This window comes from Lacerta agilis, chromosome 3, assembly GCF_009819535.1.
Source record: "Lacerta agilis isolate rLacAgi1 chromosome 3, rLacAgi1.pri, whole genome shotgun sequence".
NCBI classification, from domain to species: Eukaryota; Metazoa; Chordata; class Lepidosauria; order Squamata; family Lacertidae; genus Lacerta; species Lacerta agilis.
Genome location: NC_046314.1, coordinates 56,533,889 through 56,674,503, shown reverse-complemented (window position 1 = coordinate 56,674,503; position 140,615 = coordinate 56,533,889). Strand labels below are relative to the sequence as shown.

Here is a 140,615-nt window from a genome sequence, read left to right as displayed (position 1 = left end):
ATTATTCATTTGAAATTTCAAAGCTCAGGCCTTTCACCCATCTTGTAATGTTACATATAATGAAGAAGAAAAGACTCTTCAAGATCATTTTGTCCAAGTTTAGTCGAATTTAAGCCTTTGACAATAACCCTCGAGATTAATTTCCTCTTTGTATTACTCCACACTGCTTACATTTTGTCAGGATTCAAAAGCTTTATCAGATTCCTGTCTGTATTTATTTATGCTGTACATAATCCCGAGGACAGCGTTTAACATGGGCAAGAATTAGGTCAAATGCCATTTGTGCTTTTTAAATTGGAATTTCTTGACATTTGGGTTCTAAAGCTACTTCGCCTGAGCCTTACACAGCAGTGATCGTGGGATTTTGATTGCGTGGTTTTATACAGTAGCAGAGCACATGAGAAGAAAAAAAATCACTTTAGATATTTTTAATATTCCCCCACCCTTCAAAATGGATGTAACGGTTCAACTGGCTTTTGCTGTAACGTCAGATACAAAATCAAGTCACAAATACATGAGTCCAAAGGATATGCGTATAGCTATTCTTCTGGACCAGGAAGTTATTTTGGCTGAGTCGCCAGGGACAGAATTGGGGAAGGAGGAGGCATACAGGTGCCATATGCTCTAAAAGTTTCTTTCGCGGGACTTCCGGCGGCGACGCCATTGTCGGGTGGTCGAAGGCTGCTTCGGGTCCGAAGCGCCTTGTCCATCCCGGGGGTTAGGAGCCGCGCTACCGCAGCGCGCGGCTCCGGTTGGGGTGCGGGAAGAGCGTCCCGCACCCTGGGCTCCCCGGCTGCGCCCGCGGAGGCTCCGAACCCTTCCCTCGCCCCCCCTGTAAAGGGGGAGTGGGGGTGAAGGGACAACGGAGCCGGGCTTACGGGGACATGCCCCAACCGGGATGCAAATGCGGCGACAGAGCCCGCGGTGAGCGTCCAAGTTCTACCTTTGAAGAATGGAGCCAAAGGAACCCGGTGGTCGTGAGTAAAGAATTTGATCAGAAATCGTGCTTTTGGAACGATCCGGGGGGAAGGAGAAAGGCAGCCTGCCCTCCCTCCCTTCGAGCTTAAGAATCTAACCAATTTGAGTGATTGCTGCTACAGAACTGGCTATAATGTATTCAAAATTGACACATGAGACTGGCAAACTCTTTTTTCGGGAAGTGAACTAGAGGAAAATATCTCCTTTTAAAGTTGCGGTATTTGTGCTCCAGTTCAGGAAAATGGCGACGAACAAAGAGGGGAGTAGAAATATGACACCCGCTTCCTCCTCCTCTGCCAGTATGCTGGGTTTCGTCCTTGAACTGGTATTGAACTCTGGACTAACGGACGAACAGAGACTCTCTGCCTTGAAGGTGGAACTGCTTTATAGAAAAGTTAAAGTCTTGTGTGGGGGTCTGAAATGGAACCAATTGCCCACAGAGGAGGCTTGTAAAACTTTTGACACTTTGGAAGAAAGCCTTGCCAATGAGCTGAGAGGATGGTTGCAAAGATGGAGAGAAATGAGTGAGCTACTTCGGAGAAGAAATTCGCTTTTTGGGGGTGGCAGCCCCAAGGCGACGTTAAGATTTCGTATATCCAGTCCCCGAGGTGTGAGCTCGGGGGCCAGGGACAGAGAATTAAGGTATTTACAAGAAGAAAAGGAATGCTACAAAGAACCGAAGAAGCTGGGAGATGATGAGATGGACACCTCTGAACTCGTGGCAAGGAGTGGTTTGGACTGTGCCCGGATCTGTGGACGTTTGGAGAGGGAAGAGATATGGAAGTTCAGCGTTGATGCCACCAGGAGAAGAATAATGGACAGAGGGGGTGTGGGGTGAAGCATTAAGTAAAACTTTAAGTAGCCTGATATGGTAAATTGAAATTGGAGGGTGAATACTGTCAACAATATTTCGTTAAAATTTTTATTTGAACATGAAAGGAGACATTTCAAGTTATTATGTTATTAGCAGCAACCTTAAGGATAGAAGAGATAGATTAGACGTGAATGATTTGTGAAGATCTATGAGGTGGAGTATAAGCAAAGTGAATCTAAGTGGATTAAATTATTGGATCAAGAAGATTATAAGATGAAATTGTTAAGAATTAATGAATAAGAACTATGATGAGGTATTATTATGATGATGTATTTTTAGTAAAATGTTGAAGATATAATTGAATGTAATTATATAATTGAAGTCAATGTTTTTTTTTTGTAGGAGAAATGGTTATAAAATAGATCAAGGATATAAACTCGAAGGTGAAAAGGCAGGGGAAGTCAATGGTCAAGATATGGAAATAGAACTTTTTTCTTTTTTAGAAAGATGTAATAAGAAAACTTGACACTGTCTGTATTTGTTTTATCTGTTTTGCATTTGTTTAATTGTAGGTGTGGGTGTGGGTTTATGTTGTTATAGAAAAATGCCAATAAATTCTTATAAAAAAAAAAAAAATAAAATAAAAGTTTCTTTCGCAACCAGGCATTTTCAGGGAAGTAATGCCGGATAGTCTTTGCGCGGCCAGGCGAAGTCCCCCCGAACCCCAGGGCAGCCCCTGAGGGAAATAACGACTCATGACAACGTTGTATGGGATTAAATTGGCCACAACTTTATTAATATTCAGATGTAGGAAGACCTTGGCTCAGGCATTGGGCGTTTATCCTTCCCAGCCCCCCAGCTGGGGTTCTGGGTAACTTCAGGGTTATCCAGCATGATTGGGAAGTGGGCTAATCTGGAGAACATATGTTCAAGCAGATAGCCCCCCCCCCATGTTCGCTGCCGCTGGAAGGGGAGGGCAGTGACAACCCTGGGCGTTTGGTCAATGCCTCCCCATGAGACCCCTTTAACGGGAACCCTGTTATCACCACCGCAATGGGGGCGGGGGTCACCGCCCCACGCCCCCCCCCAATCCTGTAAATGACTAAAGGATTCCGCCCAAGGCCTGCAACCGCCAAAGTTGTGACGAATTGCTACGGGAAAGGCAAAACCTGCCAATGCAGGGAAATTTCTTTCCGGCCCTTTAACAGCGACCTTGTCATAGCAGCGCCTGCGTGGCTGTGTGGCTGTGGAAAAAGGTGGTTAAACCTGCAAAGTAAACATCAATTGAGGGAGTGGAGGGTGGGGAAGCTCTGAATCCAAAAGGTCGCTTCCCAGGTATGACTCAATCTCTATTGTGCGTACTGCATAATCCCTCCTTCTACCTGGCCAATCCCTCTGGCAACACCTCCCCAGCTGGGATTGGGCGGCTGCTAGAGTAGGTGGAGTCCACAGGTATCCCAACCTGGGGAAGGCAAGCCAGACCAAGTATCAGGAGCTGCCACTGTGATCCAATGGGTCTCCTCGCGACCTCGCAACATGCGCACCCCTTTTTATGTGGGGAACGCTCATTCTTTCTGTTGGTTTTACAGATGGATTTAATCAATCTAGATTTGTATTCTGCATTTTCTTTGTATTTCTCTTATGTGCATGTTAGCATGAGGAACAGAACCACATCCATTGGCCCTCCCTCTATTTAAATTTGCAGCGAAGTCTCAAAGTGCCTGGATATAACTGATGTTGCTAGTTTAGAAGAAAGTGACTCTCTACCACTTTCTTGTGCTGCAACTGTTAAAATAAACACAGTTCACAGACAGTTAACTCAGAAGCAGCTTTGTCATAATCGAGATGTGTATTCAATCCGTTGCTATTTAACTTGCTATTATGTTGTTCTATTATTTCCCAGTGGTTATTATAGTAACCAGCCATTACAACCACCAGATCTACAGATATAGAAACATTTATTGCCTCATGAAAATGATCAGTTTTGCTTTCAACAGCGTTTCTTTTGGCTGCATTTATGCTCCCCTTCCCCCTGTTTCTAATGTCACCAGGCTTTTAATAATCCCTTGCTCTAAGGGAATCTTGGGATTCCACACTACCAAGACTGTAGAAAATATCTACCTGTCATTCAGGATTTGGCATGGGGGGCATTCTAAGGTGTTTTTTGAGAGCAGTATGACGCCAGGGAGCAGGTGGTGCTGTGGTCTAAACCACTGAGCCTGTTGGGTTTGCCGATCAGAAGGTCGGCGGTTCGAATCCCCATGACGGAGTGAGCTCCTTTTGGTCTGTCTCAGCTCCTGCCAACCTAGCAGTTCGAAAGCATACCAGTGCAAGTAGCTAAATAGGTACCACTGCGGTGGGAAGTTAAATGGGGTTTTCATGTGCTCTGGCTTCTGTCACGGTGTTTTGTTTTGCCAGAAGCAGTTTAGTCATGCTGGCCACATGACTTGGAAAGCTTTCTGTGGGCTAACGCCCTCTCCCTCAGCCTGAAGCGAGATGAGCGCCGCACCCCATAGTCACCTTTGGCTGGACTTAACCATCCAGAGGTCCTTTACCTTTTACCTTACCTTATGACACCAGGAATCTATTCCATGGGTGACGTTCTTCTTGGCAGGAATGGGAAAACAAGACCTGTTGTGTGACCGCCCACCCCACCTCGTGCTATGCAGCTGCTAATATTACTGAGCCTCCCAGCCAAACTACATCTTACAATACAGCTGTGTGTAGCATTAGCTTGGCAGCTATGTGATTTGCAGCAGGGAAGCAGTAGGAGAGAGGTGCTTAATCCTATCCTCCATGTGCTGTTTTCTATGGAAAAACAGAGAGAGAGAGAGAGAGAGAGAGAGAGAACGCTCTTATTGTATCCAGGGTTTCTGACCTGTCTTTACCTTAGAAATATAGGGCTGAAATTCAGGGAACAGGTTGGGAAAGGGGGTTCAGAGGAAAAGGAAAAGCAGGCAAAGGGGCCAAACATCTACATCACTTTCCCACACTGCGGGGCTGGCAATAGGGGTTGGTATCATTGAGCATTTCCTAAAGCCCACCTCAGCAGGGATCTCCATGGCTGACCACCAGAGCCCTTTGGAGCTTAGCACTGCTTATTGTTCACTCTGACTGGCCCCAGAAGGACAGCACCAAGAGGCAACAAACATAGGAAGAGGTCTTCAGATCACAATTGCATAACAGGGCAACTTGTGGTGTCCCAGTGATGCAGCACTTCTAGTCCTCTGGTTTATTCACTTGTTTGGCAACACAGCATTTCGTGCAATTAGCGTGGTATCATTAAGAGGCCTCTCAACACTTAATGCTCTTTAAAAAAACAACCCAAAACAAAACTTTTCAGGGAGTGTAACTGTTGTGAAGCATGAGAACTGCACTATTGCAGGATATTATTTAAAACTCTTCAAAACCACTTTTCCAGCTGCAGTATACTTGCCCTTTTTCTTGTGAATACAAGCCCTCCATCTTACATATACATGCCTCATTTATTTTGGTCAATTTGCCAGTTTGCCATTTGACCTTGATGGATGTCTATAGCAGCAGCTCTCACAGACTTAAAGTGCTACGGAGCATTGGGTGAGCAAGCAGAACAAGCAGCCTTTGTCTGAAACAGCACACTTATTTCTGTCACAAACAGTCTGCCGGAGATATTTTTGTGAAGCAGCGTGACATAATTTGTCTCTGCTGCACTTAGGCTGACGTAACCAGAACAACCATTGTGGCTGCCTCTGAATGGAAAGGCAAATCTGTTAATTGGCTTAGTGGGTTGAAAAAAGAGAAACAACCCTTCACAACTCCATTTCCTGATAATGATCATTTGGTGGTTCTGGAGACATTGGAGCTATCAATAAATTGTTGCAATGAATTCTTCCTGATGGGTTGGTGGGAAGAAGTGAAATGGTTTTTTTTTCTTCAGAAACAGGAAATAGCTTAGTCTATGAAAATTATGTAATGTGTGTGTGTGTGTGTGTGTGTGTGTGTGTGTTTATGGAAAACGTGGTCTGCTGACAAGCTACAAATGTCACAATGGTATGCCATATTGCTGTATGGTATAGTATTGAATTCCAGAAAAGGAAAGGTTTATGATACAGCTTCTTTCTGACAATGTGACATCTGTGCAGAGCTGAGAAGAATGACAGTGGTGTCCTGTGTGCAGAATTTTTTGATACAATCCACTAACTGATGAGGCATGTAACTGAATAGTCTACTAGAAACCAGGGTGCCACGACACACATGATAGATAGATATAGATAGAGAGATAGATAGAAAGATAGATGATAGATAGATAGATAGATAGATAGATAGATGATAGATTCAATCTATCTATCAGTGGTTTTCAACCAGTGTGTCATGGCACCCTGGTGTGCCCTGAATGATGGACCGGGGTGCTGCGAGCAATACTGGCCTCTGTCTCTCTTTCCTTCCCTCCCTCCTCTGATGCCTTCTCACATCTTTCCCTCCCAAAGGTTTGCACAGCTTCACAGGCCAATGGTGCCTCTGGGAGGCACCTCTCTTTGGGGCAGGAGGGGAGCAGTTCAGAGACCAGGGGCGGCAGCTGTAGTTGCCCAGAGGACTCCCAACGAGAGGGGAAAGGAGAGGAGGCTGAGGGAACACTCCACAAGGGAGGGTGTTCGAAAAGGGGTGAGAGGCTGCCAGCTCTGCAAGCAAGGGGTGGCATAACTGTGCTCCTGAGTCCCACAGGGTGACACAGAAAGAATGTAGTTGGTCAAGGAAGCCGTGGACTCAAAAAGATTGAAAACCTCTGGTATATATGGTATTTTACTTTCACTGCAGTACTGTTGACAGTCTCAGTGCCTAAATGTATGTAAGTTGTAACTGTTATCACCCCCCTTTTTTTACATTAGATTCCACTTCCATTGTAGCCCAAAGTGTGCTACAAACTATTCCTCCATCCATGTTATGCCTTAATATTTTACCCTTTACTGGAAAAGGCTCAGAAAAGAGCAACTGAAATGATCAAGGGCTGGAGCCGCTCCCCTCTGAGGAACGCTTACAGCATTTGTGGCTTTTTAACTTAGAGAAAATGTAAGTAACAGGAGTACGATGGAGAAGTATAAAATTATGCACAGTGCAGAGAAAGTGGACAGACAAAAGTTTTTCTCCCTCTTCAAAAAAGCTGAATGGTGGAATATTCAGGACCTTTTAATACAGCATAGCCAAACTAGGGAATTTGCTCCCACAAGCTGTTTTGACAGCCACCGACTTGGGTGGCTTTAAAAGAAGATTAGAGGAATTCATGGAAGATTATATTTCAGCTTCCAATCAGGCTTTGGACCTACCACATGAATTACTGGAGAAGATAAGGAGCCAACCTTCTCACAGGCCAGTAGGAACTCTAGGTTTTAAATCCCCTATCTTCATCTCAATCGCTCACTCATCACCACAATTTACCTCTGTCATATGTATCCCCCACATAGTCCCAACAGCCTTTCTTTGCTTTCCATTTGCCTAGACAAATGCAGCACTAGCTATTAACCTGAACCATCTACCCTGCCCCTCAACATGCAGACTGCCATACAGTTTTCTACCATCATGGAACACCTTTCATACCAACTTACAGCACAGCTAGGGATGGCCCCATGGAGCATCTTTCTCTAAGTGTTTCTGGGTGGGTAATAAAATTGGTGAACATTGAATTAGAGTGCAATATTGACACTAGGCAGGATATTGACTGCGAAAATACAGTAAATTAATTTTCTATGGCTGTGGATGATTTGGGAGGATAATTAAAGCATATTTTAATTGATTTGGAGCAGGATCTGTTGGGAAAGTAATTGGGGGTAAATGAATTCAAGAGAAACTTATCTAGGGGGATCTGGGATAGGATACAAATTGGTTTAATACCTTACTTGGGGGTTATTTGGATGAAAAACTGCCTTACCTCCAGTGATATTTAAAGTCTAACATAGCTGGCAATACCTCAGCCAATTCACTTGCTCCTTTTATCACAATCGCTTCTAAATTCAGCAATTTCGCGCTTGAGTCTTCCCTTTGAAGATCCTTAGTTAAAGAATGGCTTCTCTGGGCTTCTGTTTTGCAGAACGATCCCACTGCTCAACCCATACAAACTTTTCCAAGGGTGGGTAACTATAAACCAAAGCTAAACTCCCACAAAGGAAAACCTACCAGAAAGACAATGGAGACTTGCTCACTAATTACTTGGCACAGCAGTTGCGTTTTGTGAGTGGATGCTGCCACCTTATGGTAACAGGAGAGAATAGATGAATAGATATCTAAAAAGCAAAGTGAGCAGTTTGCAGTGGGGCTTCTGTAAACTATGCAATGCAATCAGTTGTACTGGCGAAATATTCCAGTTTGTACATTTTGGGGGCCCAGGGGGATATGATCTTCAAGGTAAAGTTGCTTCGTGGATAATAATCCGTGTAGTTTATACATGGTTTAACTTCAATAAGTTGGAACCGAAAGATGTCATACCGAAATACTCAGGATGATGTGATGTGTCAGAGGGATCTATCACAGCTCTATTCACATTGATGTTGTTTTCCCATGGAAGGCTTAGTTGGGCATATGTTTCATATGCATGTGGAGAGGGGGAAGTAGAAGGACCATGCAAAGCTGGAGGGGGGCAAGCTGGGTACACTTGCCCTGGGCCTTGGAGGGCTAAACTGGTTGGGGACCCCGACCAGGGGCCCACAGGACTTATGCTACTTGAGTTTATAAATTTATTCCAAAAAAAAACTCCTGCCCTGGACCTCAGACAAGCTCTGCCCAGTCCTAGGAAGTAGGGTCATGTCTGTCAACCTCCAGTGTTGATGCATAACCCATTTACACACACCCCCACCACTTACTTATTTAGTAATCAGGATAAGGAGCCTTATGCACACATATCAGTATACACACACAAGGTCCTACACACAAGGGGTTATGATCTGAAGGCCCCCCTGAGGCCACAAGCTGTTTTCAGATGAGTGAGACACACATTATGGCACCTTGGAATTCATGGAAGGAGAAAGGCAGGGTATGAATTAGATTTTAGACATAGAAGATCTCTTTCTCATTCTCACCAAACATTCAGCCGACAGTGGGGAGGGGGGGGGCAAGGCCAGCCAAGTGTATGGATGGCAGACGGCAGGAGGTGTCTAGAGCCAGCAGCTTCCTCACATTAGAGATTAAATATAAAAAATAATCCCATGCAAAAACTGAAGCACTGAAACCATTATTACTAATTTTTTGAACATGCTGAACTGTACATTAAAAGCATTTCATATTGCTTTAAAACTTGAAGATGTGCTATTTCCGGGATTTTTTTTTGAGACATCATTCAATTTTTTAAATTAAAGTTTTCCTTACAGAAAAGAGTGGGAAATACGGGAAAGGATGGTGGAGCACTTTGTTATAAGAAATGCCTTTGTTGCCATTTGCTAAGCTGTTTTCTGAGCCAAGCTGAGCAACTACTTTGCTGTTACAAGCCTGGGAAAAAACCCTTAAAAGACACAGAATAGCTTCAGGGTGCCCCCTAGTGGCATTGGTCATCTGCTGAAAAAAGAGAGATCCATCCCTGCAATTCTTTGCAATCTTCACATTGAATGGTTGGTGCTGAGGCCACTTTAAAAAAGAAGAAGAATCTAACACATATTTTCTTAGTATTGGTAATGCAATACTGAAAGAGGAAAGGAAGCATTCTTAAATTAAATGTGTCAATTAGTATACAGCATCCCAAAAGATGGCATCCTTTCTGATGTCTCCTCACGATCACTGTGTATGACACACAACAATCTCTTAACAATAGCATTTGTGTGCCATGTTCAGACAGAGAAGACCGCCTTGCAATTAGAGAATTATCTCTTCACTAAAGCCTTAGGCTGTAATCTAATCTTCCTCCTTATGCTGGGTGGTGGTGATGGGTTGGATTGAGGCTTCCCTCTGTTGCTTCAGTCAGCTCAGCTGGCATCTTGCCAGCTGTTTCACTGACAGGCTGCCACTCAGTTGATGCTGCCACCCCCCCCCCCACTTCTGCCTGCCAAACAGAAGGCTCACCACTGGCACCCCCAAAACTGGAGTTCAGCAGAAAGCCTGAAATGGGTGTTCCGAGCAAGGGGTGAGGCTGACCTGACCTGGAATCTGCCTGATCCTGACCCAGTGTCACAGACTGCCTCGACTAGCATTGGGCCCAATCACTACACCAGCCTAGAGCTTCTGCAGGTACCTGAACTGATCTGCCATTCATTCAGACTCACTTCCAAACCTATAATATAGCACAATGGGAAGGGATTATTCACTTCCACACGAACAATTGGAATAGTCAAGTATGTCACAGAAAAAGCACAAAATTGACCTGGAAGTCATTCTAGTTCAGCATTCTGTTGTCACAGTGGCCAATCAGATCTCCATTGGAAAGTTAAGATTTCAACGGTGCTATCACCACTCATGATCTCTAGCAACTGGTACTCAGAGGCATACAGAATATTTCCTTTTCTTTTTTTGACGTAAATCTTCCAACATTTGGCTTCATTCAGAAATGTCCTCTTCTGAAGCCTAATGTGTTGTCTTCTGCAGTCTAATTGTTCACTTACATAGATGTTGGATTTGATAGCACCATGATTCCTGTTACCAATTGGTTCAGCAACACTTGCATCTTGCACCAGGGCTTAGGTGCCTCTGAAGTCCAGGGTGGCCTCCCCTCTCATTGGTTCCATGGCCATCTGTTCTAGGGCAGAGACATTTGGGGTATGTATAAATTTCCCCTCTTTGACCTGACTGGAACATACATTTGCCCAGTCACTGTGGTTAACAGGCTCTCTGACTTTCTTTGACACTGTATGTCACACTTATGCCATCAGCAGGGCATCCCATACCTGACCTTTCCGCAGCAGCTATTATTTATTTACTTGTTTCGCAGAAATTATATACCATGTGATTGTAGAAAAGAAGCCACATCTTGTGTACTTAGTAAGCCTCAGCCCTGCTATTTAATTTGTACCGGTGATGTTATTTCCTTTGCGCTGCTAACATTCACAAAGATGTTGTTTTGGAAGCTTCCATTCCTGCTGCACAGGCTCAGAGACACCAGTTATTTATACACAGCCCTGTTGAAGCATCTGTGGCAATCAAGACAGCTTGCTTCTCTGACCCAGAGGTTCTGAAGTGTGCGTGTGGGGGGGGGGGAAACATCTGAGTTAAGGTAGCCAGGCTACTTCTAATCAGCTGTGTTTATCCAGACGGAGTTAATAAATATGACCAAGTCAAGGTGAGCGAGACAGCTGTCTGTGGAAGCCTGCCAGGGTGTCTTGGGTAAAGGGAGAAAGCTCAGTGACACAGGAAGGAGAAAGGCAAGTATTTGCGGTTGGTACATGACTGCTAAAACAACTTACGCAGATCACAGTAGACCGAATATTCACATAATCTCACTTTATGACAGGCATATGTTCAAGCAGCAGAGCAATGGAACTATCCCAAAACACAGAGGCCTTTCCCTCCCATTCTGTTAAACGGTGAACAGTTTTTAATATCAGCACTATCAGAAGTGTGTGGGTGTTTGGCTGCGCAGCCGCAGTCATTGGCCACGAAAGTTGCCAGCAAGGATTTCCTTCACCTTTTAACGGCTTGTCAGAATTGATGCAAAGAATGATGGTTGTCTTCAAAATCCAGTGTTTCCTAGGACAGTGCAACTGAACAAAACTTAAAAGGGTCTCTAAAAATGCCATGTGCCCACAAACAGTGCTGCCATGTTATTATGGCCAGGCCATGACTGCATCAGCAGCACTTTATGTGCTCTCATAAGACAGTCATGTTCTGTGAACCGACCCTCAGTGCCTCAGGCAGTTTTCTTTTCAGAAGTATGCAGTGTCAGCCCAAGTTGTTGTGCTACCTCAAACAGAGCACAAATTGTGCCCCCTCTCCCTCCACCTGCACTGAGACCAACTTAAAATAATAATAATCTTGCTGCCTATAGGTTAGTTTCCTACATTTCAAAAATTGCATTGATTATACTTGTGTTTTAATGATCATTTATATTATTTTTAAACTGGTTTGTGCAATTTAGCAGTGTTTTAACTTTTTTTGTGCACTGTTTGATGGGAATTTTGAGCAGCTTAAGAAATCTCCTAAAGAAATAATAAATACTGAGGCATGAATTCTTGCCTTATACTATCCCACCATTGTGGTACCACCTGCCACATAACAGAGCCAGTTAATGAGAACCAGTTATTTATGGTGCTCCCTGTTTGGTGACACTTTCATGTCACCAAGCAAGAGACATAATCAATAGCAATAATGATAAGTTTGGCCTCTTAAGCTGCAGTTGTTCTCATTTAAGTGAGGGAGAAAAAAATAACTACTGACATAAATCACAACAACAGCTTTTGTCTGATGTGGACAGAATCTCCACCAGTAGAGTTTTTCAATTTCACTGCTGAAGTGTTGTAGGAACATCACCTGCTTCGATGCTGACCAGCTTCAGGCTTCATCAAGAGATGAGAGTCCTGCCCTTTTCTTTTTTGGAGAATGGCTAAGCCCTTTGGACTGTTTCCCTTCCCTGAAGTGCAAATCATTTCTGGTTTGCAGTTTGCTCTTGGGAACCTGAACTATCTCATCCCCACCACAGAACTCCAGTCCCATTCTCCTCCCATTAATGAATGTCAACTTGACCTTCGAACACACCACTTTCCCACCCAGCCTATATGTGGGGAAACACTTGATTACAGCCCAAGAACATGCAGCTCACTTTAACTTTCCAAAGTGGTTGGCTGTAGGCCTGGCTATGAATGGGAGCGAAGAAGCATAACGAGAACGTAACTGATGTGTTTGGCCTGCACCCAAATTACTTGGGTCCTCTAGTAGAAGATGCTTCTAAGTATCTAACTGGGTTTTCATTACCATATGCGGAGGAAAAACTACTTTTTCAAAACACAACAACAACCCACCTTCAATATTGGGCATATAGTTTCTACTGAGTGGGTCCAAAAAGTTGGGATGCTTTGATTCCAATGCTCTACAATGAGGAACATACAAAATATTATTTCTCAGCATGACCAAAATTTGGGAAATAAATATTTGTTCGCTAGTATTTCCTGTAGGAACCAGTGAGAGGGAACGCTATGTGCTAAGTGTCTAATAAGGTTTCCATGGCATGTTCCACTCAGACCTTTGAATGTTTGTTTAGTTAGCAGAGTTTTTCATTTGGACTTTATTTCCTTTCCCTGTGATACTTTTGGAAGAAAAAACAACAACCCCACTTTGGTACTTATTTTATTCCAGTGCTCCAAAGTTCAAATTAGTTAGCCAATACACACCTTGTACCATTGAGTCACCTGATGAACTTAGATCTATTTTAAGAAAGAGATGTTTGAGTGCAGTAACTGGGGGAATTGAAGGATTCAAGGTCCAACCAATTAGATTAAAGCTTGCAGAGACAATAATATATACCAGACCTGTGTCAGTTGTTGCCTAGAAAGCCAGTACAGTCCCTGGTTCTGTAGCAATGCCTATTATGAGCTTGATAAAAGTCTTCTTTTCACAGTTGCTGTCAGGCAGCTAAATCAGAAAGTTTCTTGATCCTCTGATTGTCTCAATTCAAGCCTGCAATTTAATTTTCTCCTAAATTCAGCAGTTTCAGGCTGAAATTTCCTTTTCATGTTTCTTTGTTCAAAACAGGTCAGCAGTAAGGCTTCCTGTGATGCTGAGATTTTCTCCCCTTTCTGAAAGCTGATTTATCTCCATTTATTCTTTTCATAGAAATTAGCCTGTTGCATGGATAATGCAGAATGGCTTTACCAGTAGATGATAGCATGTCTCATCTCTGGCATCTATTATCATATTTTTTCAGGCAAATAAAGAAACATCAGATTAACAATTTACTGTATACCAGAGTTTGCAAATCTGTCTGCTTCAGATTCAGCATTGATTTTGATAATTCTGATAAATGGGCTCCTCTGATATTTCTTCTGTTTCCTAGCTTCTGTGTTTCAGAGACAACTCATTCCATAAATTCTACTAGGCACATGAGGTGTTGTTTTTTCCCTAAATGAGAAAATCCTTATGAATACTAGATATTAAATGATAACTAGAAAATATATTTTATCTGGGGAACAAATACCATCATTTGCCATTGGAGGGAGATAGCATGCAGCAATTTTACCTCAGCTGTTTCACCATTCTCACAAAACTGGCATAGTAACGTGTGTGTGTGTGTGTGTGTGTGTGTGTGTGTGTATACACACACACACACACACACACACACACACACACATATATACATTAGGAATATTGAGAGAAGCTGTAAGAGACAAACACACATTTTATTAATCTTTTGTAGCATATACTGTAGAAATCTCTTCATGAGATTTTGGGCTAGAAGTCTATCACAGTATTTTCTACAGAAATCTTCATACAGTGGTACCTCAGGTTACAGACGCTTCAGGTTACAGATGCTTCAGGTTGCAGACTTCCCTAACCCAGAAATAGTACCTCGGGTTAAGAACTTTGCTTCAGGATGAGAACAGAAATCACATGGTAGCGGTGCAGTGGCAGCGGGAGGCCCCATTAGCTAAAGTGGTACCTCAGGTTAAGAACAGACCTCCAGAACGAATTAAGTTCTTAACCCGAGGTACCATGGTACTGTGTTCCTCAGAGAACATCTTGGTTCCTCCTAAGCCCTCAGCTAGCAACTGACCTTGCTGATAGCTGCCACCAGCCAGGGTTCCCAAATGCTTTACTAAAGTGATTCCCTCACCCCAAATCATAAAAACCCTTTAGCTAGATCATGCAGGAACTATTCCAGCTCTTTTGGGCTTGTTTGAAATCACTCATACATGACAGTTAGAGAACTTACCTCAGAAAGATGGCTTGAAAATGCAGCAGCTGTCATATGGAAGTGATTCGAGACAAATTTCTCACATGAGGAGTGTACTTCCTCAGAAATGCATGTGAATTGGCCCAGAATTTAAAGGCAAATCCAAAACAACAGTAACATAAGCTAAGAAATGAAAGCAAAATAGGAAATAGGAAAATTTGCCCGAGAATTTTCCCCACCCAAATTCATTTAACTTCTAACTAAGCAGTGCTGCTTTAAACCTCAATAAAAAAATTAACTTTTCTGCAATTTGGGTGGCCATTGGAAGCTGAGAATCAGGATTTCTTCAGATTCGCTCCTTGACACTTCAGTAACTAAATTCCTTAATAAAAAATTAAAAAATTCCTTCCAGTAGCACCTTAGAGACCAACTAAGTTTTTTCTTGGTATGAGCTTTCGTGTGCATGCACACTTCTTCAGTATCTGAAGCTCATACCAAGAACAAACTCAGTTGGTCTCTAAGGTGCTACTGGAAAGAATTTTCTATTTTGTTTCGACTACGGCAGACCAACACGGCTACCTACCTGTAACTAAATTCCTTAACTCTGTAAAAATATGTCTGCAGAAATGAATGAGCCTGCAAAGAGGACGAGGTATTGCAGCCTTAAAAAAACACCTTAAAAATGAAACACTGGAAAGGAGCCTTCATTAAAGCCACCCAAAACTAACGAGGAATTGGTATACGCTTTAAATCATGCCTGACAGATGTTTTTTCCTAAAGGTCTTCAATGGAGATTCCACAGCTTCCCTGCGCAAACAGTAAACATTCACCTTTGGTGGTAATGGAAAGTGAATGTAATCTGATGATCATGCAACATCTAGCCATAAATTACCTTTTAAAATGCATCTTCCAGAGAGAAGCCAGATTTTACAGCTACCTCATCTTTGCTTTGCATCCATGGCTTAGACTCAAAGTGTTGGCAGCAAAGGCCTTATTTATGGGACAGAGAAGATGCTCTTCATTTTATCATTGGTTCCTGTGTTGCTCATCAGAGTGTGTGGCGCCCACACCTTCTTTCTGATGCTGAAAATAAAAAAAGGGGAGGTGCGCCAAACAGGATGCAAAAGACGCCACTGTTTTGAAAAAACATGTTGTGCATGGCGGACAACTGCCATAACTCAAGATGGGTTTCTTTCATCTCTAGAATGGGCTGCTTTGCCAATAAGGAAGGCGGGGGGGGGGGGAGAGAAAGAAGAAAAGTTGACTGCAAGAATATCAAACCTATCAGCCCTGAGTGCTCCCTGGAAGGACACATCCTGAAGCTGAGGATCCAATACTTTGGCCACATCATGAGAAGAGAAGACTCCCTGGATAAGACCCTGGTCAAAGCTACAAACATGAGTCTGCGAGAGGCAGTGGAAGACAGGAGTGCCTGGCGTGCTCTGGTCCATGGGTTCACGAAGAGTCGGACACGACTAAAAGACTAAACAACAATAACAAAACTCTATATTCATGGCATCCACTTTACAGGCTAACATTGTAAGACCTCACATCTCAAGGATACTGAGCAAGGGTCCACTAATATCAATGAACATGCCTGCAGTACAAATGGAAAACAGTTTTTGAACAGCTTCACCCTTAGAACGCAAGAGGGCTGCTAGATCAGACCCATCTAGCGCAGCATGCTGTTCTCACATGCCTATGGGACGCTCACAAGCATGGCATAGAATCACAGAATTGTAGAGCTGGAAGGGACCACAAGGGTCATATAGTCCAACCCCTGCAAAGCTGGAATCTATGTGCTGTTGTCTTGTCTGGTTATTCATCACCTAGGGAGCCACGGGGTCATGTATTATTATTTATTGAATTTATATACCTCCCTATACCCAGGGGTCTAAAAACAACAACCCAATATCCCCCCTCCCAAAGAACACATTTTAAACGAGCATAGGATGTAAATCAGATCAGCCAAAGGCCTAGTTAAAAAGGAATGTTTTTGTCTGGCGCCTAAAGGTGTATAATGAAGGCGCCAGGTGAACTTCCCTGGGGAGAGCATTCCACAGATTGGGAGCCACTGCAGAGGAGGCCCGTTCTCGTATTGCCACCCTCCGAACCACTCGAGGAGGCGGCACATGAAGGAGGGCCTCAGAAGATGATCTCAGGGTCCAGGTAGGCTCATATGGAAAGAGGTGGTAATATATAACTATCATGACTAGTAGCCATTGTTAGCTTTATCATTTCTGATTTTTTCCAATTCCCCTTTAATTCCTCAGGTTGGTGGAAATCATTACCGGTACATCTTGTGGTAGTGAATTTCACAGTTTTACAATATGCTGTGAGATGTGTTTCATTTTATCTGTCCTGAATCTTCCAGTGTTCAGTTTCATGAACAGAGGGAGAAAAACTTTTCTCTATATGCTTTCTCCATACTGTGCATAATGTAATACACCTCTGTCACAAGGATAACATCACATATCTGTCATGCCATCTAGATCTAGTGCGCTGTTCATTTCTAGTTTGTTAGTAAGGCCAAGTACATTGTATTTTGTGGTTGCCATTTGATCAGTTCCTCAGATTCCCTTCCTGAGATAGTTCAGGCACAGGGATCTGCCCTGCATCTTCTCCTGTGAAGGTAGGTGCAAAGAGTTCGTTCTGCTTCTTTGCAATCTACTTTTTCTACCTTTGACTCCTTGTCATTCACAGGTCCAACGGCCTCCATAAGAAGTTTCTTGCTTCTAATATACCTAAAAGTTATATAAGTTGTATAAAATGGTTTTCATCTTTTTATTGGTTTTCATTTATTGGTTTTCATCTTTTCAGCATTGTGTTTATCAATTTGTTTGAGGTTTGCATCCCTTATTGTTGGATTGCATTTATTTTCAAGAGTTTGTGTTTTGTTTTGTTTTGTTTTGCGTGTGTGTGTGTTTGTTTGTTTGCCATTGTTCTCATATAGGCAAGGTTTCCATTGTGCGAAAAAAGCCTTCTTGTTGTAAACAGCTTCCTTAACTCTGCTGGCATATGATATTATATATAAGTTGTTGACTTTTCAATCTTGCAATCTTGCAACAAATGTATTTAAAACATTTATTCTCTGGCTTTGTCTAGGTATGTTCCTTTTTGGGAACAAGCACAGTTGATCAAAAAGATACCAGAACCTTTGAGTTATTGTGTAGAGTTAATCCACAACCAGCCTCTCCATGGACTCTGCTATGGCTGCGACAGAAACATTCAGAAACAGTAAGTATCCTCCTTAAGGACAAAAGCAAGAGTGTTGCCTGCTAAATGGTCAGATAATCAAATGGGGAAATGATTCTTAATGTCCAGAAATGACATCTGAAATGATTCATCATGTAACTACAAATTGTGTGTGTGGCAATATCTATTTGTCTACTTAGTTGTCCCATCTACAATCTCTGATGCAGGCTGGTGTTTTCTATGATGCACTACAAGGCTTCTCTTCAAATATACTGAGGTGCAGGTGGTTAGATAAAGCACCTGCAGTTACATTAGAGAATACACAATTAACTCTATAGCAATGCAGTGATTGTGCAGAGCTTTGAGGAGCCTAAGGCTGAAACTACATACTGTATCGGGCATCAAGTCTCTCCTTTGCTTTTCCTCATAACATTTAGCAGTACAAAATCTTTGCTGTGGCACCATCATCTTGCAAGGCTGGGATGCTACTTGACTTGATTGTCTGCTACTTGTGCAGGTGGAGGGAACTCACAACGCATTGATGTCACATAATGCATGATGTCACATAATGCAGGTTGCATTACTAAACAAGGAGGAGACACCATCCAAGAATATGACTGTAGTCTCAGAGTCTTAAAAGTTATGCTGCATTATGCTACTGAATGCTAGCACAGTATCATAGGTGTGTTATCATAAATAACTGCAGTTAGCCCTTTCCAACTTTGAAACTCTATGTTGGTAGAGAACATGTATGTGGCTGGTAGAAGCCAAACTGAATATATGAGTAATCCATTTTTTAGGATGGTCAAGTCATTCTTGGATATATGTGTACCCAGAAGTGGGGTGTGTGTGAATCAGACTTTATTCAGATGAAGTTAAGAGTATTGTTTTTCTACCCACAAGAATTAAGCAGTGAGGAAACTAGGTGCTGAGATACGAGCTGGGATTTGGACTGGAGTAGTGACAGTGTGGGGCTGTGTAGTTTGACCCTGCGATGATTTCAGTTAACATGCTGATGTCATCCCTTAGGAGCACAACAATATGTGGAATCAATGGTCCATCTAATCTGTAAGGGAACCTGTGGCCTTCCAGATATAGCTGGACTACAGTATCCATCAGCCCTAGCCAACATGGCTAATTGTCAAGGATGATGGGGATTGTAGTCCACCAACACCTGGAAAGTCACAGCTTTCTGATCCCTGATCTTGTCTAAATTCTGCTTCCAACAATGGGCAGCCAGAAGCTTCTTGGAAATCCACACAAATGCGGTAGGAAGCAGCTTCCCATGTTGTTTGGCTCCCAGAATACGACCTCTGAATTTGGACGTTCCATTAGCTGTTATGAATTTTCTCCATGAATTTTCCTAATCAGCCTTTAAAGCTGTCAAATTCCGTTTTAAGCCACACTGGACAGGATGAATGTAAATCAACAAATGAGGGTTCCGCCCCCCCACCCCACCGAAACAACACCTGTAGAGCAGTAATTGTCTCAGTCATTAAATTATAGTAGTGAGGTTCAATTCGCCATCCCCTGACTTACAACAAATTTCAAATCTTAGCCAGCAGTGGCGGTCATTCTGTTATATCTTATTAAATACATCTACTTTTTGTTTCTTTAGCATTGCTTTGACTTTATTATAATATGTACCTACTATTGCTAAAAGATTATTATAATATGTACCTGCACAGCTACTTATCCTGTCTCATTTCTCAACAAGAAATTTTAGGCTGGATCAGTGGTAAACCAACTTGGCTAATGATCTTAAATAAAGGAAATCTGTATTAGAATATGCTTCATTGTTTTCTACAGAAAAAAATAGAGAGACCAAGTGCAAACATCTGACAAATGAGATTTCCTGCTTTATAGTACTTCCTGTGAAAGTTAACTGTAGCAATTCACTTAATTCTTGAAAGTATTTCTTTGGTGCTAATAATAACATCAAAGAAATGGTTGAGTTCTTTTTCTCCCCAAAGTTGTTAATCTTCCCATTGACTGAAGAAGCTGACTTTCAGATTACGTTTCTTCCCCAAGTATATCCACCACAATTCTACTTCTTAATCTTCTGAAGTGTCTTCTGAACAAAAACTTGCTCTCTAATGCCTCAGAGGACAGGCTAAGATCTAGTGGAACTGAGGAATAGGAGGGTGTGTTGTGACTGAACACTGGGAGTAAGAGCAGTTCATTACTGGGACCAATTACCTAGGGTGATGGTGGGCTCTTGATCTTCAAATGCAGGCAGGACAGCCACATGTTGGACATGTTCTAGCTCTAGATTTTCTGCATTGATCAGTGGGGTTGACTAGATAGCCTAGACCTCCTCCACCTCTGTGATCCTAGACCAGGGGTGCACAACCTGCAGCCTGCCAAATGTTTCTGGACTACAACTCCCATCAGCCCCAGCCAGCATAGCCAGTGATCAGGGATGATGTAAGGTGTAGTCCAACACCATCCGGAGGGCCACAGCTTGTTCCAGACAGATGCTCCAGGCCATAATCTACAAAATATCCACCATACAGCAGCTTGTTTTGCACCATGATAATGCTTTCAGACACCACATCATGGCATCATTTTATTGTGTGATAACAAGAATTGAAGTTGTGGTCACAGACCTACAGTATCTGAAAGGGTCAATGGAAATGTTTGCCTTTAGGCAATACATTTAAACCACATTTAAAAGCTTTAGACAATGTGCATGATCTATGAAGTGAGCATTGACTGAGTGATAATTTATTTCCATGAGATGAATATACTAAATGAATATTAAAATCAGAAAATGCTTGGCACAACTTATTTTAAACTCACAAGGATGGTGATCAGTGCCAAAAGGTTGCTGTATTCCTCCTAACAGGATTGCTCATGTTCAGAGTTGCTTTTCTCTGGGATACTGTAAGATGTTTGGGGATCCAGGAAGCCACTTCACTCTTCCTCCTGTTTCCCCATTTTTCTTTTCCAATAGACATTCAACATCCCATGGGTCTTTTGATGTTTGAGAATGTCCAGTTCTTATTGGGCTTTGTGGGAGTTGCCCTCTTTAGGGTTGTTGTGGTTTTTTAAATAATCACTGCTGCTAATCACTGCTGCAATATGAGGTTATCCCAAGCATGCTTAATACCACTTAAGATCCTTTCTGGTTTAATTTCCATCAGCACAGGAGTATTGCATTTGCTGTTAGAAGGAGTGGTTGTCATAGGGGAGTGGCATAGATCAGTTTCATAGGATTTGGGAATTGATCTTTCTATAACAGCCCTTCTTGCTTTATAGCTTTCATCATGAGAAGCCAATACGCACTGGTGGAGGGTACACATACTTTAGCAAAAAGATAGCAACGTGTCCACTTCAAGAAGCAGGTAGGTAGCCGTGTTGGTCTGCCATAGTCAAAACAAAATAAAAAATAAAAAATCCTTCCAGTAGCACCTTAGAGACCAATTAAGTTTGTTCTTGGTATGAGCTTTCGTGTGCATGCACACTTCTTCAGATACAAGTGTGCATGCACACGAACATTCATACCAAGAACAAACTTAGTTGGTCTCTAAGGTGCTACTGGAAGGATTTATTTTATTTTTTGTTTTGTTTTCACTTCAAGAAGGTTACCTGAGTGAGTAATAACAACTTTAAACAAATGACATGGAAGTTACGACATCATTTCACAGGTTGTGCTTGCTCCACACTCCATCAACAGGGTTCCTGAGCTCAATTCCTGTCATTTGTATCAATTCACTGTCCCATCACAATGGTAAGCTTTTCCTGAGTCAGCTGATTTGTTCATCCAGCCCCACATTCCATGCCCTGCCCAGAAGCAGCAGCCAGTCTTAGGCAGGGGCCTTTACCATCATCATCTGCTACACGATCCTTTTAACTGGTGACTAGATGCTGGGTATTGAGTCTCACACCTTCTGCATGCAAACTGTCTGCTCTAGTCTCTCCAGCAAAGTGCCACCAGAAAAGCAGCCCTCAAATCTTCTAAACCCTGGTGGGCTTTGTGGAAACCTAATCCACAATGTAAGCCAAAATCCAATTCCAGATACCACATTAGCTACCGCACTGTGGTGCCCACATCTATGTTCCCAAACCTAGGTTTGCTCCTACGATCTCCAAGCTCCCACAGTTCTAGCTCTGCCCAGGGCTCAGTATTTCCCAGCCTTGTAGCAGCTATATTCTCACTTTCTGTGGATATTTTAGTAGTATGTCAGACTTTGATGGTGTTTCAGGCTGAGTCATCATTAAAAGTCAAAAACATTTTTGTGGCCTCATATCAATGGACAGTTACTATAGTGCACACACTAAAAACATTATCTCTTTGAGCAACGCTGGGTTATATGTTATTTTGAGCTACACACTTTTTTTTTTACTTACTATGTGTGCTTTGTTTATCCATCATAACTTTTAATTACTGTTATGCTCTGTCATATTTTTTTTTTAAAAAAACAGCAACACCAACACAAGTTGTTTGTTTGCATTAGTTGAAGTGACATAAAACAGACTCTCAGACCTAGACATTTCTTTCAAAATTCCTCTCCCACTTTTGATGTCTTTGCAGAAGTATTTAGACCACTGCCGTCCATCACCTCGCGACCTCTTGCAATTGCCTCCAAATGAAATTATCTCCCCTTAATCCAAAAAGGAGGTTGTGGTTACCATAGCTGACCTCCCACTGCTAGGCCCAACTCTCTTGCGGTATTTATTTCAAGCTTTCTTAGCTCTCGTACCTGGAGTGGGAAGGGCCAGTCCAGAGTTTTAACTGGCATATTTTAAAAGTCTTGTCTATTATGTAGTATTTATGAGAGGAAGTAGAGTTGGACATTCCTGCTGCCCGTACGGTGTAAGAACACTATGTACCTTTTGCCACTAGAACATGTAAATGCAGACGGTTATTTAACAGAAGACACACATACCTCATGCCTTTACATCTGAAGGGAGATGCCAGAGGAATGTAAACTTTTATTTGGAGCAAGCCTTCAGGTGGAGGATTGCCATATGCCACACAAGGAAATTCCAGCCTACCCTCTAAAAATTATACTGGGGAGGAAAACTATGAATAGAAAGTTTGTACAGTGTAATGAACATGGAGCAAGTACATCACAAGGGATTGGATGGTGGCACGCAAGACTGAAAACACATACTTTGGATCACATCATGTTTTTAAAATTATACCGAGAAGACAACAAACAAACATTTTAATGTGTCATTGAAGTGTCTGAAATACCTTCAGGGAAGAGGCATTTTATTGTCTGGATAATTTATTTTTCTTCAAGCATTTCAGAACATAGTGGATGACTTTTCAGAAAGCAATACCTCCCCCCCACCCGCCCAGTTAGAATTGTGTTGTGTTGTCCATTCATGGAAACAAACCACATTTTCTCTGAAACAACTGAGCTGGTTTCATGATTGCAGGTTGAACCATTAATAAACCTTTGGTAAACTTATAGCACTATTCTCCTTTGGTATACTGTCAAGACATAGAATTTAGCCTTTCTACTTCCTTCACAACTTAATGCTGAGATCAAATTTTGAATTAAAATTGAAAGATTTCATTCACATTTTGAATGTTTAGAATTAATTTCTTCTCTCAGCGAAATGCATTCAAGTATCTTGTTACACAGACCTTGCTTGCTATCAATCATCTCTTGTGGTATTTTAGAAACAATGAATATGGACTGGTGGCAACCCATCCTGGCTAAGCTCTACACCTACATAAATAATGCAGCTCAAATGCCAGCTGGTTGGAAATTGAACACCATCGTGCCAATCTACAAAAAAGGAGATAAAACCCCTTCCCCAAAACTACCGCCCCATTAGCCTGCTGGATATCCCCTCCAAACTCTATGCTCGCCATCTGCTTACCAAAATAAGAATGCAATGCTTCTCTGAAAGCCAATTCAAACATTACACCTTCCCACAAGTAGACCACCAGTGCCACAAGAAAACTTTCCATAAGACCATCCCCCCATATAGGCTATAACATTTGAAAACTGCTCACAGTTTAGCTGCTGTTCCTGGTGTAAAGGCAGCTCTTGTAGTTGGGACCATCCCATGGGGATACTGATTCCAGACATTCTGGCCTTTCAGTAGGTCACCACCATGCATAAACATTTTTGGGAGCTTCTGTGGTGAGGGATTGTAGCCTTTGAATTGGTCTTCAAATAATATCATTTGACAAGTTCCCTCATCTGAGCAGCCAGGCCAATCAAATCTGCTAACAGGTCATAAATATGAGCAAAAGAATTGTACTAAAACAGAACTTCCAGAAGAAGAATTTCATGACCTGCTGACAGAACAATCACCTCAGATAATTCCCTTTGACGTGAAACTAGGTCAGTTTTCTGGGAACTGTACTCACAGAATGAAACTGTGCCATCCCAGTCTTTGGTAAGCGGGCGTAAATCATTTGCTTCACAGTTGCTGTACTTGAAGGAATGCTGCTTTTGTGTTTCCCATACATTTATTATTACTTGATATGTATTTCCCCTCAGAAACATATGGGATTCCTGAAGATGATCCAGAATCTCTGACATTGCCTATACAGGTCTGTCCAATTGCAGTTTTATCATTCTGCATGTGGGGTGGTTCATGTTTGAGCATATTTCTCTAACTACAGATGGTAGTGATTCAAAATATAAGCCAGCTGATTAACATTTTACACATGTACCACATGCTGTTTGGTTTTCGCAGAAATGTTATGTGTATATGAACCTGGTAACTGTGAGAAAATACGCTAAGCTAAAAAACCAGCAGCACAACTGACCATTCCAGATGCCTTGGTTCAGTGGCTGAAATGGTGATATGTACCAAGGAGAAGGTGCAAAATGGAGGCAGGCTGGCAGGGAACTGGTACGAAGAAGAAGAAAGACAGCTTGATAGTCTTCCACATTCTTTTAATAAACTGCCTATGTTGAGCTACAGCAGGCAAGGAAGCACTGGCACTGGGACTGATTTATTTTGATTGCACCCTATTTTATGATCTATTTGCATGTTATTGATTGTTTTAATGTTTTGAATTGCGTATTTATATACTTGCATAATACGTAGTTTAGTTTATCTGCTTTTCTTTGCTGCCTTGTGAGGATCCCCCCCCCCCACAAAAAATAGGATATAAATTTCTTAAACCAGTAAAATAAAAGGTATCTTCTAATTTCAATTAGCAATGCAACTAACCATGCCTGAAAGCATTCCGATCTGTACTGTTAGCACCCCAGCTTGAACTGCTTATGGTTCCTTCCTTCAGAAAGCAGCTCTATGGTGCAGAGAATAAGGAATCTCCATCTGGCGGCTGAATGGGCTCTTCTGCTTCAAGTCTCATGATGCCTAACACCGTGACCCTTATGAGATAAATTAACAAATACTCATAAAGTTAAAGGAAACTGAGAGCCATGTTGGACCCTTGAGACAAGGGAGAAAAAGTGCTTCTTCTGTTTGTGTAGGAGGTCTACAGCTGATCCACCTTTCTTTCTTCACGTGGGCATATGTGCGCTGTCTCTTTTAGCTCTGGAATCACCCTGGAGGGGGAGACGAAGCAGCTCCAGTTTCAGAATTCTGAAACAAGCAATGGAAGACTAAATGTAACTTGCTTGTTTTTCCTCTTCGCTGCACCTCCCCACCACACCCCAATGTCTTTAGAACACCTAAAGCCATTCGGACTTTGGCACTGCACACTTTTCTCAGTCACTTTAGAAATAATAATCAGTTTGAATGACATTTCCCTGGTCCCAGATTCTGCCAATTAGCTCTCTGCGATTTTTCTTACATCAGCCACAAATATTTAAAGCTTCCGAGATTTCCCCTTGTAAATAATCTGACCCTCATTTTCAGTCACCGCCTCTCACTCTGTGTACATACAGGAGGAGGAGACAAGGACATGCTATGGTTGCCAGGATTCAGGGTTTGCTGTGAAATTTTAACATTCTGTTGTGAGCCGTGTTGATATGCCGCATGTGCATAAGTTGGACGGCACTGGTAACAACCTGAACTATTTCACTTGCCTCTGCAAGTGACGCATATGCATTGTACACAAAATTTTAAAAAATGCATAGATTGGAGTACAGCTTATAGTACTGTAGGACTGTTTGGTCACATGCTCATTTGAGGAATGCAAAAAGCTGAAACTAAACCAAGGCATAACCTGACCATCTTTAATGCACTGAAACATATCCGAAGCATTTTGGACCAACAGCTAGAAACTCAACCATTTTAACAATGATTGCCCCATCAACAACTGTCTTTTTTGTTTTAAAATCTCTCTCTCTCTCTCTCTCTCTCTCTCTCTCTCTCTCTCTCTCTCTCTCTCTCTCTCACACACACACACACACACACACACACACAGACACACACACTTTAATCTAATATCTAAAATTTGCACATCACATGCTAGCTTTACAACAGCTTGCTGTCTATGAAAGTTTTAATTGGAAATTCTTCAGTAGTGTCGCTGTTTGAAACAATGGGCAACAGCCCCAGAGAACATAACTTCCAAATAGGGATGGCTAAGGATGAATAATTACCGGTAACTGATAGAAGGTGAGTTGGGGACTGCTAGCATTGGAAGCAGAAATCTGTTTATCCACAAGCTTGGTACCAGTTCACATGGCTTGCATTTTCAGCTTCCCACATTGCCATGGCAAGGCAAGTTATCTTGGCTTGGACAAATGGTGCTCTGTCATATTTTTATTTTTATTTTATTTTTTTGGAACTGGTGCATCTTCAGAGAGCAAATGCTGCCAAACAGGACAGGGTCCCATCAAATTCCATTTCATCTAGATTATAGTGATCCTATTGAGGAGTGCATTTTACCATGCCAGAAAGAAATTTAGGCATTCACTGACTTGCCACTTGAGTGTTTTTGTGTTTGGGGGATAGTTCTTCCTTTCCCCTACTGCTTTTTAGGACAGCAAGACAATTGGCAGAAGAATATTTTCATAAATACTCTTTTCCAGACACTCATTCATCTCTGGAAAATAGTTGTAAAGCGGGCACATCAGACCCACACCTCTCTCGCTCTCTCTTACACACACACACACACACACACACACCCCAATGCTCAAAGGCAGCTTGTTTCTCTCCTCATGGGATGCAATTTCCATTCACGCTGACAGTTTACAGATTACTGGTGGCTTACTGCTGCCATGCCTCTTCTTGTGGCTCCCAGTGGTACACTGAAGTAGCTGAGACTGTCGTGAGGCAGGCCTGTGGCAACAGTCAGATAGAGTCTCAAAGGACGATGGGCTAAGTGAATGCATGAATCTGTGTGTTTTAATTGGCCTATGGGGAAGGGAAGGGTTGCAGTGGCAAGGGCACTGGTTGCAGTGGGAGGATGCTTACTAGAGCATGACTTATATGTGCCACAAAATTCACCAGTTCATCCTTAACTGAAGTTTGTACAGATATAGGCTTGGATCCTAAGATAAGTATATGGAAGAAAGTTCATGGAAAGAAGGGGGGAAATCCTAAACCACCCCCCACCACCTCTAAGCTGTCTGTGCCCCCTTAAAAGCCTCTCCAGAGGATATGGGGCTCACCCTGAACTCTGTATAATGGGCATGGAGCTTGCTGGGGGAGAGGGAATTGCCAAAATGGGGGGCTCTGTTCAGATTTGGGTTAATCCCTTCTCCCCCAGAAGCTCCCTGCACCCCATCCCACACTGTATATAGGACGGCACACCCAACCATACAGAATTTTCAGGAGGCACAAGGAGAGAAGATGGTGGGAAAGTTCTTTCCATGAATTTCATTCTGTTCATTATTTTTGGAGCTGAGCCATAATAAACAGCTGGGAAGGGAAAGCAAGGGGACACAGGTGAAACTTGGGGATAAGAGGGGCTGGAGGCTGTTTAGATTTGCATGTAACTGTCCCTAAGGGTATGCTTGCACAGGTTTAGTTTGCACATAATACCAAGCCATGGTTTATTAGAGGTACTCTTAAAAGTGTAGCAAATTGTCCATGTCTTGGTTTAGTTGCAATAAGATTTAGCATCACTGGAGGGTCACCACTGGGATTTTCTGACCCAGGAAACAAAATAGTCTTTTCCCCATCTCTTGTAGCTTTAACAGCATATTCCAAAGTATCCCCACTGATTTCTATGGGTTTGTTTAAAACAAGCCATTTGAGCTTTGCTGCCCTGTTGTGTTGCACTGTTTGGCATTTCTCTCAACTCTGAGCCTCAAGCCACCCATGGAGCTAGCTAACAGTGCCGCTGTTTATGATGTATGGGCACTGCTGTTTATTATCTCTTTTCCCTTGCCAGCTCTGAAAGGAAGTAGGAATAAATTTGTGGAAAAGATTGTACATTGTCCATACTTACACATACTTGAATTAATCCCCCATTTTTAATAAGAATAAGAATAATCTGTTTGAGTCACTATTTGGGATGAAACTTGATTTGTACTGGACTAATTAATTCTCCCAGGATTACCTTAAGAGGAGATGGCTAAAGTGTGACCTATGTTTTGGTTTTCTTTTTCAGCAGCTCCTGCGTCTGGCTGCAGAAACCGACCTACTCCGACACATGAAAAGACTTGCTTCCTGTACTATGGTACATAAAACTCAGGACATGCTTGGTTTGGAATTGCTCAAAGAGTTTTTAGAATATGACTGTGGGATTCAGCAGGAATGCATCATAGAAGGTCCAAATGTCAGTAAAGTTGTGGAAGAAGCTCAATGGAGGTCTATCGTGGATCATTCTGAGCCATTAAACCCACAACGCATCCAGTCAGTAGAGAATTCAGCTGTGCTTATAAAGTTGTTGAGAAGTTGCCAGGTCAAAGGAGGGGATGCAGCAGCTGTCATCGAGTTCCTTAGAAAGACTCTAGTCAATAAATGGCCTGATGGAGAGAAGGCAACTGAAGAAATTTCCAACAAGGAGCAACAGATTGATGATGGGTGCTGGTTTGTTTTTCAAAGGATATGTCTACCAGAGCCTTTTCAGAAGAACTTGGATAAGGGCAAAAGAGGATTTGAGCAACCCCATTTCAAAGATCTAAGATGTCCAGAAGAACAAGAAAATAAAGAAAATAAACGGTCAACTGTTTTCAACTCCATAATGATGTTACCTAAGCTTCTTCGTGAGGAAGAGGAAAAAATGCTGCTCCAGTCTTTGCAAAATATGTCCAGAGGAGAGAGAACAGTATATCTCAAACAACATGGTCTTTTACAGAACAGCCTCCACAACCCATTTATTCCAGGACTAAGTGAGAGACCTCGTGGTCTTTGGACAGGTAGCTTGCCTTTCAGCCTTTTTTTAAAAATAAAAATAAAAATACACACTTTAATCTCACTCCCCCTTTTAAATACCTACAGCAGCATCTGTCATTTGGCAAATTTTGGAGAACTCAGCAAGCCTTTCCTTACCAAAGGAAGTTGGCAGCCATGATGAATGAGCCTTTTTAAGGTCAAATCAACCTTGCATTTGTAGTGAACCATTAGAAATCTTACAAAGACATTTTGTTTAAAGTACTTACATGGTGTCTTTCAGGACTAAGCCTCCCAAGGTGGCATCTGAAAGGTAACTTATTTCACATACATAATCGAGCCACATAGCAGGAACATTGGGCTCCCAAATGATTCACAGTGCAATCCACTTGGCAATGCTTCCAGTTCAGATCCCCAGCATAGCTGTCAACTATTCCCTTTTCTTGCAAGGAATCCTATTCGGAATAAGTGAATAAGGGGAAAGTTGACAGCTATGATCCCCAGTGACCTTCCTTTTACCCAACCACCTGGAATGCAAAATCCTGGCATGCAAAGATGGGATTGTTGCTTTACGCCTGCAAGTGAATAGAAGACACAAATGGCCAGTTAGCAGTTTGAGAAAGAGATGTCACTGTTATGACCTTACTCTATACCAGGCTTCCTCAACCTCAGCCCTCCAGATGTTTTTGGCCTACAACTCCCATGATCCCTAGCTAGCAGGACCAGTGGTCAGGGATGCTGGGAATTGTAGTCTCAAAACATCTGGAGGGCCAAGGTTGAGGAAGCCTGCTCTATACTACCAAGTCTGACAAGTCTTTCAAGCCATGTGGACTTTGAGCCTGCAGTGCGCTGTGGCATTTCATGTGTTTGCTGACATCTCTTATGCATAGAATTTTGGCACTGACTACCATCCTGACCATTCAAAATTCCACTTTCATGAGTGGGACCTGTAACAAAGCATTGCCGTGTGGTGTAATGTGGGAGCCAGTTGCGTGTTTAGACCTTTTACCTTTCACTTAAATAAATTCACACAGGAGTCAGATTTTTGGTTTGGTTTTTGGCAGAAATTTAGGGCACAACTTTATTGATTACAATCAAGTGAGTGGTTGCATAGGTTCTGGTTCAACTAGTTCCCAGCACCCATGCAAGCAGCTCTGTCCCAGAGCCACGTTCATAGGACAGCCAAGGATGAACACCAGGGACAGCTGATGGAGGGAGTGCCAATCAACCACCCTGATGTCCCCTGGACTTGGGCACGGGCCAAACCCCTTTCGGGGTTTGCCAAACCAGTGAGTCCCTGGATTCCTTTACCTGAATACCCTTGATTGCATAGGTGTGGCCATGTCCATTTTACCACCTCTCAACATTGGTCAGCATTCTGTGGTCAATGATCATGATCATTCTTTATTGGACTATGTTCAGGGTTCCCCCCCTGAACTTTTGCTCCTTTACATTTTTGGTACTTCTGCAAACCTTGGGGTTTCCTTAGGCATGCTGACACCTCCATCTTGTCAGTGGTGATAAGGATCCACAATTAAGTAATGAGTTCACTCTTTGCATACACCAGGTGCATAAGCAGATGTTGATGAACTACAATTTCCATCATCCCTGACCATCGGCCATGCTTGCTAGCAACATCTGGAGGGCCAAAGGTTCCCCACCCCTGGCATAAATGAGAATAGTGTGTTCAGGGGGGAAATCCTTTCACAGTGAGAATTTAATACATGTAGCACGCCCACTATATAGAAGCCATTACATGTTTTTCCTTGTGTTTTAAGAATACTGTCAAAAATCCAACTCTCTCCCTCATTTCCATATCTAACAGAGCCTAAAGCCTTTAAAGTACAACACAAGAAAATCTTCACAAGGCCCGTGTCTCCTTTCTCTAGCGATCGTATGTACAACATCAAATCTCTGAAGGAAAACTTCCACGTGTATAAGAGTGAGAAAGAGCCAACACAGTTCATCCAGGTCAAGTTACCTCAGGTACAGGAATATTATCTTAAGTCCCCCCTGAGTTAAAGAGAGATCTTCTGTAAAAACAAACAGCAGAAGTAGATTGCTTGAATTCACGCTTGAAATTTAAAAAGAAATACATTCCTTATGTTTTTTTTCTATATCTGATTACTTCTCAGCATATTATCTGTACATAAAAAATATCCCCATATTCAGACATATACAACCCTCAGCTTTTAAAAGTTCATTTACATAAGGAGTAGGGAACCTTTTTCTCCTGCCAAGGACTGCATTATCTAATAATAATAATAATAATAATAATAATAATAATAATAATAATAATAATAATACCCTGCCCATCTAGCTGGGTTTTCCCAGCCACTCTTAGGGGTAAACTGACACTTTATGCCACTGGTGTTGGGATCAGAGCCAGAAGTGGGTGGAGTTTGCCTCATTACATGCCCCTCCTCTTTCTGCAACCTCATCACTTTCTCTAGTTATATGTACCCATATCTCCCTCCCAGTCCCTGCTCTCTCCTCCCTCTCCCCCCCCCCCGCAAACCTGTTTTTCTCTTTCTCTGTGTGTGCCACCCCATCTCTTTGATGCTGCAGGTGATGAATGTGACCCAGATCTGACAGAATCTTGTAGGATTTTGGAAAGGCTGCCAGATTTTTTTCAGCAAGATTCCAAACATGTGATGCCAAAGAAAATTTGACCTAGATTCTATTTAGATTAATATCGGCGATAGCTCTAAGTGCTTGTGTTTTTCTACATGGGCACATTCTTCAAATCACTCAGTGCTGACCTACACTTAATAGCCATAGTCCAGAGAGCAACTTTAGGTATGCCGTAGGGTTTAAGCATGCCCAATGGGATTTTTGGGGGGGTTTATATTATTATTGAAGAGGAGGCCTGCATGCAATATAGTACACAAACTGCTTTTGAAAGTATCCTTAGTTTCACAAACATTGTGTTCCATAAGGCATGTTGGCTGCTGTTTGAGAAACATAAGCTCAAGCCTTCTTTTGGCACGCAGCACTAGTTGTACTGTTCTTTGGATCCTGGCCATTATGTTGAGCAGAAGAAGATGAAGAAGAGAGATGCAAATCAAAGGATTATAACCCTACTCCATAAACATTCCAAGCAAAGCTCCCAAAAACGTTCAGGGAGCATTCAGGGAGCTGGTTCTTTCACTTCTCAGTCCTTGGGGGAATCAAAATATCACATAACATAGATTTTGTTCAGTGTTTTTCACTCCAACAGACATTTCCTTTGTAGGTGTTTAGGAACCAGCTTACCAGTGGGAAAGAAATAACTCTTTGAAGAGGACTCTGCTTACACAGTTACTTATTCACTCTCATTTCAACTCATCTTCCCACAAAAATAACAAAGATGGGAATGCATTGAGGTAGGCTGCTTTTCATCCCAGCTGGTGTTGGCAAAACATAGGTATTTTCACCTGATTTCAACAGATTTTTTTATCTGTCATTTCACTGTTCATGTGGGTGGTCTGTCCTTCTGAGAATATGATGGACACCTGGTTTTTTTTTTTAAAAGCCCTCGTGGCTTCAAGAATCAGATACTTTTTTTAAAAATGCCCATATTATGCTGTTAACTGTTGGTAGTGTGCCAAGATATCGCTAGAAACTTCCAAGCAGTGATGAATATACTGTAGAGTCCAGATCAACCTCTCCCTGAACAAAAACAAATCGGAAAAATTCTTGTAAATCTCCAGCAAGCCACATCAGTGATGCCCTCGCCACATCAAGACCTCATAAACATCTTGCAAACAACATGTGGACCATATTAATTATGCACGTGTAATATTAGATATCTGAAGCATGCATCCTGTTTCTTTTGCAATGTGCCAGCCATGCTCATGGCATCCAGAAACCACCTGCAAACCACATCAGCTAAAATTAATCATGCAACCTACATAGCTGTGGATTTCCAGCTTATAAGAGACATTTTTGCTAAACAGCAGTTTATCAGTTGGGTGGGTTAGTTTCTGGCTGTAGGTAACAAAAAGTAAAATTTAAATTGATCAGGGAAGCTTGCAGTCTATAACAAGAAGGCATGTCAGTAACAAAAAAAAATGCTTTTCCTAGCAGCATAGTGGAGTAGCACAAAATAGAATTCTGTATACAGTACATTGCAATCCAAGAAACTTTCAATCTTCATATGCAGATTCAAAATCTGAAGACGTGGGAGGTTCTTTTTCAGCAATATTCATTTAACTTTTATTTATGTTGTAAAGTACAGTGCTTAAAATCCATTGGTGCAAAATCCATTATTTGAGATGCAGGCGAATGTATCTTGTAACAAGCATACAACCACCAGCATAACTGCAACCTACATTGAGAAGGACTCAAAGTATTACATGGTATCTTCAACAAAGTGCATGGAAGTTTGATGCTGAAAGGAGGAGGTATAAAAAATAGTAGGTGGGTTTCATGAAACAGTTGCTGTTTCAGACTGCCTATCCTTTCCTGATTGCACAGGCCATGGTTCTGGCTGGCTGAACTAATAGGAGTGAATGCGGCTGGCTGTGATTTGTGAATATTAGATGTGTCCAACCAGCCTGTTTAACATTCAGGAAAGTGCTGTCTGGAAATACACATAGGTCACCAGTATAATAGATAATGTACACAACAAGTGCCCTGCTGAACTAATTTGGATCATGTCAGACCACTAGACAAGTAGTCCTGCCCTAAAATATCTCCCCGTTAGGAAGTTTATTTTGCTGTGGCTCCTGTCTCGCTCATTAGGTGTTTTGGAAGGAGGTCTAATGTACTACATTATCACTGATGTGGTTTGCATGTGTTTTTCCAGCAATTTCCCCCAACTGTTTGTGTTCAGCACTGGACCTGATTGGAGCTCCTTTTTCCTTTACCACAGTGATACTTAGCATGACTAGAGGACTGTAGCCAACACTTTGATTGGTGAATTCCATGGCTTCCCATCCCTCCTAACCACGTAATCACCAGACTGTGGGGCGAAACCTCTTACTTATTTGGTACCCTGCTCAAAAACCCAAGATTCTCATGGTAACTCAAAATAGAGAATGTAAACCATCAAAACAAAAGACGAGCCATTAAAGCATAACTGATAAAGCAGTGTTGAAATCAATTGGCTCTTTTTGCCACCTGGCGTCAGACAAACTCCCCTAGAGATAGACCATTCCAGAGCCAAAGTGCCACCGCAGAGAAGGCTCTGTCTTCAGGCATTACCTTACTTTCAGGAAAAAGTCAGACCTTAATTCTTCTTCTTCTTCTTCTTCTTCTTCTTCTTCTTCTTCTTCTTCTTCTTCTTCTTCTTCTTCTTCTTCTTCCCAACCTTTCCCCAACTTTTCTTGCTTGTCTGTCTTCTATGTGGCACAGACTTGTCCATCTGTCTCTGTTCCTCACAGGCCTTTTCTCTTTCTTCCTTTCTCTGGCTGTCCAATAGGCTTTCTAAAAAAAATTGTGCAAGCTCTGTTCTCTTCCCCCACAGGCAGATGTTTCTGACTCTTTGTTTCCTGTCATTCTGCCAGTCTAATACACACACTGTTTGCAGTGAGGCTTCCATCAGTACAAGCTCAGGAACTAAGCAATGCCTTAGATGGGAGGGGGCTTGGTAAGAATATGGAAAACATTTGTTTGTTGGTTGGTTTTTACTGAATTTATATACCCCCCATACCCGGAGGTCTCAGGGTGGATCAATATTAAGCTCTATTTTTGCAGATGAGGCACAGATCTGCAAATCTGGTACCAAACATTGTCGAGCGATCCACACTTCTTTATTCATGATTTGTTTTTGAAATATTTGTTGCTGCTCTCAATGGCCTACAGTATATGAGAAAATAATGTGGATAGGTCTGGCTGTCTCAATTCACTGGGCATTCAATTCTTCTTGCTTTTGCTTATGTGGCTTGTAATAGTGTAGTTGCATTTTATTATGTCAGTCAGGCCATGAACGTAGTCAATTATTGCTGGCAATTTCATCAACGCACCTGAATAACCATCTAGCCAGAGTTAGCGGCAGAAGACTTTGCGCCAGAAGACTTTCAGACTACTCTTCAAACTCTACTCTTTTCCCCTTCCTTCTTTTTGCTGAACCAGAGAGAGTTAAGTGTCTTCTAATATAAAAGTTTTTGTCCTCAAAAACTTTGTCCCTTACAAATGTCAATGCACAGTATGGAATAATGGCTTAGCACGTGTTCACATTATTGCCTTATAGCACACAGAAGTTGTTGTTTGTTTCCAGTGTGTTTCGCAGCTCTTTCCCCCATAGCTGTTCACATCAGCTTCAGTTTGTTTCAGTTTGTGTACATTGATGGGTGAGGATGTCTTTACATTATGCGGAGGTGCTCACACCTTGGCTAGCGACAAATTAGAAATGGCTTAAATGCTCCAGCTGGTGCGAAGCTGTTTTGAGAAACAATGCATCAAACAGCAGTAGTCGTACCTTGGAAGTTGAACAGCTTAGTTCCTGAAAGTTTTGGCTCCCGAACGTCACAAACTCGGAAGTGATTGTTGTGGTTTGCGAACTATTTTTGGAAGCCAAATGTCCAATGGGGCTTCTGTGGCTTCCAATTGGCTGAAGGATCTTCCTGCAGCCAATCAGAAGCTGTACTTTGGTTTTCGAACGTTTTGACAAGTCAAATGGACTTCTGGAACAGATTCTGTTCGACTTCCAAGGTACAATTGTATCTTAAAACAAATTGCAAGATATTTATTGTTTTGGATTAAAAACCCAAGACTGGAAACTCAGTGAGTGTGCAGTAAATGGTGTGACTGCAGCCTCATAAACACTGTCTAACCCCAATATTGCAAGGTCTCTGTGAAATAAATGTAAGGTAAAGGTAAAGGGACCCCTGACCGTTAGGTCCAGTCGCAGACGACTCTGGGGTTGCGGCGTTCATCTCACTTTATTGGCCGAGTGAGCCGGCGTACAGCTTCCAGGTCATGTGGCCAGCATGACTAAGCCGCTTCTGGCGAACCAGAGCAGTGCACGGAAATGCCGTTTACCTTCCCGCTGGAGCGGTACCTATTTATCTACTTGCACTTTGACATGCTCTGTAAAATAAATATAGTATTTAACTAATTATGATGTTCCTCTTCCATTGCTAAAGCAAATGTTTGAAACTAGAGTTTGAAGTTCTCATTGTCTCACTCAACTAAGTATCAACTGCGAAAATTTGCCACCCTCATAAATAAGTATATAGGATCGAGTACCATCTCCTGGGATACCACAGTGTCCTGTACAATGATATTACATTGCCACTGTAAGTAGATATATTGGTCTGAATGTTTTAATACTGGATTGTAAGCTGAAGATAAGTGCTCCCGCCTTTCAACTATCAATTTTCCTGCTGTTGTTGGAAGGAAATGGATGCTGGAATATTAATGGGCTGTGCTTGCATGAACTTGGTATTTCAGTGCTTACCCAGTGTACTCTGCCACGTTCTATGATGTACCCACTGTGGGAACTATTGTGTTGGCCCAAATACTTCAAATGTTTTGCTAAGTTCTCTGATTTCATGTTTGGCAGAACAAAGCGGATAAAATTCTTCTTTCATTTCTTCACTACAGTTTGAAAGTGTGCTTTCCTTGCCTTCAGAAACGTAATACCTGTGCCAGGGTCCCAATGTGTCTCTTCCTACCAAAATATCTTAGCCCAGTTCTTTCTGATGGGGAGGTATTTTTGGTTCTATACAGGTTTTAAAGAAGATGTTGCAGCATTTCGAGATTCACATCTCACTGTACAAAATCCTTAGCTCCATTCTAAAGGCCACCCTGTGCTTTAAAGGATATTCCCCCTCCTTTTATGAGCTTATTTCTTGATAGAAGCCCACCTTGCTATCCTGCTCTATACACTGGAACCCAGTAGGTCATTTAAAAGAGAGAGGGCTGTGGTTAATCACAGGAGTGACTTGAACCATGCAGAATTTAGCTGAAAACTTTGACACCCCACAATCCTCAGTGTATATTGACTGTTGAAGGAAAAGCATTCCACACAAGCTCAGAGGAAGTTCAGTTATCTTTGTTATTCACCCTGTTCTGCAGGATTGAGTCCTGGCAGACAAAGCATTTTATCGGTGAACCTGGCTCAGATTATGGCCCCAATGTTCTGCACCTGACTACCTCAGGGAAAATTCTTAGGTTCACCCTGCTATGCTAATCAGAATTTAATATTCTATTAAAATTTTGCTTTCCATTCTAAAATCCATTCTTCCCACCCTCTGTCATTTAACAGATTTGTGGCCGAGAGTGTCTGCAAATTGCTAGATATCCACACTGCTCGTTTATGCCTCTATATTGCATCATAATATGGAGAAACCTGTTCCAAAATCATTGCAGGCAGCCTTACACTTGAGTGCCTGGTCCCTGAAGTGTAGCTTCCCTTTGTTGTTGTTGTTGTTGTTTAGTCATGTCCAACTCTTTGTGACCCTATGGGCCAGAGCACACCAGGCACTCCTGTCTCCACTGCCTCCCGCAGTTTCGTCAAATTCATGTTGGTAGTTTCGAGAACATTGTCCAACCACCTTGTCCTCTGTCATCCCCTTCTCCTTGTGCCCTCAATCTTTACCAACATCAGGGTCTTTTCCAGGGAGTCTTCTCTTCTCATGAGGTGGCCAAAGTATCGGAGCCTCAGCTTCAGGATCTGTCCTTCCAGTGAGCACTCAGGGCTGATTTCCTTAGGAATGGATAGGTTTGATCTTCTTGCAGTCCATGGGACTCTCAAGAGTCTCTTCCAGCACCATAATTCAAAAGCATCAATTCTTCAGCAATCAGTCTTCTTTATGGTCCAGCTCTCACTTCCATATTTACCATTGATGTGGCCTCTATTGCAAAGTTCACTGCTATGTTTTCTACAGGCTTCTGTATATATTTCTCAATTTCATAAAAGTTTAAAGCAGTGGTTCCTCAACTTCCCCCACCCCCATGGCCACTTCAAAGTTGCTGAGGGTCTTGGAGACTGTAATGTGCTATGCTAGATGCTGTAAGGTTTTTTATTCTATTTTTACAGATGTGCCATGAAATACCTGAATGAAGCTCAAGGACCACAGTTTGGTAACCTCTGGGCTAAAACTTGGATAGCTAACATTATGCCCTCCAGATGCTGTTAAACTATAATTCTCACCAGCCCCAGTTAGCATGGCTGGTGGTCAGCAATGATGGGAGTTGTAGTCCAGCAACATCTTGAGGGTGCCATATTGGCTACTCCTGAACTATAGGCTGAATAGCAATGGGAAAACACTGAACAGAGTTTGAGCCAGTGCTCTTGCAAGGAACTGATTAAAACTATTTTTTATTATGTTGCATATGACCAGCTCACTGCTGCTAAGCTTTGGCATGAGAAACTGATTAAAGAGAGGTTTCTTTTCTTTTCTTTTCTTTTTACATCAGTTATAGTTTTTAATAGTTTCCCACCAAGAAATTTATTAGCACCATAATAGCGGAAGCATTTTGTGGTAATGGAGGACAAAACATGAAAAGAAAATAATGTGAAAACGAGCCAACAAGTTTCTTTAGGATGATTAGTCACAAACAATAGTGCCCATGCTTTCACTCCACCTCCCCCCACCGAACACAGCTGTGTGCAGAATTAGTGATTGTTCTTTCAAAGTTCTGTGGAATTGTAAAAAGTTACAAAGTTGTTGCACTTGTTTGGAAGGCAATCAGAAGGAAAATGGACGACACATTGCTACCATGTGTCAAAATCTAATCCAAGTTTCAGTTTAAGCTATTGCCAGTTAAAAAATTAATGGACATTCTGCAAAAGAGAAATTGTCCTTAAAATGTATACTAGAGTCTTGCATTGCTTGGCTTTAGGTTCATTTTCCTACTTCAGCTTCTATGCACTTTCAGATATTAAAAATGTAGAGCAGGTTGCTTTCTTTAAAATGTGACTGCAATTAAGATAGCTATATCTGAGTTTCATGCAATCAGGTGATGGAGTAAGAAGACAGATTCTTTAACAGAGCAAAGTGTATCAAGAACATGCACATGGTTTTATAAAAAAAAACTTTTATCATCTACAGCTAATTTGTAATTATTTCACAATTCTTATCTATTATACACCAACAGACGGCACAACTGCTGGAAGATAACATTTGATGTTCTCAGTATGGCATATTAACATGCAACCTGAATGTGTTATATTGCTGCACGCCACCCCAATCTCCAAGCAGGGTGAGATTCCAGGGATTCCAGGCACTCACCCAGGGTTTGGTTTTCTCAGAATAAGGGATAGCAGAAACTGTGGTGTCTTTAGGATATATGGTTTATTTACACAACCTGGCCCTGTGATGGAGGGTTTCGGTTCTTATTTTTATATTGTAATTTATATTGTTTTTTATATTGTAATTTTATTTTATGAACCTCCTCGAGATCTATGTGTATAGGTCTGAAGCCCCTTGAGTTATCCTCTTAAAACACCCATGATTCTCAGATTCCATGATATGGTCACATCCAGAAGGTGTGAAAGTAATCTAGTTCTACTAGTTTGCAGCCAGTTGTTATTTGAAATCAGCAGATGAACCCAGCCACTGGGCAGGGCCCATCCTTCTCCTACATCAGGATGGTTCCCCCAATAACTGCCAGAGACCATTTTATGTGCCTGCATATACAGACGCCCAGCCGTACAGCTTAATGCATCTTCGTTTTGCTGACACAGCATTCAGCGTTCCCTGAGGGACTAACCTAAGGACAAAAGCACTATTGAAACACTTCAGACTTCATGCTTCACCAGCCCTTGTCTCAATGGATAATCTCATCATTTTGAGTCAGGGTCTGCATTTCTGATTTAGCAGAGCAGTTTGCGAGCTATTTCAGTGCTCTCTTTCAGTATTCCACGCAGTGTTCAGGTGAAAAATATGTCAGGAGAAAAGATAAAATTCAAAAGTTTGTAGCATTTTATCATTTAAATGTTCACATTTTGTTTTTGAAGTCTGCCTTCTAAGAAAACCAGAAACAACAATAGCAGCATACAAACCTAAATCTTAACTCTTGTTGAAGAATATAAAGATAATGGTACTTGTCTCTTGTGTTCAGGAAATATGCTCATATATTTACTTGGACTGCTTAGTTAATGTAGAATAATGTAGAATAATGGTGTTTCCATGTGCTGCTTTGGTTTGCCAGAAGCGGCTCAGTCATGCTGGCCACATGACCCACAAGTTGTATGCCGGCTCCCTCGGCCAATAAAGCAAGATGAGCGCCGCAACCCCAGAGTCGTCTGTGACTGGACCTAATGATCAGGGGTCCCTTTACCTTTACTGGACACCAGATGGAGACAGGCACTTCATTGTTGCAGTTTGTGTTTCTTCTTGTGAATTGATGCTTCTGTTAACTACCGGTAAATACCTTGAGTTAATCTTGTGAATAGGCAAGAGAACATTGACATTTGAAGGAATCGTTCCTTCTGCATCATCTCAACTCTGAAGTGTTTGTGTGAGTTATCAGAGGTGGATAATCTGAAAGCTGCTCCTAACCAAAATTATCCAGAAAAAGCAAAATCTCTCTGCTCCCTGCCCACACATAGCAATTGACGATTAAATTGTATTCAAATGTTGTTAAATAGTATGGAAGTAGATCTGTTAGACTTCTCAATGTTCACTTTTTATTCCACTTTTTATGCTGATTCATAGGCACTAAATGCCTTTTGACAGAAAACAACACTGCTAAAGTACTAAGGTCAAGAGATGATATATTTGATAAATATTGTGGCATGTAAAATAAAGGCTTCTTCTCCTTGTCCTTCCCCCTCAATGGTGCTCACATTCCAGGAGGATAACACTGCTTTTGTGTTAGCCCTCTTAGGCAGGCCCAATCAGGCCGGACCAAAGGCCCAGGAGCTCACAGGGGGCCACGACCCAGGGCCCCGCCCTGCCTCACCACAGCACTACGAGCCACTAGGAATGCTCCTTGCTAATCTGATGCATTAAGTGGTGCAGGAAGGAGTATGCTGCTGCTCTTGAATGAGAGCAATTCAGCTCCTGAGAAATGGGCTCCCCCCCGGTAAGATTTCCCAACGCACAATGTGCCTTGGATGATGGGCAACTTGATCCCAGGCAACCATTGTGCATGGGAGCTGAGTCTCTCCCTTCCCTAGAGCATCACCACTAGATGCCTTCCCACCAAACCAGGTGTGCAGGAGCGAGCGAACTCATTTAAGAACACTCACACTGAGGGCTGGGCAGAAGCAATGGTGGCAGCAGCTTTCACCCAATCTGCACATCCCCTTTATCTCCTTCCTCGTGCTATGAAGGGAACTCTTTGAAGTCCAACAGAGAAAGTCCAGCGGGCTCTTCTCTTTTTCTGCACCCCGTCCATGGCACATTCTTAAAAATTTGGATAAATCCCTTTCCTCCCTAAGACCCCATTGCAGAGATGGGGCTGGGCTTGGATTTGTTTACACATTTGGGTCCTTCCCAGGCCCAGCCCAATGCGTATTTTCACTTTTCCATAGCAGAGCCTTTGGATTTTCCAGTGGCAGCTGGTTACTGGCATAGATGTATGACTCCACCCACTGCCAGCACACTAAAGCAACCCGCTCCGCCCCACCAGACCAAATTTCCATTCTATTCTGTACTACTTTTCTAAAAGAGTTTTGAGGAGTTGAATCATGTTCAGGCCAGTGTATTGCACCTTAGCTACTATTAGCTCCACAGGACAAACTAGGGTATATTTGAGCATGCAGGGCAGATAGCAAAACTGTGCTGGTAGGCATTCTCCGAAAACAAGGAGTTTGTCTGGGCAGTTTCTCAGCACTATTCCAGGCTGTTCTTGTAAAGTTGGCACAGAGTGTTAGTTGTCCCTCTGCACTGGGGGCTCTGGGGTTTTAGAGCTATTGAGCTTTCTGTAGGGATAACTTTTCAGCACATGTCCTAAATGCTCTGCATATAAACAAGAGGGCCCCAATAAGGAGTAACTTGTGAGTCATTGAAAGCTGAGACCAAACTTAAGAAAAGCTATTTTGTTTTCTTAAGAAGGGATTTTTTTAGAGAGAAAAGAAAGTACAATTACACACTTGAGCTATTTGGCAGGTTTGTAGAGAAAGGCACGGCTTGCAAACCTTCTCCTCCCTACAGGAGTGCGTCATTGACTTGAAGAACTGTTAAAGAAGCAGTTTCTAAACTAGTCCTGTTTGCTAGCCACAAAAATATACAAAAATAATAATAATCTGAGTTGTGTGACTCAAATAAGGTCTACCAGACCCGTTTTGTTTTTTTGTTTTTTTTAGAGTAATATGAACTTCTGGGACCCTTTCGGTTTCACAGTATTATTATTATTATTTATTGAATTTATATACCACCCTACACCCGGGGGTCTCAGGGCGGTTCACAGAATAAAATCAAGATATAAAATCACAAAATACCTAATAAAAATAAAAACAACAACCCAATAGTGCCCGCCCCCCAAGAACACACTTAGAAAGGGCATAGGATGTAAATCAGATCAACCAAGGCCTGGTTAAAAAAGGAATGTTTTTGTCTGGCGCCTAAAGGTGTATAATGAAGGTGCCAGGCGAACTCCCCTGGGGAGAGCATTCCACAGATAGGGAGCCACTGCAGAGAAGGCCCGTTCTCATGTTGCCACCCTCTGGAACTCTTGAGGAGGCACACGAAGGAGGGCCTCAGAAGATGATCTCAGGGACTAAGTAGGTTCATATGGAAAGAGATGGTCCTTGAGGTATTGTGGTCCTGAGCCATTCAAGGCTTTATAGGTCAAAACCAGTACTTTGATTAGGCCTGGAAACTAATTGGTAGCCAGTGCAGTCGGACCCGGATCGGTGTAATATGCTCAAACCATCTTGCTCTGGTGAGCAAACTGGCTGCTGAATTCTGCACCAGCTGAAGTTTCCGAACCATCTTCAGAGGCAGCCCTATGTATAACGCATTGCAGTAATCTAACCTTGAGGTTACCAGAGCATAGACAACAGTAGTTAGCCTATCCCTGTCCAAATAAGGACATAGCTGGGCCACCAAAGCTGATGGAAGGCACTCTGGGCCAGTGAGGCCACCTGAGCCTTGAGTGACAGCAAAGGATCCAGGAGTACTCTCAAGCTATGAACCTTCTACTTCAGGGGAAGTGTAACCCCATCAAGAGTAGATCCATCCCTGTGCATAGTCAGATTAACCAAAAACATCAACCCATCAGTGGCCTGCCGAGGGAACTGGATCCACTGTGCTAGATTTCCAACAGGTGGATTGCTATTGTTTACCAGGAAGGAGAAGGGTGAAGCAGAGGGGAGGTTGGCATAGTGTTAACTTATTTCAGATGTTTCTTTCATTTTGACAATTGTGAGAAGTGGATTGGAAGCACCTAAAAAAAATTCCCCCGCCCCACCTGCCACCCAAAAAATCCCAACATTATGCTTCTTCTTCTTATTGCTATTTTATAAGGAACGAGGGACGCAGGTGGCGCTGTGGGTTAAACCACAGAGCCTAGGGATTGTCGATCAGAAGGTCGGTGGTTCAAATCCCCGTGGTGGGGTGAGCTCCCATTGCTTGGTCCCAGCTCCTGCCAACCTAGCAGTTCGAAAGCATGTCAAAGTGCAAGTAGATAAATAGGTACCACTCGGGCGGGAAGGTAAACGGCATTTCCATGCCCTGCTCTAGTTCACCAGAAGCGGCTTTGTCATGCTGGCCACATGACCCGGAAGCTGTCTGCGGACAAACGCTGGTTCCCTCGGCCTACAGAGCGAGATGAGCGCCTCAACCCCAGAGTCGTCTGCGACTGGACCTAATGGTCAGGGGTAGCTTTACCTTTTTATTTTATAAGGCACATTGAATTTTATAGGTGCTGGTTAGAGATTTTTTAAAACAACAACAACAACAAGACAGTTCTGGCTCCTTGACTCACAATGTAACAGACATGAAACATAAAGGAAAAATGAATGGCATGGGAAGAGGAAAACAAAAGTTACAGAAAAGTTACAGAAAAACTAAATATTCTAGTCACCAGCTGGAATGGCTGCTGAGAAGACAGTTGTGGAGGAGGAAAAGCTAACCAGCAGCTGACTTCGTTCAAACCCCATGGCTTCGCTGTATTTCTCTAGCCTCTCACAGCAGAGACTTGTTACAATGCTACTAATGTAGCTGACTGGGTGGCATACAAAACCCAGACAACATTTGACATATATTGTTTCTAAGATGCTTGTGCTGTTAAGAAGATCTTAATAGGAGGCCTTTTGTTTTTAATGTAGGTGTTCTTTCTTTCCCCCCTCACTCCTTCGTCTGGGTGGCTGTCTCACATTTAAGCCAAAATCCTAAGTACAGTATGCCCTGTACATGTAGCTTCGCCTTTTCCTCTTAGTTCAAATATTTTACTGTACTAGTTCATTTTAGTCAGAAACCGCTCGTCGGTTCGGAAAGGAGAGACAGGAAAACAACATATCCTTTTAAGGTGGGTGGCACCTGCATGCTGCATCTCATTGGAGCATCTTAAAAGGCAACAGTGGATGAGGTTGGTGGCGTCAGCAGTGTCTCTGCTGAACATGTCATAGACAAGAGGTGCTTTTTTTATGTCCAGCATGCAATTAGGGTTAGTTAAAGGAAGTTGAGTAATCATGCAATGGCCACTGTTATATAACTCACTGGGCTGCGCCCAGGGAACAGAGTTGTAACTTAATATTGCCACAGAAAATGCACTGCCGCAGCCAAGGGTCAATAGCTATTTCCATTATAAAGTCTGTCTTGCAGCTAATTTATAAACCAGACCTTTATATTATGTCAGGCAAAGACTTGGCATAGGGTTGAAGGAGGCATACCGTACTTTAAAAAAACAAAACAAAAAAAACTTTCAGACTTTTTTTTTAAAAAAAATTCTCAATTTCTTAAATTAGACCATTCTAAGAGCAAGAAGAACGTCAGTGGTTCATGGCATTTTTTTCATGAGCAGCTTTGGGATTAAATTGCATTTTCTCAGCCGCTTTTGTCCCGTAGAGATAAATATGTGAGAAGTAGATATTCCAATGACAGCCATATCCCGAGAATAACTCTAGAGTACCAAATGGCTGTCTGTCTTCCACATTCCCAAGCAACGGTGTGAGCATTGATATGCAGAAATCACATATGGTGGGGTCCATTTGGACTGTATCACTTAAGGTTGAAGTTTGGAACTTCATATTAGAATGCTTCATCATGTAAAAATACTCTCTATGTAGCTATTCTATAGCCCTATGTAGCTATTCTGCTCAAGTGTAAACCTTGCACACAACCGGGAAGAACGGGGACAAATACGCTAAGGTCTGTCCTCTATTCCTTCCAACTCATAGAGGGTGACAGCCTGAAGTGGGGAACCTCTAGTACTGGTGAAAGCTCCTCATGCTACTGGTGATTGCCCTCCAGGAGTCAGTGGGCAATGGGATATTGAGCTCAGTGTGCTCATCTCTACTCTCCCTGCTCATGTGCATTCAACATATGATCCACACCTAGACTGAAGTGATACTGTTTAGGAGAGGCTGCACCTTGTGCTATTTGAATGTGTAGAGAGATCTGAATCTCTTACTGAAAATGACCGTCAATTTCCATTTTACGTATTTATCCCCAAATGCAGGGAGCTGCCTTATACTGAGTCAGACCATTGGTCCATATAGCTCAATATTGTCTACACTGACTGGCATGGGCTCTCCAGGGTTTCAGATAGGAAGTACTTCCAGCTGCACCAGGAGATGCCTGGGATTGAACCTTGCACCCTCTGCATGCAAAACAGAGAACTCTTCCACTGCACCACAGCCCTTTCCAAATGTTCACCCGTGAATGTGTGGATATAAGAATGAAAGAATTGCTGCTCAGGTGTATGCATTCTTCCTGGTGTTCATAATGGAAAGCTAAATACAAAAATATCTGCTCATCTCTCTAATCCGATGCTACAGTATTCACTAAATTCTACAGACCCCCTTGTACAATAAGTCCGCTCACCCTTCTGATGTGGCAGTGTTGCAGGACAGCAGAGGCTCCACTGGGGACCCCGACAAGGGAAGTGTTTAAGATATAAAGCCTTTGTCCTTGATTCATGTCAATCCTTTCTCAAAATATGACAGTGTGTTTGTTTCTATTGCTCAGTTGTTTATCTGAATTCACTACATCCATGTACCATATATTATTATCAGACCTTAAAACATGGAAAGAGAGAAATACTTCACAAAATTGACCCTCAGACACTTGGGTGGTAATTGGCATGAAGTGAAAGGAATTTTGTCAAATACTGTAATCTTTTGGCCTGATGAAGAACAGTTCATTTGTTTTTTCTTCCTGTTCCAGCATAGTATAACATTATTGAAGATGACTTCATAGGTCAAATTGCACTAAGAAACAAAACTTGAATTTAGCATTAAAATCTTCTAACTTGACAGTCAATTATGTTTATTAGCGTCGCTCCATTCCAATTTCTTAAAGTTTTCTGCCTGACTTAACCCCATCCTGAAGTTGACTAATTTAACATCCACATCATACATTGAAAGCATATGGTTTCCCCCCAAATAATTCTGGGAACTGTAGTTCATTCCAGGTTATGGGTGTAATTATGCATTATCAATTAAATATCTGACACATGGCTCCTTAAAAAAAATGAGCTATGACCCAGGGCATCAGTACCCGGAAAGGTGTGTCCTGGCTGGAGGATTTAATTTCTAATTTGTCCATGCTCCCAGGCATTATCAATAATGAAGTTTAATTTATCATTATCTCTGAAGTGAGTTCATACATAAACAGCAGAAGACAATACACCGAGTGCTGTAGCTCTATGTAGGGTAAACTACAGCTCACAGGATTCTTTGGGGAAAGAACCATGCTTTAAATGTGCTTTTAGGGTATGGTGCAGTGAATCTGGTGAATGGTTTGAAAATCAGCTGTGCTTTCTCACAAAGAGGACTTGCACAAGAAACTAATTAACTCTCTTATTGAAATGATGTGGTTTCCAATAGTACATATGTCTTGACTATGTAGGACCAAATCAGGTCTTAGTGGTGGTTTTGTCTTATTTTAAGATCTGTACACAACATGTGCCATTCAGAATACTGGCATTATAAATGCTCATGTCATTCAAACATGTTCTTGGCACAACAGCGATTAAGAAAAAATATTAATTTTTGTATAATGGCTTCTTCATTCTCCAGGCTTTAAGTGAAGCAGGAAACATCAATGGAGTATACAGTTTTCAATAGTACCCTAGGGTGTGTTGCTTTTTTCATCCAATTTCAAGTGCATTACTTAAAAGGATACCATATGTTTACACCAAAGTACCTGTTTGCAGTTGAAGACCATTCATTTGCCCAAACATGAACCAAATTCTTTTAAACACAAACCAAGCTCTTAATTATCAAAAGATTCTATGGCTACTTTTAATGATCCTGGAAATCTCGAAGTATGGTGTATGTGCATGTGATATTTCCTGCTTTGATAAATGTTTAGAGAGAAAAGAGGAATTTCCAGAAAAAATAATGTTCTAACACAGCTCCAGGCTTTTTTCTATTCTGTATTCAAGTTGACTAGCTTAAATCTCCCACATTGAAACAAAAAACCTGAAAACCAGCCAAGGATTTGGGGTTTCCACAGAATGACATATATGCTTATCAAGTAGTAAAGATGAGTACTGAGGGGGAAAGCTTGCAATGTATTTTAATTAAGGTTATGTTTTTGAATTTTCCCAGTATGTTAATCCTACAACCAGCTTTAAGATTTCATAATGTCTCTCTGTGAAATGAAAATTAGGCCAGTGATGCTATGAGTTAAACACTTCTAAGTCTTAACTCCCTTAATGGTACACAGATTTTGGATGGTGTTTGCTCATTGTGATCATAGGACTGGATGCTAAAATTACCTGTTTAGTAATGGACTGCATGTGTAGGGATTTGTTTGTTCACTTTAGTAGATGTGTGTGCAACATTTCTTTCCACATATTGTGGAAAAAATTTCGGCCAAATATAAATGGAGACCTTATCCACTATGTTTCAACTACACACTAAAGATGAATTTGGTTGAGCTGGCCTCACACTTGCTCTTGTTCTGTAGATAACAAGAGTACCTTCAAACATTCTGAAAAGCATAGGGATCGGGGAGCAAGAAACCCATACACTTCCTGTTTCCTTTGCATTCTGACACAACCCAAAACTTTTAATGTTTTGACATCCAAGGATAGCATGTACTTCCCACATTCTAGAATGCCCAAGTCCTCCATCTCTGGGGAAATGTAGAAAGAAATATTTATTTTCAACTTCTGCAAGTAGTTCATTTTTTCTTATATGTTATATATATTCCAGACATTATTAACTGAAATTAAGTCTTAACAACCATCTTTAAGGGGACAGAACTTTGATCAATATAAGTTAAAGTGAGAGAATGTCAGTGGTTCTGTTTTTTAAAAAACAGGTAACCTGGAAAGCAAAAAAAAAAAGTGTTTTGTTGACTGCTTTATATGAAAAACATTTGTTTTAAAATTTTGCATTTTTTTCTTAAACAGATGGCATCAGATAGTTCTTCCTTACAATGGATGAGACTATCAGAAGGCAGCAGTAGACAGAACCGTTCAAATGCACCAAATGCTTCAAATCCTCCTCAACACAAGAATTTTGATAAGAACTGTCCGGTAAAGCAGACTTTTACTCAGTTCAGTTTGCACTGTGTTATCAAGAAATTATTTACATTGGAATGGATTGAAGCTAATGTTAGTAAGTCCCACTGAAATTGGGTCTGTGAATATTTCACAGACAGAAAGTTGGTCCTGTCCCATATTCAACCTCTGTGTGGATTTTTTGAAACTTTCAGAAAAGTACTTACAATTTTATAAAAAGTGGTCCAAGAACTGCCTTTTATTTTGTCTTTCTTTTAAAAAACTAGTTCTAGCCATTTGGGGCGGCTATGAAGAGCAAGTCTTTTTCCAGGCCTGTTTAAAATCTATCTGAAAATACCCTGGAAATAGTGGTATGTTGTGACACACACAAAAAGATGGCGTAGCCAGATTCTTTTCATACAATGTCCCTGGGAGGCTACCAGAAAGGGAGAAGGTCGAACATTTGGAACTGTTTGTTTAGAGGGAGGGGGTGTTTGGTAACAAAAAGGAGGCAAATTTTGCCTGGATTCCTATATATTTTTAGCAGTTGGGAGCATGAACTTTTTATGAACATGTTGGGCATCACATTTCACAGAATCTGGATTGGGCATTTAGATTTCACAGAATGCCTTGTTCCAAGGGGGACATTTTTTGCGAGAAATGGCAGGTCTCTCTCTCTCTCTCTCTCTCTCTCTCACACACACACACACACACACACACACACACACACGTGCATTGTTTTCTCTTTCTTTTTTGCAATAGCTATCTTCCTCCCTCAGTGCCCCTCAATTGCCAGCCTGATGCTACATTAAGACCTACAGAATGTTTTTTCTATCCCCTTGAAGATCACTCTGCCCTCCAAAAAAAAAAAAAAATGTCCCCACTCCTTGTGGTGAATCAGGTCACATAATGGAGAGGACATTTTTCCTAGTGGTACATGAACAAACATAGATCTTTTGACTTTAGGTAATTATATAAAAAGAATAAAAAACCTTACTCAAGTTATTTGTGTGGCCAGGTGGAGTCCCCCAAAACCCCAGGCAGCCCCTGAGCAGAATAACGACACAAGACAACGTGCTATGGGATTAAAATTGGCCACAACTTTATTAAGATTCAGATGTAGGGAGACCTTGGCTCAGGCATTGGGTGTGTATCCTTCCCAGCTCCCCAGCCGGGGACCTGGGTAACTTCAGGGTTATCCAGCATGTGAGGGGATTGGGCTAGCTCTGGAGAACATATGTTCAAGCAGATAGCCCTCCCCCCTGTTCACCGCCGCTGGAGGGGGAGGGCAATGACAACCTCTGGGCATATGGCCAATGCCTCCCCCCAAGACCCCTTTAATGGGAACCCTGGTATCGATGCCGAAATGGGGGCGTGAGGTCACTGCCCCACGCCCCCCCCTTAGGAAGATGACTAAAGGATTCCACCCAAGGCCTGCAACTGCCAAAGTTGTGACGTTTTGCTACGGGAAAGGCAAAACCTGCCAATGCAGGGAAATTCCTTTCCAGGCCTTCAACAGTGGCCTTGACATAGCAGTGCCTGTGTACCTGTGGAGAAGAGGTTATCCTGCAAAATGAAAAGGTTAATTGAGGGAGTGGGGGGTGGGAGAAGCTCTGGAGCCTGAATGGTGCTTCCCAGGTATGTAACACCTTCTATTGTGTGGGTCTGTGTTCCCTCCCCTTACCTGGCCAATCCCCCTGGCTACACCTCACCCAGGTGGGATTGGGCGGCTGACTGGGTAGGCAAAGACCCCAGGTATTCAGCCCGGGAAGGTGAAGCCAGCCCGAACTACCAGGAGCTGCTCTGGGATCTAGGCGGCTGCGCACGACCACGCAAAATGCTCATCCCGCTTGATGCAGGGAACGGTCATTATTTTTAGGTCAGAGGTAGTATGACCATTCCTGGCAGGGTATACTTTCTCCTTTTTATCCCATTTCCTTCTTTATTGAAATGCATTATGGAAGTCAAGTTCCCAGAGAGGATTGTGAGACTAGAGTGCACAGTCCAGGCAATGGTGTTTCTTCATGCAGCCTCCAACACTTCTGAAAACAACAACATGATCTTCCTTCTAGTCATACAATCAGAAAGATCTTGTATTTTTTGTGCTGCTCACCATTGTCTATGGCAAAACAGTTACTTGGAATAAAATAGATCACTGACTGAGAAGCTATTATGCTAAGTCTTTAAAAATAATAATACAGGCATCTTGTCCCTTCTCCAGCCTCCTTTAACTTTTCAAAAACATCAAGCTGGAAGGAAAAAGTTACTTGACCTTAAACAAAACAAGAACTGGAATTTAAATTTGATGGCACAGCTGTTCACAAATTAAGAGCAATAAAATGAAAACTGTAAATGAGCTAACTAAAAATAACGAAGATTGGCTGGCTGGCTGAGTGAAGGTTTTTAAAATCTGGAGTTACTCTGGAGCCTTGTAAAAACCCATTAGCAGATCACTGAGATTTGAATGCATTCCTTTCCTTATTCCCTAGCTGAGTCCTGTTTATGGTTCGCTCTTCGTTGCTTTGATATCACACTCTGCCGAAACAAGCTTTTATATCACAGAACCTCAAGAAGGACATCTCTGTTCAGTTTGTCCTCTAATAACCACTATATTACCGTTAATACCTTATTCACGTCCATGCTGCACACATAAACAATTTTCAAATGTTTATCCCATTGAAGGTTCTCCCTATTGAGAGAGCGTGCGTATCACTCCCAGGCCCAGCATGCTGAGGTGGACTTGCCCTTCAAGAAAGGTCGAAAGCTTAAAAGCTCTTTTCACGCCAGGCATCCCCAAGCAGCCCTGGCACAAAAAGACCTGTTACGCTTGCAGCCTTGCTTGGGACAATTTGCACAATTTCAACCATCCTGCCTGCAACCATGTTGACATCATGGAAGTCAAATGTGCCTAAGATGATGTGTGAATGTAGCTTACACCTCCCACAATGGACGGACAGCAGCTCCTCAGTGAAGTACTTCCCATTGTGCTTCCCGCTTGCCTGCCCCTGTTCCTGAGTCCATTGACTTCTGAAAACACCCTGAAGAGTTGACGTTCTAAAAACATCAGGTGTGTTGTCATTCTCTTTACCTAGACTTTCCTTCCTGTGATGGAGACACCTGGGAACCAAGAAGCACCGAGTTCTGGTACAGATTCAGAGATCCTCCCGGGACAAAAGGTGAGAGAATGAATACTGAAAGAAACTCAGCAGCAGGTGGAGGGCCAGAAGAAGAGGAAGCATGATTTTGGAAGACAGCTGAATTGGGAGAAAAGGTATCCTTTAGAAGGGTTGCGGCAACCTTTTTGCCATATTCACCTTTCTCCAGGTTCAGAAGCCACAGCAGAAGTTAACAAATGAGATGCCAGCTCTGGAGCAGCAAAGTTTCCTTACTTCCAATGAAGATAAAGTGGGTGGAGATAAAGGCAGAGAATCTGATGACTCTAAGGTAAAAAATGCAAAGGAAGAATATGATCTGTTCTAAGGCTCTAGTCACGCGTTCACCCTTTCCTAATGAGGAAGCTGGTATGTTTGACCCTTCATCCACTAAGTGACTCTGTTTATGGCATCATAACAGCCACAAGAATGTACCGGAAGCTTCTAATAAGTGAAGCACTGCACCTTCACTTTAGCTGGGTTGTTTTATTATAAAGCGGAACAGCATGGCTAAGCATATGATGTCATGTCAGTTGTAGTAGATGAAGTCAAGGTAAACCATTAGCAGCTTCCCAAAACATAACTGCAGAACTGCAGCCTTTATAATGCTGATGGGAAACAAGCAGCCGATAAATCTTCATTGCTACCATCACATTTGTTTTATGCTACAGAACAGAAGGCAATGCATAAATATCTTTTTCATTGCTGGTACTACAGATATTTAATACTGTAATAACAAAAATAATGCCGCTAAATTTTTTTTCTTAAATGTACTTGCAAAGGAAGCACTACAAAAATTTAACTGCAGTACTACCAGAAAAATCTAACAATAGATTTATACCAGTTATTCACACAATCATGTTTGTATTTTCAGTAAACAAGTACAGGAGATGGGATTGGTGCTCCCCCCCATGTTCAATCTTTTTTCTTTTTTGCAAGCATTTTTTCCTAATACAAAACATTTCGTATATTATTTTCATTAGTATATTCAATTTTATGCACTTTTACCTAATATATGCATTTTTGTCAACAGTGATTGGTGGGAGAACTGCATCACAAAATTTGGATAAATGTACATTTCTAAGGATGGCTATGTTTCATTTCTCAAATTGTTTGGGAAAGTGAAAATTTGATAAATGTGGCTTTAAATGCAAACTGAATTGAATTTATCCACTACCCCCACACCTGATCTGCTCCATACTTATCGAGTTTTTAGCACCTAATATCCACTCCTGGTCCTGACCAGTTATTTTACAAACATATATTGACATCCCCATTGGAACCTCCCTAGAAGTTGCTTGTCACATTAAGAGACGGAAGTTCTTATGGGAAGTGTATCTCACATTTTATCAACTTCAAAAGCATATTTAACCATATGAAAATGTTCTAAAATTGGCTTCTGCTCTTGTGACTGAAGTTTATTTCATGAAATGCTTGCCTTTTGTGCAAACCAGTAATTTTTATCAGATGAGAGGGAGCATGCAGAACTCATGATGCTAAAATATGAATAACATATATTTGCTTCCTGTTTAGCACAATTAGGTCTTTTGATATGAAACTCTTAAGATTAGTGGGGTTGGTGACAATGTTTTTTGTGGCAGTTTTTTCTCCCTCTAAGTCAGTTTTACAGGGTTGTGGTGTTTTGTTTTTTTATAAACTAAAAGAAACTATACGTTGATCAGAAGGGAAATCAGATGGAATGTAAATATATGTGCACAACTAATGAAGCATAAAACACCTTTGTACAGTGGTACCTTGGGTTACATACGCTTCAGGTTACATACTCCACTAACCCAGAAACAACTCTCCAGGTTAAGAACTTTGCTCCAGGATGAGAACAGAAATTGTGCGGCGGCAGCTGGAGGTCCCATTAGCTAAAGTGGTGCTTCAGGTTAAGAACAGTTTCAGGTTAAGAACGGACCTCCAGAAGGAATTAAGTTCTTAACCCAAGGTACCACTGTAGTGTGTTTGTGTGAATAGGAAAAGAGATTGTGGGGTAATTTGACTCAGAGGGTACATATTCTCCCAGGCTAATCACTGCTCTCTCTTGCAAACCTTTAAATGGTGGAAGGTGGCCTGCTGGGGAAATTGCTTAGAGGGCATGTGCGGCCAATTCATCCTACCACTCCCTGCAGTCCTTTAAGCTGCCATCCCCGAGTCAGGCCTTTTGTGGCTTTTGATTTGGTCCTGGAATGTCCCTATTTCCTCCACTGTTGCTGCTGTGGTGGTGGCACTCTCCTTTCTTCTGATAGGAAATGCTCCTGGGGTGGGAGCAAAAAAAATGGGGGGTTGAGAAAGGTCAGTTGGCAGAGGAGTGAGAAATGTCCCTGTTTTCACCTGAGGGTACACTACACTGGCCTAGGCTGAAGGGAAGCAAACAATCTGCCTTAAGCCTATGTAACTCCAAAGCCCAACCAGCTGGTGGCTTGCTAAGAAGCACACTTTTCTCTGTTGTCAGTGTTCGGTAGAGGCAGGAGAGCAATGCATAGAGTGCTGGTTCAGGGAGTGACAGGGAGCCATTTTAGCCAGAATGGCTTTGTGCAAGTGTACAGAGTGAAGAATTGGGTAAAAACCTTAAGCTGGAAACATTAGATCAAAATTAGACCAGTTCCTTCCATACCTTCGACCCTCTCTTGGTTCCAAGTGCACCCATTTGCTCAATACTATCTTTTCTAATATAAAAAGTGATGTTTTTCTTTTTCTTTTTTTTATAAAAATAAACCCTAAAAATAAAGCTGTTACTATTTTCAGTTCTAAATATTGTTTAACTGGAAGTTTGCTTTCCAGTGACAATTTCTCTTTTTAAAAAGTGATTTCCGAAGACACACTTTCTTACCGAAAATAAGGCTTCCTGGAAACGAGGCACTTAAAATGAATATGGAAAGCATAATAAAAATAGCTGTAAACCTTTCATATAAAAAGCTCTAGTAAATTTTTGCATGGATTGAAAGTTGGTATATGGGGAGAAAATAATGTAATTTGAAAAGTTCGATTTTGTCAAGAACAACCTGCAAATTCTTCATTTTTTCTGATTGTTCTTTGGGTGGGTCCAGATCTAGGTAAACAGTTTTCCTCTGAACTGACAGATACAACTCCTCCCTACACCATCATAATGGAGCTGGTGCTTTTTTAACTCAATAGTAGAGCACATACTCTGCATGCAGAGTGTCCTGGGTTCAATTTCTCCATGAAAGGCTGTACCAATAATCTGGGAGTTTTGTAACTATGCTAAGTTTTACTACCCGTGCAACTTTTCTGACTGATGTTTGGAAAAACACATGAACCAGACCTCTGAAGATTTTGTAAGTAAAGCAATTTTTAACTTGCCAAATGTGTGGTCTTTTCGAATGCTGGGGGAAGAGGGAAATCTTTGGAACTCACTTGCAAAACCATATTTTAAGCACCTAACAATCAAATAGTAAATAAAATTTGTTGTTTTAAAATAATATATAAATAAAGTTTTGTATTTTGTGTTATGTTTTTGTATCTTATTTCTGTAAACTGTTTGGGTGTTCACTGAATGTATAGCAGTTTATACATTCTGAAATCAATCAATCCATCAAATCCATCTTAAAAATATATATTTATGAATTTTATACCCCACCTTCCTTTTATAATCTTTCTGTTTATTACAGGAGTCATCCTTCAGGCAAACAGACACTTCACTAGCAAAAAAATTAAAAAGAAGAAAGTCCTTAACAAAAGACATAGACATTCACCCTGGGCAGCAGAATAATTTAACCGAGATCAACCAGGTATGCAATCCATCCCATCTCCCCGCCATTCTGTTGCACTTTGTTTCTCGAAGAACAGTGTTATTTGTTAATTCAGCAATCTATCATGAAAAACTCACAACAGAGGTGGGTTAGATAATGTTTCGAGGGCCAATGGGGTAACCTTTTCCATCTAGCATTTGTATGTTGATGCAATTTTTTAGTGTAAGCACATGCTCATTCATTTGGGACAGAAAGGGATTCTGTAAACATGACACTGCAAGATCATGCTGAATGCAATCATAGTCCTGAGGTGCAATAAGATCTCAGCCCCCTGCATCCAAACATTTTTTTTTCTTATTAGAGTGTATGTTATCCAGTTGCACCTATTTGTTGGGGAAATGGACTTCTCCTCACACAACAGGAATTCCCCTCACCTGAGACCTTCTGGGTGCCTACAAAATCTGTTTCCATTATAGGGAGTTAGTGCAACATTTTATATCATTCAGTAACTAAAATGATTCCTTAAGTTTGACCAGTGAGTGGCACAGTTCAGGGTCAAATTTCATATCCTCCAGCATTTTGAGTTCCAAAACTGTGACTTGTGTCTTCCCATCCATGCTCTTGCATGAGTCAGGTGACTTATGTGAGATCACAGAGCCCAAAAGATGCACATAGGGGATGCACATGTGAGATTACAGTCCAGAAAAAGCTATTGGGGGGGGGGTTCTGGGCAAGATCTTGGTGCAAAATCACACAAGATCATGGCATCCAAAATGGCCACCGTGCTTTCATGTGAGAAAACAGGATGTCCCTTTTTTCCAAGAACAAAAGTTTGAGGTATACATTGTACTTACTTCTGTATTGATTAGGTACTTAGAAATGGGTACCTTTTCCTTTCATCTAGACTTCGAAACACAGGACAAAATTAGTGCTAGCACAAGATTTCCTACCTCACCTCTCCTCCCCCTGCACATCATTCCAAAATCTATTTTTATTTGTGTGTTGCCTGAATCTTTACAAGTTTTGAAAACATTAAGCATACACATTTCACAGAATTGTCCAGATTAAAGGTGTAAATAATATCATGATTAAAAAGGAATATCTTATGCGATTTTGCAATGGGAATTATTTATGTTTTAGTTATGATTTAAAAATTTCCCCAAAGAAGAGGAGCCATCTTGCTGTTTGAATTGTGTTGCATCCTTTTCATTAAGTACATTTCTATTGCTGTACAGAGGCATACAGAATGATGAGTACCGTACCCTGCCCTCTCCTCTCTGCCCCAGAAGTACTGTATGTCTTCTTCTTTTTAATGCATTGTATAGCACTGTGCATTGTAGGGTGATTTTCATTCTCTGAAAAATGCAGGAATGTTGCACCACAGGGTGCTGTGGCCTCGTGCTGCTGCCACTAGCATTGGAACCAACAGATGCTGTTGGCAAAACATCATGAGATGTGGTATTGTGCAGCTCCTGGAGGCCTTGTGCAGTATCTGAAGGGATGCTAGGGGTAAAATGTCAGCATCCGGACTGTCATTTCTGAATTTTCCCATGATGGGATTTTATTTGTATAGAATCTACTCTCATCTGCTTTCCCAAAGATACATACAGCTATGCAATGCAAACTTAGCATTCAGGGACTGCCAGCTACAGATTTTTCTGCCTCCCTCCTTCATTCATTTCATGAAACAATGTGTGTATGCTATGGAAGAATACACACATATGTATGCATGCACACACCCCTTCTATATGTATTTGGCCAAGAACAGGTAAAACAAAAAGTTCCATTCAGTGAATGCAAAACAAATGAGCTTGCAAAAGGAATGACAATCAGTAGAGGAGAATGCAATTGTTAGCAACCCTAATATGAGAGGGTTTGTGATCCGTGCAGCTCTGCAGTCTCCTTTGGTACAGAAACAATAATAATCAAGGTTGGAGCCTTTCCTCTTGCTACCAAATATATGTACATGCAACATCACTGTGGCTTAAAAGCTCCTTGTTGTTGTTTGAATGCCTTTTGCTCATTCTCTGGGTTTGTTTCCCGCAGCAACAGAAAGAATGTGTCAGGGTGTCATAATAATCCTCCATTAAATCTGTAGCATTTAAATTTTAATGCTATAATTCAACAGCTGACAAAAGCCCATTGAGCAGGACTAAGGAGAGGAGAAGAGCCAGCCCCATTTTCTCAAGGGGTGATGCTATAGCAACACAGAATGAATTTGGGGTCAGGGAACAAGCTGTCTCCATGCTTTGTTTGCACTTCCTGGCTAAAAGTGGAATCTGGTGGTATAAATTTTACCAAAATAAATGGTTATTTGGATTTGTACAGAAATAGTTCGTTTTGTATAGCCTCTTCTCTTGAAAATATGTAGAAGCAGGCAAGATGAGCAGGAGCCACAGAATAGCTGCTAGACCGAAGGTTTTAGGGATTGTCACCAAAGAGATTGTTTTAGAGTCTCTCTGCTTTGCCCCTGTGGTGGTGCATCAGAAACAACACCCTTTGCCTGTATTAATGTTTTAGAAGAATTGGGGAAAGCAAAGAACTAAATATGCTCCTATAATCCTGTTTGAGTGCAATGATTTAATATTCCCATCCAATCTATTTTTTTGTATTCATTGCTCCCATAAACATGATGCATGAGATTTTAGTTGAATGAATATTTTTTTTAAAAAAAATACTTAAAACCAGTGCTTTTTTATATAGAAAAACAGGTGTGGGTACTCATCATGAAGTAGTTACAGTAAGTGCCACACTTTTTAACCCCCCCCCCCAAGAGGTGCTGGTACTGCATACCCTTGACTAACCCCCGAAAAAGCACTGCTTAAAATGTGATTCTCTTTTAAAAGTTCAGCAACAGCAAAGAAAATCATCAATGTGATCTTGTTCACTAACTGTGGTTTCCTTAAAGGCAAAGGTAAAGGGACCCCTGACCATTAGGTCCAGTCATATCCGACTCTTGGGTTGTGGTGCTCATCTCACATTACTGGCTTCTGGGTCATGTTGCCAGCATGATAAAGATGCTTCTGGCGAACCAGAGCAGCACACGGAAATGCCGTTTACCTTCCCGCCAGAGTGGTACCTATTTATCTACTTGCACTTTGACGTGCTTTCGAACTGCTAGGTGGGCAGGAGCTGGGACCGAGCAACGGGAGCTCACCCCGTTGTGGGGATTTGAACCTTAGGAGGTTTTTTAAAATAATAATAGTCATAAAATGTACTTTAAAAAATTGGTGCCAAACTACGTGCTACCAGTTTAGCACTTTATGCCAGTATAGAGCCTCTGTTTGCCTGCACAGCTTAGGACCCAGGATGTGCCCAGGCCCATGTGCCCAAAAACCCTTTTATGGAAGTGGAAATAGCAGCCAGCTGCTGTTGGAAGGGGATACTGCAACAAAGAGCAGTCCCTTTCTATAGCACCACTTACATGCAAGTGGGAAAGGATTTGCAAATTCACTGAGCCTTGGGTGTAAGCTTTCTGCAGGGAGGCAGGGGAAGCACCTTTGTAGTAAACACAAGCTTGTTGCATCTGTTGCAGAATCATTTTTTTAAAAAATGCAACACCAGTCAAAAGTGGTCCTTTAAAACTCTGAGCATTATCCAGTTAAACGTTAGCATTTGAAGCACTTTGAATAGAGCCCATGCAACCAAAATCAATGGGACTGAATCCCATAGTGGTTTTCGAGCAATCATATGGATACTCTTTTTAAAAGTTCTTTTCTTTCTGGGCAGCCAAGTGATTTATTCAATATTATAGATACTAATAGATATTGAGCAGAAAATATGAAGGTTCAGGGTGGGGTTCCCCCCCCCCCACACTCGTTTTACCCAGTACTGCTAAGGTGACCAGATGCAAAAGAGAACAGGGATCCAGAACCTTTAACAGCTGTTCAGAGGAGGGAATTTCAGAATATAGCCTATTGCTTGCATGCTCAAAACCCATAATCTAGATAGGTATTCAAGGGGCAGAAGCCATCTCCTCTTTTGAGCTCAGGAGAAACACCAGTTTTGTAGTGTACTATCATTCACATCTACTAAACTCTCCCATTTCCTTAATTGTTGGATAGCACAGCTCTGATACTTTTATGTTGATAGCCAGTCCTGCTCTGTCTCTTTCTGGCAAATTCAAACCCCAATCCCTATTGAAATTGCACATTTTTTTCTTACTACTTTCCAGCATGTGACAACTGCATATGCAGTACCATTTAAAAACGCAGGTCTTCTCTGTTATGTGTCCATCCGTAGCGATATTGCAAGGTCTATTTTATGGTACTGTATTTCAGAGCTACATTTGCTTCCCGGTGTCTTATCCCGCTTTTTCTTGTGCTCCCAAGACAGATGGATCAGCTCACTTGACTTTCTAACCCCTTTGTTCAAAGAGTTCCTGCTTAAACTAGAAAGGAAGAAGTTAGTGTGCAAATGCCACTGAGTCTTGCTTTTTGAGTGAGCCCATTTGGAACATGAAGAGTAAACACAGGAGATTCCCTTTCACCCAATAACAGTCTTACTTATTGATTATATATGTGTGATTTTAAGCACACTTATTATAGAGTCAACCTCATTGGAAGACCCTGGGTCTTACTTCCGAGTAAATATGTGTAGGATTGTACTGAACATTCTAGTCCTGGCAAAATGAGGAACGTGGCATTTTGTTGTTTGTGAATTTCTGGAGTGAATTTCCAAAAGGAGAACAGTTTTACACTGGATTGTTACCTGTGTGGCTAACTGATAAGGGAATGAGAATCTTGTCTGCCATTTAATTCTAAAGCACTGCAGACTATAAACACTCTGTTTATCCTTATTGTAGTGATACAGCCGCCCCCACAAACTTTGATTTTCAGTTGTGAAAAATGTAGGGAGACTTGAAAAGGGCTGTGGGAAGCATTTCCCCTCACATTCATATACTAATAAAATTAATATTCCTGGCTCATTTGTGAGACCATAGTGGAATCAAATTCCACTGTGCTGAAATCAAATTCTGCTCAGAAAAAGAAACTCTGCATTTTGCATTCAGTAATGACCATAGCATTGCTTTTTAAAATGAGGGCATGCCCCCTTTCGGCCTGACATTCCACAACTACACTTGAATGACACTGTCTGGAACTCACTCAATGGACCAGATGGTGAACCTTCAATTCCTGGCATTTGATAGTTTATCCACAGGTGATGGTCCCATAACCTTAGCTTGAATTGAAGTATTGTTGAAGAGCAACAGGCATTATTGTTTGGAAGTATGTTTCGCTTTTGTGGGTAGAAAAAAAAGGAAGCAGTAGAATCAAGCTGGAGAAAGACAGGTTTAGAGCCAAATTAGATGTATCATGTAAGCATGTACCGTATATTTTCCGTTTGTTTGTTTGTTTGTATGTTTGTTTAAAATCAAACAGCTTCAATATATAGTTTGAGAGGAACTGGCAACAGGAAGTATGGAGTGTTTCTGCTTAACCATTTTCTCTTCAGATGCCTTTTCTGTAAGAGAAGCCGCTTGGGAGACGGGTGATTATGAATGTGGAAAATGGTAGAAGAAAGGTTAAATAGCCCTTAATCCTGCTCCACTACCACCACCAATATTCCACTTAAACTTTCATTCACCTAAAGTTGCTTTTGATTTAAAAAAATGTGAAGAAAAAGCTCCCTTTGTTCCTGTATCAACCAGTTCATTCCACTGATCTCAGTTTAGTTCCAATATTTATTTATTTTTGAAAATTGTTGCTGTAGTGCCTCAGTCATTCACAAGTTTTTCTTCCGAGCGTCCTCAGAAGGCAGTAGGAAATGCTTGTGTTTCCTCCCTCCCCATTTCCCCTATTGCAGATGTCATGGCAGAACTTACTCCTTTACTTTATCCACCTCCTTCCTGAACCTTTCTAGAGAACGGACACTTACCCCTTCCTGGGTGGGCGCCTGTTGCAGCGTCTCACGCTCAGCCACCATCCCTGGACAGTGAGAACAGAGCACCCATGGCTGTTAGGGAAATTCCCCTGTCCTCCTGGACATCCGGCTCAAGTTCCCGCCTCCTGCATTATCTCAAATGGGCCAATCAGTGGCCTGCCTAGTGGGTCTGCCTCATAGGCTGAGAAGACATTGGCTGCACACCTACTCTTGCAGCCGGCAAGGCATAAAAGCCGGCAGCACTGTCCGGTCTCAACACAGTTGGCGGAGAAGCAAAACCTTCCCTCAACCCCCCCCCCCTTATCATTCATCTTCTTTATTTTCCAGGTCAATTTCATTTTGTTCTAAAATGTTTTCTGCCTTTCAGGTTGCTGCTTTAACAATCCTCCATTCCTTTCATTCGCAGTTGAACCTTATTTTGCTTCCCATGTTTCTCCTGGCCTTGCTGTGGTTGCAGATGGTTGCCGTATTCGGAGCTGGGAAGGAATTTTCCCTGTAGACCAATTGGCTGGTCTAGAGGTTTTGCCTTCCTCGTAGCAAATTGTCACAACTCTGGTGGTTAAGGCATTGGGTGGAGTCCTAGTCTTCAATCGTGGGGTGAAGTGGTGCATCACTTAGTATGATCCAGTGGCATTTTCAGGGTACCCCGTTAAAGGAGTCTCGGTGGATGTCCCTGTTGTGAAGCCAAGCATGTGGTGGATGGTCCATAGGGCTTCCAGCAGCAGCCTTAGGACAGCCAACTTAGTAGACCAGGCGTCCCCAAACTAAGGCCCGGGGGCCGGATGCAGCCCAATCGCCTTCTAAATGCGGCCCGCGGACGTTCCGGGAATCAGTGTGTTTTTACTTGAGTAGAATGTGTCCTTTTATTTAAAATGCATCTCTGGGTTATTTGTGGGGCCTGCCTGGTGTTTTTACATGAGTAGAATGTGTGCTTTTATTTAAAATGCATCTCTGGGTTATTTGTGGGGCATAGGAATTTGTTCATTTTTTTTTCAAAATATAGTCTGCCCCCCCCACAAGGTCTGAGAGACAGTGGACCGGCCCAATGCTGAAAAAGTTTGCTGACCCTTGTAGTAGACTAACATCTTGGATAGGCCACAATCCTGACACAGCCCTGCAGTGGTTCCAGCCCTCCAGTAGGAGGCTGGAATGGCTACAACCAATGCCAGAGCCAAAATTCCACCCACATTCTGTAATCAATAAAGTTGTGGCCATTTTTAACCCAGATTGTTGTTCGCTTGAGTTGTTAATCATATATTACATATAGATACTGATGCAGGGTGGGCGGCACTTCAACTAGGCCTGAAACTAGGAGCCTTATGGTCTGAACATAAACCTTACCCTACTGATCCTACTAAAGTCTCTGCATATTGAGTCAGGCTGAGACTCCTTCAGATTTGGATCTAGGGGTTATGGTTTCCTCTGCCTAACTAGTCTTCGCTGCTACTGGAATGACCTGCCATCTCCCACAAAGTTGCATGTTATTTATACTTTCTTCTGCATCTTGAATTGAACCAGGATACCAATCACACACATTTCTGCAGGAAGTGATACTTCTGACTGTGCAACATACACAAGGGCATAATTTCAATTTAAGGAGAGGCAAACAATACCTGTCTTGTGTCTTCCCAGCTTCCTGTTACCATTTTCCCCCATCTAAAAGACTTGGTGTTTTGTTTAGATATGGTGGGACTGCCATGGGAGGGGGCACACATTTCACCCATTTGTTTGTTGTTGTTGTTTTGAACTGCCTTTTTCAAGTATTTCCCAGGGAAGCTCAAAGAAACAAACAAAAAGAATGTTATTGAGCCAATTATATGTTGCTGGCCTGGCAGTAGAAGCAATAGGAGTGTACAACCTCAGCCTTTGTGATTGACTGGAAACATTAACCTTCTGGATCATAGGAGCAACAGTAGGAACCTGGCTTTCTGGTCTTTGGCCTTTTCTTGCTCAACACAACAGTATTCTCTGCATTCTGTGCTTCAGGCACTAGATCTCAGTTCAAGCTATAGAACTTAGCAACCAGTAGTAACCATAGAAGTATGCTCCTGAGGTAGATTTGAGTGCAGGCATCCCTGGCTTGGCCCTGCTAGATCATCTGAAGTGTGATGTCATTGGCTCATGAGCTGGAAGGCTTTGTTTTCTATTTACAATACAGGCGGCGACCATTTTCCATGCATCTAATTGATACATGACCACCGACGTGCAGGTCATTTTTGACCCAGAAGAGGGCAGGGGGTGGAATGGGGACAGAACAGGGTATAAGAGGGTGGGACAGGCTCATGTGCCCTCCACCAACAGGCACAGGGGCCAGGAATTGAACCCCCACGCAAAATGGTTGCCACCTGTATATCAAAATTGATAAAAATGGCCTTTCTATAGATGTCTACTATGAAGTAAGGCCCAATGGAACTTTAAAGTAAGTTTACATTGAATTATATTCTTAGGAAATAAAAAAAAACCTACATTCAGAACTGCTGCTACATGTTGTTTGATCAGGAGTCGGTTTTGATGTGACCAAGTCCTTTCTCCATCAGGAAGGACCAGTACTTTAAAAAACAAAAACAACTTCTTAGCAAACTGTTACCTCAAGCCATCAGTGAACTAGGAACATTCCAACAAAGAAGGAATACTGTCTGCAAATTGTTAATGACAGATATCTCCAGTCCTTTATGAGAACATGGCTAGCCCAGCTATTAGACAGACTGAGACCATTTGCCTCAGACTGCTGATTTGGGGTGTCATGAAAAGGCAGCAAATTGCTAATTATTCAATTTATTATTATAATATTTTTTTGTCAGGGAGTGGGGAGAAGTGCTTGTGGGTTTTTTTGGTTAGAGCTTGGACAAGGGCATAATTTGCTTCTCTACCTCAGGCAGCAAAACGTTTTGGTTCAACCCTGCGTGAGGCTTTGCTCTGTGATAAACGTGGACCTCTATGCCAGACTTCAAAACTTACCAAATAAATGTCTGTGAGATGTTTTCCTAGAACTCCATGACATTTTGCTCCAGCTCCATATTCATCTGTGCCTTTCAGCTGATTTGCACCATGCTCTGCCAGCTCAAATGCAATGAAAATCTACAACTTGTCCCACACCCTACTCATTTGTCCAAGCTCGCAGTGCTGGGAATTGGGGTTTGTCTGATTGGCCACCCACTCTCATTCCAGCTCGGCTAAATTCTGTTTGCACCCTTTTATGTTGAGAAAGTTAGAATAGCAAAGTATGAGCAAGCTAAGCTAAGCTGCCAACAATCCACAAGCATCTGCTTCTCTCAATGGTGCAAGGATCCAAGATCAAACAATATTTTCTTTAAGATTCCCTGACCAAGTATTGGATTTAATAAGTGTTCTCATGCCCTGTCCAAACTTTTGTGCATTTCTCCTTTTATAGAGACATATGGAGCTGTCGCTCTTTAACAGAGACAAGAATGTTAACTCAAAGTCAGTTGCTTGAAGTCTAAGGTTTCCTTCTCTTTCAATTTTTTTTTTCCAGATGCAAAGAAGGATGAGACACTCACAAGAACTGGATTCTGCATCCCAGTCTAATTTCAAGTCTGATTCTGAAGGTGGGCTAAAAGGGGTTTGGATATTTTTAGCCACAGAATATGCAAACCACAGAAAGTATGTAAACTACATGTGCATATTTGCCTGTCCTTTTCAAAGGAACTGCAGTTGAAAAAATATGCTGCCCACAGAAAGCTGGCGGCCTGGCAGGTCAGTATCGCAGCAGAAGCCCCAAGAATGTTCCTGGCTGCTTTGCATGCTAAAATGTACAGCATTATAAATAGTGTTAAATATCTTAAGGACTAAATAAAAATAAAAATGTTGCACTTTCCTAAAAACCATATGTGCAATGCACACCCCCAAAACATGCTAACCAGCCACTCATAGCTGCCCGTCCCAGTCACTGTTTTAGAATTGTAAAACCACCTAACAAAAGCATGTTTTCCATAAGAAGACTTGCTCTTCCGAACTTGCTTTTGATGCTTGTACTGTAATATTGGTGATCAGTTGGTCACAGATACCACCCTAAAAAAACCCACAACAATCTCTGCTGAGCAGTAGCAAGACTCCAGGGGCATTCTAGGCACTAACCCAGGGTTGTGTTTCCATTGGAAAACCAAGGCACAATAAAGTCTGCAGTGTCTTAGAAATATGTGGAGAGAAAGATTGTGGAGAGTCTGCCCACTCCAGTTCATAACAATGTAAATCACATAGCATACCTGCCTGCTTCAATGCATATAGGAACATCATTTGTGAAAACAACTGAACAAGTGCTCACATCCCGCATGATTGGCTTAAGCTGAGGGGATATAATAATGTGCTATTTATCCTGCGATATGCTCCATGAACATCGCAACCCAAGTGCTATTTGTGATTGGTTCCACTTCTCAGTTGGACCTTTGGAAGACCAATAATGGGGTATACCCAATATTAGACATACTCAGAGTAGACCCATTGAAACCAATGGGCTTAAGTAATTTGATTTTAGCAGGTCTGCTGAATACCACCCAGTATTCCTTGTGGTGTCTACGCAGCCCTGGGGCACGAAAAAGAGGCTAGGATACTTTTCCACAAGCAGATTTTCTGAAGGGTGGTTCTTTAAGCAGCACTCTAGCTGAGGCATCCCCACCTATCACTTTGCTAGGTGAGATGCGACAAATCATAGGTTTTATTGTGTTGCTTTCTATTACTTTCCCTCTAAAATCTCCACTTCATATCCCTTATTAAGGCTGCTTTCTATGTTCTTAGGAGACAGGCATTTAAGCATAAGTCAAACTTTAAACATGTGGCTACTTCTAGGGGGAGACGTGGTACATACTAATCCAGTTACAGGTAGGTAGCTGTGTTGGTCTGCCGTAGTCAAAAATAAAATAAAAAAAATCCTTCCAGTAGCACCTTGGGGACCAGCTAAGTTTGTTATTGGTGTGAGCTTTCGTGTGCATGCACACTTCCAGTTTCTACTGCTATGGTATACAGATTAGTGCAATAAAAGTTATCCAACCACTAATCCAGTTACACATTCTTAGCATACACATATTTTTTTTCAGGGGAGGGGAAGCTGCATGCATAATAACTTACCATGTTAAAAACTTTCAGACATAGGATTGAATTATGGGAGCATTCCCATGACGCAGTATGGGAAACAGCCCTAAGCGTGTTGATTTTCAGCGACACCACATCAACATAACAAAACTTATTACCATATTCTTACTGCCAAAATTAGCTAAGCACAGAATTGCATTGTTATTGTGGTTGGAATCACTGTTCTTTCCCACCCTGTTCCTTTTGACTCCCATCTATCCTTTGAGTTCAGCCATTCAGGGTTCCACTTGAAGGACTTCTGCTGCTGCCTCATCTGGGGATTGCCCTGGCTTGGATGAGCCATTATACTAAAGAGCTGAGAAGTGCCATACTGGGCACCCTGCTTTGCTGCAGCAATATTTATCGTTTAGATAGTATTTGAAATTTGAAAGTGCAGTACTTCCATTTGGAAAGGAAGGAAGGAAGCATCATTCCCATTGTATAAATGAGGAGCTGAGACTGAAACTGGCTTAGGTCACTTCCAGGTGACCCATTTATTGAGCATACATCCTGATCTGTTCATACAAAGTTTGTGGGGAGTTTAGATGATAATGGATATTTATTTAGTATTCCTTCTGATTTGTTTGCAGAGAGACCACATGATGTTTCATCAATAATTTTTTTTTACTTGCAGTGAGTTGCTTGCTTGCTTGTTGTTGTTTTTTGCATACAGGAGAATTTAAAAATGGCACCCTTTACCTGCAGCATGGAGACTTGCAGTCCATTCAACCACTTCATTCCACTGCAGGTATGTAAAGGTAAAGGACCCCTGGATGGTTAAGTCCAGTCAAAGGCGACTATGAGGTTGCGGCACTCATCTTGCTTTCAGGCCAAGGGAGACGGCGTTTGTCCACAGACAGCTTTCTGGGTCATGTGGTCAGCAGGACTAAACCACTTTTGGCGCAAGGGAACACTGTGACGGAGACCAGAGTGCACGGAAATGCCGTTTACCTTCCCACCACAGCGGTACCTATTTATCTACTTGCACTGGCATGCTTTCGAACTGCTAGGTAGGCAGGACCTGGGACAGAGCAACATGAGCTCACCCCGTTGTGCAGGTTCAATCTGCCAACCTTCTGATTGGCAAGCCCAAGAGGCTCCATGGTTTAGACCGCAGCGCCACCCACGTCCCTTCCTTGCAGGTATGTAGCTAACATAAGACCATGACCTAGGGCCCTTGCAGAGGCCTCTGGAGATATGTTCTCACACCATACATTCCACAGAACTTTACTGGGAGCTGTGTTTGAGTCCAGTACTCAGCCCCATGGTGGCTCTGCTACCCTTTGTTGGACTAGGAAAAAGGAAAAATACAAGCAAATGCATTACTCCTTTGAAAATAAGGGAGCACAGTTTTTAAAAAAATGATTATTCATATTTTATGAAGCACTCTCCTGCCACAGTTGGAGAAGATCTTTCTCTGGATAACAGTTGCTGGGGTTCACAGGTAGGAAGTGTACTGCTGCACAGATGTCCTGTTTCTGCATCTCCCCATCAGCATCTGGATGGCCACTGTGAGAAATGGATGCTGGACTAAATGAACCTTTCTCTCATAACTCTCTAAGGTTCTTTGATATATTTCTTGAAAAGTCAGAGAATTAGAACATATTTAGGGCAGAACTAAAAACCTGTATCCTGTCATATACCTGCCCCAGACTGTTACCTTGTGGATAGGGGAGTTGTTGCCAAGAGGACGACAGATTAAGGTATTGATCGGGGTTCTATTTCTCCCCCCCCCCACACACACACACTTTTTATGATTCCTAAGCACTTTTGTACACTGGTTTCATAAGGTGAAACATTTACAGCAATTGAGTAGGGGGAAAGGTTAGCGTTTCCTCTTTTTTGAACAGGTCTGGTGTCAAGCAAACAGTTCTGCTTTACAATGCATCTTTGTTGCCACTGCAGCGGGGACAGAAAAACAACTTTGGACTCGCTTAAAATAATCTGGAAAGAATCATGAAAGAGCATGCTTTTTTAATTGTTTGAGTGAAAAAGTCAAAAGGTGAAATGGCAGCAGTTTCAGCCTCTGAGTGATAGGTTGTAAAATGCCTGCCCAAGTAATCCACAGAGATCTCTGACTGAGAAAGCATTGTGTGGTCAAAAATGTAATAACAATTAGAGCTCAGGGACGAGCTGGTTCCATCATTGTTTGAAAGTTATTTTGTGCCCCCCCCCCCCCGGTATTAAATGAACAACTACTAGCTTTGCCAAATCGACAGTTCAAGACCCAGGGACTCTTTGGAACTTTAGCATCTGAAAAAAGGGGAAACCTTCAACACCCCAAAACTTTGTTTTAGAAGAAATAAATCTGCAAAATGAAGGAGTTCCCTGACAGCCAGTCAGTGGGTCCTCAAAAAAACCCCATAAAGGCTTTGTACACTTTAGAAAGTTTGGAAAATCCTATTTTAAATGATGCTTCTATGTTATTTTCCAAAACAGTGCCTGGATGACAAGGCTGGAAAGTTTCTGGAACTGTAAAGTACTGGGAAGATGACTAAGTAAATCAAAGCATCATTAGCACACACCATACCTTACTTTGGGTCATAACAAAAAGAGTTTCCAGATAGCCCTTATTTTAAGGTAGACTCCTTATTTTAAAGGGATCTTATTTCAGATCATCAAGTTCCATGCAGGACTTCAAGGAAAAGGAATCTTGTTCATCATATTCATTATAGATCTTTTTATTGAGGGGCCATTAATAAGGAGAAAACCCAGGAATCCTAGAAACCACTGATTTCTAACAATATATGTTTGCCTTCAAATAAAAACGGGCAGATACTGCCTTTCTTTAAGGCTACAGGTGCTACATCACTACTATGTGTGTTAATCCTACACAGAATCAGTTACTGTACATGAAATTTGTTCATGTGTAAGCTGTTAACCATGCATTTTCTTCATGCTAACATAAACTTTCATTTTTTGACATTGGCTAGAAGAAAAATTGCCCCCCCCCAAAACATGGCAGACCACCTTTCTCTGTCAGCTGCCCTTGTGAAACCATTTAAAACATCTGCTCCATGCTTTTGTGTGATGCACAGAATCTGGTATACAGCATGGCTCTCAAAAATATTTTCTTCTTTCATTATATAAAAAAGTGTCTTGCCTGTATCTTGACTGTGTGCAGAAGAACATGTCAGATGAACGCACTAAAGGCAAGTGGGGCTGTGCCAGGATTTCCAAGGCTCACTCAGTAGCTGGCAACCCAGTGCCCTTCATAATACCAATCTCCTGTGACTACCCTTTCCTGGCCTTGGAACGGTTTGGGTGCCAGACTTCACAACTTTAAAGCGTACTTGGCTCAAGTTCAGTTGACATGTAAGATTAATTAGGAACTAACCATTTCATTGAAGTGCATCCAAGCCAGCCTTTCTCCCCCTTTCTTTTCAAATTCATGGTTTGCCTCTCCTCATTATGGTGGATCAAGGTGTGCCTGCGTTTCGAGACATTTCCGTAAGGATGTGATTATGAGAGAGACCTTTCTGTGGTCCTTGGTCTGAGAACGCTCCAAGAGCTGCCAGTTTCAGTCCATTGCAGCTGCAATGTTCTGAGGAAACCAGGATGAATATGGCTGATAAGTCAGGCATGCTCCATCTTTTCCCAGCAACATTCTTGTATGGATTACAGAGTAATCTGACATGCAGGCTTTGCCAATTAAAACAGCCATGGAAATGACTGAAAATGTTTCCCTTGGCAGCATCTGGCCCTCCTCTTTACCGATTGAAATGAACAAGGGTTAATTTGATTTAATGTGTGTGAAAAGTAATATTCCTCATACGAGGATATCTCTCTCATTTTCTGGCGTTCCCGATCAATCCGTTCCACTAATCCTGTCCCAAAATCAATGAATAAAACCAACTGATTTAAACCAGAAAGAGCTGAACAGCTCTCTTTTGTTGGAAGTGAGTAATGGCAATTTAATAGGAGACAAGCCACTCAGAAAGCCTGTGGTCCTTAAAGAGCTAACTTTCAATTGTCCCAATCAGAGAATTTTGTTTGAGAAAACATGTTAAAAATCTTCCTGTCCATCGTCTCTATTCCCTCTGAAATGCTTGACCACGTTTAAGATTTAACTTTATCACTGTGGAACGATGATGGGTTTCATCCAAAGCAGCACTACAGGAATGTTCCATCTGCGCAAGGTTTTCTGCTTGTGCCATGGAACATTTCGCCCTCTCCTCCCCGCAGTGTGCCCCCTAAATTTAGAGGTTCGCTCAACCTTCTGGAGCAGATTTGGGGAGGGTGCACACAGGGGGAGAACAGAGGGGAAAGTCCCACTGCCTAACCAGAAATCCTTGTGCTGGCAGGATGGGTTAGTTGAATGCTGCCCTGTGTATTGCTGGACTACAATTCCCATCATCTTTGAACATTGACTATGATAGGAATCTGGAGGGCCACAGGTTTCCCACCTCTGCTGTAGGAACACGGAGGAGCTGCAAGCTGCTGACTGCCATCAGTGTAACGTTGAGAGATCTAAAGTTACCCAGGCAGAGAAATAGTAAACCAAGTAAATAAAAAATAAAAAGAGATGCTCCAAGATATAGGGACCGCATGTCTCCGGTAATTAAAAAACAAAACAAAACTATTCACACTCCTGTATTACATTTGGTTTTAACAGATTTTGTCAATTGTATTTCTGTTCTTCAATTCTTTCAGGAACTCATGAAGTGAGTAGTGATCCAAATAAAGAAACCTCATCGCTGTCAGCTGTATCTCTTCAATCAACTGGCATATCTGAAGTTAGCAGCAAATTAGGCATGGGTAGTCTGCCCCTACAAGTGAGAACAAAAATCGGATGCATTTTAGTAGTTTCTTACACAGAATTGCTTAAATCCTACTTGTTAAAACTGGATGGAAATCTGTAATATCATGTACTATATACAGACTGGGATTTTCTGTTTAAGTCAGAGTTCATTGTAAATATAAGGATGGCTATGCAAGGGTGGCTGTGGCTATAGGAAGTGCTCAATATTTTTTTATACAAAAAAAAAAACATGCATGGGAGTTGCTGGTTCTGTGTTGAATCTACAGGTGACTTTATCCACTACATCGAGCTTTTCTAATAGAGCCAAAATATTCTGGGGAAAGGAAAATGAAACAGCTGTGCAAATAACGCTTGCTCAATTACTTTTAGACATTTTAGTATTTTTGTTGAAACATCTAAAAATGATTTCCTTTGTACAATTACAAGATCCATTACATCTGGTTGCAGCAAGATTACCTTTTTATTAGAAAGCAAGCATTGAACCCAGTAAAACCAAATGGTTTAGAAAGTTATCGGTGACAGCCGATGCCAATAATATTCAGAGTAGACTCAAAGTGAGCCTAAGTTACATAAACCCATTGATTTAAGTAGGTCTACTCTGACCATTAGTAACATTGGGTATTACCTTATTAAGAGTAACTTACTGCAGTTAAGTTCACAATCACTCACAGGTCACAGTTACAATATCTATAACAGGTAATTGGAGTGTAATTGTTTTACTTATTTATTACTTTTGTTAATTTCATAGCTCACTATACAATCCTGTAGAATTATCAGCATTTTACAGAATATTTTGCCTTCACAGCTAGATTGGGCTGGGCATCCTATATGCATCAGATGTTAGCTTGCGCAGTTCATCATACATTTTTCATACACTTGTATTTCTTTACTGTACATATTTTTTGCTACCAGCTCAATTTCTGATTCTCACCTATGTCATCAGGAATTTTGTGATGCTCTTCATTCCAAAGCCATACGTTTCTCTTTCATTCAAACCAAGAGAGATGAGTTGAGTATAACTTCTGTAGCATGTTCTTTTTTCCTATTTAAGAAATGCTCCTCAATATTCCAAAACTGGGGTAGCTATTTTTAAAAAGTAATATGACTGCCAGAATATCTTAACTGCACCATTGACAATTAGGGGGTAGAGGGGGGAAATCTCCGAACTTGAAATGAACACACGAGAGCCAGGTCAGATTTCAGGTTTATGGGATTTTCATCCACCTTAAACCATGTCTAGAGTTTTATAAACTACAGGGCATGGAAACTTCTTTCATGGTGATGATTCATGGGGCAACATGATGTTTCTCTAAGCCAGTGATCAGCAAAGTTTGCTTTCACAGGATGTGCTATCTTCAATGAAACTGGAACGGTCAGGGGAGATTCACTGTGTGTGGGTGTGGTCCTGTCTACCTTATAAAGTGCTGTGTCTTCATGAAACAGCCATCTGTGTTTAGTTACACAGTTTATTTGAAGGCAGCTATTTCTGTCCCATTTCAAGGAAGATTCCATGGCTGGAGTCCTCTGAGTCCATATGGCAACCCCCAAAATAGTTCTTTCCTTAACACACACACACACACACACACACACACACACACACACGTGTGTGCAAAAGAATAAAGTAAACAAAAGCCAAACAGTAAAAAGAGAGAGAGAGAAAACTTGTTCAGTTCTGTGCTATGTGTGCATCTGTATAGAAAAGGCAGAAGCAGCAGAAATGGGCGGGAAAGAGACAAAGGTTGCCTTTGTCTGATAAACGCATTTTCCAACCATTTCCCCAAAATGTATAATAAATCTACAAGGCTTGCAGACCATTTCCCTTCAGGCAAACAAACACCAGACCTGAAATGCTCTAGATGTTTGATTAAAATAATAATAACATTACAGTCCCTTTGAATTGTTTGAACCATCCTCCCATGCTGCCTTTAGGAAGCTGCCGTCAGTTAACACTGACTAGCAGTGGCTCTACAGAGTCTTTTCTTGGCTTACTTGGAGATGCTAGGGATTGAACCTGGAACCCTCTGCATGCAAAGCACGTGTGTACTGATGGGGCTACACCCAATCTCCTTGGTAAGCAACATAAACAGAGCCAGTTGCTTAGTTCCTGCCCAATCAAAATTTCTATCCTTCCTGACCTTGCAGTGATATGCTAGGAAGGTGTCAAGTAATTGGTTCCTATATTTCTATATTCAGATGCTTACCACAAAACCTAACAGAAGGTGTCTGGAAGTATGGATTGTATATGTGTGTGTGTATAACAGCATGTCACCATATACAGTATATCCCTTTATTACCTTTGTCTCTCTTCCCTCCTTCTCCCTTCATGTAGTAAAGAAGACAGGCAGTCTGGTATATGTCCATGTGCTTACAATTCTTTGTAAAGCACTGGTGGTACTGGGGAAATAATAATTGTGTCGTTGAAGTAGCCCTCCTAAATCTTTGTGTTATGAGTTGACATTGGTATGTTGCAATTTTTTCATACACTGGTGATTTTAGATGCAGAAGTTGCCTGAATTAATTGTAGCATGACTTAAATATGGGGAAAGGACCTGAATTAGATTGATTTACTTTTACCAGAGGAGCTGTGTTGTGCCCAAGATTGAGGGGCCCCAGGACGTGTCGTGCATGTGTGATGTCATGTGCACATAATGCGTTGCTTGTGTGTGATGTCATGTAACTGGTGTGCGACATCATGTGCATACACCTTGTGCACTACGTGACATTCTTGGGAGGAAACCAAGCATAGAGTGGGTTCAGTGGCCTTCAGCTCCTCCTCTCTCGCGCTTGGCTTCGCGCTCGGCTCTCCTCCATCTCCTCTATTTTGAGGGTGGGCAGCCCCCTGCCAACAAATATTGAGGGGACCAAAGACACCTTGAAGGGCATTCTCAAGATATGTATTGTGGATTGGATACAGTGGTAAATTAAGAACAATCCTGAATTAAACTTGCTAATAATAACAATCAGGACTTTCACTCTGCCTTGTTAAATAGAACTGCTCTTCCAGGACTTTCTGGAAACTCTGGGACTAAGAAAATACACTGTTTGCCACAACTTGCAATTTAGTCATGCACAATTGATACAGGAGGGGTTGGGGAGGGACAGATTTGCATTATAATGTTAATTGTTTAATGTGTGACCCACCAAGCTGAATGTAGCCTGCCAGCTGAATGGTGTGGTGCTTCACACACACACATATCCCTTGTCCTAAGCAAAGAGCAGAAGAGGAAGTTCATCAAGTCCCTGGTAGAACACAGAACTGTGGATAGGTGACATTCAGCCTAGTGGATCACAATATATGCAGGTCTAGTGTAGCACTCACTTGAGCATCTTTACTCTCTCTCTCTCTCTCTCTCTCTCTCTCTCACACACACACACACACACACACTATACATCTAGGGTTGCCATTTGAACAAGTGGGTATGGAACATACAAGTCCTATGAATAACTTATCCAAGCAATGGGTGGAAATGGAATGAACAATGGAAACAATGTTATGAACATCCACCTTTTGCTGGGAAAAATTCATTTCAATACTTTTGTGTTTGCTTTTTGCACAGCAAAGAGAAAGTATTTCCGATACTAAGAAGAACAAGTATTTGGTTTTTTCCACTGACCCAATGGAATATAATATGCCACATCAAAGAGAACCAGATTCCCTGGTACATCAGTATACTTCTGCTGAAAGAACGAAATCACATCCTGTTCAGCCAGGCGCATTCATACCATCGGATGCATTTGAGGGATGTAACGACAAGGGCAAACAAAAAGTAGTAAGTAAATCAAAACCAAATTGACACCTGAAAACAAAGATTTTGCTGTAAAAAGAAAGCACATCATGCATACATATGCTTTAAGCTGCCCAGAGTGGCTGGGGAAACCCAGCCAGATGGGTGGGGTATAAATAATAAAGTTGTTGTTGTTGTTGTTGTGATATGTGTAGGTAGATAAATACTGCACATGGATAGTTGAGATTACCACTTTTGAAATAAGAACATCAGCTAGCAGCCTTAAGGGAAATATTGCCAAATCCACACTATTGGGTGTGTCATTGTGAAACCTTACTGACAGTACGATCCTATACATAGAATCATAGAGTTGGAAGTTATACTGAGGATTATCCATTCCACACACCCTCTGCAATGCAGGAATGTGCAGCTGTCCCATATGGGGATTGAACCTGCAACCTGGGTATTATCAGCACCATGGTCTTACCAACTGGGCTAAGCTGTGTAATGTCTGTTTAGAAGTGTGCCCCAATGAATTCATTGGAGTTTCCTCACAGCATAGTACTGCAGCCCTGAGAACAATGTTATGTGTGAATAATGGGTGATGCCCAACATTAGTTCCATTGGATGGTATGCAATGCTAGTCCTACACAAAATAGACCTGTTGGAAATAAATCAACATGACTTAGATTCATTGATTTCAGTGAGGGTACTCTGACTAGGAATTAGTTGACTTCCACCCATTGAAATTAATGGGTCTACTCTGAGTATGACTAATGCTGGCCACCACCCGATGGAATTACAAGTCTGGCGTGGCTCTGAGGGACCACCCTTTCCAACATCCACTTCTGAAGAAAGGACTATCCTTCATGGCCAAACATTCCTAGGGACTGAAGACTAACATTCCAGAGAACTTACCACAAATTAAGTTTATTTTTGCCTTTCAAACTTCTGCATTTGGGTTGAAGAAAAGAATTTGCAACATCAGGGAGAAGAAATTAAGCCACATGCGCTGATGTTAGTAATGAAGACAGTAGGGAGTTCCGATAGATACATTTGATGTCAAAAGAAAATTACTCTTTGGTGAGACAGAAATTATCTCACTCGAATAATATTTTTCCTGAAGCTCTTTTCTCAAAACCAATGGCAGTCCTTCCAAAAAAGAGAAAGAACAAGAGAGGTTCTTGGCATCTGAAAGGTCTTTCCAGATTTCTGAGTTTCCTTTTAATGCAATAAGCAGTGTCCTAACAAAACACTTTCTGGAGAGCATGTTTATGTTATTGTTAATCCAATAAAGGGAGAAAGGACAGAGCTAAGTTTTGTATATGGATCTAGCATATTGAAAAGGGGCAGAGCTCAGTACCGTATATTAGCAATGTCATCATATTTCAGTAAGTAATCATGCTGAATTAAAGCAGGCAATCATGAGCAGGGCAAGGCAAAACAAATACAAAAATATACTTATTTGCTCTCAAAATTCAAAAAAGGTCTCGGGCACCCACTTCAAGAGACGATTGGATAGATGTTTAGGACAATGGAATACGGTGCCTCTTCACACAAAGTGTAACCAATTGTTGAAAGTGATTCCATGGATTCCTGATGTACTATGGGTTTTAGAAACTGTTGTCTTCTATACACAGTGGGCTGGATGGCTTTGGGTAGAGTGATTTATGGTAGTAGTAGATGAGAGCCTATTCTCTGAATGTGCTTACTTCAGCATAATCTTGCTCAGTCAACAAATATAATATGTAGTGGTCAACTGTGCTGTTCACTTGTGTCTTGGAAATTGGGCTTCAATTGTTTCGAATACTTGACTGGAATAAGCAGAAGTACCCAAGACGTCCTGTGATAAATAAGGGCATTGTGCTTTATGAACAAACTGTTTCCCTCATAAGCTGCTTAAATTCTTTTCTAATGTTTCAGTTCTATTTTTTTTAAAACCATTAAAATTACAACATGGGTAGCACAGAAGATGATGACAATATGAGGCCTGGGACTGTTTGAAAGACTAGCAAGTAGCTGTCCTGAATTGTAATCCTCAACAGGACTAGTGATCTGGTTTGTCTCCTTATTTAAATAACCCCATCCCCTGTAGTTAAATAATAAGCCTTCTTCATGTTCAGACTTTTTTTTTAAAAAAAAAAAAATTGGCTTACTTTGACAAATTTATAAGCATTAAGGTCTGTCTAGAATCAGTTCCAAGGTCTTCTCGCTCTCGTTCTCTTTCCTGCTCCCCAAACTGCATTCTAGAATTTTTGCTGCTGAAGCAAAAGCCTTGTGAAAAAGGAAACTCTGAAGCAAAACATTACCAAATATGTCTGCTCTCCTGCCCATGTCTTTTTTATTTCCACAGGAAAAGCCTCCAGACGCTGGTGACGACAGGCTAACCAATGAACAAGCAGCAGAGGCTCTCGTCACTGAGAAACAGGAGGGTGAGCGCCTGCCAAGAGCTGGTTTCTCAAAGAGGAAGCCCTTGTAGGTACCACAGTCAGCTAGAGTAAAAGGGACACTGTCAGCTGAAACGTCGGCATAGTCAAAGCGTATCTGTTTGAAATTGTGGCCTACCTTTGGGAATGTCTCTTATTTTCCTAGCCAACTTTTCCCACTCTTAAAAGAAAAAAAGTTCTCTTTTTCTTTTGAAGCTGCACTTCGCAGTCAGACACATGCGCTATGTGCTCTTGTTTCTTCTCTGCTTTGCATACAAAAGGTCCAAAGTTCAATTCTCAGCATCTCCCAGCAGGGCTGGGTGAACCTTCTGTCTAAACCCATGGATAGCCTCTGTCAGAAGATGGGCCAATGGTCTGACTTGGTATCAGGCAGCTTTCTGTGTTCACCCTTCTTCATCTGATTTAAATCCATTACGTCCAGCCTTACTCCATTGGGCAACAGAAAACAAGTCTTTGTCCTCTTGTGACAGCCTTTTAGCTACTTATCCTCCTCTCCTCTGGTGTTCTTCTGTTCTCCAGGATTAAATATACCCAGTTCCTTTACCCTTCCTTGTAGGAGGACCGTTTTGTTTTTTTTGTTTTTTACACCAAAACCATCTTTGTTCACCTATGAACAATTTGTTTACATCTTTCTTAGCATGGAAAAATATTGTCGGTTTTATTTTAGAATGCTACGTGGGCGAATGTGTCTGCCATTTCTTTTCTAATTGCTTGCCTATGCAGTTATGTAATTGGATGCTAAAAACAAATAATTTGGTTTGAGATCTTGGCCCCCATCAGTCTTAAAGGTAATGGGAAGAAGAAGGGATATGGCAAAATGTGGAACTCAAATTCTCTGAGCCCAGATAGCTCCTTCCTGTCTACCAGATCCTTTAAATTGTGATGGACAGAGCCCTGCTGCAGTATGGAAGGGGGTTGGGGAATGGATTCGATGCTTGTTGATAAGTGCATATTCTCCATGTACTATTTCCTCCCTCATGCAAGTCAGCCATGCAACTGCAGGAGAGGACATTGGTGTCAGAGCAGGAGTTCCCCAGGCCCACCTCATCCAAGCTCCTTTCTTACTCCCCCAATATATTGTAAATTGCAAATTGGACAGTGGGATATATCCATATATGCAGTCAAGCGGAGATGCAGCCTATTGGTGATTCATTGCTTTTAGTAGAAGCCGCACAGTTTTTTTTTATCCAAGTGCTCATTCCGCAGAAATCAGTGCCATATAATTATAAAATATCTGCTCTCAAATGGACATTTGGAAGCCCATCTAAATGCATATGTTGTCAGCAAAGCTGTTCTGTTAGACAGCATCTGTTCTCGGAAGCACATTTTGATGTGCATCTGATTTAACCTGGCACAAACCATCAACATTTTTTCATGGGTCTAAGCTTGTTACATATTTATTCAAGGAAAAAGCCTCTGCTACAAAGAATTTACACTGTTGTTCCAGCTTGCCCTGCATGGCTTTAGGTCTCGGGATGAAGCTGTGATCTGAAAATTACTTTTCCATATATTTATGAGTGTTTTTGAGTGCATATATGATGCTATTAGAATAACAAAATCTGCATGTCCGCTGTGAGTTTATTTTGGTCTCTGCATGGTGCTCCACACCACTCAAAAAGTAAACATGACAGACACAACATCTAACATCTGTATTTAGTAACGCCTCTGTTCACAGCATCAGCAAAACGCAGCCTGGGGCTGCTTTTTATGTGGAGGCACTTTTTCCTAAAAATAGATATGTTCTCCCTCCCCTTTGAATGTGTCCATTTCTGCACATTAGGGACATCACACAAAGGGGGTAAATGACACCAAATTGCACATGCCAATCTCCTCTGAGAGTTAACTCTCCACAAGTTAATTCTTCCAGCCCTGTGCTCCCAGAAAAAGAAGAGCCTGTGTAAAGTTCTTTGTACTGTATGTTTGGCCAAACTGCAGGAAGCAGTGGAGGATAGGGGTGCCTGGCATGCTCTGGTCCATGGGGTCACGAAGAGTCGGACACGACTGAACGACTGAACAACAACACTGTATGTTTCTTTGGGAGAGTGATTCCTTAGTATCTCTGGGCAGTTTCTTTGAGCTGCTATTTATTGGAACTTTTAGGGTCCATCACTATTTTGAGATAGGATTGAATCACTTACTGGCAAATTTGGGTTATGCCGTTAAAGTGGATTTGGTGCTCTTGCTCAACAAACCTGTTCCCCCATCCCAAAAAGAGAGTGGGGTTTTTTCTGATAAAGGAGGTGGCAGGAAAGTATATTGAAAAGTATGGTTTGGGCATAGGATTGCTTGAAGTGATATCACTCCAACAAACAAATCAGAATGAATGTTTAATCAACAGATGATCATGAAGTGAACTAAATTTCCCTTCCTAATTATTATGCTGCACATTGGCTAAGGTGGGTGGATACTCTCCATTTCCCCTTTGCTTTGTCTGGCACAAACGTAGATGTGGGCATGTGTGTTTGGTTTTAATGGTTTCTTTGTTTGTTTCCATGAGTTCACAGGCCAAAGAGACAGTAGGGAAGAGAACAAGGCCCCTCCCTTCCATGCAAGCGGTCTCAAACTATTAGGCGCTCGCCTCTAGTAAAATAATTGTTGTCTTAAAGCATCTTCCTATCACACCAAAACCAAGTGGCCTGTGATAAACATGAATGCCACCACAGTTACTTGGACGTGTGGGCATGTACTGGGGAAAGTACATCCCACATTATGTGGGCATAGAGGATTTTCACACCTTACTCTTAGCCAGATAGATGGGGCTCATCAACTTGGGAAGGTAGCCCATCCAGGAGGAGGAAAACTCTGATCCTAAACATCCACTGTCTCGAGGAATGTTTTTTTGTAGAAGAAAAGGTTAAGGAGTAAATCCTACAAAAATATGGAGTGGAGTCCCTAAGGTGACTTGTACGCCTCCTCCCGGCAACTCCTGAGGCCAAGCTGGTGCCAAATGTATTGCTCTGCTTTTCTTTGGGCCACATCAGCAAGGCCAAGAAGGGGGAGTGGGTCTTGTCAACTGGGCTGGCCAGGATCTCCATTCACACTGCCCAGGCTTGTGACCCAGGGAAGTCACTTCAGTGCTGCTAATGCAGCAGTTTAACTTCACCCCTGGAGGAGCACTCCATTGTCTCTTAAGACCGGACAGATGCCAGCAACAACTCTTAGCCAATACAAAGATCGCAGTTTATAAATTCCAGCTATGCCTGTCATTTCCTATTAATTGTAGTCCTATGTGGAATCCTATTTCCTGTCTGCAACCTTTTTTGTTTCTGAGTAGAAAGTTGCGGAGAGAAATAAATTATTGGGGTGGGGGACTGGTTGAGTTCACAGTGTTCCTTCAGGGCCTTGCCTTGCTTAGATGCTTTACTCTGGCACTTGTCCAAATATGGCTTAGATAAAAATAGCCAGGGCTAAATATTTACCTCTCTTCTAGTAGACGAAACTCAGTATCAACCTTCTCACTGTGCAAATCCCGGGATTTACCAATGTTTGTCAGCTGGAATTCTTTCAGAGGTCCAGTCTGATGAAAGCCCAAATAAATGATTACTTCAACGCAGAGTTTCACAAGATGTTACAAGGGATTAGGGCAGGACTGAGCACAGGGGTGCCATTTTTGGCAGCAGTCTTGTGTCTCCATAACATCTAGTTATGACCAAAATCTGTTAGAATCACAGATTCCGAACTGTGTTGCCAGGAAACCTATCAGGGTTTCCCCAATAAGATCAATAGTGGACAAAATTTCCTACATGTAATTAATTCAGCTCACATTCAAAATCAAACCTACCTGATTCACAATGCACAAACCAAATCACAGCTAGCCTTTGAAGTTCATACTTCTTTGAATTTTGTGACAGTTTTCTGTTCATCTGTCTGTCCCGCCTTCCTTTCCTCTTTAATTTGCAAAGGCTGATATAAATAAAGCTCAGTTTGCCTTTCCATTTACATCTCTGCCATGGTTATGTAACTGGCACACCTTGTTGCCATAACAGCTGCTGGCTTTCAGTCTAACCCTTAACAAACAGTTCTACCCATCAGGCTAGGGAAACTCTTATATTGGCATTTCTGGATTTAGAGAGCCAGTTATGTTGCTACTGTCTTCTGGTTATGCACCTCCCAATTCCACTGCCCCATATGAACACCTTTTACATGCCCACATGGTCTCTCCTCTACATTTGGACTTCTGTGCCTGGTTCAGGAAAGCCGCAGTGAATTTCTGCTCCTTGAACTTTGTTTTCTTGGATTTCTCTCCACATCCATTTCCCACTCCAGACTCATAATATTTTTCAGACTCTGAACAATGGATTAGCTGTTCTCTCCAAGTAGGTTTCCAGAAACAGGCTTTAGAGTTTTGCCATCTGTTTATCTTTCTTAGTATTCCAGTGAGTAGCTCCTTTATAAACTTTGCATGCAAATAACACCAAAACACTGAAAGGAGTTGTTTGTTTTTACTTCTGAGGTGGCTACCATTGCACGTGAGTATCCGTGTGGGCAGCAGATCACAGAAGCGGTGACAAAGGTGACAAACATTACTTTGGGTCAGCAATGAGGCGTGCTTTATTCATGAGATACAAGGAACATGGCCTGGAGGAAAGGAAGAAAAAACACTGGCCGATCACAATTTTAAGATATGGGATGACCGTTTCAACTGGATCATAGGGCCAAGAAAGGGCAGGGGGGAACATCCAGATGCCCCTTTTCTTGTGCATTCATGATGATTGGTGCTCATGATGGTATCAGAGAGGTTATATGCGACCTGGTGGAGGACAGGTTTCTGCACAGCACTACTTGTTCCACAGAGATCCTGAGGGATTTCCACCATATAAATAGCACTGTCCTTCATTACAAGGATTGGCTAACAACATCCTATCTTCTTCCCCAGTTTTACAAATTCATACCTACTAAAGCTCCTGACCATCTTTGGCAAATGAACCCCCCATGTAAATTATTGTGAGGTGATTATTGTGAGGTTATCAGCTGCTCAAAAGCGTTGACAGTAGGACTGCTCACATGCCATTTAACTTGGGAGGTCTTGAATCTGTAGGTCTGCTTACCCATTATCACTGGCCTGTGGCAAGACATTGCCTCACTCTCTGGCTTCTGTAGGGCTGCTGACATTATTGCTTCCAAACGCCCCCCCAAACAATGACGTGATTATTTTTGTTTTTATTTTTAGCACATCTTTTGCACAGATGGAGATGTGGTAGTCTTGTATCATTAGTTACACCCATATCGTGTATAAAGATCAGAGTTCCTGTCCTTGTCTATTTTGTTTCCTTCACAAGATTCATGAGGGTTTGAAATATTTGTAAACATGTTTCTCAGATTGCGTTACCGGCATTCAGAAAGCAAGCTGGGTACACAGTAAAATGGTTGTCATCTGTTTTCCTTTTCTGCAGCAGCAGCAGCAGCTTAGAACTGTTAGTCTGATAATTCTGAGCATTCCCCACTCCTAGTGAATAGTTCTTTTTCTCAGGGCTGGATAAGATGGGGAGGCAGGCCTCAGGATCATGACATTCCCCATGGCCAGTGACCTTTGATATTCTCCCTGAAAAGGGCCATGCCCACTGATAATAACATAAGAGGAGCCAAGCAGGATCAGGCCAGTGGCCCATCTAGTCCAGCAGCCTGTTCTCACAGTGGCCAGCCAGATGCCTGTAGAAAACCCGCAAGTGCAAGAACAGTCTCCCTTCCAGCTACATAATGATGGGTGCTATCTAAACAAATACATATTTATATTTTAAGGTTTGGATTCAACAAAGTCACTGAGTGAGCGGGATGTCAGGGACTGACTGGACACTCAGGGGTGGTGGTCAGATACTGATATGTGGGCACCAGATGAAGTGGGGTTGGAGATAACTTACAAGAAGGGTTGCATGGTCTGGGGGAATCTGTAGCAGCAGGAGACAAGAGTTAGAGGCAGGAGAAGCTGCAGGATTGGAGAGTGAAGAACACTTGATGCAGGATGAGGGAGAGATAAGTAAGGCTGGTGTAGATGCAAGGGCTTCCTCAACTCCTCCTCCTGCCCCTACTTCTCCTGCCCCACTGTCTCCCAGGACCAGGTGAGAAATGTAGAGGGATGAGCAGAAGCAGGTTACACACAGATGCAATCTTTCCCTGCTTGCACACAGCTCAGGTGGGGAAGATAGATAAGCTGAATTTGGGGCGGGGCCTCTCTTTTGCTTCAACTGCCTCATCGAGTGCACACCTAGGAGTAGTTGAGAATCATAGGACTGATAGACGTGCTTTTTCCTAACTTATAAGTGTACTTTAGACAACAATAAGTTAATCCATCATTTTGTACATTCCTTGACTGACAGCACCGTGACGCGGAATGACTTCTGCTTGTGCAACAAAACTTCCCCTCCTCTCCTCCCTCTGTGTGCACCCCACATCCCCTCAAATCTTCTCCATAGGGGTGCAGGTAACTAAGAGCAGATGGGGGAATTGCAGAGGTGCATGCAGTACATGGAGGTGGAAATTAAGTTCTGTTGCATATGGAAGGCATTCTGCTTGTGCAATAACTAGTTGGTTTCAAGCCTGTGACAAGGTTTTTCAAGTGGCAGTTTCTACCGCAAAATAACTACAGGTAACAGGAGACGTCATGCCTCGGAGGCCTCTGCTTGCCACACAGTCTCTTACGAACACACGGAGGAATTGTGCAGCTTGGGATCAGGAAACATTTTGTTCCCTGATTTTGCTTTCTCACTTTCTTCAGGCGGCATTCCCAGCCAGAAGAAAGTGAATTTCTGCCAGAACATAATGGATTTTAATCACCCTCATATTCAAACATAGGGTATGCTAAAAAGGAAAAAAAAGGGAGGATCCACCAAGGCTTCTACTTAGTTGAGGTTTGATTATTTGCTATGATGAACAATAAACCAGAAGAGCAACATTTCTTTTATAATACTGTAAACTTAAATGACATTTTGGTTAAATAATCTGACAATGAGGGAAATGATCCGGCTGCAGCTCATTTCTATAAACTCCAAAGAGCAAACAATGATCTCATCGATACTGCAGTTGCTTGCCAATGGTAGTAGGAATGAGCAATTTGTAAGTTCAGGAAGCAAAACTCACCCCAATGAAAAGTTCAATGAAATCAACAGTACTCCACCAAAAGGAGACTTTCCCATCTATCTGCAGTATAGAGTTTGTATATATTTCAGGAGTTTGCAGGTGTATGATTCTTTAAACTGACCTGAGCTATTACATATGAAGGTGGATTTGAGTTAGACCATTAGTCCACCCAGTCCAGTATTGTCGGTCAGCCAGTTTCCATGGTTTCAGGCAAGGGTCTCTCCAAGCCCTGCCTAGAGATTGCCAAGACCTTCTCTGCATAAAATAGATGTTCTGTCACTGAGCAGTGGCCCCTCCCCATCTAAGAGGGAATGGACCATATAAAAGGCTGCCTTATAATATTACAGATATTAAAAGTGGAAAGGGTTGAAGGAATGAGTAAGAAGCATCTTGAAATACAGAAGGCCACAACTGGCCTAGTCCGAATCATTGCATGTTACCTCCAGGAAGCAGAAGTAACACACCTCTGAATACCAGTCCTGAGGAACAACAGTGGGAGAAGGCAATTGTATCCAGGACCTTCTTGTTGGCTCTCCATAAAGTTTATGGCATAAGCATCTAGTTGGTCATTGTGGGGAACAGGATGCTGGACTAGACATACATTTGGTTTGATCCAGCTCTTATGACCAGCTCACTGTAGCCTTCCTAATGCAGCTATCAAGGTTTGGCCCTAAAAGGTGGTCTATCAATATCATGAATGACTGAATGAATGAATGAATGAATTAACAGAAACCATGGACTCACCCCCTCTTGCAATGATGATGTAAATGTTGCCAAGGCTTCTGCCATTACATAGCCTGAACGCTGCAGGATCATGCTGCAAAAATGCAGTTGGTGGATAAGCCAATGTCTTCACTGTTTGTGCTGTATCAATTTTGCCATTGGGGCCTACTAGAATAGGTCCAATCCAATACAACTTGCACACCACAAGTTGCAATCTGAATATATAATTAAACCATTGCAGTGGTACCTTGGTTCTCGAACACCTTGGTACTCAAATATTTCGGCTCCCAAACGGCGAAACCCGGAAGTAAGTTTTCAAATGTTTTTCAGAAGCCGAACGTCCAATGCAGTTGTAGGTTATTGTTTGTGGGGCTCCTGCACCAGTGGGAAACTGCACCTTGGTTTTCGAACGTTTCAGAAGTCGAACGGACTTCCCAAACGGATTACTTTCAAGAACCAAGGTAACACTGCATTTAAAAAGAATGACAATATTTTGATATTTTGAGTTAACCTACCTATCATTATCATTATCATTATTATATTTATACCCCGCCCATCTGGCTGGGTTTTCCCAGCCACTCTAGGTGGCTTACAATACATTAAAAATTGTAAAACATTAGACATTAAAAATTTCCCAATACAGGGTTGCCTTCAGATGTCTTCTAAAAATCAGCTAGTTGTTTATTTCCTTGACATCTGATGGGAGGGCGTTCCACAGGGTGGGCGCCACTACCAAGAAGGCCCTCTGCCTGGTTCCCCGTAACTTCACTTCTAGCAGTGAGGAAACTGCCAGAACGCCCTCGGAGCTGGAAGTAGCAGACAGGCCCCTGGTATTTAACCATGGAGGCAGGTGTGGATATTGGTTCCCCATTTTGTAAGAAATGCAATCCTTCATTAGATAGAAGGTTCCACTCCAGCTGCTGCTATCTGATTAGGATAGGCAGTGGATTGTTTGATTTTGTGAGGTATTGTTAAGGGATTCCCGTCCAAAAGGTTTGCATTAGTCTATCTCTGTTGTCAAGGGACATGGGTAACGCTGTGGGTTAAACCACAGAGCCTAGGGCTTGCCAATCAGAAGGTCGGCAGTTTGAATCCCCATGATGGGGTGAGCTCACATTGCTCGGTCCCTGCTCCTGCCAACCTAGCAGTTCGAAAGCACGTCAAAGTGCAAGTAGATAAATAGGTACCGCTCCGGCGGGAAGGTAAATGGCGTTTCCGTGTGCTGCTCTGGTTTGCCAGAAGCAGCTTAGTCATGCTGGCCACATGACCCGGAAGCTGTACGCCAGCTCCCTCGGCCAATAAAGCGAGATGAGCAGCACAACCCCAGAGTTGTCTGCAACTGGACCTAATGGTCAGGGGTCCCTTTACCTTTACCTTTACCTTTATCTCTGTTATCATTCAACAGCAGCCACATAGGTGAATACCAAGCCCATCCAAATAGATTTATTGATGGGGCACCTTCTACTGCATATCAAATTTATACTTAAGATCCGCTGAAAACAAAAGGACTACACAGATGTATGTGCATCTTGGCACTAGGCTGGGGTGCAGGTGTGAGAAGAAACTACCACCAGATTTTGCTACGCAGTTATTTGTAATATTCAGAGAATTTCCTCACAATGCACATTTGGAAGCATGGGCTTTTTGTTCTGCTATTAGCATAACTTACTGGGGCTGGGGTCTTGGGGGAAAGAAATCCAAGCTTCTGATAAACCTTTGGAGAATGAAATGTCTGGGTTTAAATGAGCTTTTGTGGTAAACATCACTTGGCTATTTTCTGATTTGTCTGCTAATGAGCTGGTTTTGCAGTGACTTTTCTTAGTTGATATTCCTGGAGGGCCCTTGACATTCCATGAATGTTTTTGTTTTTGTTTTTTTAGAAAAATGTTTTCGCTGCCTCATGGTCACTTTCCAGTTGCAAATCTTTCATTCAGATGCTAAACAGATGGACAGGTTTTAATAAGCTGGAGGCTGATTGCCAAGGAGACCTCCTTATTTAAACCCAACAAGAGAGGCTGCTTTCAAATCCAAATGCACCCATAAAAGACAGCTTTATACTAGGGAGGGAGCAATGGTCTTATCACTGTGTGGTCATTAACACAGTTCACATGGGTTAAGTTGGAAAAAGACTTGCGATAATATTCATGCCTCGCTCCCCATTATAGCCCATTTGTTGCCAGTCTGCCAGGGAAACTAAATCTCTCTTTTGTAAAAGCACAGGAAACAGTTGGCATTGGTCTCCAAGCATTTTAATTTAGCCTCTCTTGAAGTTGCTGTAATAGTACCTATATTTTTAGTATGTTGCCCTTGGCATTTTGCATTCTGAGGGGCAGTTATAAAAATAATAACAAGCAACCTAACTTGTTTTTATACTGTTGAGAACAGTTCAGCCTTCTGGCCACGTAGGCCCTGGCCTAGAAGGTGTTGAATGACCCTTTCCCCCTCTTAGTGGTAGTGAAGGTCTAAGTAGGAACCGAAAAACAGAGCTGTAATGCACAACATTTCAGTTTCCCTGAACACAGCCCTGGAGAAAAAGCACTTTTGTCTAGAAGTCACTTTAAATGAATTCTTTTTACACCATATCCTAGCTGGCTGTAGCAACACAAGATCACCTGAAGTATGATTTAACAGCAAAGTAGGTGTGCATAAACTTCACAAAAGGTACTCCAAATCTCACAATACTGGATCCTAAATAAATTTCAGTAACTTTCACCAGAGACCAAATTGCAAACATGCGCTGGATTATGGAGAAAGCTAGAGAGTTCCAGAAAAACATCTACTTCTGCTTCATTGACTACGCAAAAGCATTTGACTGTGTCGACCACAGCAAACTATGGCAAGTTCTTAAAGAAATGGGAGTGCCTGATCACCTCATCCGTCTCCTGAGAAATCTGTATGTGGGACAAGAAGCTACAGTTAGAACTGGATATGGAATAACTGATTGGTTCAAAATTGGGAAAGGAGTACGACAAGGCTGTATATTGTCCCCCTGCTTATTTAACTTATATGCAGAATTCATCATGCGAAAGGCTGTGCTGGATGAATCCCAAACCGGAATTAAGATTGCCGGAAAAAATATCAACAACCTCAGATATGCTGATGATACAACCTTGATGGCAGAAAGTGAGGAGGAATTGAAGAACCTTTTAATGAGGGTGAAAGAGGAAAGCGCAAAATATGGTCTGAAGCTCAACATCAAAAAAACTAAGATCATGGCCACTGGTCCCATCACCTCCTGGCAAATAGAAGGGGAAGAAATGGAGGCAGTGAGAGATTTCACTTTCTTGGGTTCCATGATCACTGCAGATGGTGACAGCAGTCACGAAATTAGAAGACGCCTGCTTCTTGGGAGAAAAGCAATGACAAACCTAGACAGCATCTTAAAAAGCAAAGACATCACCTTGCCGACAAAGGTCCGTATAGTTAAAGCTATGGTTTTTCCAGTAGTAATGTACGGAAGTGAGAGCTGGACCATCAAGAAGGCTGATCGCCGAAGAATGGATGCTTTTGAATTATGGTGCTGGAGGAGACTCTTGAGAGTCCCATGGACTGCAAGAAGATCAAACCTATCCATTCTCAAGGAAATCGGCCCTGAGTGCTCACTAGAAGGACAGATCCTGAAGTTGAGGCTCCAGTACTTTGGCCACACCATGAGAAGAGAAGACTCCCTGGAAAAGACCCTGATGTTGGGAAAGATTGAGGGCACAAGGAGAAGGGGACGACAGAGGATGAGATGGTTGGACAGTATTCTCGAAGCTACTAACATGAGTTTGGCCAAACTGCGGGAGGCAGTGAAGGATAGGCGTGCCTGGCGTGCTCTGGTCCATGGGGTCACGAAGAGTCGGACACGACTGAACGACTGAACAACAACAACAACTTTCACCCACAATTCCCCATGATGCCTATCAAGTCAACAGCAAGCATTCCATGCAATCATTTAAAAATGAACCTACTTAATTCACACTTTCTGAAAGAATACACGAACCAAAACACAGCCATCCTTCAAAATTCGGAAACTTTCTTGAATTTTGCAATGCCGTTCTCCAGCCCCGTAATGTGTGCAAAAATGCATATACTAGGATAAAGCATGCAATAAAAATGTATATATTGTTGAAAATAGTATTCAAAATGCATTTTATCAGGGGAATTTGCTTTGCAAAACTGTTGATATGGGGATAAATTCAGACATGTTGGTGAATTTTTGTGAGGTCTTCTTTATTGAGTGCATCACAAAGTGATGTGGAACGTGGAGAACTGAGCATGGAGAGTTACTAGCACAATGGTAGCCTATGGTTCGAGTGCTGCTGTTGTACTATGTACATCTGGGGCTGGCCCTGATGGCAACTCCTTCTCTGAATTCCCAGCCCCATTTCTTGAAGAAGGGGAGTCTAACCATAGAGTTATGAGACAGCCCATTGTTTGAGGAGTTAGCAACCCACTTGGCTTTCTATCCATGTTTGGCGACTGTAGTTACCTTGAATGCTCATGACTCCTGGATGGGAGAAGGCTGTTGGGCTGAGTTCCATAATGGAAGAAAGATGGAAAATGAATACACTAAAATGAACAGATAAAAATGAACAAGGAAGGGCATATAAATCAGAGATTTCAAAGGTTCTTAGACACGATTCACTGTATTTCAGAGTGTTAGATTTCTGGCAAATGTATTTCCCCACATTACTGCTTTCCCCATAACCTGGAACTGGTCCCAAGAGCTAAACAGGAACCATTTGTGACATAGCTGTCAACTTTTCCCTTTTCTTGAGAGGAATCCTATTCGGAATAAGGGAATTTCCCTTAAAAAGGGGGGGGGGGAAAGTTGACAGCTATGGTTTGTGATGTATGGGCACACTTTATTTGGGATGCTATGTGATGCTAGGGATAGCAATGTTGACCTTGTCAGAATCTCTCCATAGTTAAAACGAAAACATGAACCCGTCTCAAACGGAAAACAATAAAGGTCATTTTGCCTTCTGGAAATGTTTTGCAGTAGCTGTAATCGTTTGTTGCCATTGACAGAAAATAAGCAGCTAACAAGTAAACAATAATGCTTTCAATTAGTCATTATGATCATTCTCTGGGAGTGCTAATGTCATTTTGCTACAGAAAAAGAACATTAAGTGCCAGCAATGATCAGTTTATCCCAGCTTATTCTTCCAGTAAAGCTCTTTAATGCAGGAGTTTTATTTCTTCTTATTCCTTTTGCATTTGTACTGTGCGTAGGCCTTAAGTCTTCCAAATCCTTTGGATGATGACATGGATTTACAAAGAATGGAAATCTAACACATGCTGAAGATTTTTTTTAATATTTAAAATGACTAACTAATAGGGGGTGCATTTTGCTGTGAAATAGTTAACTTTTGTTCTTAATGTTAGGCTGACTGCCATGTGTGCAAACTTCCAGAGTCCACCCAGAGGACTTCACTATATAGGCAGTATATCAATGCAAAAAATAAATAAATAAATAAATAAATAAATAAATAAATAGATAGATGGTATGCAGTAGCAGATGGCATGGTGGAGCAGCAATGCTCACCTGACCTCGGGTTTGTTGGGTTGCTGCTGCTTATTAGGAGGTCAGTGGGGTGGGGTGCAATGGTGGGGCCAATGCAGTGCAAATGAGCCAATCTAATGGTCCCACAAGTGTAATTGCATCACACCAACATCACTGCCACTCCGCCTCTACTTCCCCATCAGTAGCAGCAGTGTGACCTCCGTTTTTGATACTACTAACAAATGCACTTCTTATACCAAATAATCACTACAATTCCCACCTTTGCCCCAAATTAGAAGAGGTAGGGACCATGTTTAGGTGGCCCAGATATACCAAACTCACTTAAGCAGATACATCAGAGCCTCTTTTTATAGCCTAGTTGTGGACCGTACACATTCGTTGAGCAGATCCGCAGCAGAAGCCTACTTCACTGTGCAGATTGACTGCTCATCTGGGACCCAATGAATGGGCCAGATAGGTCTTTTGGTGATGATTGTAGGACTGGGCATCTCAATAAAGCAGGTAAAGGTAAAGGGTAAAGGGACCCCTGACCATTAGGTCCAGTTGCAGATGACTCTGGAGTTGCAGTGCTCATCTCGCTTTATTGGCCGAGGGAGCCAGCATACAGCTTCCGGGTCATGTGGCCAGCATGACTGAGCCGCTTCTGGCAAACCAGAGCAGCGTACGGAAACGCCATTTACCTTCCTGCCAGAGCAGTACCTATTTATCTACTTGTACTTTGACATGCTTTCAAACTGCTAGGTGGGCAGGAGCTGGGACCAAACAATGGGAACTCACCCCATCGTGGGGATTCAAACTGCCAACCTTCTGATTGGCAACCCTAGGCTCTGTGGTTTAGACCACAGCACCACCCGCGTCCCTAATAAAGCAGGTACAATGAAACAATTTCTTTTTTCCTAAATGTATGGAGAGTGGATGGCAGGGGGCAGAAAATGCAGGAGAAAATGTTGGACACCACTACCCTTACAGTAGCTGTTATCACCACCAAGGTTGAGAAAGCATAACCCTCATGAAGGCAAAGGGGGGGGGATATGGTGATGATTATGGGGACACTGTACTAGATTATTCAGCAGGGTGACATAAGGACAAGGCATCTGCTTTCCTTGTGAATGTTCTGGCTAGAACTGAATCCCTTTATTAATGTATTTAGAAAGCTTATAGACTAAAATTTCCTGTGATCCTCCTCACATTAAGGCATTTGTCCTACGCACAAGGAACTACCTAATCTTTACAGATGCTCCATTGTAAGCCTTTGCACCATATCCCTACGGCTGTCCTGTTTCACATAATGCTCTAATTGAAAGGCACGATTTCAAAACCTCTTGATGAGATCATGATGCATGTTTTTTAAAAACTGTGTTAATAAAACAAAGAAAGTCTGAGAGGCGCGGGTAGGATGATTTTTCTGCTTGTTTGGATTACAGAAGGGATTTTCAAAATACTTCGACACTGACCTCACCGCAGAAAAGCATCCATGCAGTAGAATACCACTTTAAGTCTGTTCGAGAATAGCCATAGTCTTCTTATTGTTTGTGTCCCATCTTTAACCCTCACTCTCACCCACTCCCCAATTCTGGCCAAGGGCTGAGATGAAGGTTTGTGCATGTGTAGCTGGGCTGAATAAATGGCCACTTTATTCAATGGTAGATCAAGCCTGCAGAGGGAAACAATAGGTGTGGGAGCTGACCACAAACCAGGAAAATTCCCCCAGCTATAAGGGTGTCACAGAACCATAGAATTGCAGAGTTGCAAGGAAGCAGGAGAGTCATCTAATCCAACCCACTGAAATGCAGGAATCCTTTCCCCAACATGGGGCTTGAACCTGTGACACTGACATTAAAGGTCTCATGCTATGCCTACTGAGCTATCTATACTTTGTAGTCCCAGGGGCGTCGCTAGGGGGGTGCGGTGGGGGTGGTACGCCCCGAGTGGCAGGTGTGACAAGCGGCGGGTGGGGGTGACAAGCGGCGGGTGGGGGTGACAAGCGGCGGCCCCTCCCGCCACTCCCCACACAACGCCGGTCACCCTGGGAGCAGCAGCGCTGCACGGACGGGGTGCTCCCTCGGCCGTGCGTTGTTGCTCCCAGGGCGACGGAGCAAGCGGCGGTGCATGGGGGTGACAAGCGGCAGCCCCTCCCGCCATTCCCAAGCGCTGCCGCTCCCTCCGTCAACCCAGGAGCAACAGCGCACGGCCGAGGGAGCACCCCGTCCGTGCAGCGCTGCTGCTCCCGGGGTGACCGGCAGCGTGGGGAGTTGCAGGAGGGGCCGGCGCTTGTCACCCCCACGCGCTGCCGCTGGCTCAGTCGCCCTGGGAGCAGCGTCGGACCGCCGCTTCCACAGCCTCCTTTTGAGCCGCAGAGCTTAAAAGCGGGCTCTTCGGCTTAAAAGGGGGCTGCAGAAGCGGCGGCGGCACTCCCGGAAACGCCCCGGGGGCGGGGCATCGTGACGTCACAATGTGCCGTCACGCCGCCCCGCCCCCGGGGCGTTTCCTTTGCCGCCCCGGGTGCTGCGGAGCCTAGCTCCGCCACTGTGTAGTCCAATCCCTGCCAGGTCAGAGGCAGTGAATCTGCATATCCAGATTATTTGGCCACACTCTGAATGTGAGTCAGGTGACTTCCCGCAACCACCCCACAGGGCTCCAAAACTCCAGACTGATAAGGCAACTTTGCATCAGAGGTGGTCCTGTCTTGTCCCTGGCACTACAGCCCTGAACTGTAGGCTTCAGAAGCTGCCAATCACCCTCAAAGGAGCTTAAGTGTGTATGGGGGGGGGGGTTGTCACCAAGCTCCCCTATTGGGTTCCCTTTCCTGAACATTCCTGCCAAAGTGACCAAGTCAGCCTCTCAGCCAATCAACAATTAAGAGACAGATAACAACAGCCTCCCACCTGGACAAATGGCAGCTAGAGTAATTTTTAAATAGATCCCTCCCCCAAAGCCTTATTAATTTATGGGAGATGTTCCCCCCAAAAAACCCTCAACAACTTAACCCCCCGCCGCCAAAAAAAGGGTGACATCTTTGTCCAGATTTTTACTTTGAGGGATTTTGTTGTTGTTGTTCAGTTGTGTCCGACTCTTCGTGACCCCATGGACCAGAGCACGCCAGGCACGCCTGTCTTTCACTGCCTGCCGCAGTTTGGTCAGAATTTGGCAACCCTAATATACTCACAGTATGGAGCAGGCTGGGGAAACCCTTTGCATGCAAGGCATGAGCTCAGTCACAGAGCTCTGGCCCCTCCCCTGCATTCCTTTATCTGCATGGCCACACCCTCTTCTTTCATTTCTTGGATTGTGTACACAGCATACATAAAGCATCCTCCCAAAAAAGAATCCTGGGAAGGTTTATTGAGAGTGCTGGGAGTTGTAGCTCTGTGGGAGGTTAACTATATTTCCCAGGATTACTGGTGGTTGTGGGAATGAGCTTTAAAGTATGCATGCAGCCCTAGTCACATCAGTGTGAAAAACCCAGGGATACACCTTCTATATATTATTATTTTCTTCAGCAGCTCTTGCCATTTTTCAGTGTTTTCTCCTCCTTTGTTGTTTGATTCCAATGCCTTCTCAAGAGACATCTGTTCGCACTGACTTTTACTTTTTCTCTATACTTTCTTTCTTTTTCCTCCTTAACATATTGTGTAAAGTGTTGTAGACTGCAAGCTTATAAGCAGGGCCTGCTTTTATTTTTAATTTTTTGTTAGCAAATCCCAATAATGATTATGATGATGATAGCAACAGTAAGAGAAATGTGGTAGCCTTTGTTGTTTTCTCAGACTTTTCCTAAAGGATTTCAACTGTCTTATCTTACAAAGCTGCTCCCCATCACTGGGGATTTTCAAGGAATGAGTCAACATTTGAAAGAGTCTGTTTATGTGTGACTTAGAACAGATTGACATGAACTTCATACAAGACCTTACGTTTGGTGTATTTGACCTCAAATTCTTTTGGCCTCCGAATAACAATGCATCTTAGCTGCAATTTTTTTTTAAGATACATTGTTCAATTTTGGCAAATGAACACAGGAACTTATTCTGAGATAACAGTAGACACTTTTAATGTTTTGGTTCTTCTTAAAGACCAACATTTTCTCTGACTTAAGGGAACTAGTAGCAAGGAAAATTGCCCCTCGACAGCAAGAATCCCATTTTTAAAATTCAAATTTTATTGAAACTTCCCCTTCCTTTTTTGACAAAATGGTATGCACATCCCCATACTTCTCCCAAAACCCCAGTAAATAGCTAATTTTTAATATGTGTTTCTAATAAAAGGGGGGATTATATGCAATACCCTTTTAAGGTTACCACCTTAGGTAAGAAGAGTTCGGCTGGCTTTAACATCCATGACAAGCACCAAGAATGATAATAAAATGAGATGGTTAATAAAATAAAAAAATTGCAAAATTGCAATTTGGGAGATGCAATTTGAAATTCATTATTCAAGGTCAAATTGTTTGTTTGTTTGTTTGTTTGTTTGTTTGTTTGTACAACTTACACCCCACCCTTTATCTCTGGGATGTTCGCAACAATATATGATAAAATAAATCAACCTGCATCAACAGCAATATCATACAAATTATAAAGCATGGGTAGGCAAACTAAGGCCCAGGGGCCGAATCTGGCCCAATCGCCTTCTAAATCTTGCCCGCGGATGGTCCGGGAATCAGCATGTTTTTACATGAGTAGAATGTGCCCTTTTATTTAAAATGCATCTCTGGGTTATTTGTGGGGCATAGGAATTCGTTCACCCCCCCCCAAAAAAAAGTCCGATCCCCCACAAGATCTGAGGGACAGTGGACCAGCCCCCTGCTGAAAAAGTTTGACTCACTTTCCCCCAATATGTGGGTGTTGTTCTTGTTGTGTTGCCACAGGCCACATATCAAGAGAGGCTTTTGGAGGAAGAGCCAGAGTAACAGAATTATGATGGAAGAAACACAAAGAGTCAGGCCACCCTTTCTGGATTTTTTAACCAAGTACTGCATCATTAAGTAAGTCTAATCCACTGCTGGTTATAAATAGACATTTGTGCTTATCACATTCACTCACTGGGAAAGAATGTAAACCAGTCTAAGAATGAAACACCCAGGAAAGCTGCCTGAATAATATTAGCAACTTCATGGTCGAAAGACACGTACTCGTATACTTCCCCCTTCCTTAGCCGAGTGGAATGACGTGATGGTTTATATACAAAAAGAGTTGAAGGAAGGTTGTGTCATTAGAAAATATGTGCTGAAATAAGGTCTTTCCCTTCTCGTTGGCCTTTAAAGGAATTTGGGTAGCCAGAAAATGAAACACAGTGAGTAACAATGCATTTAAAGACCTAAGGCTTTCAAATGACACAGAGAAAGCGGGGAAGCCCCATGCCTGCTCAAAAGTAGAGGCGGGGGAGAATTCTGATTTAGTTCATACTTAGAAGCGAACCTACCTAATTCGTACTTTCTGAAACAATACGCAAACTGTTCTACATAGCTGCCCTTCAAAAATCCACACTTCTTCTGTGCCACAGACAGGGCCAGATTTAGGTTTGATGAGACCATAAGCTACTGAAGGTAATGGGGCCCTTTATATGCCCAGCTGTCCTTTGTCAACAACAAATTGTTGCTGTTTTTTGTGTTGAATATATGCCATATGGTAATTTATGGACCTGATAGGTATCTAAAGCCATTTGCACATAACAAAATACGTATTTTATCAAAGTAGTTGTTGAACTGAAATACAATTAAGAAGAAGTAAATTAATAGTGAAATGCAATTAAGAAGAAGTATATTACAAGTGAAATAATTATTAAGCTCTAACTTAAAATGATTCTTTATTCATAACAAACTTAGTATTACAAACACATTGGCATTTGGCAATAACAAAAGTTCCTTTAGAAACACAATTTAAAAAGACTCATAATTTTTTTTTGATGGGGCAAGAGAGTGGGGGCCCTAAGCTATAGCTTGTTTAGCTTATACGTAAATCTGTCACTGGCCACAGAACTTCCCCTCCCTTTCATTTCCCCTTGTGCACCCACAAATCTACTGGGGGGGGGTAGAGGGAAAACCCGGAGCAGATTTGGAGGGGCATGTGGGGAGCAGAGGGAAAGGAAGTTCCATTGTGCAGGCAAAAGCCGTCATGTGGATGAGACAAATTCACTGGGTAAAACCAGCGCTTTTTTCTGACAGTAGGTTCTGGTATGTAGAACCAGCACCTTTTTCTTGGAATGATTTTCAACATCAACTTTTAAATTAAAACTTTTTAATTAAAGGTTGATCACAAATCAAATGGAGAAAGGGGGAGAGGTGCAGGGAGAATGGAAAGGTTGGAGAGGCCTCTTACAATTTAGCAAGCTATAAGCAGTGGAACCTCATTTTATTTTTACAAAACACAGCACGGGATGGCAGCCAGAAACTCCACCAGTTGTCTCAGTGATGTGAAACATGGGCAAAATAGGAAGTATCAGAGCAAGCCCAGAGCAGCTGGTGGAGCTTCTAAGGCCCCCCACCTCTCCTCACTAGGCAAAGCCATGTGTGCTACTTTGCTAACAAACGCCCTAGCATAGGGAAAGTTCAAAAAGGCAGAAAACATATATATATATTCAGACAGGTACATTTCCCCCCCAAATAAATGTAACTGCAGACAAGGATCCCAATGCTAAGGTTCAGTGTTCTCGTGTGACCAGACTGTCCTGCATCAAAGATTCAGAGCTACGCCCCAAACTAATACACCCTTCCCTTTGCGCTTGGAAGCTGCCGCCTTTGATCTCTTGTTACAGTTCAAACCACAGGCAGGTTCCAATTTCCCTTTCTTCACATTTTAGATGTCTCAGACCCAATGTCAGCAAGTTCTCATCCTCCTCTGCACCTGGGTAAAGTCCAGGCCAAAAAAGGCAGAGGGGACCTGCCAAAAGGGGGACCAAAAAAAGAAAAGAAGGAGTGTTCTTAGGCTGCCTTCTTATTTTGCTCCTTTTCTCTAGGATAAGAAAAATAGGCCCTGGAGGAAAAGGTTGAGTAAAATAATACTGTCTAGGAATACTACTTACCCCTGCATTATTTCGCTATAACCTCAGCAGTTCCCGAAGATTAGTCAAATGCAGATGTTAAAACATGGAAAGTCTACAAATTGGTGGGTGAAGACAGATGTAAGATTAAAGAGCAGGCACAGCAGTTTCTTCACCCCTGGTGTGAGGCTGGCTTGGCAATTTGCATGACAGACATACCAGCAAGTTGAAAACTGGTTCAGCCATCCATCTTGCCTCTACCTTCATGCTTCAGGCAGACTTTTCACTCCCCAACTCCCTTTTTAAAAAGGTTTGTGGCATGTACTAGGGTATATATAGTAAATTATCTTCTTGTTTTAAAACTTGCAAACATTGCAAAACTGCTCTAAGGTTAAGATATTGTGCTCAAAAGAAGTTACAGTACCTATTGTAGTTTTTTTGTTTTACCCACAATAACATAAAGAAAGGGTCTTCCCTGAAACAATGCCAGTGAGTTTTACAGTCCTGGTTTTGATTAGATATCCAAATGGCCTAAAGGTCAGGTTGTGTTTTGCTCGTGGTGCAAGGATGGCGAGCCTGTGGCTCTTCATAGGTTGTTGGGTTACCATTGGCCATGTCGGCTGGGACTGATGAGGTTTGGAGACCAACAACACCTGCAAAGCCACAGGTTCCCAGCCCTGGCATGAGGTCAGAAATATACGCCGGCATATATCTCTGCTTATTTACACACCAACCTCTGCAGTGAGCATTGCCATTCTACCAGCCCCATGTCAAGAAGAGCTGGACAAGTGTGTACATAACTTAGCTGCTCATGGCTGAATGTGTGTTGTGTTTGAGATGACATGTCGTGATATTACAACATGGTGATGATAAAATAAAAAGGCAGCAGTTCAATCTGTTGTGGCTGTTTTAAACAGGGATGTGATGTGAAGTAACTTTGCTTTCCTGTTTTTTAAAATCTTTTTTTTTTCCTTTCAAAGTCCAGAACGTTTATCGTTTTATGAAAGAATTTTCCTAAAGTACTGCAACCATGAGGTAAGATACTTAGGAAGACCAAATGTAACTTAATTTGTGTTCTGTACAAATAGTTCAGCCTCTACCAAATATTTTTTTCTCTTTTAAGCCATGGTTAGAGTACTGTGTTAGGACAGGGCCCAATTCCAGTTCAGAGTCAGCCATGAAGCTCACTTGGTGACCTTGAACCAGTCATCATATCTCACCTTAACTACTCAGAGGGTCTTTGTGGTGATAAAATGTGGGGTGGGATGAGAAGTCTTGTTAAACTGAGTGTAGGATCCTTACTTATCGTGGTGCAACAGGTTATATATGAATTTTTCTTATGAAAGAAAGGAGAAATAGTTGGTAAAAATACGCGGGACAGCACAGAAATGTTTGGTGACCTTGAGGTTGTGTACTAATTTCCATTCCCCTTTTTATCTTGCCTACTTTGCCACAATCTTACCCTCTGTTTTGATATTCTGACAATCAGAAACTACAACCTTTCCAGTCTCTCCTAATTTTGACTGGAGCCATAGCAACTGTGACAAACATAGTCCGCTAATAACACAGAAGATAAGGACTTACTTCCTGTACCAGTTTGGAACTTCATCACCCCAAGTGTATCTCTTAGCTTTTATCTTTTTTCTTTTCAGTGCCACAGAATAGTTTATTTCTCACTCCTTTTGTCCATTTCCCTGAGAATGGTAAAAACCTCATTGCTTTATCTATTCTGGCAGCTCTTTCCTTACCGTTCTATTTTTGTTGTCTTTAGGCTAAAAACACATATCCCTCTCACTCACACACACTGGCTATGTTTTTTTAATTATAAAAAATGTATCAGACTTTCTCCAGAAACGGTAAATGAAGATTAAATTGGGGAGGTAGGGGGTGAGGGATGCAGGCTGGCAATCTGATGGCAATGACATTGTGTGGACACAGCAAAACAAAAACTAAAAAATCTTGCATGTATGAGGAGGGCCAGTCCCAGTCTGGAAGCACTGTCTGTCACACTTTCTGCCTCTTAGGACAAGTTATTATATTTCTTTTTGTAACGAAACAGCCCTAAGACATTTCAATGTAACAACTACCATTGCTACACTGAAGAAAGATATTTCAACATGTTCGTTTGATATGGTGGAACTTTCAGACCCTTCTGCATTTGCATACTAGGGCTCCCCCTTTGTGCCACTCCCACTTTCAGAGCAAATGTTCACCAGCTCAAAGTGCTTGCATTTTAAAAGTATAACAGTTCTTTCTTTGTACTTTTTTTTTAAGGACCCTGATGAAGAGCCTAGAGACCAGGAATCTACTGATATTCCAAATGCAAATTTCAGTGAGGTGCCTGGTGGCTTTGATCACGTAGAAGAAATCCTTATACAGAAAAAAGCAAAGGAAAACATTGACATTGAGAAAAAGATCCAAATGATTCTTGAAAGTGTGAGTGGAGATTTGTAGTTGTTGCGATCAATCTGCATTCCATTAACGCTAATCATAAAATTTCACTCAGGTGCATATATCTCTGTAGAGGTACTGGTAAATGGTGAGCCTGCCATCCCCAAAGCTCCCAAACGCAAAGATCATTCTTGCATTGCTATGTAAGCTGTGTACACACGATTATTTCTATAGAACAATGGAAATCCATGCCACTAGTATAGCACACGCCCTGAAGCTTGGTAATTGTGTACAAGCATAATTTGATTTGATTTGTTGTATTCTATGCTGATTTTCATTCAAATGAATCTCAAAGCGGCTCCCAAACAATAAATAACAACATAATAGAACATAATAGAACATCACAAATACAACATAAATCATGTAAAGTAATTAACAAATATAATTAACAGTTATAATCTATAAAACATTATTAACAAAACAGCAGCTAAAAAATTAATAAATAAGCCAAACATGACAATTAAATTCAGTTCTCTGCATTTCTATACCAGTCTACTTTTTTAAAAAGCCCTGATGAAAATTTGTTAGCTTTTTAGTTCAAATTTCTCCCAATTTATACTTTTTTTTGCCTAATATACACTTATTTACAAAGCAATTCACTTAACATCACACATTTTTCCATTTATTAGCATTAATGGATGCATTTATATGCTGACCTGGAGCCTAGTACATGCATTTTTATGCGTATTACTTGCCTGGAGATCTGCAATGCAAAATTTGAAGAACTGTGAATTTCAAAAGACAGCTGGGTTTTGGTTTGCCCATTATTTTGGAAAGTGTGAATTAGATAAATTTCATCTTTAAATAAAAAGCGAATTTGGATTTCTTAGGAACCCTGAGCATTAAGCTCTGCTATTGCAGTGGCTTCCCTGAATCCCATTTAAATCCAAGGAGTGGTGAAATGCCATGTCACTAAAAGTATCATCTAATCAGTTTCCCAAGAAAATTTTTGAACATAACAAGATAATATGCAGCCTTCTTAAAGTAATATAACTTGAGCCTCTTGGGCTTGCCATTCAGAAGGGTGACGGTTCGAATCCACATGACGGGTTGAGCTCCTATTGCTCTTTCCCAGCTTCTGGCAACCTAGCAGTTTGAAAGCACACCAGTGCAAGTAGATAAATAGGTATCGCTGCGGCGGGAAGGTAAATGGCATTTCCATGTGCCAGAAGAGGGAAGAGGTTGAATCATGCTGGCCACATGACCCAGAAAACAGTCTATGGACAAATGCTGGCTCCCTCAGCCTGAAAAGCGAGATGAGCGCTGCATTGCATAGTCGCCTTTGACTGGACTTACCCTTACCTTTTTACATTACAGCAGTGGGTTACACAGATATACCACTGTGGGAAGGGTATTCCACAAATTAGAGGTTGCCACAGAGAATGCCCTCTCCTAGGCTGCCACCTAATAATAATAATAATAATAATAATAATAATAATAATAATAATAATAATTTTATTATTTATACCCCACCCATCTGGCTGTGTTTCCCCAGCCACTCTGGGCGGCTCCTAACAGAACACTAAAAACAGAATAAAACTTCAAACAATAAAAACTTCCCTAAACAGGGCTGCCTTCAGATGTCTTCTAAAAGTCAGATAGCTGTTTATTTCCTTGACATCTGATGGGAGGACATTCCACGGGGTGGGCGCCACTACCGAGAAGGCCCTCTGCCTGGTTCCCTGTAACCTCACTTCTCACAGTGAGGGAACCGCCAGAAGGCCCTCGGCGCTGGACCTCAGTGTCCAGGCTGAACAATGGAGGTGGAGATGCTCCTTCAGGTATACTGAGCCGAGGCCATTTAGGGCTTTAAAGGTCAGCACCAACACTTTGAAATGTGCTCGGAAATGTACTGGGAGCCAATGTAGGACTTTGTGGACCCAAATTTCCGAGGGAGGTGGAGCTACCAAGAGGGCTCCTTCTGCAGATGCAACCCAACAAGCACAAACAAAGGTCAAACACACTCAGCCCTCAAATTGTTATTTTAACTATGGACACCTCAGTCTGTTTATTTTTATGTATTCAGGGGGCCCAATGTGTGCATGAGGCTCTACTTTGCAAGGATAGCATTTTGATGGGGGAAGCAAATTTGCAAGCACATACTTAATGAGCCCATATCTGCCACCTCCATTAGCTCTGAGTGTGCCTCATAATATATTTAGAGAAGGGGGTCAGCAAACTTTTTCAGCAGGGGGCCGGTCCACTGTCCCTCAGACCTTGTGTGGGGCCGGACTATATTATATTTTGGAAAATGAACGAATTCCTATGCCCCACAAATAAGCCAGAGATGCATTTTAAATAAAAGCACACATTCTACTTATGTAAAAACACCAGGCAGGCCCCACAAATAACCCAGAGATGCATTTTAAATAAAAGGACACATTCTACTCATGTAAAAACACGCTGATTCCCGGACCATCCGCAGGCCGGATTTAGAAGGTGATTGAGCCGGATCCGGTGCCCGGGCCTTAGTTTGCCTACCTATGATCCTAGAGCTAGGATCAGGCTCAGGGCAAGATCAAGTCATCTGCGTGACAGTGATTCAATTGCATAATTTTTAGATTATGAATGCAAAACGCTACAGTCTCTTGGGGAAGAGACTTGGCTATTCAGAAGCTGATTTACTAAAAGAAAATACACACACACACACACACACACACACACACATATTGATGCACATTTTGTGGTAACTTTACATGAAAATTAGAGTGATCCAGCATAACAATACCATCCTTTAGATGTTTGATAAAATGGATTCAATGGGACTTGTTCCCAGGCATGTGGTATTGGATTACAGTGGTACCTCAGGTTACATACGCTTCAGGTTACAGACTCAGCGGCAGCAGGAGGCCCCATTAGCTAAAGTGGTGCTTCAGGTTAAGTACAGTTTCAGGTTAAGAACGGACCTCCAGAACAAATTAAGTTCTTAACCCGAGGTACCATTGTATAGCCTAAGTATGGGGTCCCCCCCTTCTTCAATTGCTTTTCTCCTCAAATGCCACTGAAACTTTTTGGGGCACCAGATCTTTAGCCCTCAGAATTTCTTTGATATTACCTGTAATAAGCAGATGACCAAAATGCAAAAAAGGGCCTTTTAATTTTTTTCAAAGCCACTTACTAGAAGAATAACTTGGATCCAAGAATTCTGTGGTGATTGCATTTGCTTGGGTCCTTTTGATACAACAGCAGAAAAATGAAACACCAGCAGCTTTAAAAAACACAGACACCCCAAGCTGTGTTCTGACATAATTACGGGTGATAAGCCTTTAATTTCCTACCTCACATTAACAGGAGAGAACAAATGTTAATGGCTCAACTTCTTTTCCCCTCTTCTCCCTTTAAAATCCCAAGGCGCTGTTCTTTTTTCCTTTCTTTTTTCATTCTTTTTTTTTTTTAACCTCACAGGGATCTGTATCAGATCAACTGGAAAAAATGCAGTTTAAGATGAAGACACTTTTGGAAAGAAAAAAGGACATTGTGAACACAGTACAAGAACTTCAAGGCAAGATTATTTAAACAGTGAAGAAGCTCACTGAAAAACAGGAATAATGCTATGAGAAAGAGGTTGTAATGGAAAAGAACAGAGTCTATAGACACTTGAAGTGCAAAAAAAGTTAGGCCTCTTTTTCACTTTACACTGGTGATGTAGGTGTTGCTGCAACACAATCATTTCCATGTAATGTGTTAAAGCCTTAAATCACATAAGCAAAGCCACACAGCAGCTCTTTCCCATGCTGACATTCCTAGGAAAAGGGACAGTGCTGCTGGGGGGGGGGGCGACTACAGTGTCGGCTTCTTCCATGTAACCCGGGACTTTTTTTCACTCCTGTTCTGCAGAAGAAAATTGTGACCATTACTGCCTGCATGACTTTTGTTTTTGAATGAAATGCTCCCTGCGGGTACTAAATTAGTGCATCAGTGAGATGATTATGCTAAAATTTCCTTTTGATATGCTAGTTTCCTACATACAGAGGATTTTGTGTGTTTACATTAGAGAGGGTTCAAGCACTGTTCTCATGTGCAGCCTGAAATGGTACATTCTGGAATTTGACTGCCACAGTTTTCCTCTTTTCACTGCAGTTTGTTTTGTTGTATTTACTACAATTTTGTATAATGGCTTACATTATATTAGGCATGATGCAAAGGGGGGAAATGGAGGAGATAAAGGTAAGCAAATTCAGATAGCATAATGTTGAATAATGAAGGGATCCTTCCTTTCTCAGCTTTCCCCTCTGATGCAGCTAGTTGGAATGGCTGGTGACAGAATTTGTGTGATGGATAATGTGTTGAATGGCTCTGTGTCTCATTAAAGGCAATGGAAGGAGTCCAAGCCTGGTGCCAGGAATTGGGCCCAGAGGCTCTAAAGAGCTCCTTACTAGTCTAGCCTGGCCAAACCACCATTCACTGCCATGGCCCACAAGGCCCTCAGACATCTGTTTCTAGTGGTGGGCAGGTGATGGTGCCATTTTTGAATGGCAGCAAAGCTCAGTGCCCATCCATGGTGGCGGCTCACATTTATCCACACTGCAATGCCGCAGTCTGTAGGTGTATAACATCTATCAAACCCAGCTGGGGAAACATTTTGGATAAATAAAGATGGCAGGTAGCCACCATTCAAAAGTGGCACTGCCTCCTGCCCAACCACTAACATGCTTCCAGGGGGCTGGCAGGGTGTAGTTGTTGTTGCTGCAGCAGCAACAGAATGGAGAAAATATTGTGCAGTCATGACCATGAGGGTAGGGGTCCCAGTAGTAGCACTGTGCTGAGGGCATTCTGGAGGTCTAGTGCCAGTCGTGAATGATGCTGATTGAAGCTCACTTAAGTCCTGCCAATGTCAAATAAACGTTTAGACCTATTCTGTGTATTCTTCCTCAGAGCTTACATTGAGGTTAATGGGCCAGGTAAGCATGCACATGAATACAGCCATAGTCACAGCTCCACTTTTGCTGAATTGTGTGTAGATAAATTACACACTAACCAATATATTACATGGATTGGCCACTCTTCCTTCCCGTCCCCAAAATAAAACCTGATTTGCAGCCTATCTTTGGGGACAGCCTCTAGTCAGTCAATACACTAGATAGATTAGATAGGCAGGCCGGCCGGCAGATGTCACACAGAATGACGTACAATGGCCACAGTATCAGCTACAACTTGTCCACCTGTGTTTGGCAAATATAAATGTTAAATCCTTTGGGGAGTCCAGATAAATGCCTCCTGTCAAATGCTAGGCATGCAGAGCTTTGGCTGTACTTTTGGTTCTGCGGTGGCTGAAATGCCTTTAGGAAAATACATACTAAAACCACCCTCTGTCTTCTTGGTCAGTTGTCAACATTTGTTGATTCATACAAAGCAGTTGCATGTTAGGGGTGTGACAAGTCTATTTAAGTACCGGTAACTTTGTTGTAGCCTACTCCCCTGCCAAATTGAGTCGCCATAGTGTTTATCCTCTAGAATTCTGTCCCTGACTCCCAACAGGTTTCTGTTAAAATATGCCTCTCTAGTTGGATGCTTTGCCCCTTTGGTGCTCTTGACACATCATCATCCATTGCAGATTAAAAGCAGGAGTCATGTGCATCCTCCTCCATTGGCTTTGCCAAGTGGTTTCATCACACAACATACCCCTTTTTCACAGCTGGTTCCATTCATAGTACTAAATTGAGTTTCCAAAGCACAGAGTCTGCATTTCTTCATAACTTAATTCTTGATTGCACAATCTGCTCATTATTCCACACTGTGAACGATTTCATGTTCATGTTCTGGAGCTTAGACACTGTGCTACTGGGGAATGGAAGAATGTGCGACTACCGCATGATCTCATATTACTGTTGACCAAAAGATCACAGCTAGCCATGTCCTCCCAGAGATGCCCTTTTATTCTTCTCAAAAACTGGCAGTAAATAGAAGCAATGAAAGTCCTCCTCCTCTGAGGCCACAATGGATGGTTGTAGCTCACCCGGCACAGCTCAGAGAAGCTGCCAAAGCTTGGGGACAAAAGACTGGTGTGATCCTTAAGCATGCCTGGGCAAGAGTTAGGCACTTCCTGAACCCAACTCAGTGAAAGCTTCAGTAAAGTCCTTTTGCATACTCACTGTAAGCTCCCAGCTCCAGCTAGCTCATGTGACTGATCCCACCCCAAGCCTTGCCTGCCTTCACGTGAGCTAAAGGCAGACTTACAAAAAGCAGACTTACAAAAATCTGAAGAAGTGTGCATGCACACGAAAGCTCATACCAAGAACAAACTCAGTTGGTCTCTAAGGTGCTACTGGAAAGAATTTTCTATTTTGTTTCGACTATGGCAGACCAACACGGCTACCCACCTGTTACAAAAAGCATATAAAGGACACTGCCTAAGCTTTAGCTCAAGTGGTTGTGGGACCAAACAATGTTTCGGATATTTTGCCTAGCTCTGCATTAACTGTGATTAGAATCCTTAGCGTGGAGGGCAAACAGAAAACACTTCCCCTTTTCTTGTAAATTTTGATTAACTGCTGGGAAAAGGTTATGCACATTTTGACATGAAAATGAAACTCATCTGGCTTAATGCTATTCTCTAATTTCAAACCCATCTGGAGGCTATTATGCACTTCTGAACATGGTATTCAGGAGAACTGACTTTCACATACATAGTCTATGCAAACAAACAAACAAAAAATACAATTTCAAAGCAATTTTTGTGCAAATGAATGGTATGTTTTCATATCTACCTTCTTCTTTTTCAAAAAAAATCATTCAATTGATAAAATTTATTCAACCGTCAGTCAGTACACAATAATTATCTGTACAAAAATTAAAATGTTTAAACATCTCAAGGAGCTTAACACTAAAACATACAATGAGAAGTATTTTATACATTTAGACCCATGTCAATACTGTCGATTTTAACCTTATGGCGTCTTTTTCAAAAAAAAGAAGTTCCTCACTGAATAAGTTACAGGTAGGTAGCCGTGTTCTCACTGAATAACTTATTCAAAATGAAGGAAGAAAGCCCTCACTTGAATAGACAAGTTTCCTTTATGTTCAAACATATTTCATATTTGGTTATAAATGGTGAGCCAATCCTGGTGTTCTTAAAAATACATACAAGGCAATAATTTTGTGTGGGTCAAACTATATAATATGGGGAATATGTGACTGCATTTCAGGTTATCTGTTTTGTTTTGTTTTTTAAATCCAAATGGCTGGTTTTTAAAAAGCAGCTGTGAGGATCAGGATGATGGAAATGTTAATCAATGGCGGCTTCACTCTCTGAGTGTAAAGCAGTTCTGGATGGTGATTTTGTGGGGGGGGCTGCAGTGCAGGAGGGAAGTGTTAATCACATATTCTATGTATCAAATTTGGCCCTTAGAATTGTCTACCTAGCTGACTTTGACATATCAACATTTCTAATATGGTCCTTGAGAAGATATAAGTCAAAATTTCCAAAAATCTGAGAAAGCCTTAGCGCTGATCAATATAACTAGTCATCCATACACAGTTGCTTACACTCTCCTTCCTGGGTTTGATGCCAGTTAACATTCAAAATCTACCAGTGTCAGGGATTGCTTTCTTGCAAATTGCATGATTCACCTCACAGTGTAGTCCTTAAGAACATACAAATTAATTGGCCACATTATTTACCACTCTTCTACAAACAACACTAAATCATTTGTGTTTCATGGGGTATGCCTTGTGGAATATCCAAACAAACTGTGCCAATAGCTCTCATAATGTTATGCTGGCAGTCTAAGCTTAGTGATGAATGTGGGCAAAAATAGACATTATAAATGGCTACAGCCTGATCTTTCTTCATGGTCAGATCAAAGAATGCAACTCCAGGCAACAATGATGGAGCAGTTATCCAACACAACTAAGCAGAAGAAGGGACAGAAGAGGGGGAAAGGCAAAGACACGAAGCTTCTTCTAAACATGGATGGGAAGAGGGACAACCTTTGTGGAATTCCATCCTCTAAACATTCATCTATGCTGGCCAAACAGGTAAAAGAATCAGCAAGCATCACTCCATTCCTGATCATTGTTTGATGAAATGTTGATAACATCATAAAACAGTGGTGTTTATTCAAGAGGGTAAATACATTTTGTACTTAGCTATATGGTCGCAAGTCCTGTTAAAGTCAACTGACTTTGTTGCATGTATATAATAGGAAGTGATCGTTGGCCTCTAAAGCTTCACCTTGAGGAAAATTACTTGTAATCACTCATGACATAACATATTAATTTATACAAGGTTCAAAGGCACGAGCTTTCTAAATGGGCATTTGACCATGCAAAGCCCAGTTCTGCTTTCCGCTGTATCGCATTGTACACCTTGCCTTCAGACTGACAGCCAGCTGTTCATTAATAGTTGCATTTAGAAACATGAATATAAAGACATTATAAAGACAAAACAACAACCAATCCCCCTAACAGTAAGAAGCAGCTTTGGCAGCACACTAGTAACAGCATCATCTCAGTCTATCAGAAGACTGGGAGGGGTGGGGAGGATAAATCTTTACCTGGCACCAAAAAGATGTCAGTGAAGGTGGATCACGATGGATCCTCCTATTCATGAAAGAGAATAAGAACACTTCCTGTTCAAAAAAAAAAAAAGCCTTCATCGAGCAACAAGGTCTTCCCAAGTCCTGGTACATTCCAGTATCCTTAATGGTTTACATAAATTTTATATTGGCCCTGATAGCCAATTCATCCTACTTCAGGCTGCCGTACACAGCCTAGCCCTGCCTGGCACAAACATGTTCAAAATAATCTCAGGAAAAAATTGCCAAGAAAGGAGTGCCTATTTTGATGATGCTGAAAATGTTCATGAAAAACAGTAATTATATGTTCAACAGAGTCCCAACTTTTGCTTCTTAAAAAAAATCCTCAAATGTTTAACCTGATAATCTTAGATTCTCCTTGTAAATTTCACATTGGGTAAACTTTGGTAGCAACTAAAGGAAAAGCCATATTTGGGGGATGCAAGGCAGTATGGAAAGATTTGCACAAGAATAATTATTTTTTCACTTGCTTATGAACAGCTACACCTCAAGAATCACTTCAGGAAGTATTTTTCCCTGCCCCACTGATAAAGCAGATGGCAATAAGTCACTTCTGGTGCTTATTAGCACAAGAAGTCAATGTGATCTACAGCTTTTACCTTGTTAGAAACCAGATTACAGAACCACTGCGAAGTGACAAAAAAATCTTAATTATCAGTGCAGGTATTAGAGCAGCCATTTATCAACACAGGATAAGGGAAACAAACAAATATAATTGCCTGATTTCTCCCTTATTTGATGAGATCACATAAATTAAAGAGTGAATCTAATACAATCCAGAGATTGTAGTGGGAGCTCTGTTTCTGCACTTGTAACTTAGTATCATAAGAGTCTGTTAAAACTTAAAGGCTTGTTTTCTCATCTTTCCTTGCCCACAAAAAAATTACTAGCCTGAAAATTCATTGCACTAATGCCAGGATGCTGTTGTGCCTGTGAAAAAGGAAATATGTATGAAAACATGTTTCTTGGGATCCATTTAATTGACACTAACATTATTTTTAATTTGAGGCTGATGCATATGAAAACCTTGACCTTAAAATAAAATTCTTCTGGAGCAAGTATAAAGAAATTTGTTCAAGATTATCAGAGCTGAGTGGTAAGTATTTTGACGAACATGACTTTTTTAAAATAAAGAAGAGTAAATCACAAGCCAGTTTTCATTGCACAAATATGATGAGTTCTATTCCAACCTCACATTTCCTGACCTTATTGTTCAAAGTCCCCCTGGGGGTCAGGGATGATGGGAATTGTTCTTGAGGGCACCAGGCTGGCCACCCCTGCCATAGAGGAACAACTCCCATTTATTTTATTTTTATTAACAATCCCCCCACCCCCCAAAAAAAATCCTAGTACAAAAACACAGAGAGGTGATACCGTGTGAATCTGAACTGATAGTGCTATTTGCATTTTTCTGGTTTCAGAATATTTGCCCTGTTTCATTATGTACCCAGTCAGGATATCCTCTTCTTTTTTTAATGACTTGCACAAGGATGTTGTGGAGAAGGCATGTCATGTAAAATGCTATCAGAGCCCTCCAGTTGTTTACCATGGCCACTTACAAGCTGAACTTGATTCTTATGGATCCACATTTACTGGCAAGGGTTGTCTTCATTTGGGAAACAAAAATATCCCCAGACAACTTCAGGAATTCCTTTTAACTCTCTTATCTCACCATGTCATAGCACTAAGGAAGAAACAGAAATGACAGCAGGCTGTTGGCCTCCCATTACACCTTATTCACACAGTAATGGGACATTTGGCCCTACAGAGTACATCTCCTCTTTTTAGGATAGGGGAAGGGGGGTTGTAGAATGGATTTGGACTGTGCCCAAGGGTTCCTGAAAACAACTGAACCTCATGTGCTGCTGTGGGCTAAGAAAAAAAAAAAGGAAGATTGTACCCTGCCAACTGTAAGTAGGAGTTCAAGAGGGTTACAGAAAGAATTTTTTTTAAAAAAACAACAACCCAGAAAACCTTCACAGTAGAATATTGTGATATAAAAAAGAGATGGGGAATCTGAGGCATGGGAGCAAAATATGGATATCCGTTCATCTTTCTCTGTCCCTTAGGACTGTCCCTTGACCACAAACTCTTCCCAGGAGATATTCAATTTTGTATGCATTTTAATGAGAAACTAGCCAACTCACACATCTCAACCCAATACACAGACTGAAACCCAGTTAGCCTTCAAAATTCTCACTTTGCCAAATTTAGCAATGCAGTTCTCCAACTAGACAATGTGTAGAAAAATGCATATAATAGGAGAAAGTTTGGATAAAATGCTGGTGAATTTTCATGAAGATTATTTTAATTAATATTCACAAACAACTGTGGAAATGTGGGCAACTAAACTCAAGACTGGAAGAATGGGAAATTGGGGGAACTGAAACTGACAGTCTTCCATCCCTGGGTGCAGATCAGGTGGCTTTATATAATAATTGGAAATGATCAATTTTAGCAAACAAATTTCTCAAATTTCTTTGGGGATGCCATATGCTTCAGAGACCACAAGAAAACTGAGGTGCTGCTTCCAGATTTCATTCAGAATCCCGAGAATCTTATTTGATTTTATAAAGTTGTTTTACCAGTGTTTTTGTTTGTTCATTTCTTGTCTCCTGCAGATGTACTTTAGTACACTATGTAGTGCTTCTGATGGTATATTTGTTCTATTTTTATTTATTTATTTAAGAAATTTATAATGCACTGCTTTTCACCATACTTTCTGTTATCTAGATACAAAGAGGATTTTAGAACAGAAAAATAAAGAAGCTTATTTAGAGTCAATTGTTCAGAATTCCAAGATTCCTCCAGAAGAAAGAAGGCTACAAAGTGCTCTATATCGGAGATTGCACCCAGATAAGGTACATGTCAACTCCACTGCAAACATTCTGAAGTTTGTGGGATATCATCTTTGTCTGTTTTAACTTAGTGCTCAAATAAATGTGAAAAACCAGAGTGTGAAGTCTCCCATAATTTTAAAGATAAGGGGGGGGGGGAGTCTCATGATCAGAACTTCATAAAAATTGTATAAAATGGTAATACATCAACAAAAAATGTAACTGTGGCTATTAAAAAAGATAAAATTAAGTTTCTGTGCTCCTACAACAGCTTCAGTGAACTTGTTTTTTAAATGTATGGGGGGGAGAGATAAATTATTTTATGATTTATAAGCTGTTGCAAAGCTGTGTTCCACATAGTTAATTAGCTAATATTTGTCAGCCCTGTGAATGTGCTATTGTGCCAGAGAGCGTTGTGTTTCCACTTTGCAAGTGCACTGTCACATCATTTTTATCAGTGACTTGGGAGATATTCAAGGATTAAAGTAGAGCTGCTCAGCTTCTTTTCCAGAATACAACTATACTGACCTGCAGAAGCCACCACTGACTGACCTAACTTATCCAGTCCCAGCCCTACCACTAGCCAATTTGAGCCCTTTGCCTCAGGTGGCAGATTGGGAGGGACGACAGAGTGAATGTGCATCTACCCATTGCTCACCACTGCTGAAAATCCACCATCCCCATGAAAATACGTTTGGAAGCCACCTTCTTGCATTGAAGAGCGCTGTATCACTGCTGCTGCTGTTTCTGCTGCTGCTGCTGTTTCTGCTGCTGCTGCTGCTGCTGCTGCACACCACACTTCAATCCAGCACAAAGGCTGTTGGCTACTACTTTGCCCCTCTTAGGGAGAAGCCAGTGCCACCTCAGATCTCACCGCTGAGAAGTGAAATGCCTATAAGGGCGCCACTGCTGCCTTTCAATGACAGAGAAAACTCTTTCAACAAACAAGAAGAGAAGTGCCATCATTGGCATTCCTGTGGCTGAGTAAAGGTTCTTCTCAAATCTTGCCCATCTCTGCCTCATTCTTTGAGGATGTCCACATCCTGCCTCAAAGTGAAGGCATTGAAGGATGAGATCTGGATGGCACAAAGACTCACCTTCCAGAGTCACTATGCTACAGCTGATGAGCCAATGGGAACACAGTCAAGGGGGGCCTGGGTGACAGAGAACATCCAAGTAGGAAGGCTACTGGGTGTGGTTAATTTAGACTCTGCTATTCTACTAGCAGTGGGCTGTTAGCAGAAGACCAGAATATGGTGTCTAAACCATGTTGTACAAAGCAAGAAGATGAAGATGGGGTATTTCATCCAATATAACTTTCCGTATTTTCTTTTCCCCCCAGGATTTTGTGCTTGACCTAAATGACCTTGAACAAGCTCTCCAGGATGTTAACAAATGCCTGGTTTCTCCAAAAGAGTTCTCTTATATTTTCCATGTAAGTTCTACTACTGTACCATTTGTCAGCAGTTAGACTGCTATCACACAAGCTTTTCCAAGACTTCTGCAGCTGGGCCAAAGGCAATATGTCTGGGCTGTCTTCTGTATGTCTTGGAGATTACCAAAAAAAAGGGGGGGGGTTGGCGGCTGACTCATTAGGTTTATATTTTATCAATTTTGCCAACATTGTGTTCAGTGTCTGGGAAGCTAATGCAGTACATAGCTGTGTATATTGGTAATGGCAGTGATTCACTGAAATAGTCTGAATAGGCTCATGTAACAGGATTAAGATTTTTCTCTTACCTGGTATAAGAAATTTAAGGAATCCTTCAGCTATTGTAAATGGTCCTTAAACTCTTCCTTTTGCCTTAGATGCCATCTGGGTGAATCACATGTGACAATCAAATGAAATTCTTCCATCCCACCCTGCCCAGCTATAGTAAAGGAAGTCGGAGGGGCTGAGCTGTACAAGTCAGGGCGTTTGCAAAAGCTGAGAATACCTTTTAGTCTGGAATGTGCCTCTCATGAATATTGTTATTATTGTAGGAGAAAAAGCAGTATAAATAAGGCTGTTTGTAAATCAAATATACATTCCACTCATTCTGGAAGGATTCTAGCCAATGCCTGTTTTATATTCAGATTGAAAATATAGACACTCATACACAAAGCACCCTGGAGAAAAGTTTAAAAGTCACACATGCAAAAATGAGCTACATTTCTGCTGCCAAGTTCCTTCATCGGCCTTGCAGTCTCTAGTCCAGGCCTTTGGTCTGTCCTTTCCCATTCTCTCTGGCTTTGCATTCTTAGAGTATTCTTGAAGTGCAGAGGGCTCCATCAGCCCTGCAGATGTACTCTAGTACACTATGTAGTGCTTCTGATGGTATATTTGTTCTAATTTTATTTATTTATTTAAGCAATTTATAATACACTGCTTTTCACCATACATCTCAAAGTGGTTTATAGAAAAACCAAAGCTTGCAAATACAGGGCTTAATACATAGATTGAAACATCAGATAAGAACGTATTGGAGTTAGTGATACCTATCTACTGAACATCTTTTGTAATTTTTACCATGTTTGAAACTGAAAGCTTTAAACAAAAGCTTACATTCTCCACAAACGGACCCCCTCCCCACTTTTTTCTGAACAGGCATAGTGTGGTGACATCATCTTGTTCTCAGTGCTTTTTTATGCAGTCGTAAGCTGGCCACATGACCCGGAAGCTGTAGGCCGGCTCCCTCGGCCAGTAATGCGAGATGAGCGCCGCAACCCCAGAGTTGGACACGACTGGACCTAATGGTCCACAACAGCTCTCTTAAGTGCAACGGTTTCCAAGATACCATTCACCTGAACTCCATCATCTGTGTTTTGGTTATACCATTTAGGACAAAATGGTAATCCCATTCCAGTGTCAAGTACTACTACTTCTAGGATCAGAGGTGCAATGCCTCTGAATTTCACGTGCTGGGGAGCAGGAGAGGTCTACTGAAGAAGAGATCTATTGTCTTTAGCTCCTGCCTAACAGCCATCTGTTTGGCCACTGGGGGAGGCAGGTTATTGGACAATATAGGCCTTTTGTCTGATCCAACAGGGGTTCCTTGTTCCTTATTAAGATCTATTTTTGCATTCAAAATCAGCTGCATTTACCATGCTTGCTTTAAATTCTAAGTGTATTCCAAGGTACTGAAATGAAGCACCCCACAGTTATGTGAAGTATTGCACTTAATAAATATAGCCTCATCTTCAAAAATAATAAGCAGAAGAAGCTAGAAAAAATGGTAACTGGAAAGGCTGTTGATTGGTTTGAAGGACCGAATAAATCTGGACGTAAGATATTCCAGTGGTTTCAAGAGGGATCTTTCCTAGGTTCATTTGTGTCACAACTCATTACATACCCATTTTTTCTGGGTGTGTTATTTTCTCTCTTAGCAACATAATTAGGGTGTTCGTTATTTTGTAAAGAAAATCTATGGAGAACATGCCGTACAAAATAATATTTGAGGCTGATGTGACCAAAAAACCAAAACCAGGGCTAGAGTTTATAATTTGTGAATTATAGGTTCAGGTGTACTGGGAGGGAAATGGTTTAGTACATTTCGCACCCTCAAACATCCAAGCTTTCCCTCATGTTACTTCAGCCTAAGTTGTGGAGCAGGCCTTCAGCCTGAGTAACATGTGTGGATGCCAACACAGAATGACATTGAACTGGGCCTCTCTTCCAGCCCCCAAACCATCTTTAACGGGAAGTGTGAATGTTTACAGATTAACTGAAGGCTAATCACTGTACTTCCTAGCTGAAGAAGAAAACAGTTTGGTCACATTTTGCCATCCTTTTGGGGGGCTGGAGGGGAGATGTAAAAACATTTGCATTGGCCAGAAATAAAAGCTCATGCTTCACACACTTGTAACCAACCCCAGAAAGTGGAGGGAGCCCTCAGTCTTCTTGGCTTTGAACATTTTGAACAGGAAGCCATTTAGAGCTGGAATGCATGCCTAGCCAGTCCAAGAAACACCCGTTCTTATTACTTCTGGGCTATCGAAAAAGCTTGAGGTGAAAAAAGTATAATTTATAAGCAGCCCCTCTTTTCCTGTTTTGTTTAGATTTTTTTTCCTCTGCTTCTGCCAAGCCTGTTTTTCAAACTTTGCATGAGGAAACACATTTATACTTTCCTTTCATTTTATTTACTCAGCTGTACATCTACCTAAATTGATAGCTGCTGCTCCTACCCGGCTTCAAATCCAAACAAAGAGAGAGGAAGGTGCATGTTATACTTTCTTGGTTTCTGAGGCAAAGGAGGAATCTGGGCGGAGGGCAGGCTGCTGTGGGATTGATATCAAGGGGAGTTACCAGCAGACTTTCTTCCTTTCAGGATATCCACAACTGTATGTTTTAGGATGAGAATGCTCTATAATTCGCCACACATTCAAGCTGGCCAAGATCCTCATTTTGTGGAAAGGATGGCAATGTTCCCTGAAGAGACCAGTGCTTTTCAAATGCTATTAAAACAATCACCGCCAGCCACTTTTTTTTAAAAAAAGAAAGAAAAATCACCAAGAGGATGTGCTGCAAAGCATCCCCTTGGGCTTAACCCTAGTACAGAAGGTTGGATCCGGCAAAGTCATTGCACACACAGAATTTCTGCTCAGGCAGTGGATCTTCCCCACACACCATGCACTGCCCCCCCCAGTCTGCTTTGGAAGGTTGTGGGGAAGCCCAGAGCAGATGCTGAAGGCACAAGAGACAGGAGGGAGATGCTCCATTGGAGTGACTTCATTGGCTATAACCTAATAAGTTTAGAAAATCATGGAAGCATAGAAGGGAAATGAGGACCACTCAAGCTACACATGCATGTCATTGCTTGAGTCTAGTCCAACCAGCTCTTGGAATATATTTTATTTATATGCAATGGCCATTGAAGTCCGGGGCTTATGCTGTTCTGCATCTAATTTAAAGAATGAACAACAAATGCGTTTTCAAGCGATGTTGGAGCAGTGTGGTTATTAGTTTCCCCTCTCACTCATGACTGGCTTAGGATGTCAGATATAGGGAGCCTATGCTGCTGCGGCTGCTGCACATACCAGGTAGCACATGAGAAAAAGGTATTGAGTGCTTACTATTTGAGATATTAAAAAAAAATCTGCAGGAGATTAATCCAACCTTCAAACACTGTGGAGGAAAAAGAAGACCGCTTCAGTCTGTCAAAGTATTTGCAAAACAAATTTGAATTACGACTTCTCCTTACAAACTGAAGTATAAAAAACGGCTCACATCATAACTATTTCAAAGGCTAAAAGCTAACCACCAGCAATAAACATATTGTGCCAGTAATTTAATGCAGGAATTATGGTAGGGCAGATGCTATTTGGGGTCTGGTGTGGAATTCTTCAATAAAAACCAAGACTTGGTAGAATGTCCTTCTCATTCCACTGAGAGGACTTGCGCACACACGCACACACAGTTTTTATTGCTGAAAGGGGGCATTAACGTCTTAGAGGGAGGGCTATTTTCAAGAACTCTGATAGTGGCACCACTTTTGCTAAGCTGTTTGATCCCCTGCCTCCAACATGTATGATTCCATGTGCTGGTGTCACTGCAGCCTGGAGAAGTGTTGAGTTGGTATGCTTCTGAATATCAGATGCCTAGGACAAACAACTAGGCACAGTCATGATCCTAAAACTTTCCGTGTGAGCTTTTGGGGGTGCAGGTCTCAGTGCAGTGAAATGCAGGACTAGGTGGAGCCGTTCGGGTGTCTGGGGCTTCAGCTTGCCCACTGTAGCTGAGGCCAGTATAATTTAATCTTTTAAAATCTTACATTTGAAACAGAAACGTTAGGCAGCTGCACTGGACTCTCCTTCCCTCTGGGCCCTGCTCCCAACATTGCATCCCACTGTGGTCATATATCAGGGCCCAGAATAATTGGAGGGAAAGAAGATGCTTCTCCTCAGCACTGGACCCTCTAAAGAAAAGAACAGCACTAAGCTCATCAGCCCTGCTGAAGAAGAAGAAGAAGAAGAAGAAGAAGAAGAAGAAGAAGAAGAAGAAGAAGAAGAAGAGTTTGGATTTGATATCCCGCTTTATCACTACCTGAAGGAGTCTCAAAGCGGCTAACATTCTCCTTTCCCTTCCTCCCCCACAACAAACACTCTGTGAGGTGAGTGGGGCTGAGAGACTTCAAAGAAGTGTGACTAGCCCAAGGTCACCCAGCAGCTGCATGTGGAGGAGTGGAGACGCGAACCCAGTTCCCCAGATAATGAGTCTACCGCTCTTAACCACTATACCACACTGGCTCTCCCCAAAGCACAACCCAGAGAAATATGATGATGATGATGATGACGACCTTTCTGATAAGCACTTTCCAACTTTCCTTAAAATAGGCCAACAGGTGGTTCAGGATGCAGCGAAGAAACCACATTGAGGAGGCCAGTTCAGTTAAATGGAAACTTTTCTCTTCTTAACTATGCTTCCCATTGTGCCTCAGACTCAGTAACTTTTTCAAGAGTCCAAAATGCTTATCATTATGTCTTAGATCCACAAAATATTTCACCTTTGAGGCTTTCAGTCGTTGTTCCAAATACAGCTTCAGTGTCCACAGATTCCGCTGCTGACCTTTCTCATAGTCACTCCACCATAAATGAGGCTACGTGGATATGCACCACCATTTGTAGTTGCAGTTCTAAAACTCCTCAGAAACGTATTTTCTTTTATCCACAGGATTTGTGCTTTCTGTTAGCTTAACGCAATTAGGGCATACACTACAATGGTTACAAAGGAAATGGCCCATAACGCTGAACAGTTGTGTTTCCTAACACCTTAGTTTAAACACAAAAATGGGCTTTCCCTTTTATATATGAATTCTATACAGCAGCTTTGGAGATTACTAGCTTTTTATTATTTTATCATTTTTAGGTTATCCACCTACACACAGTGATGCACAGTTCATTTTTAAAGCATTAATTCATTGGTCTTGTGTTGTGCCGTGCATGGTTCCTGATCCACTGTAGAAGCATGAATATTACCTCCAAGTGGATGTTGTATTTGGATATTTAGATATTAAAAGATGTAAGATATGAGATGATGACTGTGAAATTAAGTGAATTTAAGTGAAAGAAAGTTTAAAATTGATAGAAAAGTTATTAAAGTAAATTAATTAAATTGAAAGCAGAAGAGAGAATGGGGAAAGTCCCCTGAATTAGATTCGAAATAAGATTACAATTATATAAATTGAGTGTTGGTGTTCCTGTTTGTGAGGTATGTATTTGTTTTTCTTTTTAGTTTGTTGCTGTAGTTTGTAGTTTGTGGTTGCTGTTTTTTGTTGTATTTGTTGTTTTTTGATTGTATTTGATGTGTTTTAATGTGGAAAACCAATACATTTCTGTTAAAAAAAAAATATTACCTCCAAGTGGTAGTGCTGGGGAGAGTGCCACCTCTGGAAACCATGCATTTAGCATTATTTTCTGCACATGGCTTCTGATCCAACAGAGGATTCACCATCTTTCCCATGCACAATGACCTGCCTTGATCAGCCAATGACTATTGCATAAGATCATCATAGAACCATTATGTTACATTTGCTTAATAGGCTTGGGACAAAGGTTTCGTGAGCTGACAGCACTCATCAGCTGATGGCGCTGATTATTAACCCAAATGACTTTCAATATATGCAAGTAGTCTTTTTTCTTTCTCTTTCAGATTCTTGAACTCCCAGGTCAACAATACAGGCTAAACCTTGAACTCTTCTGTGTAGTGGCAGCTCTGTCTGAGAAAGTGACACAACTTGAGTAAGTGAAAATATAAACCCAAGCCCACCTGCATTGGCCAAACTTATTAGTGACTGTGGCTATTTTGCAGCTTCAATTTTAGAAAAAGAAGGCAGAACAAAATAGCTGGTGGAAAATATTTAGATGGAAACCAGTTCATATAATTAGAGCCAATCCACGCAATCACTTCTGGGGCCTTGGGACATGTATGTGGTTCCAGTCATTCCAATTAAAATGTTCCCATAATAGTTAATCTGCAAACAGTTTAGCAAATACATCTTGCTGACCTAATACAAATGATGTCCTTGTCATTTAAACATCAAATGAATGAATCCATGTGCATACAGTATAGGAACTGTTATACCTGGGATTCCCCCCCCCCCTACTTATTTCTGATTTATGATGTTGTAGGATCCATTGCTTTATTTGTAACATAGATGAGGAGTAAGTGTAAACACAAGACACTTAATTGTAAAAAATGTTTACTGGAACAATAGTAATTACAGAGGTACTCGGTCTGGCTGAGCATAGTTCTTGGTCTTAGCATGAACCTGCTATGGTTTATTGGGTTCATCAGGAAGTGATTCAAGTGTTTTGTCTATATATTTAAAAGCCCAAAATAAATTTTATCATCTTCCCAGTGACTTCATATCAATTTATTCATTTTACAAGAACCAAGTTGTTTATTTGTCTGATGGTCAGTTTGATGAAGTCATCCTTGGATGAGAACGTCAAGCCTTCCCGTTAATGTGTCATCTTCATGCTTTCTGTCAATAAACATTTGTCAATTGAGGCAAAGCATAATGTATAGTTAGGTTGTGGTAGACAGCTGAATTCGCAGTGTGTATCACTTATGAAAATATTTTGTTCCTAAAGGAAGTTCATTTATTCTTACAGTTAGGGCTACCATGAAAACAAATCAAATGCAGAACTCAGGAGTTGGTTGCTAAAAAAAAATATATCTGGCATAATTTCTTGAATCCACTTGATTTTTTTCTATGGGTTGTATGGATGTTAGGGGAGTCATAGAACCTCTGGTGGGGGACACGCTGTGTTCCTTCTAGGGTATTTTTCCACCTTTGGTCCCACCCTGCACTCAGTTCTCACCTGTTGTTCATAGAAGCTGTCAGCATGCGACAGCAACCACACCCCGGCTTTGGCCTGGCCGGCTAAATCAGGTGAGGGTAGCCGATGGGCCTCAAACCCTTGGTGAGTTAGGGACTTCCCCTGCATACAAAGTTGTACAGGCTCTGATGCATTGATACCAATAGTGGGTCCAACGGTCATGAAGGCAGTTTCCGTATGTGCTGTAAATGGAAGTGAAGGGCAGATGAGGCTCATCAACCTAGAAGATGGAATACTGTAATCCTAAACCTCCACTGTCATGTTGGATAGCTTTGGGAGAAAAAAGGGCTAAGGGGTATATCCTTCAAAAATATGCAGTGGAGTCCCTACGACTCTTGGATGGCACCTTAAACGCCTCCTTATGGCAACTCCTGCAGCCAAGATGGTGCTTATTCCTTTGGATCACATCGGTAATGCCAAGAGGGGGGTGTTGTTGTCTGGGCATCCCAGGACCTCCATATACACTGCCCACACATCCTGGGAAGGTCACTTCAGTGCTGCTGGCATTTTGTATTCTCAATGCATTTGCCTTCTTCTAAACTTAAAGAGGCATATGGAATAAATATGCAGTTCGAAAGCACGTAAAAGTGCAAGTAGATAAATAGGTACCACTCTGGCGGGAAGGTTTCTGTGCACTGCTCTGGTTTCACCAGAAGTGGCTTAGTCATGTTGGCCACATGACCCAGAAAAATTGTCTGCAGCCAGTAAAGCAAGATGAGCGCCGCAGCGCCAGAGTTGTTCATGACTGGACTTAACTGTCAGTGGTCCCTTACCTTTATAATAATAGCTCAGGTTTTTAAGGTCAGCTACTTTCATGTGCAACAACCATTTGTATGCACAATAACGAATCCTTCAATATTCAATTTTAAAAAATAAAAATTCATCTCTGGTTCCAGATCAGCAGAAATAAGACAAGGTTGCTTTGGGAAGTTTTGAAACAGTACTGTTAAATTTCAATGGTAGAAGCAGGCAAGGAAGTTGGATCCCCTAAACATCCTTAAAATTGCTTCCTTTTATATTGCCTTACTGGTTTATATCACACTGGTTTGAATCTAAAAAGAACAAGGTGTATTACACTCTGTGGGGCTTCCCCACTTGCTCCCTCCCACTGCAGCTTCTTGTATTCCCTCTCCACAAAGTTCCTCCTGAAAGTCAGAGAACCCTCCCAAACAGCATGAGATGTGGTACAGAGGGTTGCAGCAGGAGGGGAGTCAGTGGAAATTGGGGTGGGGAAGGTTTGCTCAAGCCCAACTACCTTCCACCAGTAAGCAAAGATGAGCTGAGGGGATTCTTTGCATCGCAAGCATAGTATGCCTTCAGGCTGGGTCTTGTTGGTTTTCACAGGTAACTAGTTCACTTTAGAAACTTATTTCAAAATATTTAAATGATAAAATGAAGACAGAAGTTATAAGCCCAGGTCTAGAGCACATCTTAAATTACGTGAATTTACCTTGGAAGTAGAACAGAATCCATTCTGGAAGACCGTTCGACTTCCAAAATGTTCAGAAACCAAAGCACAGCTTCTGATTGGCTGCAGGAAGTTCCTGAAACCAATCGGAAGCCAAGGAAGCCCCATCAGATGTTCTGCTTCCAAAAATAATTTGAAAACCGGAACACTCCCTTCCGGGAGCCGATTTGTTCAGGAGCCAAGGCGTTTGAGATCCAAAGTACGACTGTATCTGATCTTGATTAGTGCCCAGTCTTCAGACATCCCGCCGATGCATGCTGCAGTTGCAGTTACTCCGTGTTGTGGCTTTCAAAATGGCCTACTGATGCAGTTTGACTGTACCCCAGGTGCTTCTACATGTGGGCACCCAAAGTATGTGTGAAACACATGGCAGCACACACAAGAGAGACTAAAATGTGATGGGCCAGGTGGAACTTTGCAAAAATCCCTAGCCTCAGATACAGGAAAACAAAATGAAAACAGCTTTGCAAAATAAATGGGATTTAAAGATAAATTTAAAAGAGAAGATAGAGTTGACTTTTATGGACAGAGTGGGGAAGACTGACATCTATTAGATATGCCATCTGGACTGTTAGAGACAATCACAGAGGCATGATTGCAAATGCATTATAGTAACATCATATGTCATAAGCAAAATTGTATGTGGCAGATATAGTGGGTCTTCCCAGACTTCTTTTGACTCTGTCTTGACTCTCGATGAAAGTGGCACATTGGTGTCCTTTCAAAGCAAGCATCACAGTCAAGATGACAAATTTTGACTCCTGGGTGGGTGGGAGAAGGACATCCTTATTTGGATCATCAAAGGGTGCCTCTTATTGACAGCTATTCCATTTGCCTGATATAAGTGTTGTATCTATGAAACCTGACAGGAATGTGATAGCAGCTGTGTATAAGGAGGCCACCAATAAAAAGCTTTCATGATGTTTTCCTCCCCCCCCCCCCCGTTGCAATATTGAAAACAAGCTTGTGGCTACAAACAGTGCCACAGCTGATCCTTGAAACTCTGTTGTAAGATAAACGGTCTGTTCCCTTCCACAACACTTGCAAATGCAAGAGACTCTGGTCTCAGACAGGAGTTCCACCATGGTGGCTCATTAGTCCCTGTGCCCCCTGAAATTAAATGATACCCTTGGGCAAAATCTAAATTAAGTTACTGCGGGAAACTAAAAATAGAACACATTGCATCCCTTTGCTTCTCGCTATAGGATTGAATATTTTCTTGCACCTAAGAAAGCGGGACATTTTTGGTCTCCAAGGAAGTTAGCCTGTTTCCTTGGAGACTGTTTCCTTTAGACACAGCAGAGTTGCTGAGGGGATGCCTTCACTGCTTACCTTGGCAACCATGAATCACTTAATACTCTGCCCATGAATGCAGGCCTTTCAGTGCATTAGCCCTTGCCCGCAGGTATAAACATTCTTTCATGAGGAAAAAAAAAAGGTTGACAGGACTGTATGCTACGTAGATTTCATTTTTAAAAATGATAAACGAAAGCATATTATCCAACAGAATAATTCCATGAAAACACGTTAGCTGGGAAGTTGAGGCATGCCTTTAGTTGTGCAGATCCTCAATATGATCAAATGTCCTCTTCCATGATCAGCAGCCATATTGTGCTGCAGCCATGAAGCAAAGGACCATGGGAAAGCTTAATGGGATGTTTTGTGGCTTCTATAAAATGGGATACCATGGGTGATGTTTATGAGGAAGACAGCTGCAAAGGAAGAGCAGGACTCCCGCTGGCCTTTCTTACTGGCATGAGGTTTGAAGACGTTGAGGGCAGCAAAGGTATGACTGAATAGTCCTACCAGCCGTACGACTTCACAGGCATTTTTTTTTAATGTCTCAGTAGGCAAACACTACAGGCAAAATTCTCAAAATATTTACCAATTCACAGTCCTTATGCTGGAATAAAAAGGTATTTGTTGTTCTCTTCCAGTAAAGAAGGCAGTTGCAAAAGGGCTGCATCAAAAATAATCCACTCTCCTCCCTTTAGTAAACTGGAATTTGATGCAATACTGTATCAGTCATGGGGCTTATATTACATTTTCTAAATGAGTTAGCCGTTCCCGTAACTTCATGAATACCAGGGCAGGGGGTGGTGAGAGTTAAAAAAACCAAAAACACATAATGGTCATAATAGCTCCTTTGTATTTCCTAAGTGGAAGATGTCCATATTGCACAAGCAAACCACAAGGTGAAAACATCCACAAAAGTATGGTGTGTGTGTGTGTGTGTGTTTCTGCCTATGAGTTTGATCGATCAAGAGCCAGTGTCAGTGGTTTTTTTCTTTAAAAATGTTTAGGGGTACTCTCGATTTGACTCAAGAAAATCACCATTTTATAGTTCAAATTGGGAAAAGTAAATGGACAAAAGTACAAAGATTCACAAAATGTTTAGGAGTATGCATACCCCTGCATCCCCCCCCCCCCCCAGAAAAGAGCACTGGCCAGTGTGAATGTTATTAGAACCTAAAACAGATAGTACCTACGCTTGAGAAAACAGCCTGAAAGTGACTTGTGATAGTATTGATTTGATCTTGTCAGTTCTCGGATATTAAACTTCTGTTCAAAATAAGCTCCTCGTGGCAAAAAAGAGCCAACTACACAAGTTTCCATGGTGTTCTAGACTGAAGGTACTCCATAAAAAGAAGACTCCTGAAGCGTCAGACCATACGTTCATCTCATCCAGCATCTATTTTCCAAAATTGGACAGCCAGATTCTGAAAGCAATATTAATTCCACACTTGCCTCTGCAGCAGCTGATAATGGCATATTTACTATCATAAAAGCCTCTCTAGGTATCATAGCTAAAAGCCATTAATGGAATTTCACCAATATTATTTAGTCATTGAAAGTATCCATTAATACTAGAAGACTGGCCTTTTTTGTCAAGCCCCTTCCTATTAATCTCTAACAATGCAATGTGCCTTTTTAACTTATGCAAAAAGCAAAAGAGCCCAGCTTTTTGTATTAGCTTATCTGACAAATTTATAATTCACCAACACCACATAGCCAAGGCACTCAAGATGCTGCATACAATCCAGAAACACAAATCCTATTAACAATGATGGGATGATAGCAGTCAAATTCTTGGGTTTACAAACTTTGCTTCTTTGCACCAACTTTCCTACCCAAAGAGCTTATTGTTGGTCATTAGTTGGGCCTTGAAAAAAATGAACGTTCCCCACATCAAATGGGGTGAGCCTTTTGCGTGGTCGCGAGTAGCCCCCCTTGGATCTCGGTGCAGCTCCTGGCAGTTGGACCTGGCACCACCTTTCCCAGGTTGGATACCTGTGGACTCCACCTACTCTAGCAGCCACCCAATCCCGGCATTTACTTTGCAGGTTAACCACCTTTTTCCACAGCCGCACAGGCACGCAGGCGCTGCTATGACAGGGTCGCTGTTGAAGGGCCGGAAAGGACTTTCCCTGCATTGGAAGGTTTCGCCTTTCCCGTAGCAATTCATCACAACTTTGGCAGTTGCAGGCCTTGGGCGGAATCCTTTAGTCATCTACAAAATTGAGGGGGTGGGGAGCGTTTACCCCCATCCCCATTGCGGCGTCAATAACAGGGTTCCCGTTAAAGGGGTCGCAGGGGAAGGCATTGACCATACACCCTGAGGTCGTCACTGCCCTCCCCCTCCAGCGGCAGTGAATGGGGGGGGGCTATCTGCTTGAACATATGTTCTTCAGAGCTAGCCCACTCCCCACTCATGCTGGATAACCCTGAAGTTACCCAGAACCCCAACTGGGGGGGGGGCTGGGAAGGATAAACGCCCAATGCCTGAACCAAGGTCTTCCTACATCTGAATATTAATAAAGTTGTGGTCAATTTAATCCCATAGAACGTTGTCACATGTTGTTATTTCCCTCAGGGGCTGCTCGGAGTTCGGGGGACTCCGCCTGGCCATGCAAAGAACATTGTGAGCAGTTGATACAAAAGCAAACACTCCATACAAGAGGCAGTCTGATGCGAGCAACGCTCCATTAGGTCAGAATTGCAAAATTCCATGTATAAATCCATTTAAAATAGATTCCTCTCCTATCACCAACAACTTGGGGATCAGAGTGTTTAAGTCAGGGATAGCCAACATGGCACCTGGCAATAGGAGGATGGGAGTCATTATCCTAAACATCCAGAAGGCACCGCATTGGTTACTCTTGATGTGAGCCCAGCATTGCCATGAGGATCACAAACACACCAAGAGACTCCAAGGGTGATCAATCAACACCATAAAAACTGGAGGCCTTGGCCATCTTCCTCACTTCCCAGATGGAATGTGAACATGCCAGAAATAGGAGAAGGAGAAGGAGAAGAAAGACAGTAACTCCTAAAACTAGCTAGGAACTAGGTAGCCAAAACAAGATTAGCAATTTTGCTGGCATCCTCCCCAAACAGGAAGCATTATACTGATAGAGAAAACATTTCATTTTCAAGAGTTTTCTTCTCACGGTTACACACATTTTTCATTCCTTGTTTAGAACCTAAAGTTGTTCCGTGTGTATTTTTAGCAAGTTCATCTGCAAAATAATGTAACTAACACACCCAATTAATACAACAACATTTTTCTTTGGTAGTCTCTGTAGGACATACCAATCACCTCAGGATGCACTCCCTTTCTTTTCTCCCTCTGCCTCTTAGTGTCACCTCCTCTTCAACTGCTTTGTACAGAATTGGCTTCCTCCCAGTAATACACCAGGCTGGCACCATCACACTTCAAACTATGTCCCAACTGGAAGGTTGCCCATTGCCCTGTGAGTGCCAACAATTAATCCAGCAGCCTGTGTCATTTATGTGGCACACGTTCAACTCCTTTTTGCTGTTTTCTTAAGGCTTTGCAGAACAAAGCTTCGTGCTCATTGCTTGGAAAATTAAGGGAATAATGCCTCTAAGTTGCCACTGAGGTTGCAATCCTGAAACTGTTTCTTTTGTTGTCATGACTCATAAACAGTCAAATAGTCACAATATTGCCAGCTTTTCCCATGACTGACATGCACAAGAGTCCATTTCACAAAGGAGCAGATAAATAGGGCTCCTTCATATGACCTCTTCCTTGAGCATTCATTTTGATTTACTTGTGGGAAGTGTTTGTATGTCAGCATTCAACACTTGCATTTTCCCATCACTTTCCTAACTGCAAAAATCCCATTGGAAAAAATGGATTTGTTGCACTATGGCAACAGAGCACTTTTATTCATTTCAATTATACAAACCTGTTTCTGGGTTATGATTGAATCCCTCTTGCAAAATGATGACACCTTGGAGACACGCACAATTATTTGTGCAATATGCACCCCTTCATCTTTGTGCTCACTGTGGAGATCTACAAAATGCAGAGGTGCACCTGTTGCAGAATCTCTTAGTAAACTCTGCTTGCTACTAATCTGCAATCAGCAGGCGTTTGAAACTGTCACCTCTGCCTCTTCTGCAAAAGGTGGGTATTAGTGTCGGCAGCTTAGGAAGAGTCCAACCAAAAAGACATTTTAAATAGCTGCTGATGCCCTGTAGGTGCCGGTGGCAACCAGTTGGGAATAGAGAAATGGCCAGATTCATGTGCAATTAATAAAGATTCTGTTGAGCCAGTCCAGTAAGAAAAGTGTTCAAGGAGAAAAAGACTATGACATCAGTGCTATAATTTTGTCAAACCTTGAATTAAATTCTTGCAGCTTTAATTCCTTGTGTGAAACATTCTATCAATGAAAAATATTTACAATCCCTATCACTCTACTGCTAAAAATATGAAGAGTAATTTCATTTATGTAATTCATAAAAAGGAGCAGATGTTGAAATAATCTTATCTTGGTTTCCTCACCCATAGCCCAGTGATTAAGAAATTGGTCAATAAACTGGATTTTGAAGCCTTAAGCGTTCGTATTGAGAAAGCAAAAGATCTCTGGCATCTCCTCCAGGATGATGAAGGAGAAAAAGGAAGGAAAACAAACAGAATGACTGGAGGATCAGTCAGCATTCGCCGACTGGCACTTGAGCTGGCAGCAGGTGGATTTTCATTGGAGGCTATTAATTTTGTAAGTCAAACCCTTCACAATCCCATTTTCTTTTCATGGCTGGATGGTACCAGTCCAAAATCTCTGGTTGCATTTCTTGAGATGATCACTTTCACCCACTCCCCTTGAAATATTTACATACTTATATGATACTTTTCAGAGGCTGGGACACTTTTGGCAGTGAAGAGCTAAACATAAACTTGTAGAGATGGATATCCTTGCTATGACTTTAGGCTTCCAGACCTAGGCTTGCTGTACCATGCACAATCCAAAACATCAAATATGCCTTGGAGATAATAAAAGCCAAAGTTCGTTTGGCCTAGTTGTTTTCAGCTGAGAGTAGCATTAGTAGAATGAGAAAGCATCAAATGGTGCTAGTATTTAGTATGAATTATATACTGCAGGTATATGGCAGGTAAAGCAGATTATAAGGTCAGATCTTTTCATTGACAAATACAGTAGGTCAGGTCAATTCAGATGTTTTTCTCTCTTAACCATTTTGCTTCTTATTCATAAACTCTTCAGTTCTCACTATTTTCGTAGAAAAGGATATGTTACATTTCCTTCTATTATAAAACAGATATAGGGCTTTGTTGTCCCTTAATTTTATTTTGTACATTAACTGACTATACTCTTATTATGCCCATACAAACATATTCTAAGAACTACCATTTTGGAGCAGATGAAAGATTGAACTAACTTGGTATTCTATATTTGAAAACAGCAAAACACTGCTTCACTAATTTTGAATCTTTCCATAACAATGCCTAAAGTTTTTCCATTGCCGGAGATCATTTAGCAGATGCTACAATGAGCTTCCTACGATGGCCACTTTTCTGAGGAACTGAAGCCACATCACAGCACATGGCTTGTATCAGGAGCGCCAGCTTGCCGTCACTATTGGGGGAGGGTCAGTGTCTGATGTCATGCACCACATGACACAGTGTGCTGAGGTAGAGCACAGCAACATCGCTGCTCAATATTGATGGGGCCTCACCCCCTCCTTAAGAATTTCAGGGGAGCCCAAAGTGCCTCCCCCCCCAAAAAAATGGCACACCTGGCTTGTATCCAATGTTAGTCATACTCAGATTAGTCCTGTTAAAATTAATGATCATGACTAATCTAGATATGTTAATGTCAATGGGTCTACTCTACTTAGTTGGCTACATGCATGCTTCCTTGGACTTATTGTGCATTAGCTCACATTACTGACAATCTTATCTGCCATTCTTTTGCCCTCCGTTTATCACCCCAGAACTCTTATTGGTCTTCTGCTCCCTGTTCTCTGCAATCTCAAGCACATAGTGGTAGCCCAATCCTATGAGCTGCTGCTGCACCAACATGGTAGCTCATATGGTCAGATGCAGGAGCTCAAGCACTTTCTCATTGAATACAATGCTTCAGCTGCACCATTGCTGCCAAAGTGAAAGCTACCAGCAATTGCGACAACAGCCGCAAGGATCTTACTAGCCCAGAGATAGAAAGAAGAAAAAGTCCCTACCAGAGAAGAATGGCAAAACCAAGCTGTTGGACCATGCCAAAATGGCAACGCTGACTGGAAAACTCTGGAACCAAGGGGACAAAAACTTTATAAAAGAATGGGAAGAAGTTATTTAGGAGACCACTGTAAGTGGATAGAAACATTGGCAGGATTTTGATTCTACTTGTAGTGTAACAAATACCATTGACAATATGGATTGATATAATATTTAGAGTATGGAAGAATATGCAGTTGCAAATGTCCAAAATGGGACCCCATGGAGGGGGTGGGGGGAAGTTGCGACATTTGGAGTAATCTCTGTATATGGATATATTTTCAGATTATTACAATTTTGTATTTGTAAAATCAAATAAAAATGATTTCAAAAGAAAGAAAGAAAGAAAGAAAGAAAGAAAGAAAGAAAGAAAGAAAGCAAGCTACCAGCACTCATGGGCTAATGCTTTCTGTGCTAATCATGTATGTGACATCCCAGAAATGAAAGTGGATGTGATTATGATCAACTACCATTTCTATCATTTATTTTTTTTGATGCAATTCATACCTCATCCATTCTTGCAATGACCCGTTGGTGGGTTAGGTTGGCTGATTATGACTTTTTCCAGGCCACCCAGTGAGCTTTGTAGCTGAGCAACTACTTGAACCTGAGTAACCCACTGTGACCAATTTCAAATTATACTGTATCCAATGCACCACATTACAATTCCTAAGCACAACCTCATGCTTCCTTTTAAACCCTGTTCCAAGGATTTTATCTGGCAAGCAGAGTGGAAATGGCAGCTTTGAACCATTTACCAGGAACTGGATCCAGCTGTAGTGGTAGCAGCACAAATCACAGCCAATCAATAGGATTGGAATGTAAAGCTACAATTCTCAGCTCAGTCCTTGAACTGTCCAAATAGAAGCCAAGTGGACATGTCAAGTGGAGTAAGTAGGTCAGGAGGAGGAGGAGATAGAAGAGGAAGTGGAAAAGGAAGAAGAAGAAGAAGAAGAAGAAGAAGAAGAAGAAGAAGAAGAAGAAGAAGAAGAAGAAGAAGAAGAAGAAGAATCTAGTCCAACCTCTGCAATGCAGGAATATTCATCTGTCCCATACAGGGAACGAATCTGCAACCTTGGAATGGAGGAGGAGGAGGGATGCTAAGGATCATAACAACTAGCAATGTGAATGAAATGAGAAGAGAATTTGTAGACACTTTTTTTTAAAAAAAGTCACCACTTTGTATGAAGGGAGAGGAAAGCTTTAATATAACTCCCAAGCCCCCTGCTTTTTGATTTAAGGGAAGGAAAAACAACAACTGTGAAAGTCAAAACCACTGGGTTCAGCTTCATCGGCCAGCTCCTAAAAATAGGCCTGCTTTTTTACAGAAAGGTATACAAAGTAGAAGAGAAAAAACAGGCAATTTGAACCAAACTTCTCCAAGTCGTCTGAATTTGGTGCCAAGCATACAGGGCAGGCTGATAGTTAAGAGGCCTCTTGTCCCATTTTTGGATCTTTAAAGGCACTAGTGACTAAATACTCCATGCTGGGAAGCAACCATGGAAAATAACTTGATCTTCAGTGAACAAGCAGTCTAATCATTTTAACCATTCTTTGAGGTTTGCTTTTATGTAATTCAGCTTAATGACTTTAGCAGGCTCCTTCATCAGGGTTTTGTTTTCATATTCTGAAGGATCATTGGCCTATGTTATGGTTAAAAGCAGAACAATATGATTCCAAATCCTATCTAGATACAACCTTTTGGAGAATCCAAAATATACTCTGCTTCGTTCTTGGGCATCTATGCTAACTGCTCCAAAATAGCCTTTGCATAATCTTTTTTTCAATAGTTCTATGCTGAGAGGAAATGGAGCTATTTCTCCATTGGTGCATATTTTCCATTCTAAACACACATGTATACACACATTCAGTTTTGCCAGCATATATTCTCATGAGCTGGACTTTGGTCATGACATGATAAAAACATTTTCCCTTTCAAATTTAGGGGCAGCTGTCAAGAAGCAAGCACAGCAACCAACGAGTTAGACAGATTGTCGACTTCCGGCGGCGACGCCATCGCCGGGTGGTCGAAGGCTGCTTCGGGTCCGAAGCGCCTTGTCCATCCCGGGGGTTAGGAGCCGCGCTACCGCAGCGCGCGGCTCCGGTTGGGGTGGGGGAAGAGCGTCCCGCACCCTGGGCTCCCCGGCTGCGCCCGCGGAGGCTCCGAACCCTTCCCCTGCCCCCCTGTAAAGGGGGAGTGGGGGTGAAGGGACAACGGAGCCGGGCTTACGGGGATATGCCCCAACCGGGATGCAAATGCGGCGGCAAAGCCCGCGGTGAGCGTCTAAGTTCTACCTGTGAAGAATGGAGCTAAAGGAACCCGGTGGTCGTGAGTAAATAATCTTGGCAGAAATCGTGTTTTTGGAACGATCCGGGGGGAAGGAGAAAGGCAGCCTGCCTCCCTCCCTTCGAGCCTAAGAAATTAACCAATTTGAGGGATTGCTGCCACAGAACTGGTTATAAAGTATTTAAAATCGATACATGAGACTGGCAAACTTTTTTCTTGGGAAGCTAACTAGCGGAAAATATCTCTATTTAAAGTTGCGGTGTTTGCGCTCCAGCTTAGGAAAATGGCGACGAACAAAGAGACAGGAGAAGAAATATGATACCCACTTCCTCCTCCTCTGCCAATATGCTGGGTTTCGTCCTTGAACTGGTATTGAACTCTGGGCTAACAGATGAACAAAGGCTCACTGCCTTGAATGTGGAACTACTTTACAGAAAAGTCAAAGTCTTGTGTGGGGGTCTGAAATGGAACCAACTGCCCACAGAGGAGGCTAACAAAACTTTTGACACTTTGGAAGAAAATCTTGCCAAAGAGCTGAGAGGATGGATGGAAAGATGGAAAGAAATGAGTGAGCTACTTCGGAGAAGAAATTCGCTTGTTGGGGGTGGCAGCCCCAAGGCGATGTCAAGATTTGCTATATCCAGTCCCCGAGGTGTGAGCTCGGGGGCCAGGGACAGAGAATTAAGGTATTTACAAGAAGAAAAGGAATGCTACAAAGAACCGGAGAAGCTGAGAGAGGGAGAGTTGGACACCTCGGAGCTCGTGGCAAGGAGAGCTTTGGACTATGCCTGGATCTGTGGACGTTTGGAGAGGGAAGATGCATGGAAGTTCAGTGCTGATGCCATCAGGAGAAGAAGAATAGACAGAGGGGGTGTGGGGTGAAGTATTAAGCAAAATCTAAAGTAATCTGTTATGGTACTTTGAAATTGGAGGGTGAACACTGTCAACAATAGTTTGTTTTATTATCTGTTTGAACATGAAAAGAGATATTTTAAGTTTTTATGTTATTAGCAGCAGTTCAAAGGACAGAAGAGATAGATTTGATGAGGATGATCTGTGAGGATTTATGAGGATGTAGTATAAATAAAGTCGATTTAAGTGGTTTAAGTTTATAGATTAAGACGATTAAGATTAAGATGAAGATTAAGATGAATGTTTTTCTTTATATATATAATTAAGTTTAATTTTTTTAATGAAGAGGTTAAAAAGTAGATTATGGATATAAACTCGAAGGTGAAAAGGCAGGGGAAGTCAACTGTCAAGATTGGAAAAAGAAATTTTTTTTTTTTGAGATGTCTAATTAAGAAGGAAAATCATGGCAATTTTTGTATTAGATGTGTAAATGTATTTGTTTTGTATGTGTATAAATGTAGGTGTGGTTAAGGTTGTATGTGGTTATAAGTAAAAATGTCAATAAATTCTTATAAAAAAAAAAAACAACGAGTTAGACAGATTGTCACCAGGTTGACGTGGAATTTTTCCTGCTAGGCCTATGTGCATGGGTACTTATAAATATACCAACATAGGTTCTTGGATAAATAAGAATCCACAGCCTTCTTAAATAATTGACAGGTTCTGTAGCAGGCTAGTGAGAATTGTTTAACTTCAGTGCCACTCTCCAATGCAAGTAGCTATTGTGGATGAGGAGCTGGTAGGCATGTCTAGCTATCACACTTCTATGTCTGACAACCCAACCCTAACCTAAAGTCCCTGAACAGTTGCCAGCACTTCTCCAATGTTCCTAGCTCCTCTAGGTGCATTGAGGGAGCCTTGTCTATGACAGTGGTGGACCTTGGGATCTCAAATAGCAAAATTTGATGCGCCACCACCTGTTAGTTGTGGTGCCCCTGCTGTGCCCCCAAGGCACTGCACCCAGCTAGATCAGGACATGTATGTTGCTAAGTCCATTGTGTGACATCATCAAGCAAAATTATAACAGGTTCCATGCATTTCTAATTAAGAATCTTATTATGAAAACAACTTTCATAATGTTAAAGCTCTCTTAAAAAAATTCTTTTCAGGCCCTGCAGAAGTTCAACCGCGGAAAAGCAGGTGTTCTGTCTTTCCTGGATTTTGTTACCTACATCCCCTTGTTTGTCGAAATCCACGAGGGCATAGTTCAGAATCCTCTTTCACTCGTCCCAAACACTATTCCAGATCTGGAAGATGAGCTTCATATGAATGTAATTTAGAAACACAGAACTGCAAGGTGAATCCAGCAATGCAAGAAGACCCAGATATGGAAATCTCAAATATCTATTTTTTATTTAATTAAGAATTTGCTTAAAGTTACTGCTGATTGCTGTACAAAGCTCAAATAATGTTGTCATAGTCAGTGCTGATCATTAGAGATTCCCGGTGCAATAGAGACTTAGGTGAAAGTTTGTGGTAAGGTTGTTCTACCTTTTTCAAAGGCTATGTATGATTCCCTAGAAAAGACCCTGATGTTGGGAAAGATGGAGGGCACAAGGAGAAGGGGACAACAGAGGATGAGATGGTTGGACAGTGTTTACGAAGCTACTAACATGAGTTTGGCCAAACTGCAAGAGGCAGTGAAGGATAGGCGTGCCTGGCATGCTCTGGTCCATAGGGTCACGAAGAGTCGGACACGACTGAACGACTGAACGACAATGTATGATTCAATATATTAAGTTACATTATAATCCTATACAGTGGTACCACATGTACTGGGTAATATTTTCATGAAACACCTGCTCCCTTGTAACACTAGATCAGCTTAACTCTAGTAGCATTCACAGAACCAATAACAGCTCTTTAAATTCAAATTAATACTTTAATATACTGTACTATCATTGGCTCACAGTTTTTTTTCTGTTCCCAAAACAACTTCTGTGTGCCCTATAGCAATGTGATCTTAACTACATAATTGTTTCAATTACTTTGAGCATAATAAAATTCATAGTTTTAATAATCAAGATATATATTGGCATGGCTTTTATTTTAGTGTGTGTGTGTGTGTGTGTGTGTGTGCTTTTATGATTAAAACAATGAATGCAATCCTATGCATTTTTTCTCAAAAGTTAGTCCCACTAAACTTGAATGGGACTTACTACTGAGTTTGTGTGTATAGGATTGCAGGCTAAGACACTAAAAATTGTTTATGAGCATTTTTTTTGGTAAAAGGCATATGTGTCTATAAATAATAGTTTGGTGTCAAGACATTTCCCCCATCACAGCTATTTGGGCTGCTTTGCTGACAGGGGAGAGAAAAATGAATATATTATCTAACAGTTCCAGCTTGATGAGATTTAACAAATTTGCCCACCTCTGTTTCAAAATCAGAGGGAGACATATTTCATCTTCAAAAATCTATTTGGTCAAATATCCAGAACCATTCCTTTAAAAAAAATGCTGTTTATGTATTAGTATCTAATCTACACATACTAAACTGTTTCTGTTATTATTGAACTACATGATCCTCCCTCTGAAAACAAGAGCTGTTTTGTAAATGGGTTTTTGGTAGACGTAAGCAACAAAGCAAGTAATCTGGTTTGCGTATTTTTGCTGTTTCATTGTGTTCCGAGTCTGAAGCTCAGGAAGATTTTGATCCTAATCCACCCTACGCAGAAATGAGTTTTAAAAGGGAAAGGGGGGGGGAATTGAGCACGCTACCTAATTTCATAATATGCAAATCAGTCCTTACTTCTAATGCATACATTTGTTTGGCACTCATTGGCAAAGTTCTCCATTTTCAAAGCACACACCCCATAATCCATTTATGGACAACAATTTAAGCAATGTGGTAATGTTCACATCTGAACTTTCAGAAGTGTTCTCAAGCCATTTCACAAAATCATATTCTGGGAGGTAGGGATCATTCTAGCCACAGTATAAATGATACATAATTGAATCTAGAATACATTAAATCAGTCATGCCGATTCCTTCATATTTCAAAAGCTAACAATCCATTACCTTTCTTGAGTTTGCTTGAGTGAAAAGGAGAAAAGCAAGCCTTCATCACTACAGAAAGAATCCCAAGAAGCTCTAAATTTATGTTTTAAATTTAGTATATCTTATGGTTTTATTTTGTAAGCTGCTTTGAGACCCAGCTGCAGTGGAATATAGAACAATATCTAGATACATGGAAAGAGGGAGACATCTTTTGAACTAACAGCTGAGTTATGACACTTGAGCATTTTGTTTGATAGATGCAGCTAAATTTAGTGAACAGTTAAAATAAAAAAGAGAAAGCATGACAGGTGTTGTGGGTCTGTGTACTGGAACCCTCATAAAAAATCATAGACCCCAAGACTTGAAGCCTGCTAGTATAGTGGAAGACCTGGGGTAGACAAGTTTGCCATCAGGGTCTCCTGAAAACCTGGTTAGGATCATAGAACATATCCTTCAAAACCACTTAAGTAAGGCATGCAATTGGCATCAAGTGCAAAAAAGGAAAAAAGAATCATGTTCCTTGCAGATAGTGTTGCCATATGTTTTTTTTAAAAAAACCTTGTTTTACATTCCAAGGACATGTCTCCTCCCATTTCAGATAACTGACATTCCCATTCTTCTTCTTTTTTAATTTAAACCCTTAGGATTTATTTCAAGAAATAAAATAAGCCTTAACATTATCATTTAGCCTTTGGTACCTAATGCTTCTTTGGAAAAATAGTAAATTGTCAAATATCCATCACTATCTATTTAATCATGAACAACGAGTCACTTCTTTCTGAGAATATCCTGTCATTCCATCTGTACTTGATTCCGTAAGTTAATTCAAAGAATTTTTCACTGGTCTGTAGGTTAACATTTGGAAAAACTAGAGTATGAATACTGTACTTCCCAGCAGAACTTGGAAACAACCTTTGTAGGGCTCCCTTGCATGACATAACAAACCTCTATTGGCTTGTCTTCAGGTGTTATATTGTTCCCTCCACTCCAAGTCAAACTTAATAGACTGTCTGACCAGGGAAAATAATGCGATCACCATCCCTGTTACATAGGCTCATGTGTTGAAAAACCTGTAAGACTTGCAAGGAACATTTCCATTTCCACCTAAATACGCTATGGGCAGACGTATTCCAAGAAATAAAAGGGCAAGACACAGAAAATACTCATTATAACCTTTTCCAGATGTCACAATGAATGTCAACACTTCAATGAATAAGGCCTGAATTAGAACAGAAAGCAAGGCAGAAACTAGTAAATATTTGTGTCGGGCAATCATTTCATAATTTGGAAAGTCAGACTAAGAGGGAAGACAATTTGGGAGCCTGACATCCATTTGCTACACACTACTTGAAATTGTCTATAACAGTTGAAGACTTTTGTTCACTGGTGAACAAACACTGTTTTTTCCAATATACAGGAGGAAGAGAATGAGACTGTTTCTTTTCTACCGCTGGGATAACAGGGTTTCCCTCCATTCCAGTGGAATCACACTCCAGCTAGCTCCCCTTCTCACTGAATATGAACAAGGTGGGGTGGCAGAAAGATTGATCCAGGTAGACCTGATTCCACATTTCCTGCTGGTGCAACCACATAGAGAACAGACACTGCATGGATTGCCACCAAGCTTCATGTGCCTGGTTGCAGTTTAAAGACATCAGAGAGGATATTCACATTGCAATCAACACAGCTTTTTTGGTAACGCAGATCCTAAATCTGGCTGGCGATCATGCCATGAGTCCACATAAGGCAAGGTTCTTATAGCTCATCCATTCTTCTAAATCCCTGGACATCTTTTCAAGGAGTGGAAATAATTATATATATTAGGGATGTCCAACTCCCAAGAGACTGTGATCTACTCACAGAATAATAAAAAAACCCATGGGGGGGGGCAGGTCACAGGAAGTGATCATGGGATGTTGACTCCCATATATATCCAGCTTTTTAAACCCCATGCAAATAAGAATTTGGTTATAATCTCTTTGCACACTTCAGATGTTCCATTAATATGCTGTTCTGATTTATCATAATATTAAAACTGGATATTAGTATTGGCATATCCCATTCTGACAGTACTTGAACAGACCCATGAGACAAATATTATCAAATATTCATCATATACCATCTTATGAATCAGTCCATTTGCTGCCACTCCTCTTGTCCTTGTTTTTTGTTTGATGGAGACTACTAATGGTTCCAATAATAGACTGCAAACAATGGACATTCCTGTCTGATTCCTCTATGTAAATTAAAAGTAGGTGGGTCTATCCCATAAACCTTGCCTGTGGCTCTCTGACAATTATAGCATGTTGGTTTTATACATCATAATCTCTCAATTCTCTTTTGTGTCTACACCAAACGGAAAATTGTAAACATCACTGCTTGGAACATTTAATGGAACAATATTAAAACAGTGTTATTGCTACCACCATCAACAGGGCTCCCTTTTGCACTGTGCAGTTCCAACATCTGTCAGTATTTCTTTATTAATCTGTGTTTCAGAATATTGTTATTCATCCAAAAATGTATTGTTTGAACTGATACCTAGAATAAGAGTTTTCCATTTGGAAATAGTCCTTTTCCATCCAACTTCAAAAGCAGTGAAAGATATAACCCTACTTTAAATACATAGGAACATAAGAAATAATCAGTCATCTCAAGATGTTTTGGGATCTGTCTCTTGTTGCAAAAAGAAAGGAATTGGACAGTCAAAGACTTAAAGACAAAAATAAGCTTCAAATGCCATGAAATATTTCTGACTCCCACTGATGATTCAGCTTCTGGTTAAGTTTTAAAATTAGATGCAGACTTCTGCAAGGAAGCGATTATAATTTTATCACTTTCATAAACTATTCACACACACACACACACACACACACACTAACATTGGTGTGGGTTTTCTCCCCACACTTGCCCATTTTCAATTCTCCCAAATGCATCAACACCCAAGCTGCATTAACGCAAATGAAAGAGAAAAGAAACCAATCACAAAACTAATTTCATTTCTTTATTACACTTTTGCCTTTTGATCATTTATTTATTTAGCTTGTTTATTGTTTTAAAAACGTCCTGCTTTTCACCATATAGGTCTCAAAGCAGCTTGCAACAATAAAATATGCAAGATACAAAGTTTAAAACATTAATTAATCCTCCACGATGTAAAATCTCCATGAGAAAGCACTTTCAGGTTCATAACACAGTCCCACTTTGTGTGGGCCATCGGTACTGTGAGTGATGCAGCTCAGTGGTAGAGCACCTGCTTTGCATGCCAGAGGTCCCAGGTTCAATTCCTGGTGTTTCCAGGTAGCGGTAGACAATATTTCTTGCCTGAAATCCTGGAAAGCTGCTGTCAGTCAGTGTCGACAATACTGAGCTAGATGGACCAATGCTTTGACTCAGTCTAAGGTCATATGGTCCAATGCATCTTTTCTACTGTGTCCACATCTCCAACTTCCATTGTTTTTGTGCCATGGCTGTCTTTTATCATCTTGTTGTTCCGTACCTTCGACATCATCTTAGAGTATGTACTTTAAATATACAATAAACTAACAATAACTCCCCATCAGAACTGGAAACTTTACAAAACATTGAGTGCTCAGTGCTTTTTCAGTGGCACTACTAAAACAAAACAAAACAAAAAATCTGCTTGGTTTTTCAGACAGCTCTTTCTTTGCACCCATAATGCTTGCTAGTTCTATGTTTCAGTGGCAAATACTGGATGCTCAGCAGTTTTGGGAATCCCTTGATTATTTTAATACTTTAATGAGAGTCGAAAGCTTTGAAAATCTGGCTCTGATTTAGGAGTGCTAAGCAGTTTGAAACCCCCAAGTCTTGCTCCACCTGGCTTTCCCTTTGATGGAAGAGTTTAACTGAGTTTTAGACACACCTGTCCATTTTTAGCGCACTGAGAATTGCTGTTAAAATTCTGGATTCTGCAAGAACTGCAGCTGCTTTATTTTTTCTGACAAGGTCTGTGTGTTTCTAACACAGCAGTTAATGAGATCCAGGGAATCTGTGAGATTGCCAGGGCTGGCTGAGAATGCCAAAAGCTTATAAAAATCTCTGTGACATAAAGCAGGAAAGCAGGAGCTTCAGTCCTCCCAGAGGCCTCTGCCACCTAAGTACTTGGAAGAGACTGGTCCCGGGTCCTAGGTCAGCATGGTTGGGCCTCTGCCTAGGGATGGGCAAATTTGTCCATTTCGGTTTCTCTCAGCTTCTCATTTTTCCAGTTATAGGTTCCATTCATTTTCACATCAGTTTGGAAATTTATTTAAATTTTAAAGAAGTCCTCATGAAAATTCACTCAGCATTTTAGTGCAAAGTCCACCCAAAATACATATGTTTGTGCAATTTTTCTTATTATACACATTTTTTGAAAGCCTATGCATTTCTGTACACATTACTAGGCTGAAGAACTGCTTTGCAACATTTGGAGAAGGGCATATTTCAAAAGATGGCTACATTTCAGTTTGTGCATTGCTTCAGGAAGTTTGAATTTCTTCCCCATCCTTACAAGGGCCCACTGACAAGAGTAATCTGTTTGTTCACTCTGGCTCAGACAATGGTGGTACAGTAGACAAAGGAGAAGCAGTAGCAACCACTGCCTCCTTAGTCATTGGCTCCATATTCAAGCCAACAGGTGGTAGCCATGATGAGGGACAGAAGTATATGTGATCATGACTGGTGAGGAGCAATTCATGTTGCAGGATGGAGGAGGCCTCATAAAGAATGTCTTGACCAGTGGTCCTCCAAAAGCTTGAGTTGGTTATGGGAAGAGGGGAAGAGGGGAAGAGGGGAAGAGGGGCAAGAATGTTCCTTACTTGGTAGCACCCTCATGTCAGAAGCTCCCAGCAGTTTCTTCACACAGAAAGGTTTTGATCTGAGGAACTTTCTCACCCTATTCTGAAATGGCATAGTTCCTCAAGAGGATCTTTGAACTGGTTCTTAATTCTGCTTTGAACATTCCTGCTGAACGTGGCCACAGCAGTTCTCAAATGACAGGAGAAATATGTAGTGATATCAATGAGGTTCACATTTCCATGTCTCAGGGATGTGAACTTGTTCAGCTAATAATCCTTAACGACATTATGAATCAAGCAACATTGCCCTGGAAAGTTTTTCTCCAGTTTTGATTTCAAACCAGATTTTTGTTTTCCTTCCCTGGTAACCCTAAATGCTACAAGTAGTGCCAAACATTTTGGGAAATGTAGTTTTGCTGAGTGCCTGAGTTCTCCCTATGAGTATCAGAAGCCAGAGAAATGGCATAACCCAGGATTCCTT

General features: G+C 41.7%; 2 protein-coding genes across 2 annotated transcripts; both read left to right on the top strand.

The window, feature by feature from the left end:
- The first annotated feature begins 21,340 nt into the window (after positions 1-21,340).
- Positions 21,341-64,639, top strand: LOC117044611. The gene is made up of 7 exons (XM_033145419.1): positions 21,341-21,354; positions 24,230-24,282; positions 28,213-28,963; positions 30,763-30,923; positions 51,759-51,878; positions 55,222-55,341; positions 64,577-64,639. The coding sequence occupies exons 3-7, from the start codon at positions 28,255-28,257 to the stop codon at positions 64,637-64,639; spliced, it is 1,173 nt and encodes a 390-aa protein (XP_033001310.1). The 5' UTR covers positions 21,341-21,354; positions 24,230-24,282; positions 28,213-28,254.
- A 4,761-nt stretch (positions 64,640-69,400) lies between these two features.
- LOC117044610 lies at positions 69,401-133,859 on the top strand. The gene is made up of 14 exons (XM_033145417.1): positions 69,401-69,422; positions 70,924-71,045; positions 74,590-74,802; positions 77,111-77,232; positions 98,466-98,520; positions 99,760-99,921; positions 103,342-103,438; positions 107,735-107,913; positions 109,482-109,569; positions 111,207-111,334; positions 112,653-112,745; positions 118,938-119,026; positions 127,417-127,624; positions 133,447-133,859. The coding sequence occupies exons 1-14, from the start codon at positions 69,401-69,403 to the stop codon at positions 133,615-133,617; spliced, it is 1,749 nt and encodes a 582-aa protein (XP_033001308.1). The 3' UTR covers positions 133,618-133,859.
- Positions 133,860-140,615: the final 6,756 nt, after the last annotated feature.

Coding starts and splice junctions, on each gene's coding strand:
- LOC117044611 (XM_033145419.1), top strand. CDS start 28,255: ATGAAAAGACTTGCTTCCTGTACTATGGTACATAAAACTCAGGACATG. Junction 28,964..30,762: donor ACCTCGTGGTCTTTGGACAG/GTAGCTTGCCTT, acceptor CATATCTAACAG/AGCCTAAAGCCTTTAAAGTA. Junction 51,879..55,221: donor GAGAATCTGATGACTCTAAG/GTAAAAAATGCA, acceptor TGTTTATTACAG/GAGTCATCCTTCAGGCAAAC.
- LOC117044610 (XM_033145417.1), top strand. CDS start 69,401: ATGTCAGATGAACGCACTAAAG. Junction 74,803..77,110: donor ACAAGGGCAAACAAAAAGTA/GTAAGTAAATCA, acceptor TTATTTCCACAG/GAAAAGCCTCCAGACGCTGG. Junction 111,335..112,652: donor GGAGATTGCACCCAGATAAG/GTACATGTCAAC, acceptor TTTTCCCCCCAG/GATTTTGTGCTTGACCTAAA.